Source organism: Rhinoderma darwinii, chromosome 8, assembly GCF_050947455.1.
Source record: "Rhinoderma darwinii isolate aRhiDar2 chromosome 8, aRhiDar2.hap1, whole genome shotgun sequence".
Taxonomy (NCBI): domain Eukaryota; kingdom Metazoa; phylum Chordata; class Amphibia; order Anura; family Rhinodermatidae; genus Rhinoderma; species Rhinoderma darwinii.
Genome location: NC_134694.1, coordinates 11,594,306 through 11,725,959, shown reverse-complemented (window position 1 = coordinate 11,725,959; position 131,654 = coordinate 11,594,306). Strand labels below are relative to the sequence as shown.

Sequence of the window (131,654 nt, the reverse complement as noted above, 5' to 3'; positions counted from 1 at the left end):
GGCGTAATGTGTTACCAATGGTTTTCTTGGTGACTGTGGTCCCAGCTGCCTTGAGATCATTAACAAGTTCCCCCTGTGTAGTTTTCGGCTGAGCTCTCACCTTCCTCAGGATCAAGGATACCCCACGAGGTGAGATTTTTCATGGAGCCCCAGATCGATGTCGATTGACAGTCATTTTGTATGTCTTCCATTTTCTTACTATTGCACCAACAGTTGTCTCCTTCTCACCCAGCGTCTTACTTATGGTTTCGTAGCCCATTCCAGCCTTGTGCAGGTCTATGATCTTGTCCCTGACATCCTTAGAAAGCTCTTTGGTCTTGCCCATGTTGTAGAGGTTAGAGTCAGACTGATTCATTGAGTCTGTGGACAGGAGTCTTTTATACAGGTGACCATGTAAGAGCTATCTATAATGGAGGCACCAAGTTGATTTGGAGCGTGTAACTGGTCTGGAGGAGGCTGAACTCTTAATGGTTGGTAGGGGATCAAATACTTATTTCTCTGTGCACAATGCAAATAAATAGATATAATTTTGACAATGTGATTTTCTGTTTTTGTTTTTTTTTATATATATATATATATATATATATATATATATATATAATCTATCTCTCACTGGTAAAATTAACCTAGCCTAAAAATTCTAGACTGTTCATGTCTTTGACAGAGGGCAAACTTACAAAATCAGCAAGGGATCAAATACTTATTTTCTTCACTGTATATGATATGGGTATATATGTGGTGTGTATGTGATTTGTATACATGGGTAATATAGTGTGTATATGATATACACTACCGTTCAAAAGTTTGGGGTCACCCAGACAATTTTGTGTTTTCCATGAAAACTCACACTTATATTTATCAAATGAGTTGCAAAATGACTAGAAAATATAGTCAAGACATTGACAAGTTTAGAAATAATTATTTTTATTTGAAATAATAATTTTCTCCTTCAAACTTTGCTTTCGTCAAAGAATGCTCCATTTGCAGCAATTACAGCATTGCAGACCTTTGGCATTCTAGCTGTTAATTTGCTGAGGTAATCGGGAGAAATGTCACCCCATGCTTCCAGAAGCCCCTCCCACAAGTTGGATTGGCTTGATGGGCACTTCTTGCGTACCATACGGTCAAGCTGCTCCCACAACAGCTCTATGGGGTTGAGATCTGGTGTCTGCGCTGGCCACTCCATTACAGATAGAATACCAGCTGCCTGCTTCTTCCCTAAATAGTTCTTGCATCATTTCGAGGTGTGCTTTGGGTCATTGTCCTGTTGTAGGATGAAATTGGCTCCAATCAAGCGCTGTCCACAGGGTATGGCATGGCGTTGTAAAATGGAGTGATAGCCTTCCTTATTCAAAATCCTTTTTACCTTGTACAAATCTCCCACTTTACCATCACCAAAGCAACCCCAGACCATCACATGACCTCCACCATGCTTGACAGATGGTGTCAGGCACTCTTCCAGCATCTTTTCAGTTGTTCTGCGTCTCACGAATGTTCTTCTGTGTGATCCAAACACCTCAAACTTCGATTCGTCTGTCCATAACACTTTTTTCCAATCTTCCTCTGTCCAATGTCTTTGTGCTTTTGCCCACATTAATCTTTTCCTTTTATTAGCCAGTCTCAGATATGGCTTTTTCTTTGCCACTTTGCCCTGAAGGCCAGTATCCCGGAGTCGCCTCTTCACTGTAGACGTTAACACTGACGCTTTGTGGGTACTATTTAATGAAGCTGCCAGTTGAGGACTTGTGAGGCGTCTATTTCTCAAACTAGAGACGATAATGTACTTGTCTTGTTGCTCAGTTGTGCAGCGGGGCCTCCCACTTCTCTTTCTACTCTGGTTAGAGCCTGTTTGTGCTGTCCTCTGAAAGGAGTAGTACACACCGTTGTAGGAAATCTTCAGTTTCTTGGCAATTTCTCGCATGGAATAGCCTTCATTTCTAAGAACAAGAATAGACTGTCGAGTTTCACATGAAAGCTCTCTTTTTCTAGCCATTTTGAGAGTTTAATCGAACCCACAAATGTAATGCTCCAGATTCTCAACTAGCTCAAAGGAAGGTCAGTTTTATAGCTTCTCTAAACAGCAAAACTGTTTACAGCGGTGCTAACATAATTGCACAAGGGTTTTCAAGTGTTTTCTAATCATCCATTAGCCTTCTAACACAGTTATCAAACACAATGTACCATTAGAACACTGGAGTGATGGTTGCTGGAAATGGCCTCTATACACCTATGTAGATATTGCATTAAAAACCAGACGTTTGCAGCTAGAATAGTCATTTAGCACATTAACAATGTATAGAGTGTATTTCTGATTAATTTAATTTTATCTTCATTGAAGAAAACTGTGCTTTTCTTGCAAAAATAAGGACATTTCTAAGTGACCCTAAACTTTTGAACGGTAGTGTAGGTATAATATATGTAGTGTGTATATGATTTGTATACATGGGTAATATAGTGTGTATATGATGAGTATATATGTCTAATATAGTGTGTGTATATGATATGGGTATATAAGTAGTGTATATGGTTTGTATACATGGGTAATATAGTGTGTATATGATGAGTATATATGATTTGGGTATATATGGTGTATTATACTGTACTACTATATATGGAGAAGAGTTGGATGTACATTACTCCCTGTTAGAGCGGCTGTCACGTGACAGTTTCGCACTGCGCTAAAGCTTCAGCTTTGATGGCCATCCAGTCGTTGGGTGTCACATATTATAAGATCACTCCGTCCATTATATTTTCTTCCAGTCCCAGAAATTTTCTTGCTGGTCTTGAGCTTTGCAGGCGCCTCCTGGCCTCATTGCTGCTTCCTCGTCTACCTGGCCTGTGTAATGCTTTGAGTCCATCTGGTATTGACTGCAGTGAGTTACAGCCGGTGGTTGTGCAGCATACGTGGCCTCAGACAGGACTGCCAGTAATTTCTCTTTTATTAGTATTCAATAGACCTATAAATGTGTTCAGTAACACCATGGAGAGACGTCAGGTGCATGTTCTGCCTCACACCACCCGCCCGCCGCTTCCTGGAGGCCTCCAACAAGTCACTTTTAGTCATTTTGGCGCGTTTCATAGATTCCTTCACCCATTTCTTATAAAACCTCGACCGCTGGTGATGCTGCTCTGGTTTATTACTGTTCTCAGTGACGGTCATGAAGCCGCCAGATAGATGATGAACATTGGTTATTGATCAGATAAAGACGAGGGTGACCGGAGAGTGACAGCACCGACCTGCCAGAATATCAAACCGGATCATCCCAGAAACCATGAGCATGCGACGATCGCTGGCCTGCTGGCACAGTATATGTCTGCATCAGTCTGTGGCACACCTAGGTACAGTATGGGCACATAGCAGACTGTGAGCGCCGTATTACAGATCCGTACAACACGATCCATAATACGGCCATGTGCATTAGACCTATAATTGCCAACACTATCCACACAACAATACCATTCATAGTGTACCCATAACACAGCCAGCCACAATGCCCCGATAACAGTGACAGACATAGTGTCTTTATAACAGTGCGGGCCATAGGGAACCCTTAATTGGGACAGATATAGTGCCCCCATAACATTGTCAGCAATTGTCATTCATAACGGTGTAGGCCACAGGGATCCCCTTACTGGGCCAGCCACAGTGCGCCCATAACATTTTCAGCTACAGTGCTTCATAACAGTGTAGGCCACAGGGATCCCCTTATTGGGTCAGCCATAGTGCCCTTATAACAGTACCAACCTAATGCCTCATAAAAATGTGAGCCACAGGAAATCCCTTAGGTTATTGGGCCAGCCACAGTGCTCCCTTAACAGTGCCAGCAAAAATGGCTCATAACAGTAGGGGCCACAGTGATCCTCATATTGAGCAAGCCATAGTGCCCTCATAATAGTGTCACCCATAATGCCTCATAAATGTGCGGGCCACAGGTATCCCCTATTGGGCCAACCACAGTGTCCTCATAACAGTGCCAGCCTTATTGCCTCATAACAGTCCAGGCTACAGGGATTCCCTTATTGGGTCAGTCATTTGTCCCCATAACAACGTCAGCCATAGTTTCTTATAACAGTGTAGGCCACAGGGATCCTCTTTTTCGACCAGCCACAATGCCCTCATAACAGGGCCAGCCTCGCCTCTCCCCGCCACCCAGACCCACACAGCATTATGGAGGACTCTACTCTCCTAAATGTTGATTGGAGCTCGCTGCCACCATGCATCAGGTACCCCATGTGGCTTCTTGATTTCTGCCCCCCTAATATTTGCCTTAGGTATGAGGAAGCAATTCTTTAGTTTGGTAGATGGGTCTTAGGAGGGGACGGGTTCTGTTGGAGTGCAGCAATGGAAGGGGGGTGCTGTCAAAAGTAATGTGACAATAGTGGAGACTGCCACATATCCGCTATATGGGAACTCGCACACATATTGCTGTTATATCCCGGAGCTGCCCCCTCCGCTCAGACCGGAATAATGAGACTTTTTATTCTTGGTCTGAACTCCGTTCTTAAAATGTGCCCCAGACATACCAGTCAATAGTAACGACAGGATTTTTCATCTAACTCTCCCATAAAATGTCTCCAGCCCTTACTGGATGGACTGGAGCCAACTGCACCTGTCACTTAAAAGGGATTCCCCAGAGACAGGTATATACGACATGCTTAGACTTCCCAATATAACTACAATCTGGTCACTAAGCGCCCTTCTTGTCCTGTGAAATATGTCCATGGAGAAGGACTAAATACATCGATTCTTAGTCACCTATTCCTAGAAGAGCTTCTCGGCCAACAAAACCTCCATCCAATGCAGTTTCAAGGTTAACGCCACTGAGCCTGAAAATTCAGGTTTGACTAGTTATGACTCATATATCGTTTCTCTAAATATCACACTCACAGGGGACCAGGAAGCTGAGATATGGTGACCTGTTTGGTGGGGCCTTTACACTGTGGAGCTGCTTGGAGGGATCAAGGTGGTCACCGGCGATTTCCTTTTCGCAATTAACAAAATTGGGAGAGAAAATGAAACATTTATCATATCATTTTTCTAGTTCAACGTGATTGGAGGAAACTTATCAATGCAACCTCTCGCACACAGAGGGAGGACTACTGCAGCCGCATCCCCTCCTCTCCCCTCCTCCCTGTCTACAAGTTACTGTTTCACACTAGATGGGCTTTTTGTTGACTGAGGAGGTTTCTGAACATTTACACAGAGTCTGCAGGCACGGGAATGGGAACTGGAAACTGGAAGGTGAGGAAGACGTCTCTATGTTTCATATATTTCCATGTACTACTATAGGTACGTTTTACCAAACTGAATCCGTCTGATGTGAGGTAACATAGAGCTTGTGATAGCCTGACGCATAGAGAGAAGCCATTTATTACACTTCTCAGTTCTGCACATTACATTGCACACACAATGGATGACCTTATCGCTTGGCTGTGGCCCACAGTAAAAGGATTCGTTCTCAAATTGCGAGCCATTTGGCAATCTGATTGAGAAAACGGATGAAATGAGGGCGGGACGATTGGCAGATGACGGTACACACAGACAGATAATTGTCATCTGTGGACCGGCTAGCCAGAGAATTATCCTAGCTATTGTTTGGCATTGTACTAGTACTCAGGGCCTCAGACTTGTCGGGAAAAAAAATCATGAACTTGCCAATTTTTTTATTACTACGTGAACCATTTACCTCTATATAATCTTTATGCATTGCAGTCAAGTAATGGAACAATATCCGTTTGAGAAGCACTAGAAAAAAAAAGTTCTTGAGAATGAAATAATAGATTTGAGTTTAAATTCTTCACTTTTTTTCTAGAACTATGCTTGCTGTCAGTGAATGGAAACAGTGACCTGTCCTGATGATGTGCATCTGATATATAAGAGGGCCTTTCACAATAGAGAGCCATACTGGCCACACATAGCACACCCAACCTCTTCCTTTCAGATGCAATACAAGATGCAGCCTATGGACAAGGGTGGCGCTGTGTCTGAGGAAAAAAAAGCACACCTGCTTTCCTGATCTCATTCAACCCATTTAAAAGAGCTGTCTCATTTCAACCACCATGAGGACCCACATGGGATCCGCTATTATCACTGTGGGAAGCTATGGGCAGCCGCAGCTTTTTCCAAATGTAGTATTACATGGCAGCCGTTCAAATAAATAAATGGCCTTGTAATACAGGGTCGCAGTAAAACATGAAATTCAGGTTCACTTTCTTGCCCATAGGGGGCAGTTTTTTTTTTAGTAGTTCGTGCTTAAAGAGCAAAGATGTGAAACTTACTTTGTCTCCAATGGCTAAACGGGTTAACTACATTTTTGAGCCTCTCATTTTTGAGAATGTCAGGTGAAATGCTTTAAAAATCCTCTCTGGGCTTCTCCCTCTGCGCTGATGGGGCTTCGTTCTCTATATCAATGGGGGTCCTAGGGCTCAGACCCCACCAATCATGAGCTGGTACCACATCCTAGCAATATGAGATTACTTAGGAATGATAACTGTATTTTCCATGTTAATAAGCAGTTGTGCCTCTATTATTATAGACTATTGCCCCCCCCCCATCTCAACCACTACAGACGACAGGTTTGTAATAGGGGTTGAGGAGCTCCCAGACGGGTCTTAAAATCTGTATAAATCTTTATCAATATAATATCAGCAATTTGGGATTTTCAACAAATTTCCCTTTACCTTTAGAATCCAGTCTGAAGAAAAGTATGAAAGGGTTACAAAATGTGAGCAGATATCTTGACGGAAATGTCCTGTCATATTGTTAAGAACCAGATCGGAGATGAGTAATGAGTCAGTGTTGATGTTTACTCAACAATACAAGACGTGGTCTGAAAACATGGGATCTGTAAGATATCAGACACAGTATTCGGGACTATTCGGTCCACCAAGCCAACATGACGTATCTGAGATACATAATGCTGGCTTGGTGGGCCTAACAGTCATAATGATCTTGGAAAATGTGGATCCACTACTCCAAACGTCCAAGTTTCTGACACTAATATTTCCCTATTTGTGAAGGTGACAACTGCGATCTACAGAATTAAAGGATTTGAGATGGGTCTCATATTTCTAAGGAAACAGAGTTCGGACCAGAAACCCAAGGAAAGTCTTGGTTTCGTCCACCAGTGATGCCAGATTATCACGAGTAGATTATACAGAGGTGGGCAACCAACCCATAATTCAATGAAGCCCTACCCTATAAGAAAGCTTGACAGTGCCTCCTCCTCATACTGTGAAGATGACCTTCTCTAATCTCTGCAATCACTAGATCATCTTTAATCACCATAGTCTTGACAGTGGCTGCTGACAGGAGAGGGAGGGACTTATTCCTTCCCGCCTCTTCCTGTCAGCAGCCACTGGGGGCATAAATCCCACTATAGAGACATTCCCTAATATCTGGTACTAATTTGTTTAATTATTTTGCCTTATACTAACCTAACAAGACTAGTCATGATCAAAGATAATGGAGTATGGAATAAGATACAAATATTTTTAATATCATAAAAAAAAATACATTAGTTCTCACTCGTCTCTGTATTCTAAGAATCATAACATTATATATATATAAAATTCACTGTACAAAACAAATCTTACAAAATAGAGATTAATAAAACTTTTCCCTTTGTCCGTGAAACATTTTTGTCCGAACTCTCGGCTCAAATGAGCTCACAAGTCTTCTCTAGACAAGATGCCTCTTCAGACTCCTTAGGTTGTCATCATCTTCTCCTTTTCAGGGTTCACATAGGAGAAAATCTGCGACCGCAGACAGTTGCTTTGTAGATGATACCTTTGTGGTGTGAATGGACTGAAAATGGTAAGCGGAGGTCCCACGGTGAAGGCTCTAACACGAACAACAACAAAAAGTGGACCAGGTCATTTTGGCTGGATCTCCTCCATTTCCCGCCTTTTTGTTGACCTTAGGAAGTAGGAGAACAAAGGACATGGCTAACGAGCAGTGGTAGAAGCTGTGCACATACGTGTAGTCCCATTCCTGGAGAGCGAAGACATTGTTTAATGATAAGACAACATTGTACAAATTTTTTTTTAGGTATTCGTGTAATTATTTTTGTATGTCGGGCTAATGAAGCTCCAGAACAATAATATAGAGGCTACAGGTGTTCTAAAGCGATGGGCCTCCACATCAATGGTACGATGTTACTTGTGAGAAACTTAAGACCCTATTAATCTGGCCTTTTTTGGCCCGTGCAGAAACGATCAACAAGACAGCTCGGTGATCGGCACTCGTTTGCTCCTGTCACAAGGAGCTATGGATGGGGACGAGCGGTCGTTGCTCCGATCGCTCGTCCCCATACATTATTATCATGTCGGCAGCGCGTCTTCCTGTTTACACCAAGATGTGCTGCCGACAACGATAATATTCCACTTTTTTAGAACAATATGATCGGCAGATCAACGAGCATTTGCCCGATATTTGCGCGGTGTAAAACCCCCTTTACACTTGTGGTCTCAGAACAATGGCACGTGGTACTCTAAATCTTAGGCCAATGAAACACTGACACTGAAATGTATACTGGTATTTATTGTGTTCCAGAACTCTCCATAGGTACTTATGGTTACAGAACAATGGCCCAATGGTACTTGGGAATCAAGAAAAATGACACACTACAACTTGTGCCCCTCAGAACAATGGTACTTAATACTTGGGGATCAAGAACTATGTCAGACTACCACGTTTGGTTCCAGAACAGTGGCACAGTAGTACTCGGAAGTCCAGGCCAATGGTACATTAACACTTTAGTACTCTATAAAATGGTATATTGGCATTTACTGGGTTCCAGAACGATGGTAGACTGATATTTGTGGCTGCAGAACAAGGACTAACTGACCCATGTGGTTCACAGTGATCATTGGAATCACAGGACAATGGCACTCTGTTAGTAGGAGCTCTAGAAAAATAGCATATCGACAACTATAATTCCAGAAAAAAATATTCTGGAGCAGTGGCGCACCGATCCTTTTGGGTTCCAGATCAAATCCACTGGAAAAATGGGACAAGGATCTAATGACCCCATAACACTTGAAGTTCTTAAACAATAACACATTGATGTTCCATCTGTAAAAGATGGACTATAACGTGAAGGACTATTAGCCCAAACCTAGAACACACATGGGGACCTGACTTTTTAAGAAATGTTAATATGTAAAACACCATAGCAACAAAGCAACGAGCTTAGATCAACCTTGTACAGTGAAAAGGCGGTTGCCACAGATCGCATGGGTCTTGATTATGGATATACCAACCATGCCAGGCATCTAGATAAAGCATAACTCAAAGTATATGATAGAGAAGATACCTCAAAGAAGAATCGCAGCATTAAAGCCAATGCCCCGAAGCAGAAACCTGGTCCTATCTGCTGGGTGTAGACACTTTTATCAGGATACAACCCTTTCTTCTCCTTCATTTTTGTCAGCTGGAAGGCAATGGACATGTAGATATTGCTAACGGTCTTTTTACATCATGACAAAGGACTCAATTACGACGGTTACTATAATGGACTTACCCATTTAACCGAAATCATCAACACCGCAGTTCCAATAGGTCCAGAGTAGACACCATATCCCAAGCGATCCTGATATATCCTCACTGCAATGGTGAGGACACCGAACATCACAACGGTGGACCTCTTGGGTTCATCAAAATCACCAAGTGCTGGAGAAATAATCGACAATATCATCTGAGGTTGTCAGTGAAGACAAAAAGTTTTCTTCCAAGGAATTTAAGATTTCGAGAGAGCCAAAGATTTCCCCTACAGTCGGAATGTGGCTTTGAGAGCTGATATCATTATCATGTATGATCACCCTTGGACAATGTGTCCAGCTCTGGTATTTGGCAGGCAATTAATGATGTAAGTTGACCTTGGTTATGGTCTAGATCAGTGGTTTCCAACCTGTGGCTCTTCATCTATTGTAAAACTACAACTCCCAACATGCTGATCTAGCTAGATCTAGAATTTGCATGCTATCGATAGTAGAGTGTAGGGATCACTATTGTTGCCCCTGTAGGCAGAGATGTTTCATCATCAATGATCTAGACTATGGAGGTGACCAGAAGGTACGAGAGCAGAATGGTGAAGGTGTAACCAGTAGAGATACTCATTCATCTGTAGGTGTTTGGGAATATTTATGGTAATGATGCCTATAAACCCCTAATTCTGGTTCATCTTAGGCCCCATGCACACGAACATGCTTTTGCGGCCGCAATTCCCCTGAAAATCCACGGGAGATTTGCGGCCCTAATCATTCCTATGGGGCCATGCACACGACCGTGGTTTCCACGGTCCGTGCATGGCCCCGGAGCCTGGACCGCAGAAAGAACGGGCATGCCTTATTACGGCCGTGTTGTGCGGTCCGGTCTCATTGATAATAATGGCCGCGGCCATGTGCACGACCCACGATTTGCGGGCGGCTCGCGGCCGACACTCGGTGGCTGGCCGACCCGAAAATCATGGCCGTGCACATGGCTACGGTAGTGTGCATGAGGCCTTATACAGTATGACATCATCCAATACGGAAGAACACGATGCCCTCCCAGCAGGGTATGCTGGGAGTTGTAGTTTTGCAACAGCTTGAGGTTGAAGACCACTGGATTAGGTATACATAGATAATTGAGAGTCCCAAAATGATAATGGGCAAGCTTACCTAATAACGACACCCACATAGACAACGCTGTCCCATAGATACTGAAGTATTCCAGGAGATCATATCCCATGAAACATATGAATGACAGGCCAGGACCCTCACAGGCATGAAACATCTACAAAGACAAGAAACATAGACTGTCAGTGGGCAGTTTCCAAAAAAAACAGTCTGGTAGTGAAAGGGTGCAGTAGTGACAGCTGTCGTTGGCAGGTCCGTCATACGAGTGACCACAGCTGACACGCACAGCACATGTTTAAAGGGACCGATGTTTTGCTATAGGACCTTATGACAACTGTTCTGCATCATTCAGCAGTGCACTGCTGTTCCTCATTCAGAACTGTGCTATAATCCATCACACCGATGTAGCAGAGCTGAATTTACTCTTTAATGGTTTCTGTTGTGCTCGGTTATAATGCACTGAATTAGTGTATGTTCACATGATAGGGGTAGTGGTTCTGTACGGTTTTCCCGCTACTACACTTTGTAGATTTGCATCTATGGAAGGCTGCAAATTTGTAGCGACATTTATCAATGGGAAAAACCGCGACAAATCGCCATATCTGGTTGATCCGGTTATTAACGCAGAGCATAGACCACAGCAAGAACGCTGCATGTGAACATACCCTAAGTGGAGGCGTAATTTCAAGGTCCGGGGCCTGAATGCAAAATCTTTAACAGGGCCCCCACCTACCATGTGCCATTTATAATCCTGGTGTCTTTTTATGTGGCAGAGGGGCCGTTGGGCTTTATATGGCACAGGACCCAGATGCGACTGATACCCCGGCACCCCCTGGGTACACGCTTTCCCTTACGTACATTTACCAGCAGTCCTACAGAGAACTACATATACATTATGATATCACAATGAATTTTGCCAAATGACCTACTCAGCACTGCTACATCTGTTATTTACTAAAACGCAGATTCATAAAGTATTACCAGCAAGACAATACATAGTACCTTACAGGCTGCTTGTGAGGCAAGGCGACTACGACTCCCCCACATAAGGTCAAGGATACACAGCAGCATTCGAGGTAAACTGGCCTTATAAGTGAATTAATCTGATATCATCATGCAGAATTTACAATCTCATGTGTCCGGGCATAGCTAGATCTCGTAGGCACTGGCTAGCTGTGGGTGACCACCCTTACTAAGGCACAGGCACACCCCCCCCCCCCCCTTCGGAACATTCTCTCTAATATAAGAGATTAGTGGAAATGTTGTTCTCCGTAGGGCTACATGGACTGGCTAAAAAAAAAGTGGATTACGAATAGGGGTCCCCCTTCAATTCTCCATATGCTTTTATATATGGCACATTGTTACAGGATCAATAAAGTAGACAACCCATTTAAGAACATATCTGATTGGATGATTGGTACAACTTAAAGCAAGGTACAAAAAAAGTGACTTACCGCAATGAAGAACATAGTGAAGAAGTAAATCATTGCTTCCATGTGGAACTTTCTTTTGGCAGCTATACTGATGGTTGGCACAAATGCAAGACTGCTAACAGTGGGTAATAAAAGTTTTGCCACTATAGAGCCCATTGCAGGATGGATCTGTGGTAGGGTCCGGGTTGCCCTCAGTGCTGGTGGACTGCGAGAGGACTGTGGCAGGACAGCTGGTGGACGGCGAGAGGACTGCTGGTGGGCTGCAAGAGGACTGTGGAAGGACTGCTGGTGGACTGCGAGAGGACTGTTGATCGACTGCGAGAGGACTGCTGGTGGACTGCAAGCGGACTAATGGTGGACTGCGAGAGGACTGCTGGTGGGCTGCGAGAGGACTGTGGAAGGACTGCTGGTGGACTGCAAGAGGACTGTTGATCGACTGCGAGAGGACTGCTGGTGGACTGCGAGAAGACTGCTGGTGGACTGTGAGAGGACTGCTGGTGGACTGCTGCGAGCTGTGAGGCAAGACTGAGGCACAGCTGATTCTGAGGAGATTTAAAAAGTTAAAGGTCCAGCACATGCGGCAGGAACAGGTGCCATGCAGTCCGTGTGGTGTGTGCCATGACAGCTGATTTGTGCTATTTAAAAGCCCCCCTCCACCACAAAGGGGGGTGTTAACTATTACAATGACAGATATTTAGGGCATGAGATTATCACTACGATAAGTCTTTGGATTTTACAGTCTTGTATATTTTTTTAATAGCCATTGCTGGCATCATCAATGGACGACGGGTAGACTGGTTTTAAAGGGGATGTCTACTTTTCAGAAACCCTTTCATTGGCTTTTTCAATCCTTTCCTAGTAACAAGGGGATATACCCTGCTCCGGACCCTCATCTCTTAGATAAACAAAGAAGGGGGTCCAGCCAATGGAGAACTGCGGGGGCACTCAATGAACACAAATGGTGGTATAAATGTCCACCCTAAAATGGATTGTCTCATCATAGACACCTCCTTTAACATGGAAGCCACCCTGGTGGCCAGCTAATCACCACGTGTCCGGCTCCCGAGGCCCTGGGCATCCTGCTGATTTTGACCGGGCAGTATGTGGCCAGTCAGAAATGTAGTGTTACATGGCGGCCATTCAGGTGACACTGCCAGAGCGAGATTTGCTGCTTGTTATCGGATGATTGCTCTAGATCATAGAGGTGGATACCAAACGGGCCCAAGTTGGGCATATGGATAGCGGTTATCCTAATGGTCCATCCCTTTAAGTCCTGTGATTGAACTTTGTAAACTGCTATAGTCATTCCCTCAAGACCCGTTGTACCCAAGTAGTACCAGTCTATATAGGGGCATCTGTGGTGCCATTTCCAGTGCCACAAATGAATGATGCTACAAACCGTGTGGAGGAACTTGTTGATGGTCATGATATGCTTTAGGAAGGTAAGTATATGACAATGACCCGTTGCTGCCTCTAAATTTGTTCCCACGACATCACCATAAACATGAATTCCAATGCCTTGTGACTTCGGTGCCAGACCGTCAGCAGGCACAGTATGTTACTTCATAAACAGAGTACAGGCTGCCATAAACAGCACCTCGATATATTTATGGGGCAAAACCAAATTTTCTATAGTGATGTACCCATATGTAAAGGGGGCCATTCTGATAAGATGAGGGCAGTGGTCTGCAAACATTGCCAATGGTGGGAGTTGTAGTTTCCCAACACCCGGAAGGCCACAGTTCACAACAATTAACCTAGACCTTAAATTGGTGTCTTTACTAGTTAGGATTTTACATATAATATTATGTCCCCTAAATTCAGCAGGACAGTCCCATATCGCCAATACTGTCCCCTTGTCCGAAGATGTCATAGAATATGTCGTAGAAGAGAACAGACTTCCACCTGTGCCGATCCTTGGCACAGGAAGAGGAAGTTGTATGTGACTGGTCACTGATTGGCTACAAGCAACTTCCTTCCTGTTGAGGAGGAGAATAGAGCGATGTATGCCCCGTGGCTCCCTGGCACTATTATAGGAACACTTTGGTTGGCACTACTATAGCGGCAATGTGACTTACACTGTAATGGGGCTCTCTGGCATGAACTGGGTATTAGAAAAGGGGCCTATATTACCTACATCTTTGCCTCTCTTTCATCTGCATAAGATTGGTGGTGCTGCACCATTAATGGTATACAATGGGGTGCAGTGAGATTATAATCTGGGGGTGCATCCACAAAATTATCTTTCATGTCCAAATTTGAGTTCGAATATGGAGATGATGGCACGAACACTGTGTACTGCCGGGGACACAAGTGGCATCATGCCGTCACGTTGACTTTACCACAGAAGTTGGTACAGCTGCTTTGATGAAATTCTCTCCGCCTACAATCCTGGCATAGATTTATTACAAGTCACTTGTGTTGAATTTAGTAGCATTCACTAACAACCTCAGAGCAGATATTTAGCATGACTAGAGGGAGTAATTTATTTTTAACATCTCTAGAATTCTTATTTACCTACATGAAGATGTAGCAGAGCTGAGTTTGTCGTTTGGCACAAATCATGGCAATATCACAATTGCATAACTGAAACTTATGATCATGCCAACCCAAAACAGTTAAATGACAAATTCAGCTCTGCTACATCTGTAACAACCATGGTTATGCATGGAGCTCCGCATTCCATTCAATAGGATTTGTAGAGATTAATGTAGAATCCTACCACGTCAGTCATATACGAGCACCTGACTCATAGGGAGGACACGTAACGCTCCGGAGGTGCATTCTTCTCATGCTGGCTCTACTCTTACCCTGAATGGAACAGTTACTTAAGTATTGGAACTAGCCGACTTCTCAATTTCAATCTCAATACTTGATGGGCGTTATAGATGCTTTTTAGATACCTCGGCCTCTGATATCTAAAATACCCAGTAGAATTTCTCTAATGGTTGACCACGTTTTGAAGTGTTTGTAAGTTTTAGTATTTGTTTTATGAACATATATTAAGAACAGTAATGGCCAAAATAAAATGTTTTATGGGCTTCTCACATGAGCCATGTGGTTTAGTTACTGTCAGGACCAGATCTAGGCCTGTGGAGGACCCTGGGTAAAGCATCGTATGGGGATCCCTCCACTTTTTTTGTAGGGAGGAAAGTCAGACAAAAACAGGCTGAAAGCAAAAAATGAAAATCGTATTTCAATATAATAGAACAATCATTACCATGGTGAAAACCGTAACAAATACCTGTGCTACACAGTGTGACAAACAACACTATAAAGTGTCTAAACAACAGCACGATACAGCGCCCAAACAATAGTACCATACAGTGCCCAAACGATCGTACCATACAGTGCACAAACGATAGTACGATACAGCGCCCAAACGATAGCACCATACAGCGCCCAAACGATAGCACCATACAGCGCTCAAACAATAGCACCATACAGCGCCCAAACGATAGCACCATACAGCGCCCAAACTATAGCACCATACAGCGCCCAAACGATAGTACCATACAGCGCCCAAACGATAGCACCATACAGCGCCCAAATGATAGCACCATACAGTGCTCAAACGATAGCACCATACAGCGCCCAAACGATAGCACCATACAGCGCCCAAACGATAGTACCATACAGCGCCCAAACGATAGTACCATACAGCGCCCAAACGATAATACCATACAGTGCTCAAACGATAGCAAAATACAGCGCCCAAACGATAGCACCATACAGCGCCCAAACGATAGCACCATACAGCGCCCAAACGATAACTCCATACAGCGCCCAAACGATAATACCATACAGCGCTCATACGATAGCACCGTACAGCGCCCAAATGATAGCACCATACAGCGCCCAAACGATAGCACCATACAGCGCCCAAACGATAGCACCATACTGCGCTCAAACAATAGATCCATACAGCGCCCAAACAATAGCACCATACAGCGCCCAAACAATAGCACCATACAGCGCCCAAACAATAGCACCATACAGCGCCCAAACAATAGCACCATACAGCGCTCAAGCAATAGTACCATACAGCGCCCAAACAATAGCACCATACAGTGCCCAGACAATAGTACCATACAATGTGAAAAACAGCACTATAGAGTGTCTAAACAGCACGATACAGCGCCCAAACAATAGCCCCGTACAGTGCCCAAACAATAGCACCGTACAGTGCCCAAACAATAGCACTGTACAGTGCTCAAACAATACCATCATACTGTGCCCAAAGAATAGCACCATACAGTGCCCCATACAGTGCCCAAACAATAGTACCATACAGTGTGAAAAACAGCGCTATAGAGTGTCTAAACAGCACGATACAGCACCCACACAATAGTACCATACAGTGCCCAAAGAATAGTACCATACGGTGTCTAAACAATAGCACCATACAGTGCCCGAACAATAGTACCATACAGTGCCCAAACAATAGTACCATACAGTGCCCAAACAATAGTACCATACAGTGCCCAAATAATAGTACCATACAGTGTCCAAACAACTAAACCATTCTGTGCCCAATTAACAGCACCATAAACCACCCATATAACCGCACCATACTGTGCCCAAATAATAGCACCATACTATTTCCAAACAGCACCATACTGTACTAAAGTAAAAAAAAAAAATGTGCACAAACAACAGCACCATACAATTTCCCAAACAGAACCATACAGTGCCCAAATAATAGTACTATACTGGACCCAAAAAACACTGCCATACAGCGCCCAATCAGCCTTTGCCCAGAATCAGTCTCTGCTGCCAATCATCCTGAGGGGATGGAAGACTTTAGTTGGGGGAAGCCCTTTTACCTCCTCTATTATCTGGCCCCGGTTACTTTAGGTATACATATATTTTAATGGTGGCCCAGCACGCTGCAAGTGAATGACACACTCCATACTATTAATAAATATGGTCTACCTTCTGGAATGTTCTGCTGGTATGTTTTTGGGATATTTATTAGCTTACCCCTGTATTGTAAACCTCATGTATGCCAGCTACCTACTTCATCTTACTGTCATAGCTTTTTGCTTTCTCCTTCCCCTGGGGACAGTTGTCTCATTTTCATGTCTTCTGCTCGGCCAGCTGCCCGTTCTGTACTACGGTATTCTCAGAAGCTCGATCTAGAAATCTTTTAATGTGTTTTGCTCTTAAGGGAAGTGCGTGAAATTGGTTGTCACAGAAATGATACACTGTCCTGTGAGAGGATACAGTAAGAGCTCCATACAGAATGGGGCAACATGATCGTACTCCTGTAGTTTATCTCCATGAGTATGCTAGATCTTTTCTGATAAAAGTACCTTTTAAAGGGCAATTCCAAAAACATATGAAAATTCAGATACACATTCTTGCCTATAGGTGGCAGTATTATAATCGTCCCAATCGGGTAAAAATACTCAACTTTTTCTTCGCCCAGCTCATACAAAGTGCATTACTTAGCAGTGGGCGACAATAAGCAAAGTAGATAGCTTCACCCAGGATAAGAACCAGGGACAATATGGCCAGGGCCAACACCTCCTCCGCGAAGGTCCGTTTCCTCCTAGACATTGACTTTGTATGAAGATTAATGTGTGTATTGGAAATTAGACTGTGGACCCTATTAGGTGCGGAAACAATAATTTTATTTAAAGATGGTTCCCTCATTCGATGTAGCATCAAGTTTGTACTGTATATCTTTTATGTTTTTGTCCTTATTTTTGACACTATTTGCAGATGAGATGGACCCTCAGGATTCATGTAAATGCCTCAATCCCCAAGGTACATGGATTTTTTGCACATCAAGTGTAAAGTCTTCCAATTTGGCCATCTAAGATGATCGGAGAAGAACCAGTCACAGGGATAAAGCAATTTATTCAATCACTCAATGTTCTCCAAGTCCAGTTTGGTCAGAAGAATTGGTCCACAAATCAAAAGCAATCAAAATGTAGTTTGAGGGATCTGTAAAAGAAATTGGCCATAGGGAGGTCCATAGAGGTCACCAGTGGACATCTCTTGATGGCATTCCCCATCATGTATGAGTCTTCATTGGTGTATCCTAAGGGTTAGGGATGATTCTGAAGTCATAAAGTCATTCTCCATATCACGGTCAGAAGTATGAGGACAAAATATTTTGGTTGCTCGTCTCTCAACATCAACTTGACCTCAGCCTTTTGGTCTTTATTGAGGGATGAAGTAGGGACCGTAGAATTTTTGAGACAAATCCTTAGGGTTTTTTGGGTCTACACCTATCCATATATCGATTTATATAATGTATTTCCATATCGGGAACATGAAGGGTCTATGATCTTTTACATGGACAGGAGGGATATTATACAGTCCCGTTCAAGAACTAAATTCAGCACATGAAGTCACCAGACGACTCGTCTGGCGTCTCTTCCAGGTAACTTTTGCTTGTACGGGATGAAACTTGGAACAACGGAATACTTCAGACTCAGACTTTTTGGGAAAGAAAACAGATTCTATTTAATGAAGGTCCACGATCTCCCCCCGTGTGCTCCATAAAATGTATTGAGAAGAGGAACATGTTATCATAAAGGGCTCCTGTCCACCAATTACTCTCTAGTCTTTTTGATGAACTTTTTGTTTATCTCCATTTTCCTGTTCTCCATTTCCACGTTCTTCAGGGCGTGTGGCTGTATTACCATAAAATAAATGTATTACTCGTTCCACGTGTGTTTTCTGGCGTTCAGAAGGCGAATACGGCCCACAATTTGCCATTTTCTAGTTATCTTTCATCGGTGCAAGATATGGAAACTATAGCTTCATGGAGCGGCTTGGAGAGGAATGGTTTCCATATGCTGCACTGATGAAGTCTGCTGAGTAGCCTGTACTAGTATATACATTATATATGTACTTCATATGTGCTATATACGTGTGTCAGTCATAAAGAACATTTCACAAGGACGTGATGTCCCACTTGATAGTCTAAGATTGGTGTATGTGTGTTTATGGACCTCAGGTTCATCACTCCCCTGCAGCCCTCGGGTCCCCTTCTGGGCCCAACCTAGACTTTTGAGCCCTAGGTGATGTTTGAGTGGCAGCCTAGGCAGACAGCAGGGCACAGACGGGTTGCCCTAAGCTTTTCCAAGAGGTGGCCACTTGTCTTTTTTACCCTTGGAGGGCCTTCTGGCTCAGAGGGTTAGGGAATGGTCAGGGGCCCTTTCTCTTTTTGGCTAAAGCTTTCGGTAGGCCGTATCACTATGCGTTTCATACCACGCGAGACGGATTTAGATAGATTTTGAAACCCGTTTTTACGTAAACGGCAGTCTGTATTCTGCTGGTAGATGCTCAGGGTATTTTAAGGGTGTGTACACTTTTGCAATAATTTTTTTCTTGCTGTAATGCATCTAAAATATAAAAAAAATGAAGCTCTGAATTAAGAAAAATATTCGACCGTTTTGTGTATACAGGTCCTATGCAGACCTATGTGTCAATGTGGTTACAAAAAACAAGTAAAGACTGAGTCACGTGTGGCTCTGCTTCTTGTAAGAGTAAGAGAGGGTGGCGGACGCGAGGAAACAACACGTGACTGCGGAATTGGACTACATCCAATGTTTGTTTGTAATCTGTAAGCACGGTCACATATCTGCACGGGAGCTGTATACACCGAACGGTACGATTTTTTTTTTAATTTTATTTTGGGAAATATTAAATAGACCCTGTGTAAAAGCAGACATCCCCTTTCATGGTCTGTCTCTTAAAGCCCAGCGCCTATCTTCATATTATTCTTCGCTCCAAGGAACAATGGCGCTCCAGGACACGGAGTACAGCAGGGTAGATGGCAGGCGACCTCACGTCAGCTGATGTCTGTATCCCTAGATAACATTTCTGTAGGACTTTACGATACCAGGACGGTGTCCATGAAACAATGTGTTGCTATAGCTCAACTATGCGGGATACTATGTCTAAAAGGAACCGGCCATAATCCCTTACAGGTGTCTTCGCAATGACTTGCAGACGTCTCTGGCTGCCACCAGGTATGTTTTTTCCCATTTCTTCCTCGAATCCTTCAATAGCTGAGAGTGGAAAGGCAGGCGGAGTGCTTTTTTCCCTTGTAGCGAGCAGCTGTGTACAGAACTCCACCTTCTGTTCTCCGAAGACTCTGAACAGCTGAGCGAGACGGTGCGGAGACCAGAATGTTGTGGCTGCCGCAGCTGTCCAGACATCTCTCAGACGTACGTAGCAGCGTTCCAGAGACGGCACAGGAAAATAACACATGGTGCCAACCCCGTACTGAAGAGGTTAAATGATCGACTCCTTAAAGGGGAACTCCACTAAAAATATAAAATACCCCTTTAACTCCTGTAATTAAAACATGTCCCCCTGAAATCTAAAATCACCAGTAATTCTAAGTTGTCATCAAATCGTAGCTAAATTGCATTCAGCCGTTTCTTAGTTATACAGATGTAGCCATCGTTATCTTGACTATGAATGCATTAAATACACCGTGGCAAGAAACTTTAAGGCCGGGTTCCCGCCTAACGTAAATGCTGCGGAATTTGCGCAACGGAATTCTGTGTGGAAATTCCGCAGCATTTACAGTAGCAGCAAAGTGGATGAGATTCTGAAAATCTCATTACCCACGCTACGGAAAAAAAATGCAGCGTAAACGTTAATACCTTAACCTGCGGTGCGGAATTTAATTATCAATTTATGCTGTGTTTTAGTTCATTTTCTGTTGTGGGTTTTCCCCATTGAATACAATGGGGTTGCAAAACCCGTAACAGAAAGCCAAGCGTTGCGACTTTTGTGCCGCAAAAATCGCAACGCCGGAAGAAAAAAATATCATACTTACCCAGAACCCTCTCCTTCTTCCTGCAGTCCGGCCTCCTGGGATGACGTGGTGTCCCATGTGACCGCTGCAGCCAATCACAGGCTGCAGTGCCACATGGTCTGAAACGTCATCCAGGGAGGCCGGAGCGGACGTCCGAGGAGGGAGGGGGTGAGTATGAACGGTTTTCCTCCGCAGCGATTTTTCGGACAGAATGTTCTGCGGGTTCGAGGTCGGGGAAGCTGCGTGATTTCTACGCAGCGTATCCGTCCTGTGGGAACCCGGCCTAACTTGACTTTTTTAATGACTTTTCAATGGCTTTTGTCGTGTGATATCACGCTGCAGCAAGTTATCAGAGTCCAGATAAACTTGGCTACATCTGTGCCTATTTTTGGGAAACTCTGTGACAACCAATATGGCTTCCACTATAAATCCAGCAGGTGCTGTTATGAAGTTTTACTGGACTTCTGAATAAGAAATCTGTCTAGTTATGCAGTGATGCAGCCCTGTCCCCAATTGCGGCATAACTAGTTACATTTCTCAATCAGGAGTCTAAAGCTGAATTCACACGTGTAGGTTTTGAACAGATTTTTGATGCCAAAACCAGGTTTCTGGTTTTGGCGTAAAAAAAACCTGATCAAAATCTGCACATGTGAATACAACCTGAGAAAGCATGGGGGCTGTAATGTGACCTATGCTAGATGTAGAATGAGACAAGTTAGTACATTAGGATTCCACCTGTGTAGATGACCCTCACCTCCTGTCTCCTGTTCTGATCGATCACTTGTCAAAGGGCTGAGCGTGAATTTCGGCAACACTGCAAAACCGGAAGATTTCTGTAAATATATTCTTCAAGAAAGAAAAGTAAAATTTTTAATTCCACTCCCTACATGGAGTAAATGTGAGGCAGAAAAACCCGACTCGGAATCTGCGTGTAAAACAGATGCAGTTTTAGGCCATGATCACACACACACATTTTTCGGTTCAGTTTTTGGTGCAGTTTTTTGAGCCAAAGCCAGAAGTGGATCCAAGTGGAAGGAAAGGTATATAGAAAAGACTGACACATCGCCTGTGTCTTGTGCCACCTTTTTTTTGTTAGGCTTAAAAAACGGAGCCAAAAACTGCCACAAAAACTACATGAAAACTTCGTGTGTGAACGTGGCCATTTATTTAATGCAGCGATAGAGATTTTAGGCTTTTTTTTTTGGAGCGTTTTGTGGCATAGTTTGGTGGATTGACTTTAAAGGGATACTTCAAGACTGAATTCTCTCGATCCCGCCTCAAAGTAACAAGACACATTTTTTTTTTCAGCAACGCCGTTTTAAAAACCACATTGGCAATTTTTTTTTTAAAAAAAGCCTCAAATCCGCTCTTCATGGCAGTTTCCCATTGAAATGCATGGGAAGCTTTTTGTAACCGTTTTTTCATGCAGATTTTGGAGCAGAATTGAGGCGGTTTTTGCACCAGAATCTGCGTGAAAAAACTGAGTGTGAACAATGCCCTGTGTGCTTCCCTAGGAGCTGGAGAGTGACCTGAATCCTGAGTTGGGTGCATGGCCAGCCTTGGATACGTTCGACCAGTGCGGTCGCACAGGGCGCCATCTATCCCAGGGCCGGCCCTGGTTGGGTGTATTCCCGTTCATGCTTTCCATCTTGTAGACTAGAGCGGCAGTTCTGATCCTGCAGGTGAGAGGAGTTCCCCCTGCAAACGTAGATGATTAGTTGCAGATTTTCTATCCGGACTTGCAGTGGAAAACTGTCTCAGGGTCTGTTCCCACACACAGGATACTATCACAGAAATCCAGACCAAATAGTGCGTTTTTTTCTGCAGCGGTTTTACCATTTTTTTAAACATCTGTTATAGCAAAGTATACGTGCACCTGCGCATATCCAGCGGGTTTTACGGAGTTTCCGCTGCGTAAACGCTGTAAAAACCGCAACAACATAAATCTGTTGTGGAATTTCTGCTCCCCATTGAAGTCTAGGGGCCAAACACGCAGCATCTCCGCACAGAACACGCAGCGTCTCCGCACAGAACGCGCAGCTTCTCCGCACAGAACGCGCAGCATAAATTGACACGCTGCGGAATTGAAAGTCACACCGCAGAACACTTTCCGCATGACTTTTTCGCAAACCGCATGACTTTTTTCCGCAGCGTGGGCATGAAACTTTCTAAATCTCATCCACTTTGCTGCGACTGTATATGCTGCACAGAATTCCGTGGCAGAAATTCCGCAGCGTTTACGCCATGTGGGAAACTTACAGGCAACTATGTGAGATTTAAAAAATCTCATTAACCTGCTGCTAAACATTTTCAGCACGGAAATCAGAGCATGCTGCAAATTTTCAAATCCGCATCATTCACGTTCTCTTCTGGGTTTTCACTGCAGATTTCACCCTTTACGGCTAGATTCACACATCGCGTATTTGTTGCAGATTTTGTTGCAGATATTTGAGCCAAAGCCAGAAGTGAATCCAGGAGGGAGGAGACGTATATGTTTTTCCATTATATTTCCTATTCCTTTTGAAACCACTTCTGGCTTTGGCACAAAAATCTGCACTGAAATCTGCAAAAAAAAAGTGATGTCTGAATTAGGGTTGAGCAATTAATCGAAAAAAACACAAAATTTAGCGCAATTAACCGTCGTCATCTTGCGCAAATTGGGTTCTTTGATTATGTTTCCCCGTTTTCAGCTGTATCTGTTCTCTGTCTGTAAGATCCCTGCTCTTCCATTCACTAAATATTAATTCAATGGTGTAGCATGCAAATAGGGGCGTGGTATGCAAAAAGAGGTGTGGCTAAATAATCGTTCATTAGTCGTAATGGAGGTTACATATTCAATTAATCGTGATTTTGACCGCCAACCCGCAGGAATTAGAGATGAAGGTCCGCACCAAATTTTGGTTTTATTAGGTGCAGCTTGTCAGCCAGCATGGCCGCTGCGGAGAGCTGAGGCGGAATTTTTTTTTTTATACTCCGCCCCCGTTGTGTTACCATAGCGATACGTCCCTGTTCCTCATATCTGATCTCCGTGCAGTTCGCCTCCTGTGGTGACGATTCGTCCCATGTGACTGCTGAAGCCCGTGATTGGCTTCAGCAGTCACATGGGTTGCAGCGTCATCACAGGAGACGACAGCACGGCGACCAGGCGAGGGGACAGCGCTGCAATACCTTGCGCAGCCACTACAAAAGTAAGTGTCGCTGCCACTTTCAAACAACTGATCAGCAGGGGTGCCGAGAGTCGGGCCTCCACCGTTCTAATATTGAAGGATACGCCATCAATTTTAAAATCCAGAAAACCCCTTTAAAAGGATTTTATTTATTTTTTAACATTTAAGATATTGTATATGTCACATCGGTGGTGGTCCACTAGGTCGGATCCCCACTGCTCTTAAGAACAAGGGGGTCCCGTTGTCCATTCTTCATGTAAGAAAATATGGCTACCAAAATGGGCTCCAGAAAAATAACCCTGCCCATCTCAGTAGCTGGTGCCCCAAATAATTAAGAATATGGAGGTTGTTAGATCAAAAAAAACTTCGTCCCGGGCTGAATGATCAGTCGTTGGGTGGAACTTTCGTTAATAAAATGGAAATTAAGATTCTCACATGTTTTATGTTTTTTGGAAAAAAAATCTGGACAAGTTCCACTCAACGTGTAAGAAATATGGAGAAAGGCCGAGTTAGGGTATGTTCACACGGCCTATTTACGGACGTAATTCGGGCGTTTTTGCCCCGAATTACGTCTGAAAATAGCGCCTCAATAGCGCTGACAAACATCTGCCCATTGAAAGCAATGGGCAGACGTTTGTCTGTTCACACGAGGCGTAAATTTACGCGCCGCTGTCAAATGACGGCGCGTAAATAGACGCCCGCGTCAAAGAAGTGACCTGTCACTTCTTTGGCCGTAATTGGAGCCGTTATTCATTGACTCCAATGAATAGCAGCGCTAATTACGCCCGTAATGGACGCGGCGTTCAAGCGCCTGCACATGCCGGTACGGCTGAAATTACGGGGATGTTTTCAGGCTGAAACATCCCCGTAATTTCAGCCGTAACAGACGCCCTCGTGTGAACATACCCTTACGATGAAGAAGTATTTTTGATGTTTTTGATATGTCTGTACACACTGGGGGTTGTTGTTGCTCCAAAACGAAATTGGCTGCATTGTTTTCTGTTACAGTTTATTATGTCATTCCTGATTTTTGGATCCGGTCCTGGGACAATGGGTTCTCGTCTGATTGGATGCACTAGACTGGTCATTAGATTCATAAGGAGCTTTGAACAATTTAAGGGCTTCTAAACGTAACATTGATAATTGCGAGTCCTATCGGGGGTGTCCTGTACCTTCGGGGACATGATCTGATTTGAAGGATGTGATGTCACTTCCTTTGTTATCATCATGACTGCAATTCCCATTACCATCTATAGAGGGAGTAAATTGAAAAAATTTTGTCTTCACATTTTAAGCCTCCGTTATAAGTCATGGAAAACCCCTTTAAAACCTTGAATTATACTCCTTTGTCAACTTGTAACAAATTTTTGTCAATTTTTCGAAAAATTAGATACAGTCACTGTTAGACCTCATGTACATGGTTAAAATACAGAACGTAGGGATCCTGTGAGACCCTTACTGGGTCCATGTACGTATCAATGCGTGGACCTTTACACAGGGTCATAATTATAGGGGGTGCAGAGGATAAGGAAGTCCATCAGTCCCTCTGCCCTATATGTGGAGGCCAGTGCTATGAATGACGCATGATAATTGGCGGTCCTTTATAGGAGTCCAACAGCTTCACATTACGCCCCTGCCTTTACAGATGCCCCACGGTTTGTAAACCTTTGTAACAATGATACAGATGTGGGGAACATTTTACCCAATAAGTTATTTTAATGGCAAAAAAAATTTCCATGTAATTTTTTTTTATTTTGGGGAAATGATCTTTCCTTCTAATGTTATGTGTGATCTACGGGTCTCTAGACTGTTACCCTTATTTCAGGGACCTATTTTATGCTCCCCCAGTAAAAAACAAACCGTGGAAAGGATATAGCTCTAGAAAGAATGCTGGCCGTACGTGTTAATATCATAGAAAATTCAATATGTATGAATTCCCCAATTCCAAAAATGTGTCGTGGGCCCATCCTACAGCCAAGGAATTAAATTCTTTATGACGCTGTTGACTGTATGTTGAATTGTATGTACGGTATTCGTTTTGGTTTTTTTACAGCTTGTCTGTCTGCTAATCTTCTACTGCGGGTCACGGTCCACATTATAACAGGTGTCAACTCTCGAAGGATGGACTTGGACGGCCTAGCGCAAGTTGCGTATTTGTCTGCTTGGCCCGGCTCCCATGCGAAGCAGCGGATCATCCCGGAAAGGATGATCGGAATGTCAATGTTTCTTATGTGCAAGCTGCAGGCAAATCCCAGGAAGCCAAACGTGAACCTGTTCAGGGTTTTGGTAAATGACGGCAATGTATTTATTCTCATTATCAAGACTGGGAGGAACAGAAGGAGCATTTCATTGTTTAGTCTGATGACTGCAAAACCCTAGGTCTCCCGTTCATGTTCAACTGTCCAGAAACTTCTAGAAAGTCAGAAACTAAAAAAATTATCTTTAGTAGCTGAACGAAAATTTTTGTTATCATTTTCATTCTAAAGAGATTCAAAAAATTTTACATTTTTGTATTTACATTTTTAATTAAAAATTTAGTATTTTTTAATTTATTTTGTTTTGTTGGGTTTACATAGCGACATATGCACATTATGGGCTGTAGCCGGGGAACATGCAATTTTAATCACAATTTTTTTTTTTTTTTGTTCCAATTTATCTTTTATTCAAAATTAGTTTTTTTTTATCAAAGGTAAAACCAATACTTTTCCAGGAATGCTATTTTATATTACTAAAATAATTAGCATATTGACATACATACTTTATAAATCATTTTAAACTTTAATAAATACTTTTAGAAAACTTGAGTTTGAATTTAAAAAAATTCACAAATTTGCATCTAGTTGGATCAAGAAAAAAAATGAAATCATGGTCATACCTACAGTATATGCTCTACAATTAATATTTAAAAAATATACTATAATATTTATAAATATACAGAGGGGTGCATACATAGGGTACACAGAGGGGTGCATACATAGGGTATACAGAGGGGCGCGTACGTAGGTATACCGGGGGGTGCGTACGTAGGTATACCGGGGGGCGCGTATGTAGGTATACAGGGGGCAGCGCGTACGTAGGTATACCGTGGAGCGTGTACGTAGGTATACAGGGGTGGCGCGCGTACGTAGGTATACAGGGGGAGCGTACGTAGGTATACAGGGGAGCGCATAAGTAGGTATACATCGGGACGCATACGTAGGTATACAGGGGGCGGGCGCGCGCCTAGGTATACAGGGGGGGCGCGCGCCTAGGTATACAGGGGGGGGGGCGCGCACCTAGGTATACAGGGGGAGATTCCTAACAGTCTAATTACAAATTTGTGAGGCAATTTTGAATGAAGAAACACAAGACGACGACATTATTAGAAAATAACTTGGTCCGATGAAGCCAACGTCAAACTTTCCGCTGCTGTTAATCGGCACAACCGTGTTTATTACGTGACAGAAAACCCTCTGGTAACAATTGAACAGATGAATCCCCCGGGGTTATAGTTTGGGCGGCTCTTTCATGTAAAGGGGTAATCGGACCTTCCTTCTACAATACGACGCTCGCCTCAGACCTGGACCTGGAACCTTCTCCAAGAAAACCTCATCCCACAATTGCAGCTGGAACATGAAAACGAAGACGTCTACATCCAGCAGGACGGAGCCTCCTCACTGGGCTGCAGCGCGGCGGAGTTATCCTGACGGAAAATGTCCCAATAGGTGGATCGATGGACGAGGCCGGGTAAATGGCCCCCACGATCACCAGACTCTACCCCCACGGACTTTTTATTTTCTGGAGTTATCAGTGATCTTACGTAATGTTTTTTTTATAGAATAACAAAACGATTTAAACTTTATACCTATTATTATTATTATTATTATTATTTTTATTATTATTATCATCATCATTATATTTACCTATTATTTAAACTGTATACCTATTTATGCACCCCATGTATATTATCATATCCTATTTTAATCTATTTAATTTATTATTTTTCTTTGTTATAGATTTTTCAGAAATGTTTTAAACAATAAAGGTTTAAATAATAAAAAATGCCTAATAAGTAAAAACATTTTTAAATAATCATAGAATAAAATACACACAAGCTTCACATTGTATACTGAAATTATTAAAATAAAAAGTAACATCCTATATATTATAATCTCCCCCTTTTTTTTTCATGCCTATCATTTCCCTTTCACTTAGACACAATACAGGCGGCCATGTTTAATGGGAATTTATCATCAGACAATGACATATTATTGAAATCATTTTTTTTATTATAAAATATATTTTTCAAACATTTGTGGTGGTGTTTTTATACTGGTCACCAGTTTTCTGCAGCTCACTTTTCAACTTTGCTGTACAGATTGGGACATGGCCAGCAGAGTCATCTCGTTATCAATAGAGGGTGAGGGATTTAATGACAGTTATATTCTTCTGCTGGAGGTCTAGATAAGACAGGATAGTAACATTATACATACAGATGATGCTCTGTGCGCAGCTCCTATGCCACAGAGGCTTTATTCCATCTCTTCCTGGAGACTGTATTGTTAAATTTCCTAGGAAGTAAATATATTTTATTAATTTATAGGATATATTCTTAGGAATAATTTGTAGGAACATGGATAAATATTATTACAATTTCTTTCAAGTATTAAGTGAACCCCCAAAAATCTACAACAATAGTCAATTTACTAATTTGGCTTTTTTTTTTTTACGAGAAAAAGATTAAATCATTACCAAATATGTGCTCCCTTGAATCGGGTTGTAAATAGGGAAAACATGGGGTTCCCACATTTTGCAACCCCATATGAAGCATTGTTTGCTGATGATAATCCAAATTTTTTTTTTTTTTATATATCATTTATTAATTGTAACAATTTCATCTTCTTATTTCTGTGTCCTTTTTATAATTCCATGGACTGAGCTTCCTGGTACCTGCATAGAATACCAGGACTGTCAGAGAGCACAACGGAAAAGAAAATTGGCTACATTTGGGACACACTGGACTTAGTTCCAAGCCGTATATATGGTACACACAGTTATAATATGCTACAAAGAGTGTCTCTCGCTCTGCAGGTCTAGACACATTTGTGCATTACATAGACAGCACATTGGGTTCAACTGTGTAATACTTCATTTCTCCTGCGGTGGCACTGCATGGAAATTGAACACCTGCTGCCTGGTGCCGCCACAGATCACAACTGATTACTGGCGGCCCCAGCAGCAGGACACAATGTGATCAGCTTATTATTGGGGAGTGGGACCCTTGTAAATAAAATAAAAAAGGAATTGTTTAAAGGAAAAATGATCGCAATGTGCAATGAAATTGGGAGTACAATTAGTGACTATAATATTGACACATTTGTCTATCACTGGAACCGGTTCTATAAAATGAACTTAACATTCCTCTTACAGCGAAGAAAAAACATCAGGAAAATCCTGAAGGAACACACAGCTGCATCCTGCTGACACTTCTTCCAAATTGTTCTCCGTCGGTGTCCTTCTCTGTACACACTGTGGTTCATTTACTTTTCAAATGATTGCTGTACATAGTGTCGTGGGGCTTTCCATAATTTCAGAGTCTCAGTAGATATATGCGTGCCCTGGCAAAAAAAAGGAGGACGATGGGAGAAATCATGTTGTGTCAATTTTTTGTCTAGTTATTCGAAAAAGCTCCATTAGGAGACCTGGATAGAAAAGGATTCATGATCGAAAGAATGATCAGTATGGATTTGCTGTTTAGTGGTCTATGAAAGCTTGGTGATAGCCCCATTGGGTGATTTAAATAACCCACCAGCGTAATAGAGAATCCCCTGGTGAGCCCAGGGCCGCCCAAAGAACCTCAGTCCGACAGGCACTGGACACGTCTTCCTCATTAGCTATTGGGAGGGTCCTGAGGATGCCCTGATGGGGGTCTATTGTTCTCGAACTTTTCTCATCATACACCAAACGTGCTGGATTGAGGTTGGTGGAGGCCACTGGGCAAAAAATTTGGCTTCAGCCTCCTGGACCCAGTCCCCATCTGACCCCTTATTTCAGCTACCTACAGGAGAAGTGGCCATGCCTGCCCTGGCCCTCTCCACTGAATTCTAAGGGAGTAATTGAGACAGCCAAGCCAGAGAGAGAGACATGCATGAGTGGCCACCTCTACACCTCTTCTTGGCTGAATAGATTTGCCCAAAGGCAATCTAGAAGGACTTGCAGTGACCCCCTAGGTACCCAAAGATGTGGAGGCCCCATGTGTACGTGCCCTCTGTGCCCTCCCTATAATCCGGCCTTCTATGCCAACACAGGTTTATTTAGAGCCTTGAAGACTCTTTTTGTGCTCTACTAAAGACCAGGAACCATAATAAGACTTTTACTAATTGTTTTCATGTGACTGCTCCATTCAGATATAACGTCACGTCGGATTTACAGGCTTTCCAGAGAATGAAGACATTTCATTTTGTCTTGCAGATGTGTTTGATCGTCCGGTTGCTGTGAGAAAGCTTTATTTTGTCTCGGAAGCTGCTCCCGAAAGAACATCTGGATAAAATATTCTCCATTTTACAATGTAAGACCCAGAAGCTTAAAGCTGGCATATTCCCGGAGGTGGAAGTACCGCTGAATGAAGCAGCTCTGTTTTCAGAAAAGACTTCCTAGCCCTCATGTGTCATGCTTCAGACGTCATACAGGTAGTAGACGGTAAATGAGGAGGTGTCCACATCATACCAGCGTGATGGAAACCTCTAGACCAATTCCAGGAAATTCATGTTGGAACCTTGCGTGGCATTAATGCAAAAAATATGGTTTATTCATTGACAATTCATATTCCTCTCATAATCGTCCATTGAGAAAGTTGACCGAGTACCTCCAGTCTAATTACACGTTACCTGTGTGACATAAAACATGGGATTCTGTCAACATTGTATGGATAGAAGAAGTCTTTCTTCACCCTAAGACACTGAGGGGTGGAAGGAAGTGTAGTGGGCGCCAGACAAGGAAGCCACGAGGAATGAAATCATTAACTGCATAAAGGTAGGGGAATATAGTTGACTCGATTTGTAAAACTAGATGATCCTACTATGCTGGTGGCTTTTGTCTTCGATGTCCTCTTTAGCTTCTCGAAAGAGAAATAAAAAATAAACCCCGGAATTACAATTCAATTTACAAATTTTTGAAAGCTGAGGAAGGCGAAAAAGTAAACTGGGAAAAAGGGGTGATTCTTGGGGCAGAACCCCGAGGATAGTTGTCTCAGGACAGGTTGTAGGGGCAAGCTCAGCCGGTGTAGGTGTGGCACAACTCGCAAAGAAGACAATGTTATTCACCTGGGCAGCACATCCTTGGGATCAATACAAAAACAAAGTAGATTGATGGCACCCTTGGGCAAATTAAAGGATTCAGTAGGGTGCCATTCATGTAGATAACACAGTTGGGGCTTATTCAGCCGAACGTAAATTTAGTCCGTGCGACGGCCGATTTTTTTAACGGCCGTCACACAGTCGCATGTATTTTAATGGGGCTATTCACACGGCCAATGTTTTGAAGGACCATATCAAGGGCCCATTAAAAAAATAGGACTTATCCTATTTTCATCCGTTTTAACGGATCCCTCAATGGACTCAAGTTTATGAGGGATACTTGAAAACGGGTTATATTCAGCCCTGACATCTTTTCTTCTGTCTATTAGCCACTTGCACAAAAACGGCAGTAGTCATGACATCTCAGTTGTTTTTTTTTGTTAACCCAGTAACATTTAACCCACCTTATAAGAGGCCCAGAATGGCTGTCTAGTCGGGGCATTGAAGAATATTTTACAGTTTATGCATACATATAATTTAAACAAAAAGTTACCCAAAGTTTATCATGTTAAACAGCTTATTGAAACGGCTCTTAAATTGACAGCCATAGTTTTCAGCTGGATATGGGCTCAACAAGGTTTTCACGTCATGCCATTTTATGGGGTTGTAATTCTCCTAGGCTGAACCTAAAGTTTAATACCCCACATATGGGACCCAAGAGCTGTATACCACAATATATGGTATATTTATGGTCATTGGAAAGAGCATTCATACCAAAGAGACAGACCATGCAGCTGCTATAGGACACTTGGAGAGAAGGGGCACAGTTTCGGTTTGTCTCATACCCCTTGCTACTGGGTGGGAAGAACATGTACAGGATTCTTTTCTCCAGAGGAGCTGCATTTTTCGCAAACGGGGTGAGGAATTGGCCCGAGGGTCATGGAAAGAGGGGGAAACATCAGACTATTCTGTCCTGGGTAGCAAAACGTGACGCCATAATAGGAGGCCTGGCTAGATCTTTGCTTTGTGGCCCCTTTTCTCCAGCGTATCCCACTGGCCTTTGGAAATAAAAGAAAATTGCAGTATTCGCATCTGACTCTTGATGTTCTGTTTTTTTTTGGGGGCGTATTGGGGGATTGCATGATCAATTCTGGGTACTGTCACTTTCAGAAGTGAATTAAAGGGGCTGACTAATTGACCAACAATGATCTTCTTGAACTGGACTATGACCACCTTCAGAACGACTCTCCAATTTGCAAAAACTCCCAATTATATAATTTGCACCATTTATTATATGTTTTATTATATGTATTATATGTTTTTTTTAATTTATTTTTTTACAGAGTTTCCCTTTTATTCCATTTATTTTTTTTCCGCCTCTACTAGATACGGTTCAGATGAATTATAGTCGTTCCTGAACAGAAAAGTCAGAGGTCTCGAGTAATTGGACAAAATCAGTAATAGACGGTTCTGGTTACCAGATAACGATCCGGTAAATGTTCTTGATTACAGGCAGACGTCCGCTCCTTGGTTTCTTTTCTTCAGGACTGTGGCCGTTCTGTGACTTTGATACCGGCAGGACGTGTATGTTTTATGTCTGAGTCTTGGGACTAAATAATATGTTTATCGGTGGGATTTGCTAGTGATAATGGGAGTGAGGTATGTGGTGTATAATGGTGGAGACATGGGGAATTGTAATAAAAGGGGCACGGACCTGTGTCTTTTCCCTCGCAGACAAGAATTACATATTATTAAGTTTATTTATAAAGCTTTATGACCGTTCCTTTCCAAAACTTTTACAATTCTGCCAGTTTATAGTAGTTTCTGGTTATGCAAACACTCGGGTCAGTGCAGAAAAAAAAGTGGCATTGTTGCTTAAAACAACCAATCAAATTCCAGGTTAGGAAAAGAAGGATGAACACTAATTGGTTGCTATGGGTAACAATGCAACATTTTGTATAATATATTATTGATAAAGGAGGCCCATTGGCCTCGAGATCTAAAAAAAACAAGTCAGGGCCCAATCAAGGAAAAAGTGGTCTGAGAGAGTTTTCATCGTCGTTACTATGCCAAAGAATAATGCCAGGCAGGACTGGTTTTTGTTGGTGGCAAACTGGATAATTGCCCAGGGCGACTGTTTTCTAGTGGGTCTCCAAGGACTGGACCCCAGTAGTAAACTGAGAGTGGAACATGTAAACCTCCTCTGCCCTGGGCCACCCTTTCACTATTTGGGCATTGTATGGTGGTATTATTTATGTAGGGAATATATGTAAGTATGGCAATGTTATGTGGGCACTATATGGTAGCATTATTTGTATACTTTATGGAGGTATTAATTATAGGAGTACTATTTAGGCACTGTATGGCAGCATTGTGCGGGAAATATAGGGCAGTGTTATGTGGGCACTATTTGGCAGCATTATTTGGATATTTTATTGAAGTATTATTCGTCACTGAGTCGCATTATTTTGTGGACATTGTATGGAAGTATTATTCGGCATTGTATAGCTGTATTTGGCTATAAACAACTGGGTAAAATGTGTATCATCTGTGTGCTATATATATATATTTTAAGTTACAAGAACAATTGTCTAAAAATTGAGGGTGGGGAGACCCAATTTATCTTGTTTCCTATCGCCCCATTTTTCCAAGACTGCTTTCAGATAGTAGATATTAGATTGTTGTCAGTAGATCCACAAATTATCTCATGTCTGTCTATGGGGCCCGGCCTGGAAACATGTTATGGGACATGTTGGATGTTACCAGTTTAATCCAAGTAGTTCCCCCAGAGATAAGAAGTGCCATTTAATTGGAGGCCCCTCAGGATAGGAGGTCCAGGAAAAAATTAAAACCCCCCCAGTCTTTTTTAGTGATGTTTGGTGGTATTATTTGGGAACTATATGGCAGTATTATTTGGGATCTTTAAGGAACCATTAATTGGAAACATTATTATTTAAACACTATATGGTGGTATTATGTGGGCTGTATATAGCAGTGTTACCATGGCACACGTTGGCAGTATTATTTAGGCTCTTTAAATAAGTATTAATTGGATACTGCATATTATTTGGACACTATATGGTCGTATTATGTGGGCTGCATATAGCAGTCTTCTCATGGCACTTTATGGCAGTATTATTTGGGCTCAGTGGGAGTATTCATTGGAAACGGCATATTATTTGGACACTATATGGCGGTATTATGTGGGCTGAAAGTACGAAAAAAAACTGTGCACAAATGGCAAGCAAGTGGGCCCTACTTTGGTTATTGCCCTTTCCATCAGCTTTGTAATGTAACCACCTAGAGATCCCATTTAAGTAACCGGTCTGGTCATTCTCTTCCCTCTTTACAGCATTTCTCTATCATCACCCCAGGAAGAATTGTAATTGTAAAGCAGCCTGGAAAATGGCCAGACTCCTGCAAGTCAGCTTAGTGGTTAATGCTTTGTTTATGAGTGATGTCAGAGCAGACAGTAAGACAGACTTAAACAAAATGATAAAGGCATTATTGCTATGAGAGGGATGCATGGTAATGGGGTAAGAGATGGAGAGGGGGGTAGGGGGATTTGGGAATAGTGGCTGTGGGTGGAGAGTGCGGAGCAGAACAGGGAAGGAGGAGGGGGCTATTATAGAGAGTCAATGAATAAACTCTGAAGGAGGAGAGAAGACAGGAGAGATTGAGGTTGAACTGTGGGTCTAAGTGTGAATTCCTGACAGTCTGTCTGACAGCAGCTATAAAAGAGAGGAGCAGTGACTGGGGCGGCCAGCTTCTGGGGCACAGACGACACAGACAGACACACTGCCAGTGACAGACAGACACACTGCAAGGTACTATTATACTATTATAATCCATTATATTGCAATGCAAGGCTGCCTAGGCTCATAACAAGGATGTTAAATTTATATACAGATGTAGCAGAGCCGACTTTGCACTATGGTGATATCACTATGCGCTGTCTGTGGTTTTCTGCAGGACTACAGGTAAATCAGAGAGGTATCATGATATACAATGGAGATTAATTCAAAGTTCAGTTCTGCTACATATTATATATATATATATTTATATATTGTATAATTGTGTTGAGCGTGCATGAGTGTAATGTCACCTGTCAATCAATCTTGGTCACTGTCGGGACGCTCCATCCCTGAGCACAGGGAAAACAACTGCTCCACCCCAGGACCCAAACAGGTAAGAGGGTCCAAACAGGTAATGGAGGGAAGTGCAGTCAATCTCAACTATCTTTGAAAGCTATTGTTTCACTGGTGTCAGCCACTTCAGGATTGGGAGTGACTGTGATGTTCTACAATGGGATGACAGACTGAACATGTCATCCCTCGTGATCACTTCTTCATCTCACATATGTCCAGTGCTTGTAACGCTACATAGATGATTTACTTTTTCTCGGCCTCCGGTGATTATGCTTAAACCTAAAAACTTACCTTATAGATGCTGAGTATATTGCATATTTAATATGTGTGCTATATAAACTGGCATGTATTGGGTATATGAGCAACTACATAGTAAACCTGTAAATTCTGGATGCCATTTTCAGGGTGCTGTATAAACCATTATTTTTGGGGTGCCGGGTAAAGGTTTACTGCGTCATATCTTTCTAACAATAGTAATTCCTTTTTAGATGACAACTATAGTACATGACTGTATTAAAAAGTTGGTAGCTAATAAAGCGTAGATGCGAAGACTATGAGGGCAGCGTAATTTTTCCCAAAAGAACGAATCATCCATTCATGTGAATAAGTGTTGTCCAGATAGATAAGGTCCCTAACATTTTATAGATTGCCTGATGCACAGTGATCATGTCCAATCAGCTGATATTGACAGGCCACATATTTTCCCTGCAGTGGCCACTACAGGGCATATGTAGTATTACATGAAGCCAATTTAAATGAAGTGACCATGTAATACTTAAAAGGGGTTATGTGGGGACTGAAAAGTATTATCAGTGTAGGCACTGCATTATGTGAGTGCACTCGCTAATATAATTTCCGGTCCCCTGTCGCGCTGATTATTTAACTGGCCAAGTCAACCAGAGCAGGAGCTGCTCCTACATAGCTAATAGAGAGGGGTCATGAGAGGAAGAACCCCCCCCCCCCAATAAGACGTTCAAATGCCCTAATGCCCCTTCAATTTTACTGTTACTATTACAGTGTTTATTTTCTAATAGGCTAAAAATTTAATTTGTGGGGAAAAACAAAAATCTTTGTAACATTTTCCAAAATTAGAATCTTAAAAGCAAGTGTCCAGGAAGCTGAGATATGAGGAGTTGTTTGTCAACATCTTCAAACAGGATAATTGGTAGAGAGGATTAGTCACCAATGATTTTCTTTCAGTGCCACCCCACGTCCCCTGTCTCTGGATCGCTGGGCATCCTGCTGGTTGGCCCCTCATTGATCAGATTTTTATGCCATAGTCAGACATGCCCAGGAAGCTGAGATATATGGAGCTGTTTAGTTGGGTTCTTGCACTATAGAGCTGGGTTATCTGTGTCTACTCATGTCATGGAGGGAGTATTGTAGTCACCAATGGTTTCATTTTCCAGGAATAATAAAATAGTGGATCTGATGGATCAAGGAATAATTTTTGGGATCCATGCTGGCACATGCCTAAGAAAGGAAGAACTGGGTGATGAATATGCATATATGGTATACACCCTAAATTAGGACATCTACAAAATGCATGAAAGAGATACTGAAAACCTCTGCCAATCATGCCATACATAGAAGGGTCTAAGAAGCTGAGATATTGATGGCTGTTTGCTGGGTCCTTCACATGTAGAGTTGCTTTAGCTGCCCCCTGTGCCTGCCTGAAAAACTGCGGAAACACTGTAGTGTCCTGTGGCATAATTGATGGTACACTATAATGGGGTCTGCCCTAGTGCCCTTTAACATCACAACAATGAATTAGTACATTTAAAGTGGTGTCCAGATACCAAAACCCCCATTTCATATGCCCTATTAGTCTCCTCTATTAGCTAGAGCAGAAAGCGTGTATTACATAATTATCATTCATTTGAACGGCAAACATGCCAACAGTGCCGATTTTGGCGGGACAATTCCACAAACTGGTCCTCAAAAGGGACGGGTATTTATGCAAATTTGCAAGAAAGTGGGCGTTTCCACTCGTCTTAGGGGCGTTTCCATGTGTAAAGAGGGCGGGGCTTAAATGTCCTGGTTTTGGGGAATTAAATGTTAGTAATTATGGAAAGGGCTCCATGTAATACTCGATTTAGCCTGCAGAGGAAATGATCAGCCGCACGTCTGCTGCTTCCACTAGCAATAACAGTTAATTACCATGGGTTAGAAGAGTTTGTTAAGTTTAGAAAACATATGTTCATATATTCAGAGTAAATAGTTGGTGGTCCCGTATTCAGCATCCGTATCTCTTGGCCAGAGTGGAGACCGGTTAAAAAGAGCGTCTCTTTCTCTGGAGGACCTGTCCTGTCCTGCATTACACAGATAACCTGTGAATTTGAATGGTCACTGTGTAATTCTTCATTTCCCCTGTGATGGCGCTGCAGGGAAATTAAACACTTACGGACAAATTTTTCTATAGATTATAGCTCATTGCTGGGGGTCTGCTTATTGTCAAAGGATCCTTCTAAAAAGTAGGAATTGTCCAAAGTGGAGACCCCTTTAACCCTTTACCACATTATCCTGTACATGTATATCATGGCAAGGGTCCCCCTCCCTCTGTGACTCACAGCGGGGCTTCTACTGCAATGGCAGAGACCAGAGAAACTCAGATCCCAGCAGTTTAACCACTTAAATACCGCATTTAATAGTGACCATGACATTTAGATGGTTCGCAGAGGGAGGGGTTCCCTCTGTGACACATCGGAGGCTGGTGATCTTGTTGCCATCATGGCAACAGGGACCTAACAAAGGCCCCTAGACCTGCCATGGCTATAAGCCTATTAGGCCGTACCAGAGGCAGGTCCCGATATACTGCCTGTCGGTATTGAACTGCCTGTCGGTATTGCACTGACAGGCAGTAGTGCTTCCGTATACTATGTGTAACAAAGCATTATATCAGCAAACAGGAGATCGCTTTATGAAGTCCCCTAGTTGCACTAAAAAAAATACAGAAATTGAATACAGATAAATATAGTCTATTAGAGAATAAAAAAAGTGCACAGAAACGAAAAATTTAAAAAAAATGTAAATAAAAACCTGAACGATTCATTTAATATGTTATTTAAATTGCATGTCGTACAAAAAAAATTCTAAAAACCGCAGCGGAATTGCTTTTTTTCCATTTCCTCCCACAAAAAAAAGTCCCACGAACCCTACAATGGTACCAATAAAAACGACATCTCGTCCGGCAATAAACAATCCCACATCGACGGAAAAATACAAAATTTACGGCTCTTTCCATACAGTGACACTAAAAAAATTATTTGGGTTTTAAAGCGTTTTTATTGTGCAAAAGTGGAAAAACATAAAAAAAACCTCCGCACATTTGGTATTGCCGTAATCGCATGGACCCATAGAATAAAATTACGTCATCAATTTATAACGCAAAAAACAACGCTGGAAACGGAAAACATGAGCAATATTTTTGTAAACACACCACAAAGCCAATAAAATCAGAATACTACAGTATTTTCCATAAGACTCGTCTTATACGTTTAAATGTAAAAAATGGACCGAGAGGGCCGCCCTGAAGGCCGTGATTTATGCTTAGCAACCACTCAATGTATTCAGGCTGTTGCTTAGTAACAAAGGGCAGGGCCTGCAGGTGATACTGCTGGATGTCAACGCTTTTGCGGAGATCAAGTGTTGTCACCGATACTCAGGAAAAGTGTTGATGGTCTATGATCATACGTGGCCCGAATACTTTCAGCCACAAATGCCAGAGATATGAAGATGGCGGACACGGAGCATGGAAATGGGCCAGGCTGGGCATCTCTTGCAAGAGTTTTTTGTGCGATGGACTGGTTGCTAGAGATAAAATAGGCGTTGTAATTCAATTTGTGTAAAAACATATAACCAAAAAGTAAGTGTAGATCCCCTTTCAATATTTCGCAGAGGGGTTGCCCATTTTGTTCAATTCATTTTTGTTAGAAGGGTTTCCGGACGATAAGCTGATCAGAGTGTGTCCTGCTGTGTAATTTGTGCAACCCGGCACCAAGTGTTCAATTCTCCTGCAGCGCCACCACTGGAGAAATGAAGCATTACACCATTCCTATTGAAACCAATGGACTGTCCATGTAAAGCATGGACATGCCGGGTCCTCCAGAGCAAGAGACGCTCTTTGTAGCTGTGTAACTGCTCTCCACTTTGGCGAATAGATGAGGGTCCTGAACAGGGGACCCCCTCTATTAACTCATAATACACCCAAATAATATTTGAAAATTGGATTTCTAAACCAAACAACCCCTTTTAATTGTTTGTGATGTTTTTATGACGCTTCTTCTATAAATTATAAATGTGATAAAAGAAATGATACATTTGTAAGGGAACGCTGTCAATGTTCAGGAGGTGACCCTTTAGGTTTTCTTTTTGACCTCTGTCCTACATAGGACCACCCTAGAAGTTCATTGTATGACTTCATTATTTTAATAGGATCCAGCACGTTTAACTTCAAGCAGCACGCTCCAAAAAAAAAAAAAAAGGAAATTGGACAGCGCTATCCCAGAATAATATAGGAGCAGAGTTTTCGGTCATTCCAAGATTTTTTGCTTAACACTTAATAAATTGTCTGAAAGATCCTCACTTAACAGCCCTACAACAATATATTGTTAACAACATTAAATAGTTGTTCTTTTATAGGTTCCATCCCCGCTAAGTAATCCATGCGTATACCATTCCTTCAGAGGAGGTTGCAGCCAGCTCCTTAAACTGTGGCTGTTCCATCTTCGCTCTTTCCTCCTTCAAAGTTCATGTTAGACGTCGCACTAAGCAGTGTTTCTTGGCCCGGTCCCAGATACGTCTGGAAGACCTAATGAAAAGCAAGTGTGGGAAGACACTGAGACACCTGTCCGCTGAGGAACCAGCCAAAACCTCTGGGCTGAAGTTCATCAATGAATTAGTGTGCTCCTCAAACAATCAACTAGGAAAAAAGACGAATAACGGGGTAAGGTGGCTTAATGCTGAATGAAGAGGACATGTTTTGGAGGTTTTATAGGGTTTATTAGCCACAGGTTAGGCATTTTAGTTATTAAGGAAAACCCTAGCTGAAAGACCTAGGGGCAAATTTCATTGGACGTTCACCATATTCTCAGAAATTGTGACTAGATGTATAGTACGTGAATTTGGCGCAAATATGCTATATGGTGTACACCCAACAAAAACCATTCCTCGAGGTATTGAACATAGACCACCAACATAAAGGGTGGTGGAAACATGCACAGCTACCAACACTAAAGAATATCCCTTGCATAATTTACAACCCCTCTTTGTGTGCCCTATTAAGGCATAGGGGGTGTCATAGAAAGGGGAGTCCGCTAAAGAGTCGCTAAGAGACTGTAGCCCCTGCTCTGGCAGACTTACCCCTGCCATATTTAACATAGTCATGTGAATCGGGGGAGGTATCGGCAATAGAAGCGGATGTAGAGTCCACCTTGATAATGGGTCACCCTATTAGAAATCTGCCCCCTAATGGTCCTATAAAGCCCTGACAGGTAATATCCCAACATATTCCAAAATTTGTGTCCGAGCTAAAAACATCTCCTGCGATGTATGAAGGTACTAGTACATTGCAGCAGGACAGTAGGATGGAAACTCAAAGGAACGTTCTGGACAAAACTAAGACACTAGTAGGGAATCTGAGGGGGTGGGGCATGACACAAATATTAAAAAAACACCAAGAGAATATCCTTGTGTCATGTTCTGCCCCCTCAGACCCATCACTAGATATAACACAGTGAATACATTTTTCTCCTCCTGGTAGCACATATCAGGAACGTGGACATGAAGTGATGTCACCATTACTAATGCCCGTTCTCTGACAGCCGCCACAATTTATTCGCCATTGACTAGCATAAAGGACTCCCTAAAAATTCCAAATCTCTTCCTGACCGGAATCAATCCAGTTTATTTTTCTCGTATTTTTTTCGAGGGACACTTTAAGAATGAGCATGTGTTCTGGGGATCCGGGACATTTCATGGGTGGAGGCCTTGCTTCACACCGTGAGATGATCCTAATGCGCACATGTTTGTTTGCTTGTTTTGAAAGCCGATGTACGGAAGTGCTTGTCCCATGACACCACCTCCTTTCTGAATGGAGTCTGTGTTAGGGCTGGCCTCAACTCCTCCATGTAATAGTAGGATTTGTTTCCTAGTCAAACATGCTGTGGCCGGAGATGAAAAAGTGACCCCAGGGCTTTCTACCTCAGCTGGGTGTTCTATGCCAAAGGAACAGATTTTTGCACATCTGGCCTAGATCTTTCTTGAACTTCACTAGTACTTTTAGGTCATTGATTATGGTCTAGTTGCTTTATTATTTTTTTTCAAAACTTTTATTGAATTTATAATTTTTTGAAAAGTAAAAAAATCAGATAAAACAAAATAAAGGGATTCCCACCCATTTTATAGTCATACGTGGATACATTCAGCAGCCATTTATATATGTGGCATTAAATATTTGGGTAGTCCAAAAAAATGACATTTTAAAGCATTACATCTACTAGCTTTGTCAGTTCTTCTGCCTGGCCTCGGATATCTTAAGTGAAAATCACCCTTACCCAGGGACGTAGGTATAGAGTAGTTTCTATCAAGCCTTTGAGCCTGATGAGGCCAAAGCTCCCCTGCCACATGGCACATGGTAGTGGAAGACCCTCTTGCAGATTTTGCATCATGGCCAGGAGCTTCAAGTGACGCCTTTGCTCTTACCACCTTAAAATGGTGCTCAAACTCTTGTTGCATTTTTAGAACTCCATCACACCCTTGCCCCAACCCTTTACCTGGTAATTAGGTGGCACCGTACTACAGTTAAAAAAAAAGTTAATATGGGCACTAGTTTTTAGAAAAAATATGAATGACTATTTCTCTGAGGTTTCATGACTACTTTGGACCTTTGATCTTTTCAACTATAAGAAGAGTTAAGCCAGTTTCTTATATTTATCCATGAGTCTGGTCTTATAAATATTGGTGTTGGAGATTGTAAAGGAGAAGATCCCACCTCACTTGTCAATGTAGACCCTAATTTATAATCTAGTGCAGCATTTCCCAACCAGGGGACCATGGCACTCTAGCGTTTCTTGGAACCTGCTTAGAAGCTCTTGCTAAAACAGCAATATCAAGAGATGCCACATTTACAGTAGGGATGGGGTAGTAGTAGTAGTAGGGATTCATCCTTAGAGATAACATTTTATCAAGTGTTCATCCAGGATATAGAGGTTAGGAATTACTGACCAAGTGCCTGATGTTGGTCATTGGAGAACTAGTATTCTAGAGGCCTCCAAGTATGGCCTGAGAAGATGGTGGGAACAGAAAAAGGTTGAGGTATAAGGTCGTGTGGTCAACTGTGACTGTTCTCTTGCGCCAAGATGACTCTAAAGAAGTCCTACTCCAACCTCATGATGGTTGTGTCCCATGGTGCTGATGATAGATATTTTTGGAACCTTAGAGAGAGGAAAGTTGTCCAAAAAGTCTATTCTGACTAGAGCTTTAAACTAGTCCTGGAATCATTTCTTTGAGACCCGTCTAAGATCCAATGTAGTTGGAAGGAACAAAGTTACAATACAGAAGACAACTACACTGATGCCATTGCATGTATAAACTTCACCAATTCTATAAATTTTCTTCTAGAAATGAACATTACCCACAGGAACCTGCAACCCGTCCTATTTATTATTAGAAAAGGCTTGAGCAAAGCATGGATCCCTCTTCTTATTCTACTAGGAAATGTCACTTTTTCTATTACACAAGTGAGTATATCTTCTGGACCCCCTCTGAATTGTCTTAATATGTGTGTGACATTGAACTGAAAATCTTGTATGGGTTGCATTTAGTTTAAGAGCATTCTTTATGTCCTGATGGCTTGTGGGAGGTGGGCTTGTGCTTATGAGAAGTAGCCAGTCTGAATAAGCAGAGCTTCAGTGAGGGCAGAAAACGGAGGGGAAACATTAGCCTCTGACAGATGGGAGGTGGATTTCTGATTACCGTAGACTCCAATGGACTGTGTGAGTAAGTGGAGTCTTTTGTTATATTTTTTAACTAAAACAAGTGAAGGAAGACGATAACATAGTCAGTTCTGCTCTGTACAACATCAAGCATATTCTGGTTTTCCAAACATAGGGTGTCGTAACATTTTTTTCCCCCATATCTTGGACCCAAATGACAATTAGGACATTGTTCAGACGTCTAACAGCCTGGAAGATGGGACAGATGTGACAACGTTCTGGTGGGGAGAGTGGACCAAATGGACAGCTTGTACTAGAACCTGCGGAGGAGGAGTGAAGTCTCAAGAAAGGCATTGCCTAAGACAAAGGTATGGAAAAACAAGATCCCATAGAGCTGCTATATTACTTTGTTCCAGTGTTTGTGAATTACTTGCTACCAGGGGTATAGCTATAGGGGGTGCAGAGGTCACAGTCAAAAACGACCCTGGTGCCTGAGAGTGCTCAAAGACCCCTCTGCCACATAAGAAGACACCAGTATTATAAATGTCACATGGTCGGCAGGGGCTTTGTTATAGATTATTTTTGTGGCCCAGAAGCTTCACGTTACACCCCTGCTTGCCACCTATGACAGTAAGTATCTCACTCTGAGGAGACGAGTACCATCCATTTACTGAACTTCTTACAGGAACCCTATTTTGCAAACATGTTCCCCTCTTTTATTGTTCAATATGACATGAAAATAAGTAATATCACAGATTTATATTTTCAGGCGGAAATCTCTTAGTTCAATGGGGAATAAAAACTGTACTGGAACGTCCAAAAGGTATCAGCTCTGTAAAGTCCAGGTAAGGAGTTAAAAAAACAAGTAATATTAATGTTGTATATTAATATGTACTGATCTCGAGTTATAGCATGCCTTCTTTCTAAAGGGGATGTCCAGGATTAGAAAAAAAGGGTCTGTTGTTTTTTTTCCACCCAAACAGCACTACTCTTGTCTGTGGTTGTGTCTGGTATTGCAACTCAGCTTCATTGAAGTGATTGGGGCTGAGCTGCAATACCAAACAGAGCACATAAACAAGGGTGGCAGCGTATGTTTGAAAAGTTATTTAACATTATATATAGGTTAATACATTAGATTCTCCCGTTAGACTTTTGAGAAGTTCAGTTCATGCGGAATACAACCTCCTCTTCAAGGAGTACCAGCAGTAATGTACACTGGATTAAATGTGTACTGTACACTGTGTTCTACCTAGTGCAGGGCCTGGAGGGCGGAGCATGACACAGGGATTCAAAGAACACCAAAGAGAAAGTTCCTGTGTCATGCTCCGCCCCCTCAGACCCTTCACTAGGCATAACTCAGTGTTTCCATTTGCCTAGAGTGTTCCTTTTAAGAGAATGATGAAAACAGGTGATCTCCGATCTATTTCAGGAATGTCCAAGTAACAGCAGGAGTTTCCGAGAAGAACAGTGCACATCTTTCAATTCTCATGTCTATAATGGAAAAACCTATCAATGGAAATCCCTCTATCCTGGTGAGTGTCACTGGCGCTGTGATTTAAAAGAGGAAAGCCATAATTTACTGTCTACTCTGTACATACTGCATGGAGGGACTCCAAGTCTGAAGAAGTCATTTATAGTCCGTGTTACACACCTTGGCCCTGTTAAACCAATGGGTATTACCTCATTTCAGTGCACATTTCCATATGGGAAAATTACTGTCCCAGTCATTGAATGACATTTTAATGCCCTTGCACACGTCTGTGGTGAGGACTGTGAACACACTTGAGCACGTGTCGTTGAAGACTAGAATCACTCATTGATTTCTGGATCTGACCTGAGTTTTAAAGGAACACTCCATTAATACATGAAATTGATGCACTGCGTTATACCTAGTGCAGGGGGTGAGGCATGACACATTTTGATGTCTATTAAATCCCTTTGTCATGCACCGCCCCCTCAGGCCCCGCACTTGACAGAACACAACGTAAACATTTTGCCTGGAGTGTTCTTTCAATGGACCTTGTAGGTTTCAAAGGTCACCAAAAAAATTTCTTCCAAAAATACAGTATTGCCTCCTATAGGCAAGAATATAGCTTTCAAAAGTGAATTCCTGTGGTCCCCTTTAAAAGTACCCTTTCTTTTTTGGGATATGGTTTTTCCACAATCCCCCACACCTCTTTTTAATTAAAAACTTCAATTTCCTGCATGCTTTTCATCAGGCCGATACTTGTAAGAGTTTTTGAAGACTAGTAATGACTTGTTTGGACTTATATAAGTATGTTGGGTTCTAGATGACTATGTACACATCTCCAGCAAACCCTGTGACCTGCAGTGCACAACGGTTGATGGTCAGAGACAACTGATGGTCCAGGCCCGGGATGGGACATCATGCAAATACAGTGACTATCGAGGGGTTTGCGTGTCTGGAAAATGTGAGGTTTGTTGAAACATAGAACGTTGGCCAATATTTCTTTTTTACGCTTTCAACAGATGCACTTTGTGCTGCTTGGTCCATATTGTGTTTACCGTTCTTCTCTCCCCAGCCAATTGGATGTGACGGGGTTTTGTTCTCCACCCACACCCTGGATAAATGTGGTGTCTGCCAGGGAGACGGGAGCAGCTGTGTCCACGTCACTGGGAATTACAGGAAGGGAGCTTCCCATCTTGGTAAATGGTTCAAGGTTATCAACGTGCATGCTTCGGTCCCGTTGGGTAGACCACTCCTCAGACAGTGGTGCGGAAACACAAATTCACACTGAAAAATATATACTGAGTTTTCTTAAGGCTTCGCCCTGAAAGTGTCATCCACTCTCAGATCCCTGTTTCTGCCAATGTAGGCCAGGGAACAAAAAACTAAAACAAATCCAAAAAGATGCATCGGTACCAGATGCAACAAGGTGCCAATAGATGCCCAAGGCAACAAGGTTGTAATGGTTTATCAGTGGGGAAACTGAAACCTGGATAACATGACGACTTGTGCCAATAGATGCCCAGGGCAACAAGGTTGTGTAACTAGAGTTGCACAATGCAAATGTTAAGATTAACACTGGTTTCTATCGGAGTGATGGTGTCCTGCTACAACTGTAGTGTGGTGGTCAAAAGTTGCGGGTAACTTTGCATCAAGGTAACATCATTGAACTCATTACTGTGGCCAAGACCACTGTGAGACCTAACTGGAGAGCTTCAGAAAATGTAAATCCTATGTAACATGTTATTTATTTTAGGTTATGCCCTAGTAACATACATCCCGATTGGCGCGAGGGATATCCAGATAGTCGAGCGCAAGAAATCTGCGGACATCTTAGGTCAGTAACGTTCACTCATATGGTGTATGTGGTCCCAAATATGATAACGTAAATATGGGTATTAGGTATGTTATACATGGGAGTTTATGTTTTGGGTCATCAAAAAAACTTTGTCTCAAGCTGTTGCAGATGAATCTGGATATTACTACTTCAATGGCAACTTCAAGGTTGACACCCCCAAAAATTTTAATATTGCCGGCACTGTGTTTAAATACCGAAGGCCAATGGATGTGTATGAGACCGGAATAGAATATATCGTAGCTCAGGGACCAACCAACCAAGGCTTGAATATCATGGTAAGTCATGTACCTCAGTTGTGATATTGGTTAGCAAGAATTCCAGCATGTATTTGTGGTGTCAGGTCGAATGGTTGGAACATTTTTTTGAATCTTGAAATCATCTGATCAACAAACATTGCTCAATGGTTGGATATCATTCTATATGGTCCTAATGATCATTGGCTCAAGAAGCAAAACTTGACTGCACGTGGGCAGACTCAGTCTAGGTTGAGACAATGACTGTCGTCATGACCCATCCCATTGTAATCCATTGAGTTAATGGGACTTCAACACGATAATTGGTAAGGGTTGAGGTTTCTGCTGCTACAGTTACACTTATTTGGTAATTTATCGGGAGGCTTGGCCACTAGATAAAACACAGAGTCTTGTCTGCCCATGGCCGAGCTCTGTCTAGATGGAGACATTGGCAATAATGGTCACATCCCATTGGAATTTATTGATTTGCATTTCAAAGTGACCAGACCACAACATTATAGTTGTGAAGGGTTGACATTACGGTTATTTGGTCCTTTACCCTACATTGCGCTAAAAAGCAAGATGATATGATGATTGTAACGGGTTGCCTTATGATGTTTGATGTCACTTCCTGTGGTTGTGTAGCCGTGATGTCACCAAGTTTGGTCATGTTCAGCCAAGTCTCGATGTTTGCCCAGATATCAGAAAACAACGTGGAAATACTTTAATATGTATATGAGTAGTATCATGTGATAAAAGGATATTTGAAGAACGCATCGTTCTGCCATGACAGCAACCCTATCTGCTTCCTATAAGTTGACCACTTTTAGTATTATCAGTACTTCATACAATATAGAGACACAAAAAATTCAAATTGAATGGTGTAATGTAAGCTGAAATGGGGGTTTGGACCCGAAAATATGTTATTTTTTTAACAATGGGTCTTCCTTGTATCACATTACAGGTATGGAACCAAAATGGCAAGAACCCTTCAATCACTTTCCAATACACCCTCCTCAGGAGGCCGCACTCTCGGGTCACTCAGCCAATCTATTACCCATTCCCGGACTCTGAGAGTGAAGAAAGCAAAGAGTTTGAAGAGGATTTTACATCTCAGAACAGAAGCCTCAGCACTAGTGTACAGAAGGGAAGAACCAAAGGGGAAAATCCGGCCTACGGGAGGCAAAATTCAGGGGAAAATGGGAGTCCCGTCAATGATCAGCACACAAATGAAGTGTATGAAGGAGGAGAAGCCATGGACTGTGAGAAGAGGGCAAAATGCAAAGCAATTAAAGGTAAATAATTAAAAAAAAATTCTCTGTGGTTGGTTTGTAAGGGGTTCTATATCAATTTGAATGAACTAAAAATTTATTCTATCCCCCAATTCGTGTAGATTTAAACACAAATAGGACTACTTATATCTCAGACACTGGAGAACAAGACTCTGCACACAGATTTAACTCCAAGGAATTCCTCCCTGGCAATGCCATTGCAAAGAAGTTTTCCAACAAAGCCTCTGGATCCAGGGAGACTTTCCATCACCTCAACAGAAGCATTGGAGAACCTCTGAACTCTGTGGAGTCCAACCTGGACAATCTGTATGCGGATTATGAGGAAAATGAGGAGACAGCCACATTCGACTTGAATGTCACCTTCTTGGAGCTGAGCATCAACACCTCAGCTGAGACACAGCTAACCAACGCAACAGTCCCTTCTACAAATAGGACCCAGAAAGTGAGGTAGGTGAGCTCCAGAATCTCTTGAGGTTCTTCTCATCCTCCTATTAGATGTCATTATTTGTAAATCGGTGAAAAATTCCCACCAATTTCGTTGTGGCTTACATTGTCCTACCTTACCTTGAAAATGTAGATAGTAGATTGGATATTGTACATTGGCAAAATCGGTGGGATCTGCCAACAAAAAAAAAAGTCTATAGTCATAATAACATGGAGGTGGTCATTTTTGTTTAATAATTACTACAACTAGTGACATCATTGAGGTTCTTCATCTTATTTTATATGGGACTAGTAATCTCTTATTATGAACTGCATTATAGTTGGGTGGTGGTTGCCCTTCAGTACACGGCACAGCTATAACCCATATGTCTATGATGACGTTACAATTGTTTCGGACCAATGGAAACTTGTCAAAAAAAAAAAAAAGAGGCAATTATTATTGGAGAACAGTAATCATTTCTGCACTCGTAGACTTTAATAGTACTAAGAATACCTAATATCTAGTGATCCGGGTTGCATCAATGCATCATACTGTACATGGACCAAGGAGGCAAGCTGGAGTTGCTAGAAGGTTTGTTTAGCTGTCCCTGTGCCTCGAAAATGGACATGGATGAAATAGTGAGGTCACTGGTGAATTTGTGACAAAACAGTGGATGTGTAGGGTCAAAAAGTTTATTATTTTGACCCATTGACCCTGCAGAGAAAAATATGACCTTGAAGGTGGTGAGTGAGAGATTATGCTAAAGGTTTTTTTTTCAAAATTAGAAAAACTCCACACCCGACCATGGGTTGTATCTGGTATAGCACCTCAGCTCCATTGAAATGAACAGAAGGTGGCACCATTTTTAGAAGAAAGCAGCCATGTTTTTCTAATCCTGGACAACCCCTTTAACATGGGTAAAGGTGAAATATCCAGGTTTGGCTGGAGGTGGGCAAGTACTGTGAGAATTAGGGTAAGGCCACACGGAGCGGCCCTGACACTGTCGCAATGCGGCCAATAAGTGCGCCACCACCATGTTCGGTGCGGCTGTCAAACAGCCCGTTAGTGGCTGCCCGTTAATACGGGAAAACCGTCCCTTTAGCTGCAAAATCGTGCGGCCCTTGAATTAATACACTCTTTATGGCCGCACGATTTTGCAAGTTACAACTAGTTACCCCCTATTCATTCTCTATGGCAGCGCAGGAAAAAGCCGAACACTGCACTCAACTATCTCCGGCGCTCCCATAGAGAATGAATGGAGCGGAAGTGCGCATGAGCACCGGAATACCCCTTAACAAGGTATTTGACAGCCGCGCCTACATAGTGCCAGCGCGGTTGTTGGCCGCGTTGCGACCCTTACTGAGCTCCCTGTATATACTTGTGGAGGTGGGCAGTTGTAAATATTATACTTTTGTAGTAAAATATTAATTTTGTAAGAACAAAATATAAAATACATGAATGGAGTCATAACGCAGATGACTATTTTGTGACACAGAATAATATTTTGTGACACAGAATTTATCACAGAATTGAGTTTTGTGAAAGTCGGGTTTGATTTTACTCCATTTATGTATTTTGTTTTTACCAGATGCATTTTCTCACTACAAAATGTATAAACGGGGCCCCATAATGTACTAGATGGTACTAAGTAAACCATCCATGTAAAAGAATCCATTATCTTGGAGAGACAGCTCTTCAGTTTACCGCCACTTACTGTACTTCACATAATAGCCCGGCTAATTCTTTCCCCGAGTTACAAAGAGGCTTCTGTGCAGCAAGACAGTCTAGACAGGACATTATTAGGCTGATTTTTTTTTTAACATTTAAATAGCAAGTTACGCTCCTTGTGGAATGCGCGGCATAGGTGTCCCGTTTAAGAATGTGAGACTGTTTGTCATTTCTTTAATAAAACATGAGACATACACACGGAGATGTAGAAGTGCCCAGTAATATATACGCCAAGTAGTCACCGACAATAGCCACATGTTGCTTAAAACCCCTCACGTCCCTAAGCGTCCTACTGACACAACATCAGAAGGCTCCATTACTAGCACATTAATATACAATTAAAGCATATGCAAAATGGATATTTTTCTATATACGGAAGAGGGTGCCGGTTCTTGCCACCACACATCCCATACCGGGCTTATAGGGCACTGCGCTCTCTTATAGGAGAGAAGAGCACCAACCCTTGTTTGCTAATGTTGCTGTTCTTAACATACCGTTCTTCACCTATAGGTCATGGGCATGGAGCCAACTTGAGCTAAGGCCACCATCTTCATGGGCACCATGTCAGCCGCAAGGGCTTCCCCAATGATTTGACCACTCTTGTATGGGGCAGCATTTGGTACCCTTCAGGCTCCAGAGGCCGAGGGCAACTGCAACCTCTGTACCCCCTATACTTACGCCACTGGTCATACGTATCATACCGGCATGTAGCTCCTATGGGGCCAGATCAGAGGTTTTCCCCAACTAGTGGAAGAAAGTTGAATAGAGCCGTCCACTTTCACAGGCTCTGCAAGATTAGCAAACATGGGACGAGGTAACCAGACTACGGGAGGTTTCCACCAACCCTTTCTCCTACAAAGGACGAATATTTGGGTGGATGAACATGCATCGGGCACTCTTGACCCCTAATGGGGACATGTAATGGTATAAGCGAACCCATGGAAGGAGCCCAATTGCAAGTGTTGCTACAGGTCCCTGTCTTCTCTTTTTTTGTCCCTGGTGACACAAACATCACAGGAGAAGAGACAAAACTGGTGGCCATGGCTTTTGACCCGCAGTCATAGAGGGGTGATGTTGACCCTATAGAGACCCTTTTATATACCACTGTATATATGAGTGCACCATTTCATATATTTTGATATATAACCCGCAAGGCATGTTAGGGATGGGGAGACTTGTAGTACATCGTCTAGATTTGTTTTACCCTACAATGCCCTTGAAATAATGTCTTGTGATGACTCCACTATTGTGTACAGCCGAATGACAACAGCCAGAGCAAAACCCAGGAACTTGTCTATGACCTGAAACCTGAAAGCACACAGAGCCCCCCTTATATATGTGTAGAAATAAATAGGATTCGATGTGGGTTGATGATAGATCGGCGGGACGGTGCATATTTATGGAGTCCATCAGAAGGAGCGTGATGTACAGGGAACCGTGGTTTCTTTATATGAAATCTTACAGTAGAACCAAAGTCAAATAGTGCAACTAATAATTTTATGACGCACGAAGGCCGAGCACAATTCATGAAAACCTGCAGAATGCTCCGACTCCGGGATTAGATGCTGCTCTCTGGATGTCATTTTTATTGGCTCGTGGTTTCAACCACACTGCAAAAATAACCAAGGCGAACGGCGAACCTGCTGAGATGGAAACACTTGACCTTAGTTATGTGGGAAAAAAAAGAAAAAAAATAGACATACACCAATGTCTGAGGGACAGGGCTGTGGTAGGAGGTGGCCCAGGGACCCATTCTTCTAAAGGCCGGGATGGGCCGGGAGCAACCTGAGAGCGGTGGAAAACATTTAGTCCCCTAGAGAACCGTGCAGCTGTTAAAGGGGTACTCCAGGACTATAACATTGATGGCCTAATGTTTGATCCAGGGGGGGTCCGACCTTTGGGACCCTGCAGAGCACAGTGAAGGGGCCCTTGTGCTCATATAACACACTTATGTCTAAGTTAGAGGAACAGTTAGGCCCTGTTCAGATGACAAAAATCAATTCATAACTCAAAGATTTTTTAAACCGGATTTCGCTGCGGATCCCCACACGGATTGGCCCCTTTGAGGCCATGTTCACACAGCTGAATTTTCACTCTGATTCCAGGCCAAAATCGACGTGAAATCCGCCTTCTATTGTTATCAAAGGGAAATGGCAATGGAATTTTCAGAGACGGATTTTAAATTCGGAAAACGTTGCGGATTTCCACATGCGGGTTACCCCCTTTGAATAGGGCTTCTCCTGGTGCACATCCACGGCACAATGGCAAATGGAAAAATCTGCAATTTCTAATGTGGCTTCTTCCGGCTCCTGAATCATGACCTCAACCTGTGTGTGAATATCCACAGCCTTTTCCACGCGGATCCTGCATCAAGAAATGACATGTCACTACCGCGAGGCGTATTTGAAATTGAAATCAATGACAGGCAGTTTGTGAGAGGATTTTGGCGCTAAATCTGCACTTAAATCCATGAAAACAAACGTGAACATACTAGTATCTTACAAAGCCCCCTAATAGAAAGCTGGACTATATTATATTATATATTCTATAAATATTAGACTATCAGTAATAGGGATTTTTTAAATATTTTTTTGTATTTTATTAGGAAAAATTCAAGTTAAAATTCGATTTCACTAATCTTAGGTGCACAGACTGTTAATCCCAGGAGTCCACAGAATTATACTTTACTTCAAACACCCGTCTACAAGTCAGGCAGCCAAAACAACACTTGAATCCAGGCCCGCACCTGCTTGCCAAAAAGTTTTTGTTTTTTTTCGCTCTCTTCCCTTTTTGGCATGGACTAGTCCAGTAAAACACTGCGGGATCAGTCCAGAGAAAAAGAATAGGTTTTGTTTTATAAAGCTGGTAATTTTACTGAAACGCAAAAACACACCCACCTAAGGCCAGACTGGACCGGGAAAAAAAAACATACTTGAAAGAATATTTCTAAAATTATGTTTCCTCAAGGAGACTGAACAAGAACGAATGTCCTGCTATGTCCATCCTATGATGGTTGTTATGACTGGTTACAAGGTCTGAATTTACAACATTCTTTTCTCTTCTCTTAAAGGAACACACTGAGCATACTGCAGTGTCTAAGGGGGCGGAGCATGACACACAGATTCCAAAAAACACCATAGAAAAGATCCCTGTGTCATGCTCCGCCCCTCTAACCTTGTACCAGGCATAGCATAGTGTCTCCAGTTGTGTGTTCCTTTAAAGGAGTTGTTTGATTCATAAAACCTTTTTCAGATAGGGAGGAGTCCTTCATTTGGGAACTCTATCAATTATCCAGAACAGTGAGGAGCTATAAAGAACGTCTCTGTAGGACTTGGCATGAGCTTGCATTACCCGGATCACCCATTCATTTAAATTGATACCATGTAATACTAAAAGGGGTTGTGAAGGTTCAGAAAAAACATGGCTTCTTTCTTCCAGAAACAGTGCCACACCTGTCCACAGGTTGAGTGTGGTATTGCAGATCAGCTCTATTCACTTCAATGAAGCTGAACTGCGATACCAGACACAACCTGTGGACAGGTGTGGCGCTGTTTCTGGAAGAAAGCAGAAATTATTTTCTAACCCTGGACAGGTTCGCCCTCAGATTATAATAGATAATGTCTGGGGGATCCTCACATTTTCGGGGGACTCATCTAAAAAAGTGATTGTCAAAAGTGGACAACCCCTTTAAGGGATAAAAGGGATTCTGATTTAGTAAAATGTAAAAAATGACAAGTAATTGAGCCATGTAATATTCAATTTCAGATACTTTGCATTTTTTAGTATGTTACTGTCTGAAGACAATGTATTTGGAGGCTAAACTGTATTTTATACAATGGGCAGAGAAATATTTAAAGGAAAATGATATAAAATGAAAAAGGCGCATTGAGACCCTTCTTCTCACTAGTCATGTGTCCAGTTTCTCCAGCTGTAGACAAGTTGTCAGCCAGGAATATCATTCTTTCAACACGTCATGACCGACTTCGAAGGTTCGGAAGCCATAATGCGAAATTCTCAAATTTTTGTTCCATTTATCTTCCCGAAATTGTGTTTGTTTGTACATTTCTGTAACTTGTTTTCCTGTGTTGTGTGCATGTATTTTTCCCATTTCTCTAAAAAGCCTGCTTCTCCCCCCAATCAGAATGTGGGGTTCTTGTTTCAGAAGACCTCGCACACCCCCGTGTTTTTGGTAATTATTTAAATGGCCGGCTGATTCATGGAATTAGACACTGTGAATGCATCAGTCGGTAAAAAAATGGGACATGCTGTTGTAATAATAACATAGGATATGGGGGTGGATATTGTAGCCTGTGAAAATATCTTAATAATATGGGGTCTCTTTATCGGGCTATATGAGGGATATTACACCTCTGTATAGGAAGCTCTGCATGTTATGACTACATTTGTCTGGTCAACGCAGACAGAAACTGCATGAACGGCGCCAAAATACTGCACCTATTTAATGACCTTAAAGGGTGGTTCCATTTTAGGAAACGCCCTTTCAATAGAAATGCATCCCCCCTCCATGTACTTGTATAATAGGGCACTTTCCCCATCCCCTCTGGAACTCACTCCTCCTGCGCCGCAGGGGACCCTTGAAGGAATTGAGCCTCTACAAAGGAGACGCAATGTCATTTCAATGTCCCAGCGCCACTCGTCCATGCGCTGGGATTATGAAATCGCATTGCGTAGTAGAAATGAAGCAGTAGTCTAAAGGGGGAAACGGGCCCAGCAAAATGGTCCAATGTGCTCGTCTCTGGACATCCTCTTTTCCTTTGTGGAGGCTCAATTTCTTCAGGGGTCTCCCGTGACGCAGTAGGAGGAGTCCCAGGAGAGGGACCCCTGTTATACAAGTACGAGGAAGGGAGGGTGCATTTTTAAAGGACAATTTTTTTTAAAAAACAACAATGTCCTTTAAAACCATCCAAATGTTTCAGTAGTATAATGACCCGGACCACGGTGGTCAGTGAGAAAATAATACGTTCATACGGTTTCTGTTCATTCGCAGCTACCCGTCGTAGCTCCAAGTTCTTATGACCCTAGGGTCACTTGTCCCCGTTTGACCAAGGCCTTGATAAAGTGACAAAAACAGCCATTTTTGTTATATTCTGAACTGTTTCTATACTGGGTATTTTTATCCCATTCTCTCTTTTTAGACAGTGGAAGCTCTGCTTCTAACCAGGCTGGGGATTCTACTTGGGGAACAGGACAGGTATGTTTTTAATACCCAAAACCAAACACCTGAGCACACCCCTCAATAAGCTATATGTCTGTATAATGTATCTCTATATGTACATATCCGAATAAAAAACACAACCAGTAACCAAGTTATCGTGAAGCTAAAACCGTAACGCACTGTCTGTGTCTTTAAGAATTGTGCCCGTTCCATGATAAACGGTAGCGCGCTCATCATCCTCTGTTTTATCTGTCGATAGAAAAGGGCCAAAGTTACTGAGGAAGGTGCAGGGAATAAGCGCTGTGGACATGTATCGATGGAAGTTGTCTTCTCACGAGCCATGCAGTACCACGTGTACCACAGGTTTGTGGCATATAATTACATTGTAGTCTTGTATTACCCTATTTTTTGGTTGGTGGAGGCCCCTCGGTAGAAAATCTTGTTGCAGCACCCATCCTACTTCTGTGACCCAGACCTCACCTGACCCAATATCACAGTCACGTGGAGTATAGATGAGGTGGCCATGCCTGCTAATTTGATGGTTTTTACTCACAAGGGGGCGACAATGAGCACATGACAAAACATACAGTAGTACCTCAAAAAAGCTGCATACATACCAACGAGGGCCATAAACGGCATACATACCATACAAGTAGACCATGCGACTACTATGGGGCAAACAAGGGGCGTGGGGAATTGGCCCAACAGTCAGGAAAAAGAGCATGAGGGGTTTAACAAACACCAGGCTCTTCTGTTCTGGGTGGCAAGACCCGGCACCATAATTGGGGCCAATTTTGATTATATAAGTATACCACTGGTGTTGATAAACATTAGGTGATTTTAAGAACGCCTGGTATAGACATAAATCAGGACAGTAAAAATAAAACCATAAAAAATAATCACAATTTTATAATTTGTATGTTTATGTGAATTGAAATGTTATAGTATATATCACGATTAACCATTTATGTTATAATAAAATATAACAAAAAAAATATAATTTTATTGCCTTGTTTTTTTGTTCTTTGCTGACCTTTTTATTGTTTTCCCATTATAGGAGTGATGTCACATTACGCCATGTGCGTGCGGTACGATGGAGTGGAAGTGGACGACTCAAACTGTGACACATTGACCCGTCCCGAGCCCGTGCACGAGTTCTGTGCCGGGCGGGAGTGTCAGCCAAGGTACACACTGTAGTAAACACTCGTTTGCAGATTACTTCGGCTGCCACGATCCTGGACCAACCTTCTCACAACTTCCAGATGGAGACAGCCAAAAATATCATCACTGCGTTTTTGAAGGCTTCTGGTAGAAATGTACTGAGTCATTTGGTGATGTGATGGATACCAAGTTATGACTGTACAAAACATTTCCGTTTATGTCACATCATACCGTGATTTTCCAATGTAATGTAATTAAAAGTAGCGTGTTTTTTTTAAATAAAAAAATTCCCTGAAATAGCAAAACAAAAATATTCCACGTCCCGAAAAGATTACTCCACCCAAATTACATCATTCTCTTCTTATTTTTGTTATTCTTCGCCTGGTTTATATATGAAGTCATTTTAAATCATACATTGACAATATCCACACAGCCAATAGGTGACAACCACTGTCATAACCATGAATGACAAGTTGTCACAGCCCCACCCCAGACACAAAAACATCTGAATATAATATTTTTGTTTGATTATTTTTCTTCTACGTGGATCACAACCAGGGCGTAGGTATAGTGCAGAGGTAACGATCGCACCTAGGTTCTGTAGCCTGAAGGGGCCCAAAGGACACATAAGAAGACTAGTATTATACATTTCACACGGTAGGTGGTAGGAAAATATTAGATGGTAGAAAAAATGTTCCCGCCTTTGAATTTAAAAAATGTCTTCGCAATTTTCTACGTAGATCATGTTGAACAGTCATCCTATTGTGTCCTACAACCCAGAATGTACAGTGCAGTAACATTGTTCCCCGTTGTTTTAGGTGGGAGACGAGCAGCTGGAGCGAGTGTTCGCGGACCTGTGGTGAGGGCTATCAGTTCCGTATTGTCAGATGCTGGAAAATGATCTCTCCTGGGTTTGACAGCTCCGTTTACAGCGACTTATGTGATTCTGCTGACATCATCAAACCGGACGAGAAGAAAATTTGCAAAAATCCAGCATGTGGACCTCAGTGGGAAATGTCGGAGTGGTCTGAGGTAATGCTTCATCATCACCTACCTGCATGTTTACAGTATATAATAACTATAACAGTATTAGCCTTTATTTGTAAAAAAAAAAAATTACCTTCCTATCACATAATGTTATGGCATCCGAAACAATAGTCGAAGGAACAGCATTCAATTTGGTAATCAAAAATTTATGGTGCCCAAGTAGTAATACAGAAGAAGAAACAGCAACGTTTCGACCCGTAGTAGTGATTGGCTCTTTCTCAAGGGACTACTACGGGTCGAAACGCTGCTACTTTTTTTTCTGTATGACTTCTTGGGCACAATACATTTTTGACTACTGAATTGGATGCTGTTGCTTCTACTATTGTTTTGAGAATGGTATTGGGAGTGAAGGAAGGCCTTCCTATTTTTTGTATGCCGGCAACCTTCTATTGCTTGGCTCTGTTGCTGTCCTGCCATGTGTTTTGTAGCATAATTTTATGTCCTATCACTAGGCCATAACATTAAGATCAGTGGTGGTCCAACCTCTGGGACCCCTGCCAATCCCAAGAACAAAGGGACAGAAGCTGCATTCAGTTCCCCACACAGTGGGTGACCAGGAGCGCTGTGGGCAGGGAAAATATTGAACTTTCTGTGGATCAGTGTGGGACTGGGCAATCATATCCCCACCGATCAACAAGTGATTGTATATCCTAGCGAAATGCCGTCACTATTACTAGTGGGAAGCACCTTTAATGGTGGGCTACATGACCCACTGAAATGTAATGAGGTTGCACCCAGTATAGGATTATAAAATAAATTGGTATAAGTATTAATTTAAAAAAATGTATTTTGCCCCCTCCAGTGCAGAAAAGATCAACGTCCTCCATCTGTTACATCACCCATGAACTACTGCAATCCTTAAGGCACACAAGTTCTTAGGCAGTGCAGGAGCTCTTATGAGCAATAGGTTGTAGCGCTGTTGTGTGACGTCTTACTCCCAAGAGATTAGGGTGACGCAGGGACCACCAATGAACCCATGGTAATCTGGGAGAAAAGCCTACTCTTCTAGGAGTCCGGACAGTCCTGCAAAGTAGGCATGTATGCCTTTAACCCGCAAGGCAACTGAGAAATGGCTGAAACGATTTTCGACTATTCATATATATGATTGTTGTACCTTCGTTCTTTTCCATAACTAAGAGAGGTTTACGGTGCAGCAAATCGCACAGTCAGCATTTTCTGCACTCCTGCCAGCTCCCCAAAGGCATGAGAGCAGTCATTACTCGGTGCCCTCCAATAATTGCAGACTTGCCTACCCTCTTAGTATTGGGTTCAGGATGCCGCCTTGTACAGGTGACCGCTATGTTTGATCTGTATAAGGTGCAGCTGTGCGTCTCCCACAGCGAGTAAGACTTGCACGCATTCCTTTAGCCACTGGGCACCATTACCAGCTAAACTAATCTCATTTTTGATCAGTCTGAAGCTAAGTGCCAGCTGGCAGAAAATAAAACAAACTATTTCAAGTGATCTGAACAGCATTAAAGTCCCTGTGAAGTGTTTGAGAAACGCGCCAGTCACACGCTGCCCTGTCATAGAGCCTTACGCCAATGTGCTATCTCCAGGGATGCCGTCTTATATAACTTTGTATGTTAGAAAGTTGTAAAACGTTTGATTATAGAATGAATAACATTTTTATCCTCAAAGGGGTATTCCAGTAATACAATGTGATGGCTTATGTCTAGGATGGGCTATCATTTGCTTATTGGTGGGGGTCCGACTGCTGAAATCCGACTGCTAGAAGGCCTAAGAGCTTAGATCTTAATGGTGTATCCACAGGTTATGATATAAATTTGTGGTAGATTAGGGTCCCATCTCTATGAACAATGGGGACACCATGAACCCCCATTCTGCAAGCAAAGCCAGCTGGAGGCGACCCCATACAGAGGAAGACCAAATTGAGAGGTTGCGGCATGGCTCTCTCCATTGAAATGGAGAGTTGCAGAAACTGACAAGCTCATATGCTCAACTGTTCCCGAGACCCCCTTAAACTTCAAGAGACTTTCCTTAAGTCCCATAGACTTCAATGGAGTAAGCCATATCTCTAGTCTCCTCTTGTATGCATCTGACATGGCCAACTTGGCTTGGAGAACCAGGATCATGGGACTTGGGATCATGGAGAAAGCCACATGGTCACTTCTTGCATTCCACCCATAGGTGAGGGTCCCAAAGATTGGACCCCCTCCTTTTTATGGGGAATAGAGCCTACAGGCAGACTTCTGGTTGAGTTCACTCGAAAGTAACCAATAACAATAGTAAGATCATGATCACTGTTTGCTCCTCACCTCTGAGGCTACTTAAACAGTGAAGATGGGCCCCATTCGCTGCAGAGCCCCATGGAAGCTGCTATAACTATTACTCTGGTAGCGATAACCTTGAGTCTCCGACCTCTTTTCAAAAACAGAATGGAAAAGTATTTAGTAACATAAGTATGTATAGGTCCTAAGATGACAGACTGGGCCCCTCCAGTCCTCAAACTTTGTAATATATACTTTGTTCTAGCTTGGTCTACAATAGCTGGTCTCGAAGAACATGGTATCGTTCATGACAACCATTTAAATTTCTTTCCGTTCATCTTCAAATTTATTTAGCTTCTATGGATATAACACTGTTCTTATTTGCACTACTTAATAGCCGCCTTTTGTAACGTAATAATTGAATATTAGAAGAGAGAAAAGCCTTGAGCATTTCACCCTGCCTGATTATTTTCCCGTCCTGAATTAATTTGCACCATGCTCAACAACAACCTGCTCTTCAGAAGAGACCGAGTCTGTGGAGCAGACCAATTACTTCTCATAAAATTTTATTTTGTATGTGGTGAAGTTTATGGGTTGCGAAACCTCTTAAGGTTCCTGCTCCTTTGATATGAAGTTATTTCTTTTTAATGTTAGGGACTTTAATACCACAGTGTTACTCAACGCATCCTTAAAGGGTAATGGGATATATTCCCGTGAATAAATATATGTATTGCAATTTGTTTTTCTCTTAGCAGTGTTAGGGTTTGTTTTGTAAAGCCAACTCAAGTACTGCGGAGGTTCCTGGCCATAACATTGTGTGAAGGTTTCTATCTTCTTGACCTACAAAGACCCGCAAAAGGTCCATAGTGGAGATACAGTATGGAAGTGTCCAGTTAGAAGGTAGAGTGGAATCCAGTGGGAAGGGTTTACATTTTGTTGGTGTCGAGTGTGGAGGTTGATCACATTTCTTGGCAAGGAGCTGATCAGATCAAGAAATCTGTTAGATGCTGTCTGAAGGCCACTTCCCTTACCCCATCAATGGATAGTGTTATGAGATATGTCTCCCAAAGTCAACAAAAGTTGGGGACCACTTTCTCTAAATGAGTGGAAGATATAATTGTGGTTGGACGAGTCACCAATCAAGAATTACCTTGTGTTCTTGAGATTGTTCTCAGGCCTTGTTGAAGAAAACTTTGGTCGATGGGTCAATTTTAGGAAAATCTACATTGACAGTTCAGAAAATATTAAACTTTTTCTTCTGTTTTTCAGTGTACAGCGAAATGTGGGGAGCGCAGTATTGTCACTAGGGACGTGCGCTGTTCAGAAGATGAAAAACTTTGTGACCTGAACACCAAGCCACCTTCAGAGAAGAACTGCACTGGACCTCCATGTGACCGACAATGGACAGTATCAGACTGGGGACCTGTGAGTGCTAATTATATCTAGATACACAGATAATAAGGTTGAAAACAAGTAAAAAGTCCATAAAGGTCTACTTATTATTAAGTGAGAATTGTTAAACTGGCCCAGAAGAAGGTCATTCCTTACATGGTGGGTTGACATGGGGACAACCTGAAGACTAAGTCATGCTAAACAATAGTGAGCGATAGCTAGATTCAATATAACCATGAGGCAACTTTTTCAATGGGTTGATTAGGTTGCAACTTTTTGTAATCTTTACCGATCACAGGTTCCTTGCAATAAGTAATGGTAATCACCTGTATACATGACATGATGGAAGGGGGCAGGTAAACGAAGGGGAAATAGTCACTGAACTGGAATTGCAGGTTGATTTCATTAGTATGAGTTTGCAGTCATGTACAGGGTTGATACCTTGGGCCCACCAGAGGAAATGATTCTTAGGGCTCATCTTCCAGTTATGAAGAAATGATGTCCACTTCTAATTACTACAAAATCTAAGTTATATTCAACTCAAGCCAAATCACTAAGAAATAAATCCAAATAAATTGGACAAAGATCCAACAGTTAGAGACCCCCTCAGGATGCCCCAACGTCTATGACATTATATCAAAGCCAACTGGGGGATCCTCTGATCCCTATTGTAGAATAGTCAGCAATTGTGAATTGGGACTTAAGCCATACACATGGTATATCCATCATCCTAAAACTAATTTGACCAACAGTTCTCTCGCTATTCCTCAACTTGGCGTGCATGTTTATTTCAGTGGGGAGTGGGGATTAAGTGGATGCCAGACCCTTCTGTCAATGGCTTATCTCCTGTGGGAACAAAGGATCGGGACCCAACATTTCCAATCCCATTTTCCCATGGCATTTAGGGAGACTGTCAGGAGGCTTCATACTGATTAGATCGTTGGCCAATCCCACAATGAAATTTGGCTAACTTTGATCTAATGTGTATGGCCAGCTTAAATCGGGACATTTAACGTGATCCCCCCCCCCCCCCCCCCCAATGTATGTGAAATATATGCTGGATGTGTAGCAGTATGAGAAGGGCATTTCACATGCCAGGGGATTTGGCTGTTGAGTTATCAGGCACCTTCCACAACCAGTCTCAGAGATGTGAACAGTTCTATCTATTATATTCCCACGTTCGGAGTGATTTACATAGAGAAAAAAGGAAGCAGCGATCAAACAGACGCCATATCTCCTTCTCCAGGAGCAGTTTTTGTCCATTTATCTGTCAAGAGAAGCAAGGAACAGAACTAGCATTACATTAGCCTCAGACGGCGTATGTTCTCTTTAGAAATTGCATCCCTTCTGGTAAAATGATGTTGGTCCATTAAAAGATTTCACAATCTACAAATAATCCAATTATCTTCAAGCGAAATGCAACTTCTAAATCTCTTCTGAGGGCATTTAACGGATATTGCTAGGCAACGGTTCCGGGGAGGCTGACTATTTTTAGTGGTAATTGATGAGTTCCAGAGGAGGTGGGAATTAAGTTTGGAAGAGGCAAAAGTCCATGATGACCTGGTGGCTAGACTTTAGACGATTAGGTCTAGCACACCCTCAGCTACATGATCTAGCACACCCTCAGCTCTCATGGACCAATGAAATCTAAAACAAGTCTGTGTAGCCTGGAGAGGCAGTCTACTGTATACGATAGAACTTAATGTAACCAGTATATGTAGCTACATGCACTCAAATAGTGGTCACTTGAAAGAAAGGCAAGTGGTTGCTAGCCAAACCGGATGCACCACATGCTAGAAATCAAATGATGAAGACCAAGTTTAACAAAAAGTTTAAAAGGTGAGATTTATGTCCATTTTCTGTTCTCTACCCTCTTCTCCCCACAGTGCAGTGGAACTTGTGGCCAAGGGAAGATGATAAGACATGTGTACTGCAAAACCAGTGATGGCCGAGTGGTGCCTGAGTCCCAGTGCAATCTAGAGACCAAACCATTGGCCATCCATCCATGCGGGGACAAGAACTGTCCTGCACAATGGGTGAGCCAGGATTGGGAAAGGGTAAGTAATATTGGTTGACTTTGGACACTTTTATGTAGGACATGAGGCTTATATAACAGAAACAGTACTTCTAGCAGATATAAATACTGGCTAAACATGGTGGGTCTTTCCACCTGACGTGACAACTTGGCCAAAGATTGCACTATGACATACACCCACACTATGTAGCACAGCTGGTACCGAAAGGTGGTTTAAGGACTTCTTTCACGTTTCACATGTTGCTCTATCTGCTATAAAGCAGGAGGAACTGAGTACAAAGATATACAGATCTACTCTACTAGAGCCACAAGGCACATATCCTTTGGCGCCATGCCCTATCTAGATACATCTTCTGCTACAGAACTTTTTGTAGAATAATTGGTTGGTAAGTATATATTACTAGAATCCTGCACAGTTTATGCAACCTTTGTTACCGTATCATCAGATTTGCCTCCTTTCCTTTAGTGTAACACAACTTGCGGCAGAGGAGCAAAACAACGAGTGGTCCATTGCATTGAAGTTGCCAACGGTAAAGTCAAGACTCGAAACCCTTCTGATTGTGACATTGCCAAGAAACCTGCTGAGGAGAGCACCTGCTTTGAGCGACCATGCTTTAAGTGGTATACTACCCCCTGGTCTGAGGTAAGAGACCCTCTCTACTGCTACGCTAAACCCTTTACGTGAGAGATTTTCCGGCCTCTATGGACGACACAGGGTATCATGCAGGCAGACTGTTCCTTGGCTGCCAAGAGATGATTAGATTTGGGGTATCGGTGCCAGACACAGCTTTACTGCACAGCCTGGCCAGGCTTTACTGTGGTCTCCAGCTGCCAAGATCTAAACAGCATGTCGCTTGTTTTGGGATAAGTCTAATTAACCCCTTGTGACTAGAGCTATGCAGAAACAAAATATGTTGTATTTTTTCATGGTGCGAATGCAAACATTAGGTTCTTGTGTTTCTGAAGAGCATCTATACAGTATCATCAGTATTGTCAGATTAGGCTCCATAGAGCTATAAAATGCAAAAATTTGGTCAATAGATTTGTGGTCAAGATGTATGTCAGGATCTCCAGAACCGCCACCTGCCATAGTTTTGAAGACCACAACTGTAGCAGAGTATATGTGCCACCACCAAATACCTACCGCTTCCCATAATGCAGCATCATGACTGGCCTAGATCAGGATTAGATATTTTTCAAAAAATTGTGGATAAAATCAATGAACCCTTTGAAGCCAGGTCGATTCTTCTTATTGAGCTAGCCTTTCTGACCTTGCAGTGCAGCAAGACCTGTGGAGTTGGAGTCCGGATGAGGGACGTCAAGTGCTTCCAGGGAAGAGACATTGTTCGTGGATGTGATCTCTTGGTGAAACCAATTGGGAAACAGACCTGTGACTTGCAGCCTTGCCCCACTGATCCACCAGGTGAGTCCAATGGCAGACGGTAGCAGGCCGAGCAGTTACGATGTGGCCCAGACTGAGGAGGTCCACCTAAATTTCCACATTGTAAAAGGAAAATTAACTAGATCCTCTTGGATCAAGGGTATAGCTAGCAAAAGCTATGGAGCCTAATATCTGAGAGGGTTCATCTCCATTGTGGGCATGGGAGAGGCAGTGGATTATGGAAATCAGAGCAATGAGAGCCAAGGGAGGATGGACAAAGGGGTCAGAGAGAAGACCCTGAGTCCATTTTCATGCAAACCTTGGGTTATGTTGGGGTTTGTTTTCGTTTGTGGTTTTTGTGGCTCTGCTGAGTAATGCACTTTGTATGAGCACCCCAGAAAAGTGGGGGAAGGGCAGTGACAACTGCTCTGAGCACATTTCTGGATTATGAAAGTGGTTGTCATTTTTCAATCCCGTTCAGAGGTTGGAGGGGGAGCGTGAATACTTTTTACTTTTGATAGGCTCTCTATATAAAAATCAGTACTTCTGCCTCTCATCTTTAGTGGCAATCCTTATATTGGTTTTAGAAAAATTGAGGTTAAATACATTGAACTAAATGCTTCATCCCGCAGCGATACCTGGGGTATGTCAGGACCACTGATTTGTAGTGTAATTGCTGATTATATGAGGACATTAGAGCAGGGATGATGGGCCTGCATGCCGTATATTTTATTTATTTCAGTAATTTCGGGGCTAATAGGTTCATGTACATTGTCTATCTCTATAACAAGCTCTTCCTCTCTTCCTCTAGATGACAGCTGTCAAGACCAAGCAGGGACAAATTGTGCTTTGGCTATTAAAGTGAATCTGTGCAGTCACTGGTACTATAGCAAGGCCTGCTGCCGGTCCTGCCGCTCTGCCCATTCATAGGAACTAGCCTCTGTGAGACTCCACAGGTAAAGGGACACATGCCATCCTATAGGTACCATAACAGTAGGGGGAGCACCAACATGCCCAGGCAATAAGCCCCTAAATAATATACATTTGCGGTCAAATATTCAACCCATTATACCAATAAAGGTCTATGAGACATGGTCAGTCACTCCAGTTTACCCCTGTTAGTCACTGGTGTGTCAGTTAATTGGCTGCAATTAAAGGGGTAGTCCAGTATTAAAAAATAGGATTTGCTTTTTTTCTCAAATAGCGCCACCTCTGTCCATGGGCTTTGTCTGGTATTGCAGGGAATCCCCATTCAAGTGAATTAAGGGTTGCACTGCAATACCAGACACAGCCCATGGACAGAGGTGGTGCTGTTTCAGGTAAAAAAACATATTCTTTTTTTTTTTAACCCTCGATTCCTTTAACGGATGTAATGTGGCCCTTTACCCTGGACCCTGAGGCTTGCACTCGTCTTGCGGTTTAGTTACTGACATTTATGGTGGTCATTGACTGTCAATCAGCATTATACATCCACAATTTCACTCCTAGCTGTATAGGCTTGTTTTTATATATCTCCTTTGGTTTCTAGGCACAATGCAATATATAAGTCACTCTACATTGACCAAATTGTCCCAAACATCTAAACTTGGGAATTTCTTGTAGGACACCCTTATGGAAAGAAATTGTAATTGTCCTCTATAAATCCCCTGTAGAAAATCAAGCAAAAAAATTCTGCCGGCCTGCAGCAACCACTAGAGGGAGCTAAGGAGCTTACTGCATACTGTTTTATTATTGAATTCAAATAGTATGCAGCTCCCTTTAGTGGTGGACGTAGGCAGCCAGAATTGTATAGCTTAACTCTATATCATGCAGGGGATTTTCCGACCTCTATATAGATATATTAAGAAATTAATTAGCACAGAATTTTGGACCTATTTACATGGGTTTCAGGGGTGATCTTTCACTTTAAAGGTTCTATATGTTTGGTGTAAAATGGGCATCTGGTGGCATCTTATTCATAGAGCTGAAGATATAAGCGCATCTATCGCTATGGCACGCCCCTTTAAATTAGGGCGTATAAAAATTTCCTATTAGAAGTGAGCCAGTGGGTGCATATGAACCCACTTAATACCCACCTCATGCAAATAGTAAATGCCCCACTTACTGAGCCCTTTTAGCCACTTAAACAAGTCTGCAGGATAGGGAGCACCAACTCACGACCTCTCTTGGTGACAGATGCCTTCTCATGGAGGACTAAATCTAAAGCAGATGCTGATGTTTTTTAAACGGCAAAATCTTTACCTACCTGGGTCCCGTACAGGTGTAATCTGTGGGATTATTCTCTCCTGCCCCACCTGCTTTACTCTTCACTTATAGGTTTATATGTGAACCTCTACTTGTTTCAAAAATTCACAGGGTCCCAAAAAGTTTTGTAGACATTGCCGAACCCTCCGAGCCTGTATTATTTACCAAAGTACCTGGGTCATGTCTTACAAGCCTGTGCCCACTCAGCTGGTGCCACCCAAGGGAGAAAAGGCTCTTGCCAATTGGCGCCACCTTTTTAAGTGAAACTTTTTGGGTTTAAAATAGGCAAAAATGTATAAAAATTCCAATTTCATAGTTTTTTTGGGTTTGTTGGGTAGTAAAACCTGCAGCTACCCGGCCTGTATTGGAACTGTAGACGTCCTTATAGGTGCCTCGTATAACAAACACACTGTGATTTGCATGTATTGTATGCATTACGTGGGGGAAAAAAATGAAAAATGTTGTGTATTTTATGTTTCTCACACTGCACTTTAGTACGTCCAGCCCGGCCGCCACACGTGGGGGTTCAAAGATCTCCTGCTCAGTCGAATACTCAAGGGGCTTTAGGTGGCACTGTAACCCAAGAGAGTTTTATTTGCTTTCAGGCTGAAGAAAATAAACCCATGCTGCTTTTTCACATTATGTATTTTCTAATTTAAGATATCCTGTGTAATTTTATCAGAGAATTTTACCATGGATGGTTGGCCCCTGGCGTTACCGCTATTGCAGAAGCTCATAAGGCCAGCCAAACAATCACGTATGATAACGTTCGTCAATAGCCGGGAGCCCAGGGGTCATCCAGTTTGACCTCTAACGCATTCCTCATATGGAGAGAAGTATAGCTATTGTTCAGATGAACTTGTAATATGAAGGTGTATACTTTTAGAATAATGTATCCATACATATAACAGTTATTATTATGAGCTGTACAGAATTATAATCTTATTATAGACTGACTAATCTAAGGGTCAAACCCCCGATGTGCATCTTGAAGGCAACATCTCAATGAAACCTCACAGTCCCCAAGACTAACTTTCGGCTACCCAGTACTCTTTTTTTTAACATTCCAGTTACCCACCCTAATGCGTCTTGGTTGATTATAGTGAAACTGATGGGCACAACACACTAGGTATACCTAGACTTATAGTGAAGCATTCATTTATTAAAAATCTTAGATCCCCTGCGATCAGCTGTAATCTATGAGCAGCAAGTGTTCAGTTTCTCTGCAGCGCCGCCACAGGGGAAATGAAGCATTACACAGTTCCCATTTAAATCAATAGGCTGTTAGTGTAATGAATGGATGTGCCAGGTCGTCCAGAGCAATAAACGTTCTTGGTAGCAACACTCCACTTTGGCTAATAGATGAGGGTCCTTAATGTGGAACACCCCCCGTATTAACTCAAAATTCCCCTATTAGAGTTTTTATAAATGGGTTTCCTATATCAGACAATCCCTTTAAACACTACAACTTTGACCAGTATTGTTTAAGTTTTAACTTTTTAACCCATTTGTGAAGTCTGCTTCTCTACTCCAGTGTCCCCATGACAACACTTCCTTTCCCTTTCGTTGTAGAGATATTTAGTGGATCCAACTTAACCTCTACATCAATGTCAAGTTCTAGATACTAGTTGAAATAGTGATGGTATGTGCACATTGATATTAACATTGGTGTGGAAAAGTTGTCATGGGGACAATGAAGAAGAAAAGCTGCAGATTTTTAGAATATATCTTTAATAAATCCTATCTCCACAAAGAAATTAGGCAGCGGAAAAAAGATTTTACACCTTTAATTTAAATTTTTTTTTTACATTTGTGTATTGCCTCCAAGATACATTCTAAAGGGGGACATATGACAACTCGGATGTATCTAAAATTTTCATCTTAGCTTTTTGTTAAAGGAATTTGCCTGCACTTTGTATCTGAGCGGAACAAGCTTTAATTGCAGTATATTTGTCTTCACTTTGCTCACATGTAATCGTCCTTTATGGTAACTTCTGTGTACATTGTAATAAACATTGGTATTTATAATATTCTGCCATTTTTCTTGATTTCATAATAAGCGTCTTATAGAGCCCATACCATAATGTGGCTATAGAGCCCATACCATAATGTGGCTATAGAGCCCATATCATAATGTGGCTATAGAGCCCATTTCATAACGTGGATATAGAGCCCATATCATAATGTGGCTTTAGAGCCAATATCATAACATGGCTATGGAGCCCATATCATAACGTGGCTATGGAGCCCATATCATAACGTGGCTATGGAGCCCATATCATAACGTGGCTATAGAGCCCATATCATAACGTGGCTATAGAACCCATATCATAACGTAGCTATGGAGCCCATATCATAACGTGGCTATAGAGCCCATATCATAACGTGGCTATGGAGCCCATATCATAACGTGGCTATAGAGCCCATATCATAATGTGGCTATAGAGCCCATATCATAACGTGGCTATAGAGCCCATATCATAACGTGGCTATAGAGCCCATATCATAACGTAGCTATGGAGCCCATATCATAACGTGGCTATAGAGCCCATATAATAACGTCGCTATAGAGCCCATATCATAACGTGGCTATAGAGCCCATATCATAACGTGGCTATAGAGCCCATTTCATAACGTGGATATAGAGCCCATATCATAATGTGGCTTTAGAGCCAATATCATAACATGGCTATGGAGCCCATATAATAACGTGGCTATGGAGCCCATATCATAACGTGGCTATGGAGCCCATATCATAATGTGGCTATAGAGCCCATATCATAACATGGCTATAGAACCCATATCATAACGTAGCTATGGAGCCCATATCATAACGTGGCTATAGAGCCCATATCATAACGTGGCTATGGAGCCCATATCATAACGTGGCTATGGAGCCCATATCATAACGTGGCTATGGAGCCCATATCATAACATGGCTATAGAGCCCATATCATAATGTGGCTATAGAGCCCATATCATAATGTGGCTATAGAGCCCATATCATAACGTGGCTATAGAACCCATATCTATAGGCTACTATACTTACATAGAGGGTCATAAACTTTTCCCCAAAAATGGTGATACTTTGCGTGCATCCTCAAGCAAAAAATAGTGTCAGCCTATACATAACGTATGCATTGCTCACCATTGGTAAAAGAGATAGCACTGCAAGCATGACATCAGCCCCATCATGAACACTCTGGAAGGAAGACTGAAGGAGGGTATCCACAAGGTGCCCTTTATTTTTATCTAAATAGGTACACAATTAATTTCTTGATATCATTTTATAGCGGTCTCCTTTTTCTTATACAGAGCTTCAAATCCCCTGCATAGAGATAAATGATAACATTATGGCTGGCTGTAGCAACCACTAGGGGGAGCTTAGAAGTTTATTGTATACATTGAACTCCATAATAAGACAGTATGCAGTAAGCTTCCTCTAGTGGTGGTGGCAGGCAACTAGAATTTTACTATTTAACTCTCTAAACAGGGGATATGGAGCTCTGTATCAGAAAAAAATTAAGCTCAACCGATATAAAGATATTTTGATAAAATAACCTGCACAGAATGTTGGACCTAAAAAATGACATAATGATAAAAGGCGGAGATTCACATTGAATTAGTCTATCCGGGATAGGATAGAAAATCCTGACATAAAACACTACACAAAATCAGTTTTTACAAAATCACCAAATAGTAATTTATTTCAATTCATTGTCTGAGTGAGTCCTGAAATATCCTACAATAGATTAACAATGTGCCTTTTATTTATTGTTGTGAAACATGAATTTTTGCAAATATGTAGAAATAATTATATAGAGAACAAAGAGAATAAAAGCAAGCAATAACCAAATGGCAAGAACATAATATCAAAATGCTTCAGTTGTCTACACAAGATGGAAGCAGAAATGTTGTGGGCTGTAGCAAGATTCCCAAGAATGTAGTCTCCTATACATCACTGGGGAAAAAGCCAATCATTAGGAAACAAGGACTTTACCAAGTATGTGAATGTGGAGCTTGTCCTATTTTTCTTAACCAGAGATATCACAAGTTAAGTTTATCCATGGTTTAATTACCAGAGATATAATTGAGAACACAGCTTATCTATTCTCTAGAAACCAGAAGAACCATGAGAGTGCAGCCTATCTATTCTCCAGCAACCAGAAGAACCACTGAGAGTGCAGCCTATCTATTCTCTAGCAACCAGAAGAACCACTGAGAGTCAGGCCTATCTATTCTCCAGCAACCAGAAGAACCACTGACAATGCTGCCTATCTATTCTCCAGCAACCAGAATAACCACTGAAAGTGCAGCCTATATATTCTCCAGCAACCAGAATAACCACTGAAAGTGCAGCCTATATATTCTCCAGCAACCAGAAGAACCACTGAGAGTGCAGCCTATCTATTCTCCAGCAACCAGAAGAACCATGAGAGTGCAGCCTATCTATTCTCCAGCAACCAGAAGAACCATGAGAGTGCAGCCTATCTATTCTCCAGCAACCAGAAGAACCACTGAGAGTGCAGCCTATCTATTCTCCAGCAACCAGAAGAACCACTGAGAGTGCAGCATATCTATTCTCCAGCAACCGGAAGAACCACTGAGAGTGCAGCATATCTTTTTCTCCAGCAACCAGAAGAAAAATGAGAGTGCAGCCTATCTATTCTCCAGAAACCAGAAGAACCACTGAGAGTGCAGCATATATATTCTCCAGCAACATGAAGAACCACTGAGAGTGCAGCCTATCTATTCTCTAGCAACCAGAAGAACCACTGAGAGTGCAGCATATCTATTCTCCATCAACCGGAAGTACCACTGAGAGTGCAGCATATCTATTCTCCTGCAACCGGAAGAACCACTGAGAGTGCAGCCTATCTATTCTCCAGAAACCAGAAAAACCACTGAGAGTGCAGCATATATATTCTCCAGCAATATGAAGAACCACTGAGAGTGCAGCCTATCTATTCTTCCAGCAACCAGAAGAACCACTGAGAGTGCAGCATATCTATTCTCCAGCAACCAGAAGTACCACGGAGAGTGCAGCCTATCTATTCTCTAGCAACCAGAAGAACCACTGACAATGCTGCCTATCTATTCTCCAGCAACCAGACGAACCACTGAGAGTGCAGCCTATCTATTCTCTAGCAACCAGAAGAACCACTGAGAGTGCAGCCTATCTATTCTCTAGCAACCAGAAGAACCACTGAGAGTGCAGCCTATCTATTCTCCAGCAACCATAAGAACCACTGACAATGCTGCCTATCTATTCTCCAGCAACCAAAAGAACCACTGACAATGCTGCCTATCTATTCTCCAGTATATTCCTTAGGAACCTGCAGCATAACTAAGAGCTATAACTATCCATTCATTGGAAACACAACTGAAGTTTCAATATCAATAAGTGTAGTCTATCCCTGCACTAGGAACCAGATATATTGGGTGCAGCATCTATCGGGTAGGGCCCAAGACATCATTCAAAGTGTACCTTATCTATTGACTAAGAACTATAGACATTACTGAAATTATTATAGCCTATAATATATATTCACTAGTCACCAGAGATATCACTGATAAGGCTGAATATCCATTCTATATATGGCAGATATGTCATTTAGAGAGCAGTTTATATGGTAGGGTTCAGGAATATCAATGAGCGTGTAGCCTATTCAGTGAGCCAAAGACAATACAGTGTATCCAATATTGTCAGAGCCATTGACACCCCTGAAGGTACCAATCCACTCGGATCCAGACCCATACTTGAGTTTAGCCTATTGATGCACTAGGAACCAGAGATATACGGTAGCTAAAAGTAGATTATTCCCTAGGTACTGGTGACATCACTGAAGCAGCTTTGGCCCCACCAATGCTCCTAATGAACGGGCATATGACACCATCCCAAAAATTATCTTCTTCCACCATGTAGAGGCAAGATATATACCATAAAAGCCACAGAGATCTTTATAAAGCTTGCACAAATGATAAACCTGCTAAAATAGAAAATGCACAATTCATGTTCCTGAGCAAACAGCGAGACTGCGAACAAGTCAGACACTCCGAACGCGACCTCCATTTAGTTTACCTTCACTGACATGAATGAAAGATGCATGAAAGACCATATCAGTTCCATTGTCACATGAGATGGTGGATGTAGCAGAAAAACGACCCATAGCAAGGCGTCAACCATGATACTGTGAAGTTATTCGGCGGTCCGGTGAATTATACATGGGCCTTTCATCAGCTCAGATCATTTGCCGACAGATTCAATGTTTCTGGTTCATGACGTACTGGTAAATGTGAGTAAGAGAAGGGTCAAAGTCCCGTTGTATCAAAACACAACTCCAGGTACTATAGTCACTGTAGAATTGGGATCTAGTCCTTATGTTACTGACACATCCTGCAGAATAATTTGGGAAATAGGACAATTCCATATAGGACAATATTAATAATGATCATTAAAAATATTGCTATGATCACCACTGATCTATGTTTTAATGTACGGCCTATACCCTATTTAAAAAAATTCTCATTTGACTCCATTGGTATCTTACAAGTACTGTATGCTGAATAATTCAGACCCTATGTGTATATTTAAAAAAAAAAAATCCAAAAATGTCCCTAAGAGGTACCATATTATTGCTAAGGTTGTCACTCCTGTGACTTTGCCGCTGAAAAACAGCACATTCCTGGCCTGTTGACTAATGATATGTAGAATATGGGACGTCAATGATTGACCTCAGGTCAACAATTTGTCATTGGGACCAGTTTGAGTGTGATAGACTTTTGGACTTCTTATGACATTGGAGACCGATGACCACAATTGAAATGGCTTGGATCATTATCTATTAGCTGCAACCCAATGAGACCTACAGATGACGTACACTTTAGTTTAGTAAATCTGTCCTGTCTTGTGTTAAAAAAAAATCTCATAAGTATCTCAGGGTCATTGAGATACCAACAGAAGAACTACTTCTCCATCCCTTCCTTATAGCTTCCTGTTAGGAGGGTTGTCTGGTATATAAAACCCCTTCCCAGACAGCGGCTGACCTTCCCATCAGATGATCACACATGGATGTGTCCAAAAATAGGGTAAATAATGGAATTTAAGGGATCTTCAAACTGTCCACTGCTTAACATGGGCGACCTTAAAGAGAACCTGTCACCTCTCCTTACATGTCTGGTTTAGCAAATACTTATATTCCCCATAATATAACGATTCTGAAGCATCTGTTCTTCAGACTTTGTGTTGTACCGTTCCTCTGTTATTCCTCCTACAAATATATAAATTGGACAGTCTGATATTGTCCAATCAATGCTCACAGCTTAGACTGTGTAGGGACACGCCCCTTTGACAAGGGCAATGGTAACATCCAGTTGTTCATTTATTCATACGTTTCTAGGAGGTATAACAGAGGAACGGAACAAGAAAGGATGTTCTAGAATTGTGATTTTATAGAGAATATAAGTATTTACTAAAACAGACACGTCAGGAGACTTAACAGGTCCTCTTTAAAATACTGCAGTGCTACAAATGGGCATTGGGGGTTCGGAGTTAATCCCCCGCCCCACTTTCTAAAATGGAAAGTAGACAGCCTACAACCTATGAGAACCTATGCCAGAACCTCACTATAGGGTTGTATGGTTGGTGCAAGTTACATCTGCATATATTTCTTGCCCAAAAGTGGAGTTCCCAACTTTTTCCAAAAAGTTCCCAACCTTTCCATTGGTAATGGTTTTCCTACATCCCGCTGATGACATCTGATCCCTTTTAGTAAAGACGCCCATGATTTTTTTGACCTAGCATTAGCTAATATCGCACACACACACACACACACACACACACACACACACACACACACAATGACCTTATAAAATATGGTCAAGTCCCACCAAAAATATTTCGTTCCCTCATACTTCATTATTTATGGTCTGAGGAGCAATTTAAAGTTGTCGCCAGACGTTCCTAGGATACCCAAAGCTGGTGATACATGAATAATGGTTATTTCACCCAAATCACCCACTAATTTCAGTAACCATCATCATGTTCATATGTGTGAGGTTGTCACAGCCCCAACCACATCAACCATGACAAGAAAACTTGCCATCTCCTATTCCCTTCTGCCACTACATGGGAGGACGTAAGACAAGGGAAGAGATATTTCTAGAATTTTTTGTAATATAATAAGGCTTTAGATTCAAGATTTCTATAGGGTAGGCAAATTGCTATAGATAAAAAAAAATGGGGCCCAAACCCAGCTAGTCCTATTGCCCTATACAGGAACATAGAAGGGGGTCATACCAGGGGTTTGCCAACTAGGTCTGGACGTGATGGCATGAATCTGCACCAGCAGGGTGCCTCATTTTTGTTTTTTAATATAAGGTCCCCTTGTCCTATGTATGTACTTGTGAGTAAATGGAAAGTCTCCATCCTGCATCTGACACACGTCCTCATTGTCTGGACCTCATGTACTCGGGCCGTCTTGTATTATGGATGACGCTGGTAATTCTGCTCCACATAGTTGTACTGAAGTGTAACTAGAGATTAAAGTGCAAGGAACGTTGAGTGACCTACTATGACATGGACTCCGAATATGAGCGGAATCTATCAAATTCAATAAAGGGGATTTGCCTTAAAGGAGTTTGCCGAGTTAACACTTTCATGTGTCCGTGCTTTTAACCTTGGAATATGATTAAATTTGTAATGCATTTATTGTATGAAAATTGGACCCGTTTCCCGATGCTGGCACGGGGCACATGACTGGTGACGTCACTCTCTTTGCCCCCTCTTTTTACGAGTCGTATACCTATCAAGTGGTCAAACTGTTAAAAGTATCTGCCTGGTAGACGTCACGTCACTAGTGAAGGGCCATGTATTTGCTGTTCTGTTCTACAGCCAGGAACGCGCATGCGCGGTCCCTGCTGTTCTCTCGCTTGTCCGCATGCGCGTTCCTGACTGTATAACAGAACAGCAAATACATGGCCCTTCACTAGTGACGTGCCGTCTACCAGGCAGATACTTTTAACAGTTTGACTACGTGATAGGTATACGGCTGGTAAACAGAGCGGGCAAAGAGAGTGACGTCACCAGTCATGTGCCCCGTGCCAGCATCGGGAAACGGGGCCAATTTTGATACAATAAGTGCATTACAAATGTAATCACATTCCGAGGTTAAAAGCACCGACACATAAAAGTGTTAACTCGGAAAACTCCTTTCAGCATCAGCATTCCCATACTTTATCTTTGGGGACCATAATTAAGACAAGCCGGGCCATAGACATAACATAGCTGTCGGCATAATGATCCATAATTCCAGAGCAGAAAGTGCATGTTGCTCTATGGAGATATGGATTGAATGAGATAAGCGGCTGCCAAACACCACTGGTGCCGCTTATCTCATACAAACAAAGAATCAATGGCCGACTACTCGATTTCTGTGCAAGCTAGGTGACAACTAACCAATCACCCAGCTTTCCAGGCTGCACAAGATCAGGAACAAATAAAACTAATATTAGTTCTAGTTTGAGGCAGTGTCTTAAAGGGCATGTCCATCCAAAAATACTAGAATTATCACATGCTCATGAACGTTCCTGCTCTCATTTTGCACAGTAGATTACTTGTAACAGCAGTAGTTTGTTCTCTAGAGATGCTATTCCTAGTGTAACTGAGGACAGGAAGTTATAGCCATAGTCAGCCATTTTGGTGTCTATAAGGATCCAGTCTGTTGTCACCGAGTCACTGATGAAGCATACATACATGCAGACAATTCCTTCCTCCCTCATTTCTGCCAAACTTGTCTATAATAACGCCTCTTTGTCTAGTTTGATTAGTACATAAGGGGAAGAAACTCCTACATTGAGGGTGGAGCGGCCACATGATAGCCCACAGGCACATGTGATGCTAGAAATGCAGCCCCCGCTAAGTTTCTGTTCAATTAAAGAGGCAGCTGTAAGACACAGGCACAGAAAAAAAGTTAAAAAAATATAAGGCAATTCAAATATATTATTTTAACTGTGCGCCAACCCCCGAGGCACAAATATTGTTGCGCTGGGTCAACCGGTGCAGAAGCTGCTAGCTCATAGCGGGGGGCTCTCGGCATGGGAACCCCTATGATGTCATATGCCCTATATGTCTGCGGAGACTGCCGCTTTAAATGTCATCAAAGGCCCCTAATCCTATAATTGTATAATAGTGCAGGAGCTGATATGACACTTATGGGTGTATATACTATATCTGGAGGTTCACAACACTGGAGATATGTGAGATTAAGTATTGATCATGGGGGGGGCAGGGACTTTTTTTTGACTCTGTATCATATATCTATGTTAATTGGCTGATAACAGAGAACAATAGATTAAAGTGCCGCCGTATAATTACCACAAAGACGGGCGTCGTTTTCCGTATAGGTTTTAATTACTATACAAAGTTCTGGTTCTACTAACTAGCTGACCCACGGACAACTGGTTACAGATTAGCACACAGTATTGCATCTCGGTATTGCACAAGCTGTTCTTCAGCAGCTGAGGCCTTTTTTTTTTTTTTGTCATGGGCTAGAAAAGTGAATGCCAATTTAACCTCTCGTACACCACAGACTCACACCATACATAGCTGATAAAAAATATTCTCATCATCCCTCAAAGTTTGTGAAACCCTCAATATCCTACTGCGGCGTGGAATTAAAAAAATTTAAATATGCAAGAAATTCCTTTAATCCGATATCCGATCTTCGATAATCTGGCATTTCTAAAATAATCTGAAATCTGACAAAACTAGAAGAATAAGCACAGGTAAAGTGATAGCAGCATTTTTTGTGTTTATGGTCATTTTATAGATTTTTCTACGACCATCCGATAATCCAGAACATTTGATAATCTAGTTGTGTTAATATCGGATTAAAGGAATTTCCCTGCATATAGATTTCTACAGATATAGATTATAAAAAACAACCCACTGTATAAATATAGGTTTAGTCGCAGGATATGCCCGGGAGGAGCCATGCGAAATTTTTTTGCGACCTCCTGTCCACGCTAATATATTTTTAACCAGATCTCGGACCCATTGTGTTCTACATACCTATATGTGGAGCTTATTGCTCTTGCACCTTACAAAAATCATCCCCATTTCCCCCGCCCATTGCATAAATATCCAACCACCATTTTCGTCCCGGTGACCGCATCTCATTTGCGCAAAAACCATCCGTGAAAAAGTAAATTTAATATCAAGTCCCATTTTCACATGTAAAAAGTACAACACACAGCATGTCAATGATTATAGTGTACAAATAAAGATTCATTGAAAAAAAAAAAAGGTAATAATCAACTGCGACAAGAACCGTTATTCGTGCCGCCATTTTTGCTTGCCGTGACGTATTCTATATTGATATCTGGTCTATTATATATAAATACATTCATGGTTCAAAAACACTTTGCCGATAATTCAAAAAGCTGAAATACCATTGGTCATGAGATATAAGCATGAATACGAGAGAAGGTGTACTGTGCGTTTTACGTTTCTGGGGGATATTTTTTGCACAATATGAACCACAAGAGGGAGTCAAAGTTTTCCAAAAATTTTAGATGTCTGGTTTCGGGGAAAAAAACAAATGCCGGTGATGATGACGACGACGACGGGAGACGTAAAGAGAAGTGGAACTGCGCGAAGCCAAACATGCCGAGGACAGAAGAGGCGGCGCTGCCCTCACACATCCGTGCTGATACTGCGGCTTCGGGAAAAAGCCTCTCTCATCGCAGTCAAGCGGTTGGGATTGAGAACCTGCAAATTACTCAAATTAACCGGCAGTTCAATTTCTTCCTGGCTGATCGCCTTGTAGGTGATGCGTTCGCCGCCGTTTCGGATCTCGTCCGGTGGGTGCAGGAGGAAAGCTGGCGGTTCATTGTGTGAGCAGCCCTGGCACACGCTCCTGCAGTGCTGATGCTTCTTGTTGTACGGGGAAGCGTAGATGGACGGGCCATTGGCTAATACAACATTCCGGTTGCAATGTACCGGTGGGAAGCGGGAATGGACGGCAAAATCTGGCTCTTCCTCATCCTCTTCCGAGTCCTCCTTCTTGCAGCAGTAATACTGGGAGAATCAAAAACAACATAATGAACACCTCTGCAAAAAATGTAACGGGTTTCTTATTATTGTTCTGTATTAAAGGAACACTCCACAATAACAGATTCACTGTGTTATCTCTGGAGCAGGGCCCGAGGGGGCGAGCATGACCCACTGGTTCAAAATACACCAATCCTTGTGGGAGGGAGTCTCTCTTTGATTTTCTTTGAATCCCTGTGTCATGCCCCGCCCACTCAGGCCCTACAAAAGACATTACAAAGTGTAACAATTTTGCCTGAAATGTTCCTTTAAAGGATAACTCCACCCAAAATGTACAACACCCAAAGACTTTGTTAGTTTATTACTGGGTCACCTGTGCAGCAATTTTACATTTTGATCAATTGTTCCAGAGATCTATTCACATTATACTAGGGCAACACCTATTCTAGTTATTAATGGTGACAACCGCTGACAAAATAAATAAGAGGTTGTCACAGCTCCACCCATATCTCTAATACCACTATACCGAGAGCTATAGAGACACAACTAATTAACTTATATTGAAACTTTCACACAATTTTAAGACTCAAAATAAACATGGCTAATCTAACAGAACACAATTTTACAGTTTATATATAGAAATACATGACATGACTTAACTTCTACTCATCCTGGGTCACAAACTGTATTATACTTCTGAGCTGCATTCACAATTCTGCTGGTTGTCATTCAAAACAGTCAGCAAGCTTGTGGACAAACAAGCTTAACCAAACTCCTATAATGTAGTTACATTGATGCCTAGTATAAAGATGACACTTCCCAGAATGCAAATCACCAGAGCAAGTTCTGTGCAAACAGGGATGCTAGTAGATTTCAGCTCCGAAGCCTGCAGAATTGTAAATGCAGCTCTGGAATATATTACAGGCTGTAACTCAGGATCAGTACAAGATAAGTAATGGAATCTATTTCCAAAGCTACTCAACCTATGTAGATGAATTCAATATGTAATCTGTGAAATGATGTCCCAAGATGGACGTAGACTCTTTCTCTCTGATGGACTCTGGCCTCTTATCATTTTTTTCTCTATCTTGCTCTTTCTTCCACTTTTTAATTATGTTTTAGGCCGGATTCAGACGAACGTGAGCGTTTCGCACGCGCACAAAAAGCTGCGTTTTGCACGCGTGGCAGCAGCGTGTCCGCTCCGTGTGTCCTGTTCATATGGATGCGCGGCTGAGTGCTTTTCGCGCAGCCGGCCATCATTATGACACTCCGTTTGGCTGTTTGTAAACAGAAAAGCACGTGTTTACATTCATTCTTTTAACTGCTGTTGCGCGATTAACGCTTGTCCCACGGAAGTGCTTCCGTGGGGCATGCCTGATTTTCACACACCCATTGACTTCAATGGGTGCGTGATGCGCAAAAAACGCATAGAACATGTCGCGAGTTTTACGCAGCGGACTAACGCTGCGCAAAAAACACGGACTGTCTGCACTGCCCCATGGACTTGTATTGGTCTGCGCGAGCTGCGTGAAAACCACGCGGGCTGAACGGACGCAAATCACGTTCGTGTGAATCCGGCCTTAGGAACATACAACACATTGGGGACACTTCTATGCCAAGACCTGTTTCCTGTTTCAAATTGATCATCTTACCTGTAGCCGGCAATAGCAAAGAACGGCAATAATACAGAGAAGGATAACAGTCGCTAATATTCCACCGGTGATGACCACAGTCCCGGCTGTCATTCGACCGTCTCTCCATTAACCACCTAAGAGATGGGTAGACATTATTAATGGTGGGTACATCCTATCACACGAGACCACACAGTGTCCTGACATAGTGTGACATCATGATGACATCATCATACCTCCTTCTTGACCAGATATTTTCTCTGGATCAGATTACCCCATACTTCCCTCTTATTAATTATAAATTTTAATGCCATTAGTCTTAAGATATTATCTAGTCATTGTTTTGTTATTACTACTTCTTATAAAAGGGCTTTCCAATATTTAGCTACTCTTAGGGCATGACCACACATGGCGGAATTCCTCCGCAACTGTCCGCATCAATGCCGCACCTAATCCGGGTTGCGGATTACGGCTGCGGATCTGCACAAAATGTGCAGAAAATTGATGCGGACTAGCTGCTGCGGACTGCGGGAAAAGTGCTTCCCTTCTCCCTATCAGTGCAGGATAGAGAGAAGGGACAGCACTTTCCCTAGTGAAAGTAAACGATTTTCATACTTACCGGCCGTTGTCTTGGTGACGCGTCCCTCTTTCGGCATCCAGCCCGACCTCCCTGGATGACGCGCCAGTCCATGTGACCGCTGCAGCCTGTGCTTGGCCTGTGATTGGCTGCAGCCGTCACTTACACTGAAACGTCATCCTGGGAGGCCGGACTGGAGACAGAAACAGGGAGTTCTCGGTAAGTATGAACTTATATGTTTTTTTACAGATACATGTATATTGAGATCGGTAGTCACTGTCCCGGGTGCAGAAACAGTTACTGCCGATCGCTTAACTCTTTCAGCACCCTGGACAGTGACTATTTACTGACGTCTCCTAGCAACGCTCCCGTCATTACGGGAGCCCCATTGACTTCCTCAGTCTGGCTGTAGACCTAGAAATACATAGGTCCAGCCAGAATGAAGAAATGTCAAGTTAAAAAAGCAAGACGTATCCGCAGCACACATGACATGTGCATGACAGCTGCGGACTTCATTGCGGAACTTTGAATCTCCATTGAAGTCAATGGAGAAATTCCGCCATGAGTCCGCCACTGCTCCGCAACAGACAGAGCATGCTGCGGACACCAAATTCCGCTCCGCAGCCTATGCTCCGCAGCGGAATTGTACGCATCGTGTAAACGAACACTGCTAAATTAAAGTGAAAGTCAATGGAGAAACGGCTCCGCTGCGGATTAACGCTGCGGAGTGTCCGCAGCGGAATTTAAGTGGAATTCCGCCATGTGTGAACCCGCCCTTACTGTAAAGAACCTATTGGTAATAGAACCGTCTCTCCTCCTGGGTCTTAAAATCAATACTTAATGCATCAAATAATATTTATCCGAAATTTTTGAAAAATTTCTTGAACACAAAAACTTGATTTAAACAACGCAGCATTTTCTGATGATAGAATCCCTTTAAGAAGAGGCAATGCGGAGTACTCTTGTATTACAGGGATACATGGAAAGATAATATAATCAATTATTTCTCAAATATTCAAAAAATTATTTCAGAAAAGATGAACTCTGGTTCTATTCTGGTCAGCCGTATTACAAACTTGAATTGGCCTTTGAATGAAAACCAATTTCTGCTCCATCTGACTTGCAGATTAAGGAGATTAATATCCATTCTTTTATCAATATTATGCAGATGTAAGAAACTGGGATCAAGTATCAATCAAGTCCATGATCCCACTGATTAATGGTCCCGGGTCTCCGATAGTTGTGATTCCATTACTGTAGAATTTCTCATACTGCCAGGAAAGACTCAGACTCCTGGTCCAAACATGATCATTCCACAAGGGAACAGAAACAAGAGACAGATCCGTGATGGATCTCTTTAGATATTTATGGAAGTTGTCAATGACAATTCCAGAAGATGAGATAACACCCCCAATCATAAAAACAGAACTCCTCAATCTTTGTGTGGTTTACCAAAAGACCCTCTAAGATTCAAGAACTCCACTATACAGCTAAACCCAGCCGTAGACATAAGGCTTTTTGACCGGGGATCCCATCGATTTCGAGACGGACGACCTACAGCCTGATGTCTATGACTGTCCATTGATATCTGCTACCACAGAAAACAAGGATCCAACAGGTTGGTCTCTTATGTGTCTGATCCATTATTTTCCCGATGGTAAGTGGCACCAGATATATGGCATCTAATTATCCCACTTAAAATAACAAATGCATTCAACAAGTTCATGGCGGTAAAGTTTGGCCAAAAGGTTGTTTGATCTTTACTATCTACCTGAGGTCCATGGTCATCTTAACATAGTGACCCACCAATTGACTGTATTTCATGACTGGCCAACACCTAAAGGGTTATTGAAGATGGGGCAGTAACCTAGTAATTGTTATGCCCGCGGTTGTTGACCACCGGCATGTCCAACTTGCCGGCAGCCGCGACCGCAGAACTGTAACTTCATATTGGCGTCTCTCTCCTCAGAGACGCTGACACACACGGCTGCAGCGTTCTCCTGTGTCCCGTAGCGCACGCACCTGTCTAAAGTTTTCCAACCAATCCAGTGACACCCTGGACTTTCAAAAGGGCTCTGCCCTTCCTCTCCTTGCCTGAGTGTTGTTAGTCTTCTTGCGTTCATCTACGCAAATGGTCCCTTAATTGTACCCTGCTCCCAGTGTTTCCATTTCCTGCTTCCCGTATCCTGTATCCTGTTGCTGTGTTTCGTTCCTGTTCTTAAAGAGGCTCTGTCACCAGATTTTGCAACCCCTATCTGCTATTGCAGCAGATCGGCGCTGCAATGTAGATTACAGTAACGTTTTTATTTTTAAAAAACGAGCATTTTTGGCCAAGTTATGACCATTTTCGTATTTATGCAAATGAGGCTTGCAAAAGTACAAGTGGGCGTGTTGAAAAGTAAAAGTCCAAGTGGGCGTGTATTATGTGCGTACATCGGGGCGTGTTTACTACTTTTACTAGCTGGGCTTTCTGATGAGAAGTATCATCCACTTCTCTTCAGAACGCCCAGCTTCTGGCAGTGCAGATCTGTGACATCACTCACAGGTCCTGCATCGTGTCGGCACCAGAGGCTACAGATGATTCTGCAGTAGCATCAGCATTTGCAGGTAAGTAGCTACATCGACTTACCTGCAAACGCCGATGCTGCTGCAGAATCATCTGTAGCCTCTGGTGCCGATGTGTCCTGACACGATGCAGGACCTGTGAGTGACGTCACAGCGTGATCTCTGGAGAACACGCTGTGTCTGCACTGCCAGAAGCTGGGCGTTGTGAAGAGAAGTGGATGATACTTCTATACACAACGCCCAGCTCGTAAAAGTAGTAAACACGCCCCGATGTACGCACATAATACACGCCCAGTTGTACTTTTACTTTTCAACACGCCCAGTTGTACTTTTGCAAGCCTCATTTGCATAAATACGAAAATGGTCATAACTTGGCCAAAAATGCTCGTTTTTTAAAAATAAACACGTTACTGTAATCTACATTGCAGCGCCGATCTGCTGCAATAGCAGATAGGGGTTGCAAAATCTGGTGACAGAGCCTCTTTAAGCCTATTGTTGGGAGTCGTGTGTGCCTCCTCTGCCACGTCTGGTGTCATCTGCCACGTCTGGTGTCATCTGCCACGTCTGGGGTCATCTGCCACGCCAAGCATCACCTGTGCCACGTGTCGGCTACTCCGAGCATCTGTCTGAACATCCTCCCAGGTACTCTTTTCTCTGAGTGACTGTTATTGACAAATTTTGGCCAGCTGCTTCTCCGCTACGTCTGAGCGGCTTAGTGGGTCCACATACCCCACAGCCGTGACAGTAATGGGTTCATTAGAACCCTAAGGACTAACAGCATTGTGGAAGTTATGACTAAAGGGCCTAATTTCTATACAATTGTTGGCCTGGCCGGATTTAAACCCCTGGGTAGAGGAGTGTAGGGCTAGGGGGGATATTTTTCCTTGGCCAATAAGTGCTAGAACTAACAAGCCATTCTACCTTGGCCAGAATATTTAGATAATGGGCAAGGGCAGCGACCTGAATTTTTGCCCCGGTGAAGGAAAGCCTAGCTGCGATTAAGTTCTCTCCTAGACATTTTTGCATTGACATTTTTTGTTTTCTTCACAATGTGGGAGGGGTACACTACTTTACATTCCAGAATGAAACATGGATATGAAACTTCAGGTCACATCCCATTCAATTCAAGAAGGGCCAAAAGATAAATGTGACTTTGTAAAAAGAAAACGATCTCTATACAAATTGTTGGGCCTAGATGACAACCCTTGACCTTCTCAACTGGAAGGTCAGAGGTTATAGACTGCATTTCCAAGTAGAGTGCACTAGTAAAGTCTCTGCTTCAATTCACATCCCTGAACGTCAATCTCATGGACCAGGGCTACAGAGGGGTCATTATTAAACCTCATTCATGGATGTTGGAGTCCCATCCAACCTAAGGGACAACCCGGGTCAGACAGGTCCACTAGACTACCACAGAGTCCTCTGGTGAGCTCAGGCTCTAACCCAATAATGGGCTCCAAAGGTCCAGCAGAAGACAAACCCACTTGTCACTGGGGTCTATTTCTTATGGGACGATTTACAAATAACCCATTAGATCTTATTGGTGACATGTCCTGTGTGTACAATGATAACAACAAGGTTTACAATACAATTTAAAAGGGGTTGTGCACAAGTTCTTTACAGATGGAGGGTGGACCTCAGAACCATCTCCTCGGGTGGGCCCAAGGAACCCCTGCCGGGCACTGGCACAACCCGTCAAATGATAGTGTGTACTGTGCTCCAACATGCATCCCAAGTCTTAAGAAGACCACAGACGTTTAGATGATGTGGTCGACCTTCATCCTTACTTATATCATAACAAAGTATCTCAACAATTTTTTGAAAAAAACTTTTTTAAACTCTTTTTTTGATCATGTAAAATAATAGAACTGGGAAGGAATCTGCGCCCATGGCCAGTTCTAGGCACATCCTTGAAAGTTGAAGACTTGTATGAATTCTCCAGGCAGATGTCTTCTTTACAAGTACCTCATACCGTAGTAATGTCTTACGCTTAAAACAAGACATCATCTCATCTGCCAGAAGAACATGCCCCGGGGGGAAAGCAACTGGATAATTCTACCTCTGATGAATGCTTTCCTGAGTGTCCACTGGCTTCATCAGTAATATATAGACCCTCCTGCGTCACGGTGGTCCAAACCTGTTTACTTCTCTCCTTAACGCTCAACTACTACCTTGCCAGGACTGCGTTCAGCTTGTAAAATTGGCATACTGAGCGGAGGGAAGGACAAGATTAACCAAGCAGTCCTTGGCAATGGTAAGGGAAGGTCCACATCTGCTATTATGGGAGCAGACAATGGTCCCTGTGTGCAGCCTGACGTCCACAGACGGTCTATAATTTCTCAACGCTATTTTTAATATTGGGTTTCTGTCTCTAACCTAAAAAACGGATGAGTCTCCTGTTTGCAGCAGTTTCTTCAGCCTGGGACCTTTATGAACCTGGACTCTCACAGTCCATATAATGCAAAATGACTTCCAGATTGCAGAAAACTTCACATTGGGAGGGCAAGATATCTCCTGTCTGTCCCATCCTCTATTCTTTCCAAAACTTCCTACGTACCTAACTGTGCCCACTCCAGCATGGACTCATGGACTCCAGGGACTTCTTCTCATGGAAGTAGGACTGAAAATCTTCAGGTAATATCCGCTACTAACACTTCTATTATATAGGTGACCACCCAGGTCTCCACAAGAGCATGGAGATGCAGAGTGGTCACTACTGGTTGCTGGGGCTGTAGCTAGGCACTGCCCAAACTTAATCGTGTACTGCCTCCAAATTCTGGCATCTCCTTTTTATATAGGAGCGATCTGATATTAGAATAGTTTTCCTTTAAGCCCATCAGCGGACGTGTCATCGATCGTATAACATTCCAAACATTACTAAACCCAAGACACTTTTACCACCTTCAACCTTGTGTGTGGACCACCAATGACTACTCTCAGATAGGGCCGGGCAATTATCACCTATATCATTATCACGATTAATTGAACATAAATCCTCGATAACGATTATTGAACGATTATTTAGGCCACACCCCTTTTTGCATGGCACGCCCTTTATTTGCATGCTACGCCACTGAATTAATATTTATCCCATGAGCCTGCTGTATATAATATATCCCGACACTGCCCCCACACAAGATATTGGCCCCGTAGTGCTCCACACACAGTATAATGCCCCCATAACTGACTTGCATGCAGTATAATGCCCCTATAGCTGCCCCCAGAGCTGCAACCCACATAGTATAAAGTCCCCCTAAGCTCCCCCAACACTGTTTAATGCCCCCAAAGCTGCCCCCAATAGTGCCTGGTAAATGTAATAATATACATACTCACCTAACCCGTTCCAACGACAAGTGGAGGAGATCCCTCTGCTTCTCTGGTCTATGAAGCTCGGTGCAGACAGGCGCAATGACGTCACCGCCTCGCGTCCAGCGATACATAGTGAATGGTAGAGCAGAGACCTTGCGGTAACCTGCTCTACCATTGGATTCAACTGTATCTGCGTCCTGAAGATGCAGATACAGTTTAAACCGGAAGGAAATAATTGATAAAGCTGAATTTCGATTTCGATTATTTTTCGATTATTTTCCCAGCCCTATTCTCAGATCTGATTCATGGGCATATCTATGAGGGGTGCAGATGTAGCAATTGCAGAAGATCCCTGGTGTATGAGGGGGCACAAAGCTCCCTCTGTCACATTAGTATAAACCAGTATAATAAATAGAACATGGTAGTGGGGGACCCTGGCTTATATTTCGCATTGGGTCCCAGAAGCTACAAGTGACATCTCTGGTCTGATTGTCATAGAGATGTTCCTTCTCTTCTCCACCAAATACAATGGCGCTAATTCCAGAACCAGTTATTCGTCAGCGACCTCCTCTGGGCTTGGGGGAACTGTAAGTCTTGCATTTCTCTAGAATTGACCCGGAGAAGTGATCTTGTTGAGGAGCTTGTTGTATTTCGGGCGAGAGTAGACGCTGTCATGTAAATACAAACAAGCAGTCAACTCTACAAAGACTCGAGCAGCTCATCCTTCCCCGGAGCCTGGACCGCTGATAAACTCGTTTTGTCAGATGCCGCAGTGAGAGGGTGACATATCCACCTTCTGGGACCAGCTGGAGAGACCTAATATTGATACCACCCGTCAGGCTAATGCAAAATGACAGCGGCGCTGCAGGGATGCCCGCTACTCGCCATCTGAAAGTTGTTAGAGCACTCCTAGTCTCCCCGTGACACCAGATCCCTGGTAAAAAGATGCTGCACTACTGGAAATTGACCTCATATTTATACAGGAATGAAACATAAAGAGCAACCGAGTTGGTAGCTTATTTAAGTCCAGTTCAGTATATCTCAAGGGGGTCGATAATACAGACACTAAAATACATCTGTATTAGTGGTTGGATGAGATACAAAAAAAAGGACTACTTTTTTCATAAATAGCGCCACTTTTCTCCATAGGCCGTGTCGGGTATTGCAGCTCAGCCTCATTAATGTGAATAGCGCTGAGATGAAATACCACGCACAGTCGATGGAAACGGGTGCAGCTGTTTCCGGAGAAAAAAGAAGACACTTGTTTTTTCTTCCAACTTTTTGAAGTGTCCACTACAAAGCACAGCGTGAAGGGCCGGTGAATGAATGGGCAAACACTTGCAGTAAAAGTTTGAGAAACTGTCCCTTTAAATCTGCATTGCTCATAATGCACTATGGAAATCAAAGGATTATACACAATAAGCGACTGATCTCATCTAATTTCTATTATGTCTTTCTAGTAAAATCTGTCTCAGCGGCCACAAAAAAGAAGTCATTTAGGTTGCGGCACTTTTTAGACATTCTCTTTTATGTGCTGCTTCCCTCTAGTGTTCAGAAGTGAGAATGCATGTCTTTATTTGACCAACCTGCTTCTTGGGGCCCCTGATTATCAATTCCGTACTATATTTGATAGATTTTTGGGGGTGCAGACACATAAGATCCATTAAATTAAGTAAAATGTGATCTAGCTCAGATTTTTTTTTAAAAACTATGATTTAAAAAAAAAGTCTCCGTACACAATCAAATACAAAACAGCGACAAATTGTGTAGATGAGATCGACTTACAGGCACATGTGGAATGCGCTTCAAATTTTTCACTTGCCCTATTTTGTAGATGCAATAGTGCCATAGTGAGTTGGAAAAAAAACCACAGTGCCCCCATTAGAGTATTAGTGGGCACAGTATCCCCATAACAGTAATAGCAGCCATGGTACCCCATAACGGTAATAACACTCACAGTGCCCTTCATAATAATTATAGCAGCCACAGTACCCCCATAATGGTAAAAACACCCACAGTGCCCCATCAGAGCAATAGAAGCTATAGTAAACTAATAACAGTATTAGCAGCCACAGTACCCCCACTATAGTATTTGCTTTCCACAGTACCCCCTAACAGTAATAGTACCCCCAGTGCCCCCATTAGAGTAATAGAAGCCACAGTAAAATAATAGCAGTAATAGCAGCCACAGTACCTCCACAGTATTAGCAGCCACAGTATACTAATAGCAGCCCCAGTGCCCCCAAAGTATTAGCAACCACAGTATCCCAATACCAGTAATAGCAGCCGCAGTACCCACATTAGAGTATTCGCAGCCACAGTACCCCCATAACAATAATAGCAGCCATGGAATCACAGTAAGGGGAGATACAGACGGACGTTGCGTTTTTGCGCGCGCAAACAACGCTGCGTTTTGCGCGCGCAAAAACCATTTGACAGCTGCGTGTGTCATCCGTGTCTGATGCGCGGCTGCGTGATTTTCGCGCAGCCGCCATCATAGAGATGAGGCTAGTCGACGGCCGTCACTGTCCAAGGTGCTGAAAGAGCTAACTGATCGGCAGTAACTCTTTCAGCACCCTCGACAGTGAATGCCGAACACATCCTATCGAAAAACCTGTTGAAAAAAAAGAAAAAGTTCGTACTTACCGAGAACTTCCCGGCCGTTGCCTTGGTGACGCGTCCTTGGTGACGCGTCCTTGGTGACGCGCCTCTCGACATCGGGCCCCACCTCCCTGGATGACGCGCCAGTCCATGTGACCGCTGCAGCCTGTGCTTGGCCTGTGATTGGCTGGAGCTGTCACTTGGACTGAATTGTCATCCCGGGAGGTCAGACTGGAGGAAGAAGCCGGGAGTTAACGGTAAGTCAGAACTTCGTTTTTTTTTCTACAGGTTCATGTATATTGGGATCGGAAGTCACGGTCCATGGTGCTGAAACAGTTTAACTCTTTCAGCACCATGGACAGTGACTATCTCCTGACGTCGCGTACCGATAATTTTTTTGCCGGGTTCGGCCAAAACGAGTTCGGCCGAACCCGGTGAAGTTCGGTTCGCTTGTCCGGCTTCGCTCATCGCATAACTCTGCGTATTTCGCGCATCACGCACCCATTGAAGTCAATGGGTGCGTGAAAACCACGCAGGTTGCACGGAAGCACTTCCGTGCGAACCGACTGAAACAGCGCACCAGCTGTCAAAAGGATGAATGTAAACAGAAAAGCACCACGTGCTTTTCTGTTTCCGAACATCCAAACGGAGTGTCTTTGCGATGAGCGAAGCCGGACAAGCGAACCGAACTTCACCGGGTTCGGCCGAACTCGGCAAAAAAATTATCGGTACACGACGTCAGGAGATAGTCACTGTCCCTGGTGCTGAAAGAGTTAAACTGTTTCAGCACCATGGACAGTGACTACCGATCCCAATAAACATGAACCTGTAAAAAAAAAACGAAGTTCTGACTTACCGCTAACTCCCGGCTTCTTCCTCCAGTCTGACCTCCCGGGATGACAATTCAGTCCAAGTGACAGCTCCAGCCAATCACAGGCCAAGCACAGGCTGCAGCGGTCACATGGACTGGCGCGTCACCAAGGACGCGTCACCAAGGACGCGTCACCAAGGCAACGGCCGGGAAGTTCTCGGTAAGTACGAACTTTTTCTTTTTTTTCAACAGGTTTTTCGATAGGATGTGTTCGGCATTCACTGTCGAGGGTGCTGAAAGAGTTACTGCCGATCAGTTAGCTCTTTCAGCACCTTGGACAGTGACGGCCGTCGACTAGCCTCATCTCTATGATGGCGGCTGCGCGAAAATCACGCAGCCGCGCATCAGACACGGATGACACACGCAGCTGTCAAATGTTTTTTGCGCGCGCAAAACGCAGCGTTGTTTGCGCGCGCAAAAACGCAACGTCCGTCTGTATCTCCCCTAATAGTAGTCACCGCACACTCCATAACTGTAATAGCAGCCACAGTGCCCCCCTAACAGTAATCAAAACAGCGCTTGCCAAATGGCAAGAAAATACCCGAACAGTAATAACATCCCAGTGCCCCCATAACTGTAGTAGCAGCATTTACTCCACAGCTGTGCCTTCCTTTTCCAAGCTGCTCCTCCTTTACCCTCTTAGCCCTGCTCTGTACTCGGGGGTATCAGTGTTCAGGGAGAGTATAAATCCAGCACCAGCCATGAACACTGGTCGGGCCCTTGTATCAGTCCCCCATAAACTTGCCCAGAATAATGACTTATTTCCAGATTGAACGGTCGCCCATCGGGGCAATGCTCAAGGACCTGGCAGCTATAGGAACTGACGATGCCCCCTTTCTGTTCAGAACAAATGACCCTGCCCATCTGCGGACCCCCACCAGACGCTGCCAGTATATAAGATGTAAAAGATATCCCCGTAGTATTCTGTAATAACACCCCAGAACGTTCTGCATGATGGACGTATCACTTACAACCCCTATATACATCTATATGGCCTCACTGCGGGTAAACCTGGCAACCGCTCATTCTATAGGGAGAATATCAGAACAGGTGGAGAAGATGCCGCTCAATTCTTAATTCATCCCCGTGGACCTTAAACAGTTTAAAAGCTTTATTACAGGCGGAGAGGGTCCTGGGAGAGAACTTCACACCCCTCTCCCTGCACCATCACGCGACGTGAGCGCAGCTGCAGCGCATCCCGGCTCCCTCTCGCCATAACTCACCACGCATCAGCGCGCAGCCTTTTTTACATTCCCCGCACTGTAATTCAATTCTAAGAGCCCATATATCCGCTCCCCAAGGCTACCTGCAATTCTAATGCTTTACTGACCTGTAACGCACATGGACATACATCAATCGCATCTTCTGTGTAAGTCACTCACTCCCAGAGATTTCTTCATCACGTCTGATTACTTTTATCCAGTCTCAGTAGGACCCCCCAACCCCCCCCCCCCTTCACCAGGATTATCAACCATTCCAGGTTATCCGAAGAACGCAGAGTTGTCAGCTGGATCCTTTAATATTTGGCCTTTTAATTTAACTCCCGCATGTACTCCTACATTTACCCTGTATGGCAGGAGAAAAGAGCAGGTGACGGAAACTTTCCCCATGGCGGATCTCATATTAAAGGGGTGGTCTGTGATTATGTGACCTCTTTAAGAAAAATCCCTAAAAAATCCCTAAAATATTACTTCAAATGGCTCCAAAGATGGACTTCTACTTATAGTAATTATCGTCCATAAAAAGAGGCGGTGTACAAGGGTTTGGGCCCCTCTATTGTAGGGTTAATGAACCCCGGGTTACCTGGCGCAGGGATTGTACCTCTGTGGGAATAGTGGTAAAAATGGTGTGATCCCCCTAAACTTACAATTCCTTACCCCCCCCCCCCCCGGGGTTGTGGGATTAATGATACTTAAAGGGGTATTCCAATCTTAGACATTTATGGCATTTCCCCATTTACGACCCCACTTCCATCTGGCGAGGCGGCAGCATTCATCCAAGATTGTTCAGCTCTTTCCTTAACTCCCTCAGACTTGAATACAGGGAGACGTGTCAATGTGCGGCCACCACTCCCATTTAGTCTATGACTACTGCTCAGCCGACCACCTCAGCTGTCAGTGAACCCCACGCCAGACCCGGGACGGATGAATGCCCTCCCTGGAAGATTTACAGTGGACTGCTCGTGTGGGCTGGCCGAGAAAAAATTTAGCAGTGAGCGATGGGGAAATTACCCCCCATTTACAACTGGGCAGACGGTGCCCAGAGCTGAAGAGGAGCCCAAGAGCGAGCAGGTAAGCATATGGAGGGGTTTAGTCTGGGGTCTGTTCTGGGGTGTGAATTTATTTAGGTGTCTGGTCTGGGGTCTGAAATAATTTTGTGGTCTGAAGTCGGAATTCATTTAGCGGTCTGTTCTGAGGTCTTAATTTATTTGTGCTGCTATAGAGACTGGGGATATGTGCAGAAGTGAGTGTCAAACTCTGCAGGAGAAGTCGTCATGGGGGTCTGGGCCAGATGGAGAAGACGTCACCTATGAGTCACTGAATTTGAAGATGTGTGGTAGGCCCTCCTGACATCTCTGTTATAGTAAATACTGGCATTCCCCATGAGAAAACTATTCTGGAGCATCCTTATTTCGAATTTTACATTGTGTAGTTATTCCTCCTGGAATAGGGAATTTTAGAATAGGCCATCGATGTTTGGTGGGGTCCAACCTCTGGGACCCCCACCATTCAGCACAGTGAAGGATCCGCAGTGAAGGGAATGGGGCGAGCGGCTCTGCTACAGGTAAGCTGCCGAGCCTATGTAGACAATGGAGGGATGCGGTGCTTCCATGAGCTCCACAGTCCTTTCACTGTGCTGATCGATGAGGATCCCAAAGATCAGACCCCCACCCATCAAACATTTATGACCTATCCTAAGAATCTAGAATGTAAGCAATGATGTTTCTAGTCACTGACATCAAGCCGAGACCGTGAAAGTGCTGATCAATTGAAACGCTAAGTATATTCGAAAGTTGCAGAGCTTTTTACTATGAAGTTAAGAAATTCTCATCAAAAGTAGAAAGAAGGGTCTGTTTTTTTTCTAGCCAGAAACAGTGCCACTCTTGTGCATGGGTTGTATGTGGTATTGCGCATTGACAAGAGTGGCACTTTTTCTGGGGGAATTTTTTTTTTTATATCCGATCCTTTTTTTCTATTCTCATTTAACCCATTTTGTTTCTGGATGTGACACTCTTCTCCATGCTACACTGATATATAGACGTCTCTGGGTGAAGTTCTCTCATGAAGACATGGGCAGGTCTGAGAGTGCATCGCCGTCTCCTGTCCTGACCCACTTTCACTGTGCCTCGAATGATGTCCCATATGGTCTGTTTTCTGCATATTATATAACATTGCAGGCCCTCAGGCCCCTCCACTTTATATAATTCCTCTGCCACTTATAAAAACGTTGCCTACAATTACGTAATAAAAGCAAAAAATTAAAAGCTGCTTCCATCTCCGATTACTTTCAGAGCTCTGACCACCCTAGTAGAAGTGACCCCAAAATGTCAGACAGGGCATTAGCAGCAGAAAGAAGGATCTAAAAATTAAAGGGCAACTCCACCCAAAAATGAATGAATTATCCTGGTTGTGAATGTGAATAACTGTATAGTCAACGTCCGTGCATTGGGTGGTAACAGAGAACAATGAACTGCATTCACCTTCACAATAACATTGATCATCCTGTGGTCAAACACATGGCGGTGAGTCTTCCTATCTACCCCTCTACCCCTGTATGTAACTATATGCTACGGGGGCTCTCAGACGTCCCAGTATCTTCTAACGTGGCCAGTGGTGGACTCTCATAGCGTCTCAGACCCCCAGCATGTAATGTCAGAGGTGCCCGATGGAGCAGGTGCCCGCCGGCAGATGTTCTACAGCCGAGCCTCACAGATTTAAAGAGATTATCCCTAGTAACTAGAGGGCTAAAATCAGGGCTTATATTAGATTTGACTCTGACACTGGGCAGCTGCTCACGGCCAACGACCAACACAAACATCTTAATCTGATCAGTCGACAAGGTGCGGTGTCTGGGTGGTGGCCGAAGATATCACCGTACTACATACACTGTTCTGATGAACGGGCAAGAAAATAACAGCAGACAGGGGCATGCACGGAGGAGAGGGGCACTATGGCAAAAAAACAAAATAGGACCCCTAATCTAAGACAGGAGAGCCAGGCACGACTTACCCCTTCCCTTGGGCCAACTTCTCTGTCACTAGTTGCCAACATTGCCGTTATGGCAAAATAAAAATACCCCACCTGGTACAATTTTCTGCACACTGTGTCAACCAGATTAAAGAGGTTGCGTAAGATTAGAAACCGCGCCACTCTTGTGCAAGGGCTTTGTCTAGTATTGCAGCTCAGCCCCATTCATGCAATACCAGACTCAACCCATGAACATAGGTGGCGCTGTTTCTAGAAAAAAAAAATGATTTTTTTTTTAAAAAAAAGAATCTTGGTTAACCCCTTTAACACAGAGAAGAATGAATTACATGTAGTACATGGTGAACATAAGGCACAACGCCAGTGATGTCAGCACTGCAAATTCTGTACCCAATCATGTTACCGCTAAGTTTTTAATGGACTATTTTTATTTTTTTCTCCTGCTACCCTTTTGCCTCATTTAGTATTCTGTGGTATAGATAACTTTGTAGTTGTTTGTTATGTAGTTGTCTGAGAGTACATACAACTGCATGTACATTTTATCTGCTATACAATACACTGCCTCTCCACGCTTCACAGACTGGTTTTAAAGGGGTTTTACCACTTCATAAAATGATGGCATATTGCTAGGATATGCTGTCACTTTCTGATCGGTGGGGATCCAACTGTTGGGACCTCTACCTATACTGGATTAAAGCTGTGGCCGTTTCAAAGGCACTCCCGGCTAAACCAGCGCTGCGGCCACTTCATTCTCAGGATCGGTGGCGATCCTGGCAGTTGATCCTCACTGATCAGAGAGTGATGACATATCCTAGTGGGATGGGAAAGCTCCTTTAAATACATTCTAGGAAACACAAGATGACTGCAACAGAAATCAGGCCGCTTCATAATAAAAACATGAACGACAGGAAGAGAAAGGTGCAGGAGGAAGGGGGAGTCATGATATAGCTGGATTTATTGTCTACACCTGGTGTTGGGTCACCCAAGGTGAAAACCATCATAGACTCTTGACAGTCAACTGGTTACACCACAGGTCCATTACGTAATCTGTTGACTGAAGGTTGGGGTCTTCCATCTACTTAGTGTGAGGTCAACAGATATCTCCATTGGTGAACATCTTCTGCATGAAATAAAATCAATTCCTCCCAGTGTTTTTTTTTTCTCCTCCGCTTTCTGCGCCGTGTCACACATTCAAATCACGGAGGAAGGGAAAGCAATATTTCAGGACCTTCGCGGGACGTCTCGTTCCATCTATTAGCGACACTACTTCCATTTCCGAGGCGGTGAGACTCGGCTTCTTCAATGAGAGACTGCTTACAAGACGGAGATGTGGCGGCACAGACAAGACACCTGCCAGGCTACTTTATCATAACATAATTCCTAAGACCTTTCATTGCTGATGAATACAATCCTACAGATCTAATATGGAGGGAGTTCTGTAAATAAAAAAGGCGAAAGTCGGCACAGAGAGGACAATGCAGAAGCTTCTAATGAAAATCAAAATAGACTTTCCTCCTCCTGAATGTCATATGAGGTCAGGACGACCGAGGCCGGGGACTCTCGATCAACCTATATATTTGTGTTGGGTATAGGTGGCGTTGTGATCCTGGAAATCACCAGGTGACGGATTGAGCGGCTCTCTGACCTGTGAAAGGCGATCCAGTTTAGGAACAGTCACTAGAAAGATTAGGGCAGAAAGCCAAGGAAGGAGCTTATTTTAACCAGAGGACAGAAAAAGCAAAAGGGCATTTGAGAATCCCCAGTGGAGAATGGGAAAAAGGCTTCATGGCAGGAGGGATGGATTTCCATGTGCTAAGCCGTAGGAAACACGGGACTTGTGAGTCAGGAAAGCCCAACATACAAATATGGCTTTTCTTTGAGATATAGAAAGATAGATAGATAGATAGATAGATAGATAGATAGATAGATAGATAGATAGATAGATAGATAGATAGATGATAGATAGATAGATAGATAGATATGAGATAGATAGATAGATAGATATGAGATAGATAGATAGATAGATAGATAGATATGAGATAGATAGATAGATAGATAGATAGATAGATAGATAGATAGATAGATAGATAGATAGATAGATTGATAGATAGATTGAGATAGATAGATAGATAGATAGATAGATAGATAGATAGATAGATAGATAGATAGATAGATAGATAGATACGAGATAGATAGACAGATAGATAGATACGAGATAGATAGATACGAGATAGATAGATAGATATGAGAGATACATAGATATGAGATATAGATAGATAGATAGATACGTACGAGATAGATAGATAGATAGATATGAGAGATAGATAGATAGACAGATAGGTACGTACGTACGTACGTACGTACGTACGTACGTACGAGATAGATAGATATTAGATAGATAGATAGATAGATACTAGATAGCTAGATAGATAGATATGAGATAGATAGATAGATAGATATGAGATAGATAGATAGATAGATAGATAGATAGATAGATAGATAGATAGATAGATAGATAGATATGAGATAGATAGATAGATAGATATGAGATAGATAGATATGAGATAGATAGATAGATAGATATAGATAGATAGATAGATAGATAGATATGAGATAGATAGATATGAGATAGATAGATAGATACATAGATATGAGATAGATAGATAGATAGATAGATAGATAGATAGATAGATAGATAGATAGATAGATACAACTAATTCTGGAAGGATGACATGGGAACTTGCTATTATCTTGTTATTTCTGATCCTGAGTGGACGTGTCATGGGCGTTGATGTAGTGATGTGCATTGTGCGCGGCGCTCCGGCCTGGAATGATGCGAAAACCTCTACTGTTTGCTGAACGCCCATCCTGGCTGGGCCCTGAGCCCTCATCACACTAGACCCTCAGATCACCCTGGTCCTGCCAGGCGCTCACATCACCTTAGTCCTGCTTCTGGCTGCTGGAGGGGTCGGCCCCTCATACACAATGACATGTGAGCCACGAATTATCAAGAAGCGACTGCTCCAGCGAGGCTGATGACTGTATTTTATGGCTTCATTATCTCTCCTGCTGTTTTATCACCCCCTCCCCCAGACTTTCCCTGGCAGTAAATATATCGTTCTGAAAGTACAAACCTCAGCTTACAAATCATCTTCCAGACGGAGGACACAGAAATCCTGTCCCTTTAATGTCACCCAACTATTTGTCATTTCCAGAGTATCGGCAAGGGTTGTATATGATCTACAGGCCGTATCCTACAGGTAGGGAGACCGGTTGCCACGACTCCACCCCTCAAAAAACTATATAGGTAAAATTACAGTAAAACTCCACCCAAAATAGTTCATTCCTTTCTAGTAAGCTTTCCAAAGCCCTTGGAATGGACCCCCCAGAACTGAGGGACCCAATGTCCAAAATTGAACCATAATGCAGGTAATTTATGAAGCATAAAACTGCTATGGGGCTCTGGAAGAGGGGGTACCCAACTCATCCTCTTTCCCAGAAGGCAGTGTGAACCTAAATTGAGCTCCACCCTTTTCAAATGCATTGCACACTGGCCCATGGGTCAAGCTGCCCATCCGTCCTTCGACGAATGGAAATGAGGGCAGACCCTCCTGTTCCAGGGTAGCAGAGAAATTTTGCTCAATGGTTCCTGCCATTCTTCAATCCTAAAAGGGATGGGGGGGGGGGACGAGTTTCGTGTTCCAGGATAAGGGTTAGGTTGGCACCGGCACAAGGATGTTGGCTACTCCGGTTGCCCCAACTTGAAGTCCTAGAATTTCTTAAGCAGGGTAGGCTTAGACATCTAGTTTCACAAGAGTCCCTTTATTTTTGCGGCATCCCCTTTTTTTATTCTCCACTCAGAAACCCTACTCCATCCCTGGGTAAGTGCTCCTCACAAAGGTCCATCAAGATTTTGGATATGAATACGTGAATTATCCCTTGGGCCTGAGAACCAAGATACAGAATATCACTGGAGAAAAAAATAATTAGAGCAAGGAAATGTAATTACCAGGGAAAGTAATATTTTCTCTGTAGGCTGCAGCTGTTATCAGACATCCTAGCTCTTGATTATGTCTAATTCCTTCCAAATGGTCTGGATTCAAAGCACAAAGCGCTCGCCTGTGAACGGCGCAGACACACAGCACATTCGAGAGAGAGGAAGGTGCCTGTCCTCACTTAGCTCAACCATTAAATCACAGAAGGATTTCAGAAGATCAGTTTCTAACGTCTTCAGGAGACTCATCAAGGAATTGACAAACCACGACAATGATGCATATTCCACCCATGGACACAACTTTGTGAGTCCTATAGCGTAAATGGAATGGGCATTGGGCTGTATACCTTTACGGGAAAGTCTACACGGCAACTTCAGCTGTTGGACGGATGGGTTGTACCACCTCAATCGTATAATAAATGTGCCGAGTAATTTGCGTTATGTGGCTCTTTCTTCTTCCAAGTCAAGAAAAGTCAGATCGATGATCGAGTTACTGCCATGATCCCCGTTGACTGTCATATGACTGTTCCAAGTTTGCACACTTTGACCTGTATATCACATCTCAAGATGTTTGAGCTCCAGAGTCATCATCTACCACTGTCCAGACAATAGATGGAGCGGTAGAAACGAGACGGTGGGGCAGCAACCTTCTGATGAGCCATCTTTTGTGTCCTCCAGAAAGATTTCCTTACGTTCATGGGCCTAGGTATAAAAGTTGTATCTGGGCCCATCCACTACCTGGTCACCAATGAGGTCATATAAAGCCATTGATGACATTACACTGTATAGGATGACATCATTGAGCAATTAGCATAAACTGTTATTTTGCCACCGTTACAACAATGCCACTATCTTATGTGGCGACGGGCCCTGTGGGCACCTCAGGTATAGGGGCCAGTTGTAACTCAATTTTCAACAACCCATAATTCTTAACATCTCCGAGACACAAGAAACTACGCTGACACTGGTGGTGTACGGACTTATAATGCACAGGTCTATTTAGGTGAACAGCAAGGTCTTAAAATACTCCAAAATCATTTACAATTGCAAGGGAACAGAATATTTGAACCCACAGGGAAGGTTGTGAGGAGCATTGAAAGCACATCTCCGGCGGTCACTTACACCTCTGTCTGTCACTAATGTCACTTTTATATTGAACTATATTATTATCTATGTCTATGTTCATCTGGGGATAATACAATAACCAGCCGGCTATTTAACGGATCAATTTAACAAGTCCCTTCAGTGGAGGGGGGTTGGGAGATGTTCGAAGCTGGAGAATGTACGTTATTGATGTCGACTGAAGACCGGTGAGCTTCTGAATTGCATTAAATAAAGAAGCCAAATTTAATGGTAACTGCTTGCCAAATTTGACCTCTTACTAAGCGCCCCTACTGTGGATCTGTTCATCACAAGCAGAGTACAAGTGTTTACATAAATTTTATTTACATCTGAAAATGTTTTTTTATAAGTAGTCCTTTATATGCTGCACTTGTGACATTGTAGTCCAATAGGAACCAGGGCGTGACACCCATGGCCACGGACCCTCGGGATTACTCACCCCCCCCCCCTCGACGCCCGCAGCCATGGATTAGTGAGCGCTGGCCCGCATCTCCTCCTCAGGAGACGCCAGCGCTCACTTCCGTTTCACTCTGCTGTGTCCCATAGGGTGCGGGCGCACGCTCGTGCCCGGCCTTAAATGGCCAGCGCAAGCACCTGAATTGTATGTCAAATTAGCCCATGATCACTCTGGACTATAAGAAGGGCCCTGCCCCTTCCTTTATTGCCTGAGCGTTGTTGTGTTTACCCGTGTTAGTCTTTGCAAATGGTCCCTTAGTGTTTTCCAGTTCCCAGTGTTCCCGTACCTACTACCTGTATCCTGTATTCCGTGTTACCTTGTTCCTGTGCCATTGAGAGTTGGAGTCGTGTGGTACCGTATGCTTCACCTTCTATGTTACACCGCATCTGGCGTCTGCCTGCTGCCAAGGTCCCATCCAAGCCTACCATCGCTACTGTCTGAATTACCACAGGTACCCTTATTTGAACTATAGACATTGACTTGGTATCCTGTTGGCCAGCTGCTATCCCGCTACAGCGGTACGGCCCAGTGGGTCCACGCACCCATCGTGACACAGGGACATCACTGGGAAACATAATATTCATGAGGAAACAGCCTATCAGTTCACTAGGAAAAGTGACATCACTAAGACACTTCATATTCATCAGTAGAAAGCAATGACATCACTGAAACACGTTATATTGATGAGGATATAACCATAGATTACCAATTTCTTAGGAACCAGTGACATCACTTAGAAGCTTTATTCTGAAGAGAATTTGACCAGCGACATCACAGAGAAACTTCTTATCTATAAATAATCGAACCTCATCCCTGCTGTAGCTGCATTTCAAAAAGCTGAAACTGTTATTTTATGGTATATAATCCATTTCATTCCTGCATGAACCTCATCCCTGCTGTAGCTGCATTTCAAAAAGCTGAAACTGTTATTTTATGGTATATAATCCATTTCATTCCTGCATGAACCTCATCCCTGCTGTAGCTGCATTTCAAAAAGCTGAAACTGTTATTTTATGGTATATAATCCATTTCATTCCTGCATGAACCTCATCCCTGCTGTAGCTGCATTTCAAAAAGCTGAAACTGTTATTTTATGGTATATAATCCATTTCATTCCTGCATGAACCTCATCCCTGCTGTAGCTGCATTTCAAAAAGCTGAAACTGTTATTTTATGGTATATAACTCTGCTTTCCTGTCTTGCTATATAGTCTAATGTTATCTCAAAGTTTTGTCAAAGTGTTTGATCGTCGTTAAGTTTTATGATCATCCAGACCTGCTAGTTTGTTTGTTTATCTCTGCATAGCTTTTCACCTCATGTGTCTAGTTGATTTGATTAATAGCTGAACGAGCTTAATTAGGCCTAGATCTGAGCATCTACTCCCCTATAAATTTAGATGTAGCATATGGGGAAGGCACTCGTGCAGGGGGGCACGACGGCAGAAGTCATCTCTGTCTAAGTGTCATATTGTCAAAGTGTCCTGGCAGTTATACATGGCAGTTGCACAAGGTCAGTGACAGGTAAGCTGCATTACCAAACCAGACAAACTAGCCCACGCTCTCAATATTAGATTTCTAACTATCTGTAAACAAAGATGTTTGCCACCGCTCTCATCATTATAGCTGCTCTTGGTTTTCAATCCTATCACCCATTTAAGACTTGCCCAAAAACAGTCTACATCAGTCCCTCTCTCCTTGCCTCGCCCATGTACAGCTCCCATTCACTATTCACTTTCCTCAGTCAACTTAACCCATCTCATCCCACTGCCCAACATAAAAATCACTCTCATAAATCACATAACCATATGCTGTCTCTCTGCATTCTCCTGCTACTAGCTGCAGGGGACATCTCTCCCAACCCTGGGCCTCCCTTTTCTTCTGCCAAGCTCAACCACTTACCTGCCACACATAGAAACCCTGCAAATCTTCTTGCCATTCCTTGTATGTCTTCTCCTGTCTCTTTTAACTGTGCTCTCTGGAACTCTCGGTCCGTGTGCAACAAACTCACCTTTATTCATGACTTATTCCTTTCTAACACTCTCAACCTTCTGGCTCTTACAGAAACATGGCTACACCTGTCTGACACTGCTTCCCCTGCTGCTCTATCTTATGGTGGTCTCCAGTTCTCTCATGCCCCCAGAACTGAGAACAGGCAGGGTGGAGGAGTAGGTATACTTCTTTCCCCACACTGCACTTTCCAGGTCATTCCCCCGGTCCCCTCACTCACATTTCCCTCTTTTGAAGTCCACACCCTCAGACTCTTTCACCCTTTTCCCCTCCGAGTGGCAGTTGTCTACCGCCCACCGGGCTCACCCCGCCAATTCCTGGATCATTTTGCTGCCTGGCTTCCACAATTTCTATCCTCTGAAACACCCACTCTCATCATGGGTGACTTCAACATCCCCATTGATAACCCAATCTCCTCATCTGCCTCCCAGTTTCTATCTTTAACCTCGTCCCTCGGTCTGTCACAACTTACTAACTCTCCTACACATGAAGACGGGCATTCACTTGACCTGGTCTTCTTCCGGCTCTGCTCAGTTTCTGACTTTATTAACTCTCCTCTCCCGCTTTCTGACCACAATCTTCTCTGCTTTACTATCAAATATTCTCTGCCTCCTCAGGTCATCCCTACGTATCAGACATACAGAAATCTACATGCCATTAACACTGTGAAACTCATAGACAGTCTACAGTCCTCATTGTCCCCTATCTCTTCCCTCTCCTGTCCCAATCTGGCTGCCAAACTTTATAATAACACTCTCAAAAATGCATTGGATGAAGCAGCCCCCACTACACTCCGAACCACCCGACAAAGACGACGACAACCCTGGCACACGCCTCAATCCCGCTTTCTTCACCGGTGCTTGAGATGTGCTGAACGACTGTGGAGAAAATCGCATTTGGATGCAGATTTCCTCCATTACAAATTTATGCTCAAAACTTACAACTCTGCCCTTCACCGCGCCAAACAAGTCTACTTCACTTCTCTCATCTCCACACTATCTAATAATCCAAAACGCCTCTTTGATACTTTTCACTCCCTCCTTAGTCCTAAAGTGCAGACGCCAATCACAGATCTCAGTGCTGAAGACCTGGCCAATTATTTTAAAGTTAAAATTGACAACATCCGGCATGATATTATCTCCCAGTCCCCTAGTAACATCGATCCCCTTCCCCCCCGCACTCCCTCTTCTTCACTCTCAGCATTTGACCCAATAACTGAAGAAGAAGTCTCGAGGCTCCTCTCTTCTTCTCGTCCTACTACCTGCCCTAGTGATCCTGTCCCCTCACACCTCCTCCAGTCCCTCTCCCCAGCTGTCACTAGTCACCTCACTAAAATATTTAACCTCTCTCTTTCCTCTGGTATCTTTCCCTCCGCTTTTAAACATGCCATCATAAACCCATTATTGAAAAAACCAACACTTGACCCATCCAGCGCTGCCAACTACCGACCAGTCTCTAATCTGCCCTTCATCTCCAAACTCCTGGAACGCTTGGTCTACTCTCGCCTTATCCGCTATCTCTCTGCTAACTCCATTCTTGACCCCTTACAATCTGGTTTCCGCACTCTACACTCCACAGAAACTGCCCTTACTAAAGTCTCAAATGATCTCTTGGCGGCTAAATCGGACGGTAAATCCTCTCTCCTGATTCTTTTGGATCTCTCTGCAGCCTTTGACACTGTAGACCACAAACTCCTACTTAACATGCTCCACTCTATTGGCCTCAAGGACGCGGCTCTCTCTTGGTTTTCCTCCTATCTCTCTGACCGCTCATTCAGTGTGTCATTTGCTGGTTCCACCTCTTCTCCTCTTCCCCTTGATATCGGGGTTCCTCAGGGATCAGTCCTAGGTCCACTCCTCTTTTCTCTCTACATAGCCCCTATTGGACAAACCATCAGCAGATTTGGCTTCCAGTACCATCTCTACGCTGATGACACCCAATTATATACCTCTTCCCGTGACATCACCCCTGCTCTAATACAGAACACCAGTGATTGTCTGTCCGCTGTCTCTAACATCATGTCCTCTCTCTATCTGAAACTGAATCTTTCTAAAACTGAGCTCCTTGTGTTCCCACCATCTACTAACCTCCCTAAACCTGATGTCTCCATCTCTGTGTGTGGCACTATCATAACTTCTAAGCAGCACGCCCGCTGTCTCGGGGTTATTTTTGACTCAGATCTTTCCTTTACTCCTCACATACAATCACTTTCACGCTCCTGTCATTTTCACCTCAAAAACATCTCCAGAATCCGCTCTTTTCTTACGGAGGAAACTGCCAAAACTCTCATTGTTGCTCTGATTCACTCTCGTCTTGACTACTGTAACTCATTACTAGTCGGTCTTCCCCTCACTAAACTCTCCCCTCTCCAATCTATCCTCAATGCAGCAGCCAGGCTCATCTTTATGACCAACCGCTACACCAACGCCTCTAATCTGTGCCAGTCACTGCACTGGTTGCCCATCCCCTTCCGAATAAAATTCAAACTTATTACTCTCACCCACAAAGCTCTCCACAGTGCTGCACCTCCTTACATCTCCTCCCTCATCTCTGTCTACCACCCTACTCGGGCTCTACGTTCTGCCAACGACCTTAGATTAAAATCCTCCATAATCCGAACCTCCCACTACCGTCTCCAGGATTTCTCTCGTGCTGCACCCGTCCTCTGGAATGTGCTACCCCAGACAATCCGATTAATTCCCAATATCCACAGTTTTAAACGTGCCCTGAAAACACATCTATTTAGACAGGCCTATAACATTCCCTAATCTGACTCCTTTCCATGGCCCTCCATTTAGATTAGTCATCAGAATAAGATTCCCTCACACTCCTTCTCTTCATGTCCGTCATACACGGATAGTGGCTGGTGACCGGCTCATGCAGCTTTATGTTACCACCGCATGTGTATAAAAATGGCCGGACTATTGTGCAGAACAAACACTGTTACACTTTGTGTCTCCCTTATGTCCTCATAGATTGTAAGCTCTTGCGAGCAGGGTCCTCACTCCCCAGGTTTGAATTGTAAATGAACTTTGTCACTATGTAATGTCTGATATTGTTTGTTTCATGTTCCCTCTAAATTGTAAAGTGCTGCGTAATATGTTGGCGCTATATAAATAAAGATTATTATTATTATTATTATTATTATTATTATTATTATTATTAGCATATGGATTCTCCTTTGTGTCTTATATTAGGAACCAGTGATATTATTGACTCACACTTGTTGACATGAGAATGCAACCTGTCAACCCCCCTGGAACCAGTGACATCACTGAGATGCTTAACATTCATGAGGACACAGCCTATCAATTCACCTGGAACCAGTGACATCACTGAGATGCTTAATATTCATGAGGACACAGCCTATTAATTCACCTGGAACCAGTGACATCACTGAGATGCTTACCATTCATGAGGACACAGGCTATCAATTCACCTGGAACCAGTGACATCACTGGGATGCTTAAAATTTACGAGGACACAGCCTATTAATACACGAGGAACTAGTGACATCACTGAGACACTTCACATTCATGAGGACACAGCCTATCAATTCACCTGGAACCAGTGACATCACCGAGACACTTCACGTTCATGAGGACACAGCCTATCAATTCACCTGGAACCAGTGACATCACTGAGATGCTTGACATTCATGAGGACACAGCATATCAATTCACCTGGAACCAGTGACATCACTGAGATGCTTAACATTCATGAGGACACAGCCTATCAATTCACCTGGAACCAGTGACATCACTGAGATGCTTAACATTCATGAGGACAAAGCCTATCAATTCACCTGGAACCAGTGACATCACTGAGATGCTTAACATTCATGAGGACACAGCCTATCGATTCTCCTGGAACCAGTGACATCACTGAGATGCTTAAAATTTACGAGGACACAGCCTATCAATTCACCTGGAACCAGTGACATCACTGAGACACTTCACATTCATGATGCAGCCCAATTCACTAGGCACCAGTGACGTCATGAAGTCAATTCATGTTCACAAGCACACAGCCTATTAATACACTAGAAACTAGTGACATCACTGAGAAATTTTCTATACATGAGAATGTCGCTTATTCATTTGCCTGGAGCAGGTGACATCACACAGGGGTGGTATATTCATGAATAATTAGCTTATCAAATCACTCGGGACAAGTGACATCACTAACACACTTTATAAATGTGAGGATGCAGCGTGTCCGTTCTCTAGGAACCAGTGACATCACTAAGAAACTTCACATATATGAGCACGCAGCCTACCAACTGGGACCAAAGACATCACCCATTTGCCAATACTTGAAAACTTCTAAAGATAAATGGAAAAAAGGAAATTTTTGTTCCAAAGAAACATTTTGATCCCGATATTTTCAGCATTTGCGCCCTTCCAAATGCTTTTACAATACCTTTGTAGCACAGGGTGGGGGCAAGAATAGCTGTTTATCTACATATCACCATTCTTAGGGCTGAATAGACCTATAATCCGCAGTCTCAGATGAATACTATGCTGATGCCATTCCGACTTATTTTTAGAAATGCCTAAGAAAAGTATAAAAGGAAATAAAATATGGGAACTTGGTTTGAAAGCAAAGAATGAAAACAAGAATTTGTATTTGTCGCCGCAAATAAAAATGTCAGTTTTTATAAAGTGACTGAGAAAACAAAGATCTATTATAGTTTGTGTCGTGATGGATCTGCCAGTGCTATACCCAGAAGGAAAATGTGTGTGTGGTATTTTATATGAGCAGGAAAACAACTCCAAGTTCTAACGTCGCCATTTTTTCTCAAATGTTATTAGTAGACCTAACTTAAAATTTAAAGGAACTCTCCGGGCAAAATGTCTATACTGTTTTATGTCAGGGGAAAGGGGCGGAGCATGACACAGGGATAAAAATGACTCTAAAGAGGGAATAGCATTAGGCATAACACAATTATAAAATTGGTCCTGAGATAGGCAAGTTGGGTTACGAGCTTCAGTAAAGACGTTCCAAGCCAATGAGACAACTCCCAGCTGAAAATCATATTGTCTGCTACCAAGAAAGGAGTTCTCAAAAAGTTTCCTAGCCATTTCCTAGAAATTTACAGCTACTCTAGTTAAAAACAGGACTACATTGTTTTTGTAAAAATTGGGCCCTGGGCAACAAGCAAAGTAGGGCCCTTTTGCCCTCTGGCCACTTTTAGACAGTTTTTCTTGTTATTTCAGCACAAATAATACAGCCATATAGCGCCAAAATAATAATGCCATATACAGACCACATAATACAATCGGTAAATAACACTGATTTAGCTTCTGGAATTTCCATCCTTGATGGGACCTCTAGTAAAATGGGCTCTGGGTATTGCCCAGTTGGCAACCCCTTTAAACCTTCCTTGAATCTGACAACAGTTGCCTACATAGACACCCGTAGATACCCCCATTTTCTGGAACCAATGTCAGGGATGAAATACCGGCTCAACTACCCAAAATAGGGTTCGATATTATCATTGTACGTATGTAACATCCCAGACATGGGGTCATTTGAATTAGGAGACTTGTCCAGTAGATGCATATTATTTTTTTTGTCAGCTAGTTCCATTGTTGACAGTGGTATATGTAGGCAATATGATGTTTTTGGGCACCGAAAGAACCCTCCGGGCGTCCACTGGCAGCAAAAAAGTGTATCGGACATGTTCTCTGGGGAAGTATGGTGCTGGAGATGCGCCATTGGGGACAACATAAATTTTTGGCTCGGCTAAATTGAACATAATTTTGGATTAAGTATTAAGAGGACCTAAGGAACAATTTTTGGGCACCAGTTATGTAGCCAGCTTTGGAGTAAACAATAAGCAAAAAAACAAGTAGGTCGGGAGACAGCATTTGACATGAGATGCATCTTCTTCTGCATCTTAAGATATTTTAGGATAAGTAAAGAGTGTACGAGAAGATGGATGAGGTACGCAGCACACTGACTTGGTTCGCCTCAGGATGAATGTCTCATCCAAAATCTCTTTTAAGCAACTTGGGATTTTGTGCTGATTACATTTATTTTCCACGACAAATGTAAAATAAAGCTGAAGGGTTTGTTTGTGAGTCACTGCCAGGAAAGCCATCGAAGAAGATCTCCGCACCTCTGCTTATCGAACCACAACTATTTATTGATGTCTTGCACGTGCAAAATTCAGAATATTTCCACCAGATGATGAGACGTTTTATCATATCCTATAATACCGATACAAAAACATTTTCCAAATACATAAAATTATCTGATAAAACGTATTTGTAGGGGCAGTGGACAGGTAACACCAGTCTAGTGGGAGCTTCCAAATTAAAGGGAAGCTCGACCTCTGACTAATATATATAGATAGTAAATTGATGTAAAATCTATCACCTTTGTAATATACATTCATTAGTCTTTTGGCTCATTTTCAGATCTCTTTTACTGTGTGTGGCATAGAAATACATCTGTTGCTACCTGGAAACCATCAACAAGCAGGCTAGCCATTTATGGATCAAACAACAGCATTCTTACCAAATCAGGTGGTTTATAAATCAACAGTGGGTGTGGCAAGTTGGGTGACAAGTCCCTTAGGGACCTAAGTGGCCTCCACCGCTTACTCTACTTCATGGTCGTTCGGTGATCCAGCCAAAAGAGGGGAGAGGTGGCCACAAATGAGCGTATCTCTCACTTTTGAAGTCTAAGGGAGTCAACGACTTGGCTCTTCGAATAACTCCCAAAGACTTTAGTGAGGAGGGACAAGTTGAATGGAGGGCAACCTCTCATGGCTGTGATAAGGGGTCAGCTGGGGTCAAGGCTCCAGGGGTGGGATGGGGGCCCCATCAAACTTAAAGAGGCCCTGTCACCTCTCCTGACATGACTGTTTTAGTAAATAATTGTATTCCCCATGAAATTCTGGAGCAACTTTTCTTAGAACTCTACGTTGTGCCGTTCCTCTGTTATTCCTCCAAGAAATGTATAAATAAACTGACAACTGGGTGTTACCAGTTGGGGGTGTGTCTCTACATAGACTGACACTGTCCAATCAGTGCTGAGAGAGTGAGATTGTGTAAGGACATGCCCCTTTCTAAAGGGGAAAGGTACCACCCAGTTGTCAATTTATTCATACATTTCTAGGAAGAATAACAGAGAGATGCCACAACACAGAGTTCTACAATATGTTCCAAAATTGTTATTTCATGGGAACACAACTATTTACTAAAATAGACATGTCATGACTTCGACAATAAGAGGAGTCACTTAGCTTACCGGCATCTCCTGGCTTATAATTTCCTGTGAAATATTCTAGCTGCAGAAATACTGCACACCCAATGCTTTCTCTCTGAAAGATTTATCTTTTTCCACCACCAGATCAGCTGTAAATTTTCCTCGCTGGGAAAATAAGCTTAGGTTATTTAGTGCATTTTGCCTACGCGGCACTGAGGTTTAATCTTTACAGAGCACAGGAATCAATAAGAGACAAATCTCACCCTAACCTTCTGATACACTGTGCTCGGAGATCAGCTCCCAGGCATTCGTTGACTGTGGGGGTGATTGGGGGGGCCATATATGTTCCACTCAATCATATGCAAATGCAAAAGTAATGGCTAGGCTTTTCATCATCCAGGGTAAAATATTTAGAGTAGCTTGTTGGTGCCTACCTGGCACTGAGAGCAAGGGGCACATACCCTTCCAGCCCCCCCCCCCTCGAGTAGATACAGGACAGAAGTTGAGTTTCTTGGGAGGGGTCCCTGGTTCAGGACCCTCATTTATTAGCCAAAGTGAAAAGTGGCTACAAAGAGTCCCTCTCTCTCTCTCTGGAGGACTCAGTATGTCCATGCATTACATGGATATTCTATTGATTTCTATGGGAACTGTGTAATGCCTCATTCCCCCTGTGGTGGTGCTGCAGGGAATAATTTGTTTTGCCATATTCACCATTCAGCAGCGGGATGACCTGTAATCAATTATCTTTGGGGGACCCTTTAAAAAAGTATACAAAAAAATTATACAACAAATGGATTGGTACGTGGGTTATATTCAGACAGCAATCTCCCCGTTCCGTTCATTAAATAATATTATACAGTTTATACTATAGTCTTTGTAAACTGTTCCTATCTCGTTTCCAGTGACAAAGGCAGCGCTGTATAAATTTCCTTTGTATCCCCGAAATGTCTCATCTGAAATTAAATGACTCCCGTAGCTCCGCTTAGCATCATGCAGATCCTATAATTCCTCTCTACAGTGACAACACATAACTCACATAACAACTGCCCCTGCAAAACAATATGTAAGAAATGACAAATGCAGAAATAAAGACGATTCTTCAAAGCGAGCGGGAACGCAAGAGGAGATTGTATGTTTCAATATCTTATCCTGACTATGACTTATGCATTTGTCTTTCTAAATGCAATTAGGTAGGACCTTGGCCTTTGCAATAAAACGCATGGCCACCCCATCTGCGCCGCCTTGACAGGACGTAAGTAATAACACCAATGTGTCTGCCGTTATAAAGCTGCCGCATACATGACACCTATATACACTCCCCGAATCACATGGACATCCCAATAATTCATTATCATGACATCAGTCTCAGCTCTGCAATAATAGGCAGAGAAATATTGCTAAGATGGGTATAAGGAAATTGTTCCCATTCTCACCATTTACACAGTACTACTATGGCGATCAATGGGTCAGATTGTGGCTGGATCCATTGTTTCTAGAAATGCTTCTATAGAAATCCATAGTCCCGATGCCGCATTCAAATATTAAAAAAACTTTGCAAAACTTGGGGTGCCTTGAACAAGTGGGTACCGCCATGGGTGCCTATTCAGCCCAGTCAACATCTTATAAAATCACTTAAACACATATCAATCAACAATGAGTAGGTTGAGAGGATGGGAAGATGTTTAATTGACTACCATTGTTATTGAGACAATTGCTTGAGTAATTTAGAGTGTCTCATCTGGGGGTCTGATTAATTTAAGGGGTCTGGTCTGGGCTCTGGTCTAGGGTCTGAATTTATTTTTGTTGCTACAGAGGCTGGGGATGGCTGCAAAAGCGAGGGACCAAAGATGTCCGGGCAGAAAACTCTGCAGTCTTCATGAGAAGTCGTCATAGTGGTCTGGCCGGATGGAGAAGAAAAGGAAAGAGTATGTCTATATTTAGGGAAGACGTCACCTGTCAGTCATTGGATTTTTAGAAGATCTTTCACCTCCTCTGACATGTCTGGTATAGTAAATCCTTGTATACCCCATGAGATTACAATTCTAGAGCACCATTTCCTAGAACTCTGTATTGTGACGTTCCTCTGATATTACTCCTGGAAATTTATGAATAAGGCCTGGCCTACATGGAGACTTTTTGTAATGCAACTAATTATTTGTAACTGTAGAGCTATAGCTGTCATGTGGACTGCAGCTGTCACTCTATAGTTAAAATCAATCAGTAGTACTACAAAAAGAAAAGTGGAACCCCACCTATTAGACGTTTATGGCATATACTGTCCATATGCCATAAATGTACCAGATGGGGATACCTCTTTAAGCTGACAATGTGACCCTCGGACTAGGAAAAGTTGTGCACCCTTGGTCTATGGGCAGCAACCTGATTGGCTACTATGGGCAATTCCTCCACTTTTCCTTTGTACTAGTGTTTTTTCTATTTTGCCCCCCTGTAAACGGACTGCAGGTTAGTAATGTATATACCTCTGGACAATGTATGGCCCTTTAAATTGAACAGGGTAGTATTTGATTGACAGGTCGGTTTACCGCTAGCAAATAAATCCGTTTGATCATCAAATAAACAAACCTTTGGATTTTTTTTTTTTAATCTCGCTAAGTGGAGCGGCCAGTTTCGCCTCTTGTTATAAGCCCCGCGCCGTCTAGATGGCTATCTGGCTATGCTCTCTTAAACGTTCCTAATGAAATAATGAATGTTTTGCCTCTGATAACAGAATCCTTCCCGGCTCTCCTGCTTCCTTCGGGAGTTTTCCATGCAGGTCAAAGCATAAGAAAAATAAAAGCCGCCTGTGGCCTAGGAAACTGGACACTGAAGCTCTTGTCTGATCAATTATGCTGACCATAATTTAACATACGCAACGCCTGTACCGTAGGGAGAGCGCGCTACATCCACAGAATATATTACAGGTTGACTGCGCGGAGACGTCTTGATGTAGGGAATACAGACATTAACCGTTTATCATAATGTCTCTGCAGTTATTCCATTCATCCTCACTGCTTGGGTGTTAAACTTGTCATTGATAAGAGATAAATGTCGGACAAAAGCGCCAATTTTTACACAATTGTCAGCCATTAAAGGGGTTGTCTCAGCACAGATATGATGGCATATCGGTAAGACACACCATTAATATCCAATTGGTATGACTGCTATAAATTACTGTGCCACTTAGGCTTCATGAACACGACCGTGCCCCTGTAATTACGACCCGTAATTACGGGCACGGGCGGCCGCGGACAGCCGGACATTTTACGGGCCGTGCTCCCATTGTAAAGTATAGGAGCACGGTCCGTAAAATAAAAAAAATAGGACATGTCCTATTTTTTCCGGCAGGTTTCTACGGCACGGACACCCTCCCGTAGACATACGGGAAGTTGTCCGTCGGCCATAGAAATGAATGGGCCCGTAATTACGGGCGATTTTACGGTTGTGTGCATGGGGCCTTAGTCTCCGATCGGCTTTGCTTGGCTTTTTCGGGGGGAGGACGTGTGGTCAGCCGATTATAGTCAATAATTAGAATGTTAAAGGGGACGATCACTTCTATTGTATTAAATAATTGTATTTCCATGAAATAACAATTCTGGAACATCTTTTCTTAGAACTCTACGACGTTGTGTCGTTCCTCTGTTATTCCTCCTACAATCGAATGAATAAATTAACAACTGGGTGTTACCAGTTGGGGGGTGGTGTCCCTGACGCTATCCAATCAGAGCTGACAGAGTGACTGTGTAGGGACACGCCCCTTTGACAAGAGAAATGCTAACACCCAGTTGTCAAATTATTCATACATTTCTAAGAGGAATAACAGAGGAATAGGTTCGAGAATTGTATTTACGAAAATAGACATATCTAGAGAGGTGGCCATCCACACATGTGATAGCTGGTGGCCAGAAAATTGTTTAGACGACACCTAGCTTTTTCAGCTCCATCATAAACATACAGGTTTCAATAGGAAACAAGCAGCTGCCTGATACACCTGGTGCCGCTTATCTCCAGGTATATTAGTTTGACCTCAGCTTTAGGCCTCATTTACACGAGCGTGTGCGTTTTGCGCGCGCAAAAAAACGCTGCGTTTTGCGTGCGCAAAAGGCAATTGACAGCTCCGTGTGTCATCCGTGTATGATGCGCGGCTGCGTGATTTTCGCGCAGCCGCCATCATAGAGATGAGGTAGTCGACGCCCGTCACTGTCCAAGGTGCTGAAAGAGCTAACTGATCGGCAGTAACTCTTTCAGCACCCTCGACAGTGAATGCCGATCACAATATACACCAACCTGTGAATAAAAAAAGACGTTCACACTTACCATGAACTGCCTGCTTCCTCCAGTCCGGTCTCGCGGCCGTTGCCTTGGTGACGCGTCCCTCTCTTGTCATCCGGCCCCACCTCCCAGGATGACGCGGCAGGCCATGAGACCGCTGCAGCCTGTGATTGGCTGCAGCCTGTGCTTGGCCTGTGATTGGCTGCAGCTGTCACTTGGCCTGAATTGTCATCCCGGGAGGTCGGACTGGAGGAAGGAGCCGGGACTTATCGGTAAGTCAGAACTTCTGTTTTTTTTTACACGTATATGTATATTGTGATCGAAAGTCACTGTCCATGGTGTTGAAACAGTTTAAGTCTTTGAGCACCGTGGGCAGTGACTGTCTCCTGACGTCGCGTACCCGAACATTTTTTGCCGGGTTCGGTTAAAACGAGTTCGGCCGAACCCGGTGAAGTTCGGTGCGCTCATCTCTAATTTGACACTCCGTTTGGATGTTTGTAACCAGAAAAGCACGTGGTGCTTTTCTGTTTACATTCATCCTTTTGACAGCTCTTGCGTGATTTTCGCGCATGCAACGCAGGACCGTCAGTGTGGCATGCGTTGTTTTCACGCACCCATTGAAGTCAATGGGTGCGTGTTGCGTGAAAAACGCAAGAATATAGAACATGTCGTGAGTTTTACGCAACGCACTCACGCAGCGCAAAATTCACGCATCGTCTAAACAGCCCCATAGACTATTATAGGTGCGTACGACACGCGTGAAAAGCACGCGCGTCGCACGCGCGTATAATACGCTCGTGTAAATGAGGCCTAAGGCTACATGATGACAGCATTGCTCAACTGGTACAGGCGGCATATCATGCTGCCACATAGGTGGCCCAACCTGCTCCATGGCCGTCTGGATGAACTGAACCTTCATTGCATTTTACCCATTTAGGATAGGTGTAAGGGTATGTGCACACACACTAATTACGTCCGTAATTGACGGACGTATTTCGGCCGCAAGTACCGGACCGAACTCAGTGCAGGGAGCCGGGCTCCTAGCATCATACTTATGTACGATGCTAGGAGTCCCTGCCTCGCTGCAGGACAACTGTCCCATACTGAAAACATGATTACAGTACGGGACAGTTGTCCTGCAGCGAGGCAGGGACTCCTAGCATCGTACATAAGTATGATGCTAGGAGCCCGGCTCCCTGCACTGTGTTCGGTCCGGGACATGCGGCCGAAATACGTCCGTCAATTACGGACGTAATTAGTGTGTGTGCACATACCCTAACACAGTCAAAGGGGTTGTACAGGATTATAAAAACATAGCTTCTTCCTACCAAAAATAGTGGCACACCTGTCCACAGGTTGTGTGGGGTATTGCAGCTCAGCCCCATTCACTTCAATGGAGCTGAGCTGCAATACCAGACACAACCCATGGACAGGTGTGGCGCTGTTTCTGGTAGAAAGCTGCCATGTTTTTTTTAATCCTGAACAACCTGTACAGCTGTTCACCCAATTCACACCACAAAAACAATACCATTTGGTAGAACTTTAGGAGAAATTTTGTCGCCAAGTCTTTTTTCTACTAATACTCCTAAAAAGATATGGTTATCCCAAAAGGAATTTTTAAATGTGGAGGTTTATCTCCCCAAAGCAACAGAATCTCAAGATCGATGCAACACGCATCATGTGATCGACGCCATTGTATGTAGTAAATGCCACCTAACATATAGGGGCCGCACTGTTGGGAAATTGAGAATTTGTGCAGCTGAACACGTAGCGGATATCAATAAGAATGTAAGTAACGCCTCAAGTGCCGCTAAACACTTTATGGGTCAGTTCACACTGAGCGTAAATACTCCAGATTTTCCGCAAAGGAATTTGTTGTGGAAAATCGGCAGCATAATACAGTAGCAGCAGAGTGGGTGAGATTGTAACAAGTCTCATCCACGCTGCGTAGAAAATAAGCGGAAAAAAACGCTCCAAAATTGACCTGCGGTGCGTTTTTTAAAATCCGCAGCACGTCAATTGTATTTGCGAAATCGCTGCTTATTTGTTGTGGGTTTTCCTAATTGAATTCAATGGTGGATGTAAAAATAAATAGGAGATGTTCCGTTTTTCTGCAGAGCAAAAGCAGCGATTCCGTTGCAAAAAACTCAACTCAGAATTTTGATGACATTTAATCTCACGTGACCGCTGCAGCCAATCACAGGCTGCAGCGGTCACATGGGATGACGTCATCCCAGGGGGCCGGGCTGCAGAGGGATGTGTCGCCATGGCTACGTAAGTACTAAACTTTTTTTTTTATGTGCAGTTTTCCACAGCGGACATTCTGGCCGAAAAACTGCATCGCAATTTGGTGCTGTCTTTCGGACGGAATTCCCTGCGGCGCCGACGGCAGATACGCTGTGTGCTTTTACGCAGCATATCCGCCCTGTGTGAACATAGCCTAACAGGAATTTCTGCTCTGAATTTTTCCGCAGCGCGTGGATGACGTTTGTTCAATCTCGCCCACTTTGCCACTACTGTTTTTCGCTACGTATTTTCTGTCCACAATTGCGTTACGTGTGGACGACCCCATACACTATATTAGGTCCATTTATTATATGACCGAGCTTTGGATATTCCAGTATGTACGGTAATTATTCATATATATTAATGTGATTATGCTAAACATTTGTGAATAATACAAATAAGTTCCGTTCTGCAAATTATATCCATGTAAGTGAAAGGGTTAAAACAGGTTGGAACCCCACCCCCTCCTTCAGTTTGGTTGACCTACCACTTTAAGAGGTGGGAAACTAATCAAACAGATGAGTTCTCATTGCTAGAACCTGTGGACGGTCTCGGTGCCGTGGCCGGGATTGGTGGATGTTGCTGGTAAATTCCAGGCGCTGCCCCAGTGATGTGTGTTACATGTGGGTCAGAACGCCCCTGGTCAGATAATCGGCTGCACCCCCAACCTGCGCTCCGGATTATTTTTTAAGAAGTTGCCGAATAAGAGTTGTACTTTTCTACGGAGGTGCTGGAAGATTTTTCCTCCTTTTTCATGTTGATTTTCCTTGTAAGCCTGTGAGCTGCACTCCACAGCCGAAGGACCACAAGTACCAGCAAGATGTATTTGGTGAGCCCACTTTTTTTTCCTAATCCTGTGTGACCCCCTCCATGCCAATTCACTGAGCCAAGGCAAGGGCTGTTGGGCAGTGAAACTTGCTGCATCTCTACACAATGCCAGTCCCAATCTATAATCCGCATTGTTCGGCCCTGTTTACACAGGTTTTTTTGGAGTTGACTTTGATGTGGAAACTGCATCGGAGTCCGCACCAAGAAACTGCCAAAATCACCCGTATTGATTTCAATGGGAGGCAGAGGCAATTTTTTATTTTTATTTTTTACGAAGCGTCTTTTGGTTGCGGAAAAAAAAAAGCTGCATGTCCTTTCTTGCTGTGACTCTGCCTCTGACCTCCCAATGAAATCAATGGGAGGCAAAAAAAAACCTGTGGCACTAATTTCCGGGCATTTTTCGCAATGTCTTCTGCCCGCAGTCCTTGCATTTGCTTCAATGGCTGTGGGTGAAAAACTCCTGTGAGAACTGTGGCAAAAAAGCGCAGACGGGTCAGAACCTGCCCCAAAATTCCTGAAGGAACTCTGAAACAGTTGTTTTTTTTTTTTTTTTTCTCCCTGCAAAAAAAAAACTGTGTGAACAGGGCCTTAGGAGAGCTTTTTTTCTTTCTTTTTAAAAGACCTTTTTGTGACTGCTCCCTGTAAGGCTAAACTCACACAAACATGTCCGTTTTGCGTCCGCGAAAAATTAAGTGTTTTTCCTGCGTCAGTTGTGTGTGTTCCGTGTGCTGTTCGTGATTTTGACGCACCCACTGACTTCAATGGGTGCGTGATCTGCAAAAACGCACCAAAATAGAACATGCAGTGAGTTTCACGCAACGGAAACGCACTATATAAAAAATCACTGCTGTCTGAGTAGCCCCATTGTGTTGAATAGGTGCGCGCGCTGTCCTTTGTATTCACGCACCGCACACGGACACAAATAACCTTCGTGTGAATCTAAACCTGAGTCTTCTGTCAAATTGCAAAAAAATTTCTATGGGCCCGAGCCTAGAAAAATACTGTCTGTGGCCACCGTTTCCCCAGAGATTAACCCACGATGGAGCGCTGCCTCTTGCCAGTGCTTCGTGCACACAATGTGCTTATCCCAGCTAACCATGGGTGACAGCAGTGGTGTTCTTGCGGCAGCTGAAGATCGCTGGGTGACCACCCCTGGCTGGCAGCACCTCCGCCTTGCTGCAGAATGAATCCTGGGTCTTGTAGCATCTGTAGACATGTGCCGCTGAATATGTATTAGACCGCATTGTGATCGCTGATGCTCTCGCCAGCACACAAATCCGAGCCATGAATACTGTTCGGGACTCGGAAGAAAAAATTCTATGCGACACTGCGCTAAATTGGACAATGCCGCTGTGATTACCTCTCTGACCTTGAGGAATGACCAGCATTTGGCATCAGGAAGAAGTTGTTCAAATGTACATATTACATCGTAAAGGAACGCTCCTTATTCCTAGTGCAGAGCCTTAGTGGGTGGTGCATGACCAAATAGAAAAATCATGCCCCGCCCCCTCAGGCCCTGCACAAGGCATAACACGGTGTATCGTTTCTGTCCTGAGTGTTCCTTTTAAAGTGGTTGTATGAAATTAGAAAAACATCGCTGCTTTCTTTCTGAAACAGCGCCCCTCCTGTTCTTGGGCTGTGTCTGGTATTGCAGTTCAAGTGAAAGTGGCTGAGCTGCAATACCAGACACCCCTGCCACAGTTGAGGACCTGACCCCACCACATAGGGCCATAGCAGTGACATGGGCTTTTTCAGTAGGCATTCGAGAAATTCAAACACTTTACGAGAATGTGACCAGAATAAGACAGTAAAGACACCCCTATAACATAAGCAAATAATATCCCAGTATTTATCTGTAACCTGGCTTGTGAATAGAATGGCAGAACTACAGTGAAGACTGACACACGATGGTTTTTATAGGCAATTCTTAGTGATCTCTTCTAGAGACGTGGTGTTTTTTTGTTTGTTCCCCTTTTGCAGGATGTGCACATCTGGTCTTCGCAGGATTTTTGTTGGTCCTCATGCAGTTTCTGATGTGGGACGATGATAGAGTTGTGTATAAATGCTGTCATGTGGGCAGTGGTTTGAGATTCTCCTGGCCCCCAGGGGCACATGCCAGGCTTGAAGAGCTAATAGTCCCATCAGAGCAGAAACACAGACACAGATCCGCAGCAGCGTGTAGTCATGTAACGCTCCAGCATGTGCAGTCAACAGTGAGGAGAAGAGAGATTCAGGCCGGGGGGCACAGAACACAGTGGCACAGCCCGTTTCACTCATTTATTTAGTTTTGTTTTTATTTTTTTTGTTTTATTTTTTACTTGAGTTAACTTTTTTATTATTTTGGGGATCCAATCCTAATTTTGACACTATATTAGCGTTCCTAGCATTGCCTTTTGACATTGCGTTGTGACATCGCAAGTACCTGACCTATACCAGTTTTGGATCCTGTGGTGCCCATAACAGTGTCTGCCCTGGCACCCCCATAACCATGTCCGCCTCAGAGACTCCATGTAGTAACCCCAGGACCCCACATACAGTGTGAGCCACAGGAACCACCCCCCCCCCCCTCATGCAGTGTCCATTTCATTCCCACGTCCTTCTCTCATTGTTTTGCCTTTGTAAGTGTCAGTCTCCACTTTAGCACTTGCATTCTGTTCATGAACGAGTGATCTCAGGTAGAATAATGTTTGGTTTTGCAGGAGGATAGATTAGTCTAAATGGCAGATTTTGTAAGCCGTAAATCAATGCTGATGTCTATAGGGCCATTATTAAGCACATTGAGGATGAGGTCTCTAGGGCCATTATTAAGCACATTGAGGATGAGGTCTATAGGGCCATTATTAAGCACATTGAGGATGAGGTCTATAGGGCCATTACTATGCACATTGAGGATATGGTCTATAGGGCCATTACTACGCTCATTGAGGCTGCTGTCTATAGGGCCATTACTACGCTCATTGAGGCTGCTGTCTATAGGGTCATTATTAAGCACATTGAGGCTGCTGTTTATAGGGCCATTACTATGCGCATTGAGGATACGGTCTATAGGGTCATTATTAAGCACATTGAGGATACGGTCTATAGGGTCATTATTAAGCACATTGAGGGTACGGTCTATAGGGCCATTACTATGCGCATTGAGGATACGGTCTATAGGGCCATTATTAAGCACATTGAGGATGAGGTCTATAGGACCATTACTATGCACATTGAGGATGAGGTCTATAGGGCCATTATTAAGCACATTGAGGATGAGGTCTATAGGACCATTACTACGCGCATTGAGGAATACGGTCTATAGGGCCATTGCTCTCTCCTAAACCCTTTTCTTATAGAAGACATGGATGTCCTTCCCCGTGTTAAAAAACCTCCGCTTATACACCAGGAACAATAGACTTGCAAAGCTGTGATGGATTACGCCAATGTTTCTTTCTGTCCCTCCATCGCTCTGCCGTCCCTCCACCCAAAGACCAATTATCCCTCAGGAACAAGACCGAAATCAAACCAACGCTCAGATTTTCTAGCAAATTATTGCTATCTTATATTTCTTCCACATTGAATAAGGAAACCAAAATCTCCTTGTATGAAGACTCGGCCTTTGATGGTGGCTTAAATCAAAATATTACTCTGATCCACACTCGTATCATGAAAGGCGGCGCCACTCATGTAGATGGATATAGAATGTGTGCCAAGCGGTGCCCAAGAATTACACTTAATTCTGAGGAAGAAATTCAAGAAAGAGGAAGATCATTCATCTACTGCAAAGGACAGAAGTTGTATGCCAGTCTTTCATCTAAACCTTCTATACATGAGATATATAGCAGAGAATTCATCGTCAAAGCTGGCAAGCTTTTTTTGATATATATATTTTTTTATTTTTTTTTACAGAAGGGGCACAAAGTGGTCTTTAAAGGGACACCAACTGTGAACATAGACAGTATTTTTACACTGGGTTATGCCTACTGCAGGGCATGAGGAGGCGGAGCATGACAGGGATTCAAAGAACCCAAAGATAGAATTCCTGTGTCATGCTCCACCCCTTCAGACCCTACACTAATCCTAACAGTATCAGTTTTGTCCAGAGTGTCCCTTTAATGGCAGATATCCAGGTCCAGCATTGGTATCTATTTAAAGGCCACACTGCCCATGATACCCATGGTAAAGAGGTAGGCAATTAAAATTATGAAGGATTTCACAGTAAGTGACGATGATGAGGAAGCAACATTGCGGTTTGAGCCCTCTTGAGCAGCTCCCCGCTGGCACGATTTGATGGGAAAATAACAAATGACCTCGTCTGTCCACCTATTCACAAGACATTTAACAAATCGAGCAATGATGAGCGTCCGTCATGTCGCTGCTCGTTACCAGGGGCACAGGAGGGCAAGGGATCAGACTGGCAGCAAACGTGGACTTTTAGCATTTCCTCAGCCATGGGAAAACCACACAGAGCAACCCAATTACTGTTCCTATAGTAATGCTGTTTATATAACTATGCTTCATTTCCATATTCTCTGGAAGGGGTGTCTTAAAGGGGTTGTAGAAGATAGAAAAAGTCCTTAATTTTTATTTTGGTATTGCAGATCAGTCCCATTCACTTGAATTTAGCTGTACTGCAATACCAAACACAACCTAGGGACAAGAGTGGCGCTATTTCTAGAAAAAAAAAACAGAACTTGGCCAGTTGCTTAAGAGTCCCCATATCCTGCCCAGCAGGGGAGTAATATACCTAGTGCAAGCCCATCTTTACATATCTTCCGGGGCCCACTTGGCTTGGGGGGGGGGGGGCAATCTGGGTAAACATGCCTTATGCTTGTTAAGCTAAGGATGGGATAGTCAAGGGATCCACTGTGATTCTATGGCTTCATGGCCAACATACACCTGGAGCCAGCCATGTTTGTTGGTAGCCATTCTGATAACCTTCTATTAGGAAAACGCTCTGATCCTTCACTTCCTTTTTGTAAAAAAACATGTAATATTTACACATGAAGCCTAGAAGCTGCAACTCTGCGTTTTCAGAATTTGTTCATCCCTGACCTATTCTTTCAGTTTTCACCCGGTGTCAAGTACGACAAATTTTCACAGAAAAGAAACCTAAGCAGATTACGCACCAAAAAATGTGGTACCTGATAGATACAACGCGGCGGCTTGATGGTCACAATACGCCAACAGAAGACCAAACTTATGGAGCGTCCAGACGCAATGACAGCAATTTGTGGCACCGAATATCACTTTGTAGTAATGTAAAATACAAGTTTAATTTTGTAAGTATTTTGTCGATGCAAAATGTATTTCGTGCCACAAAATGTACTGTTTACAAAACCATACAGCAGGAGACTCGGCAACGACAAAAATTACATCCCATAAAAGCCTTAAAATTGCCAAATCTATGGGATGCCCTGACCTATATCTGAATTTTTTAGTACAAAATATAATTCTGTGACACAGAATTTATTTTTGTTAACTTTTAGCTATAGTCTTGTTAGTATTACGTGCCTAAAATGCATTTTGTACCCTTTTATTAATGCGTCCGTTACAGTGTGAAGCCCATTTTATTAAGCCCAGTTATCAGATGGCACAAAAGATTTGAAGACGTCCAGATACAAAGTAATATTTTGTGCCACCAAATATACTTTTGTCACAGAATTGCATTTTGTGTTCACAAATCCATTTTGTACTACAAAACGTACAATTTACATACTGAACCATATACAAACGTGTTTGTCGAATTCTCCCCGACCCCATATATTCTTGTAGTCTCTTCTGGAGATACATAACTATATATAATGACATCCAGCCTCCGTCTCGGGGTTTACATCACTCTACAATGTAGCTTGAATGTCAGGAATAATTACCAGGCCCGCCATATATCACTGTCACTAATTTTCCCGTTTTATTACTGAATGTAATTATTTTCCGTCAGTCTCCGGCTCCCCTCGCTCTGCATAAGCAGCGGGTACCCGAGATTTAAGCCTAATTACTTACATACAGAGACCTGCTTATTTTCACTTGTAAGACTGTTCCTCTTCTTGATCCTCAGAAGCTGCCATCCCCTTATTAGATATTAATAAGTTCCCACACAGAGTATGAGAACGACCTGTGCCACGTAGCACAGCCCACCACTTATTTTACGCAATATAAAATTTTTGTTATTTTTGGCTGTGAAATCAGCAGGGGGCCGACGTACAAAGACTGGGCAATAAAAACCTGTCCTGGTGAGACGATCTACCAAGCTGATCTATTTCACTTTCTTTGCTGGGTTAAGCTGTCTGATGTTTCGAGAGGGCTAAAAAGATAATCTTCTGGTATTCTTGATATGAAATTCTCAGTCAACAGCAGGAAACCTCTTTACTGTCCATCTTAAAGAAATGATTGCCCCCAAGCACAGAATATTATATTTAAAGAAAATTTGGTAAAAATTGTGGAAAAAATTCTGATCAGCCATTTCTTTCTTTTTGTCCGGCTCTAAAATTTGGATGACCAAAAAATGGCCGCTATTACAGCGTCCAATGAGACGGTTACTAGGCTTTTAGACTATCCTGAAGATAATTTCTGCCTAGTAGTTGCCATTCAGGAGCCCTGGAAAACTGTGGGTTAGCGCCCGGCAATCAACTGATCGAAGAAGATCAGCTGTTATCTCCAGGGGAAGCTGTGGTTGGCCACACATTTCCTAAGCAGTGGCCACTACAGGGGAAGTTCAGTATTACATGGCAGCCATTCATATAACTGTCCGTTCATGTAATATATAAACTACCTATGATGTCCACATGCCCTAATAGGACATATGTACAGGGTTTGTCTTCATGAGACCACCCTTTTAGGGCCTACCCAACCTCGGTCGGACATTAGTATGCACGTTCCAATGGTTGGTATGGAGATATCATGACGACGTGAAATAATGACTTCTCAACATCATGATGGGATATGGTCTTTGCATAAGAACAGGCAAGAGTGATTCTGGGAGGACACTGATGACTAACGCCCCATGCACACGAACGTGTTTTTGCGTCCGCAAATCCACGGGAGAATTGCGGACCCATTCATTTCTATGGGCTCATACACACTATCCGTGTTTTCACGGGGCTCCGCATGTCCGCAAATCCATGCCGCAGAAACTCAGGACATGTCTTATTACGGCCCGCAAATTCGATGCGGACATGCCCATAGAAGTCAATGGGCCCGTGGAAAATGCGGGTACACCTCCGTGTGTCAACCGCAGTTTGCGGATTTGCGGAAGTGTTGCTAGGCGACGACCGGGAATGAGTTCTGTCAACATCCTGTTTTACCTAGGCTTTTTTTTTTTTTTTTATCCGCATTTTGCAGATTACATACGGATGAACTGCGGAGGACATTTCACGGAACACGGTCCTGGAATTTGCGGACCAGAAAAACACTACGGTCGTGTGCATGAGGCCTAAGAGTTGTGATCTAATGGCCAGTAGTCTAGCTGTGATCTGTATACAGAAAGATGCAGGAAAGACAGACCTAATGTCTTGTTAGCCTGAGCCCTAATGTAAAAATAAAGAAATGCATAAATAAGTAGGTTTGGGTGCAAGTTCTGTTTACAATGCCAACCAACCACAAAATGATGCTGCAACTTGCGGATTTCAAATATGTAACAAATAAAAAAAAATTGGTTTTTAAGCCAAATTACTGTACCAGTGATCTGGACGCTATGACTGGTCATATGAATGAATGGTAGGGTCTGTCCGAGAGAGATCTGAAAGCCCAGCTTTAATAATATTGTCACAGAGTCGCTCAGGCTTCATAGGAATGAATAGCCCCTGGTTCTGCCTTTTCTGCCAAGAATGAGAAATGCATGGCTGCTGTCTTCCAGAAACTGCACCACACCATGGGCTGTGTCTGGCTCCGCAACTCTGCTAAATTGACGTAAATAAGGCTAAACTACAATGCCACACACAACCTGTGGGCAGGTGTGGCGATTGGTTTTTTTGGTTTGTTTTTTTTTTTTTAAATAAAAAAAAAAAAGCAGCCATGTTTTTCTAATCCTGTACAACCCTTGAGTTTTTCACCGACTTCAATGCAGCAACTTATCTATGGCTGCCTGGGAAAAAAAAATCTGGTAGGACATTTGTTTGTTGTACATAGTGTTTTAATAGTGTCCAGAGGCACAAGTACTATAGGAATAACTGAGCGTCCTTTTTATGTCTTCTGACCATTGACACTCCAGACCTATGACCGCACTATTCCCCATCATACTGCAGGAATCCAAATCTTACCGTACTTTAACGTCTAAAATGACATTCGTAACAAATAAAAATATTATTTTTTTATTTATATAATCTACAATAACCTTTTTACATTTATTTAACTATTGTAATTCCACACCATATCGGTAATATACATACAAGTTCCCGAACTATCTCTCTGCTATTCCTAATTGAATGGCAACCTTAACGCCACTTACCTGTCAGGTCATTGAGTAAAATGTAACCTTAATCCCCACGTCCTATCTGATTCCTGAAAGCCGAATAATTCATGGGGGCGTAAATAATCTCAAGCGATGCGTTTTATTGCAGTATGTGCTGACCTTTGCAGATATACATGATACTGCTGCTCTGTTTTACTATTTGAGATTTAATAGACCTGCGGCCAAATGAGGATTGTAAGTGATCACCAGACTGAGGCTCCTTATGAAAACTAAAACATGAATAGTAAATCTACAAAATAAAATATATAAAAATACTAGATGATAAAAAAAATAAAATGCCTAAAATAAAAAAATATATATAATATAACTAGTCATAATATATACATAATAAAAGTGATAATATATATAAAAAAAAAAAATATAGATATATTATAAATCTCATTTCCATAATGGGCTTTTATTCTAAACTGGTACATTGTGCCCTAATACTTGACTTGGTACAGGAGATGCCACAAACACTAACCAGACTTCATTTCGATACTTGACACAAACCATTCATTCCCAGTAAAGTAGAGACCGGACCATTTTGTTGAATCTCAAGACAAGAGGTTTGAAGGACACTTCAATGCAATCCGAATACTAACCGATCCACTCACTTATAATAATACTGACCGTATATAGTCATGAATAGTAAATATAGGCTTTATAAAAAACAATTATAGGTGTGGATTTCCAAAAAATGTATAATTAGTGGTCTCGTTGTTTTAATCATCTTTTTTTTTTATTAGTGGTGGTATCAATATTTGTATTAGTATAGTAGTAATTTTGTTCATTATAATTTATTATTCATAGTAGTATTATTTTGATATTGATGGTAGTAGTGGTAACAAATTTTTATTATCAATATTTTAATTACATTATCATTCCTATGGTTTTTTTAATTTAGATACTTGCCATCCCTTTTTAATAGAGCATTGCCTACAATCCGGGGGAAACTGGGGATCATTCATGAAAGAGTTAATGCCAGTTTTTCAATTATGGGAACGAGCAGATGACTGACCTGTCACCCAGTATGTTTCAGGGATGACAATGAAGTTTTATTTAGACCCTAGTGGGAATTTAACGAAGATGAAATCATTAAGGTGAAATTTTATTAAGGAAGGTCGGTAGTAGGAATTTCGTTCTCAAGGCAGAATAGTGATCCATCCTCTATGTATACTACACCTATATTATAGATGTAGAGCATGAGGTTCATCCGTCTGCAATATACCGGGACTGCAGCTATAAAGGGTTGTTTTCTATGGTGAAAATCCCAATTGAAGGTAACCCCCCCCCCCCCCCCCCCTACTACACGTTGATTCTCACCTTTAAGCAGTGGAAGACCCTTGGCTGTTATGTGAGGTCCAGCATCCAGACCATGAGGCTGAAGCTTGGTGTCCAAGTCCTTGGTCTCTTGGTATGTAGACCTCAAGACTGGGGTGTGTGGTGGAGATGCTCAGAGTTGAATGTAGTAACTTGGCGGAGGGGCAGCTCAGGCTTGAGGAGCAGGGTCCATCCTGGCGTGGGGTGCATGGAAGTGTTAAGGCTTTTTGGTCAATTACAAGGAGTGGTGCTCAGATCTCATGGATAGTCGGGTTGGGTAAGAAGCTTTCCGCAGTGAAGTGTTGGGATGCTGCGCTCATGTAGGGTGCAGTAATCTAGGAGCTCTGCTTTGGGAAGACTGGGATGGTTTGGTTATGTCTTGTTGGCGGAAGGGTTTTGGGGTGGTCTAGCATAAACGATGGGAGTTTTTCACTACATAGAACAAATTCTGTCAAATTTTCGAGTAATTTCACTACACAAATAGGAAAATAACCCTTCTGGGGTCCATGACTGATGGAGCAGAAGTCCTATCTTCAGTGGAGAGATGAAGCAATGGACTGGCTGCAGTGTTGGGCAGGCAATTTCAAGAGTTCCTATGGATATTGGAATAAAACTCTACCAGTAGATGGTTGCCTGGGTCTACTACTCCGTGAGAAGCTGTAAGGAGGAACCGGGGGGATGCCCTGTCATTAGAATGGTGACCCGCAAGGAACCTCCAGTGACATGGTGCCCTGTCTTTAGAATGGGTCTTGGGGTGAAGTCTTCTCTTTGGTTAAGAGTGCAGGTCTGTCCTTAGTCCAATGTTGGGGGTCCCAGCCTACTTGCAATAAGGCATTGGGTCTTGCCTGTACACTGGAAGGATGTCCGCTCGCCTAAAAGAGCGGGGGTCCTTGTCTTCACCAATATTTTGGGGTCTCTTCAGTAAAGCAGTGGGGTCATGGGCTGCTTGCAATAAGGTCTTGCCCTGTATAGACTGAAGTACTGGGATCCTGTGCTCTTTGCAGAAAGACTTCTTGAATTATTAGAGTGGGTACTGAGATGGTTCTGTCCTCAGGATGAGTGGGGGGATCTCCAGTTGTCAGGGAAGGTTTGGGGGTCTTTAGGGTAGTACAGGGCTCTTGACCTGCGTGCATTGATGTTCTGGGGTCATGTCCTGTGCTGGAGTCCTTGCTTTGGGGATGAGTTATCCTCAGTGAAGTCTTGCGATGGTCTCCTGTCTCCAGTGATACATCGGGGTCCTTCTCCTCCCGCAGTCGGGGCCAGTCTTTGCTTGCACTGATGCCGGCTGTCGGATGCTGCCGCTCAGTGACTGCTGCTCCTCTCGCTGCTGCTGCCGCTGATGTTGTTGTCGGTGTACGCGCATTCAGCCATGGCAGGGCTGGGGGCGCGCGCACAGATCATCCTGCGCGTCCACATCGAAGTAGGGAGACGACCGGTGACGTGATAATTACCGGTGATTACTGCTCGCTGACGTCATAGGAATTCCGCTCCGGGTGAAGAAAGGACGTTCTGACGCAGTGACCCCTGTTCTAGTCGCCGTATATCTGCGGCAACGTCAGGACAGACGTGCAAATGGGTTTCTTGACCTTCACACATCCCTACAGTACAAATGCTATATATTTACTGAAAGCTTTGTTATATTATCTACAACTTTTTCAGCCTGCGTAAATATAGAACCTTTATTTATAAATAATGATTAAAAAATAAATTCCAAAAATAATATATCATTAAAAAAATATAACTAATCCTGTCCATAATACATTTAATAAAATAAACTAATATATATTTTATTTTTATTATTTTCGCGCTAATGGGGCCCCAACCACAACCGGGCTGACTGGGTACAGTAGAAATGATGGCGAAATTAAAAGGGACATACACCTTTTCTGGACAGCGAGTCTTCCCATTGGCTCAAGGTAGAGCATCTAACCTCCTACAACTGACCTTCTGCACCCCCAATCACCTGTGCCACTGTCTGAACCCAATGCACCCATGACCTAATAAAAGGGCGGAGCATGACCCCAGGATTCTCCCTTCTGTGTCATGCCCCGCCCCCTCAGGTCTTCACTAAGCTTAGCATCGTGTATTAATTTTACTTGGAGGGTTTTTCTAAAAAAAAAAAAAAAGGCCTAATATATCTAGCTTTGATTTTTACATTTGACACTTCTCTAATGACACCGACAGCGCTAATAAGTGTAACACTTCGAGGATTCATATGAAACCAATTATGTATGTTCAATAATTAAAGCTGTCAAATCGCCTATTAAACTCTACATGAATGCACAGAAGGGTTATATATCAATAATTTACTGTGTACAGTCGTGGGGGTGGGGGATCCAGAACTTCATTTAATCGTGTGAAGGGAAATGGAGCTGAGCTGCGATACCGGACAAAACCTATGGGCAAGAGTGGCGCTGTTTCTGGAAGAAAGCAACCATGTTTTTCTAATCCTGTGCCACCCTCCTACATCCAATGTAAAATTCAAATTGATCACTTGTAGAGAAAATAAAGCTGCACTTACTGGGGTGACTTGGACAATGTCAGGATTTATGGGGCCGCAGTGTTTTATTATATGCCCTATTGGTGGGACAATCCCCTTAGATGTCATTTTCAGCTCTGCTACATCTGCATTCATATATATATATTACATACACACACTTGATCTCTGCTCCGTTATGGCCCCGTCATTTCTGCTTTATTCCCCGATTGTTTCGCTGCCATGTACGATTGTGGCGCACACAGCGCAGTAATAATATTGTAAATTATACGCGGATGCTATTTTTTTTCCTGGCAGCCATGAGTCGACCGCTATATAATGACTCTTCCTCCCGAGAGCGCAGGACAGGTGTGCGGAGGAGAGGACGGGTAAAATGGCTCAATACCCATCTCCTGCCTCGCTGTAGATTCCCCCAGGGACCATAATCTGTTAGTATCAATCTGCACCGCTCCATGAAACCGCTGCTCTATATCCACGTGTGTCTCCAACAATCTCCTCGGCTGGATTAGAGGTTACTGACCTTATTTTGTTCCGTAACAATGTATCAGAACTTTTCATACCTTGCGTTTGGGGGGAGTTGCAGAATACAATGCAGCGCTATAATTCTTCTGTACAACGTGGGATGTATATGGGAAGTGTAGGCGGTTATTAAAGAAGAAATACTTTTTTATAGATTGCTTTAAGGGGTAATAATGCTTATGGGTGGGGGTGGGGGTTCTACCTTTATGTTTCCAGGTGCAAAAACCCATCCGCACCACCGTCCTAAAATTCTGTCTTACTATGGGGCCCAACAAATGTGGGCCCCACTAGCTGCAGCACCTGGCCTAGTGATCTGTACGGGCAATGGCCCCTTCATTGTACTGATTGGCAGGAGTACATTGCTGATCAAACATTTGGTGGGCTATCCTCTGGACTAGCTGCAGTGCCAGGCCCAGCCACCTGTAGGGACAAGCCGTTCGCCGCGTACCCTTCATTGTACCGATCGGCAGGAGCACCTCACCGATCAAACATTGGTGGCCTAGCCTGATTCTCATGGCGCTGATTGATGGTCAATCTTTTATTGCGCCCCCAACCCTACCTCTCCAACAATCCCTAGTCTTCAGACTTAGGCTGTGTGAACATACCCTCATATTTTCAGGCCGTAAACGCCCCGAAAAATGGCAAAAAATCCGGAGGCTAAACGTATCGCAAACATCTGTCCATTGATTTCAATGGGAAAAACGGCGGTTTGTTCCGACAGGGGTGTTTGTTTTTTTGGGTTTTTTTTTTACACGGCCGTCTGAAACATCAGCCTGTAAAAAAAAAAGTGTCTTCTTGAGCCGTTTTTAATTGTCTCAATAGAAAAATCGCTCCGAAAAAACACATCAAAAACCGCTTGATGTTGAAAATCAGACTGTATTCCCTTAAACCGCTCCATTTATTTTTTTTTCCATTCGCTTTGTTTGCCGTGTGAACATGCCCTTATACTCCCTGAGCCCTGCCTCAGCGTTTATATTAAAAAGTCTGGGCACCCACGTGCAGTTATAGGCTTGTCCATAGGGGGCAGTAGTTATCATCCGTGAAGGTATTTAAATAAATGTTGATCAGTTGTCCCTTCCTTTACCTACTTTTCTTGGTGGCTTACACCATATACTCAGCAGAGGGCGACATAGAGCACAGGAGAAAGCTCCGCCTATTCTCATGGGAACATGAAGTCTCTGCTCCTTACTGAGGCATGAGAGGGAACGTAAGAATAAAAAAATACATAATTTGCAAATTTCATTTTCTTAAATGTCTTTAGTACATAAACTAGCATCTATTACTGTATATTTCATGATGATATCGGTAGTGACCGGAGCTGCACTTTAAGTCTCCGCTTGTCATTAGTCAGACCGGTCGCCGCCATTAATAGTGGAAATGTCATTGCAGATCAGCCCCGGTAAAGAAGGATTTATTTTTTCCCATTAGCAAAGCACAAAATTAAATTCTGGCTCTGTGCACCGAAACATTCAGGCTCTCGCTGGGCACAAGCTGAGCTGCCAAACATAGAAAGCAAAACAATTTTTTTTATTTTTTTTTTTTGCAGGAGGCCTGCGTGCGCTAATTAATAAGACAAAAAAATCTTCTGTATCGTTTCCAGGAACGGGAGTCCGACCGGCATCTTGTTCTGGAGGTTGTTGTATTACACAGAAGCGTTCCGGCAGCCAACTCCATCCTCCTTTATATTAGTCCTAAAGCCATTCTGATTGGCTGTAAGGCTAACCATCTGAATTAATAAGGCAAGACAACACACACCATTATCTGTCTCCACGGGACTGGATGGATCATTTTATTTTGCTTCACTTGCAAATCTCCTATTTAACTCCGCTGCAGCCGAAACCAAATGAAAAATGTCCCAGGGA

At 43.0% G+C, this 131,654-nt stretch overlaps 3 protein-coding genes across 3 annotated transcripts; 1 reads left to right on the top strand and 2 right to left on the bottom strand.

Moving 5' to 3' along the window:
* Positions 1-7,529: 7,529 nt before the first annotated feature.
* MYMK (myomaker, myoblast fusion factor) lies at positions 7,530-12,500 on the bottom strand. Its single transcript, XM_075834160.1, has 5 exons — positions 12,075-12,500; positions 10,663-10,777; positions 9,525-9,673; positions 9,318-9,434; positions 7,530-7,993 (listed from the first exon to the last, which is right to left on the bottom strand). The coding sequence occupies exons 1-5, from the start codon at positions 12,207-12,209 to the stop codon at positions 7,844-7,846; spliced, it is 666 nt and encodes a 221-aa protein (XP_075690275.1). The 5' UTR covers positions 12,210-12,500; the 3' UTR covers positions 7,530-7,843.
* A 30,552-nt stretch (positions 12,501-43,052) lies between these two features.
* Positions 43,053-65,965, top strand: ADAMTSL2 (ADAMTS like 2). Its single transcript, XM_075834159.1, has 18 exons — positions 43,053-43,169; positions 43,590-43,732; positions 44,134-44,209; positions 44,794-44,896; positions 45,656-45,801; positions 45,908-46,031; positions 46,589-46,669; positions 46,790-46,965; positions 47,888-48,218; positions 48,317-48,662; positions 55,803-55,906; positions 56,601-56,727; positions 57,523-57,736; positions 61,252-61,407; positions 63,261-63,431; positions 63,876-64,052; positions 64,688-64,832; positions 65,602-65,965. Exons 1-18 carry the CDS (start codon positions 43,053-43,055, stop codon positions 65,718-65,720), a joined length of 2,856 nt encoding a protein of 951 aa, XP_075690274.1. The 3' UTR covers positions 65,721-65,965.
* Positions 65,966-78,227: 12,262 nt separating this feature from the next.
* FAM163B (family with sequence similarity 163 member B) lies at positions 78,228-128,184 on the bottom strand. The gene is made up of 3 exons (XM_075835085.1): positions 126,780-128,184; positions 80,739-80,854; positions 78,228-79,113 (listed from the first exon to the last, which is right to left on the bottom strand). The coding sequence occupies exons 2-3, from the start codon at positions 80,829-80,831 to the stop codon at positions 78,730-78,732; spliced, it is 477 nt and encodes a 158-aa protein (XP_075691200.1). The 5' UTR covers positions 80,832-80,854; positions 126,780-128,184; the 3' UTR covers positions 78,228-78,729.
* Between the last annotated feature and the right edge of the window lie 3,470 nt (positions 128,185-131,654).

Excerpts from the sequence above, each read along its gene's own strand:
- MYMK (XM_075834160.1), bottom strand. The coding sequence starts at position 12,209 with ATGGGCTCTATAGTGGCAAAACTTTTATTACCCACTGTTAGCAGTCTT. Across the intron at positions 10,778-12,074 it reads TCACTATGTTCTTCATTGCG|ATGTTTCATGCCTGTGAGGG; the intron begins GTAAGTCACTTT and ends TTGTCTTTGTAG. Across the intron at positions 7,994-9,317 it reads TGCTGCGATTCTTCTTTGAG|GAATGGGACTACACGTATGT; the intron begins GTATCTTCTCTA and ends TTCGCTCTCCAG.
- ADAMTSL2 (XM_075834159.1), top strand. The coding sequence starts at position 43,053 with ATGAACATTACCCACAGGAACCTGCAACCCGTCCTATTTATTATTAGA. Across the intron at positions 45,802-45,907 it reads GCGTGTCTGGAAAATGTGAG|CCAATTGGATGTGACGGGGT; the intron begins GTTTGTTGAAAC and ends TTCTCTCCCCAG. Across the intron at positions 46,966-47,887 it reads ACCAAGGCTTGAATATCATG|GTATGGAACCAAAATGGCAA; the intron begins GTAAGTCATGTA and ends ATCACATTACAG.
- FAM163B (XM_075835085.1), bottom strand. The coding sequence starts at position 80,831 with ATGACAGCCGGGACTGTGGTCATCACCGGTGGAATATTAGCGACTGTT. Across the intron at positions 79,114-80,738 it reads TTTGCTATTGCCGGCTACAG|TATTACTGCTGCAAGAAGGA; the intron begins GTAAGATGATCA and ends TGATTCTCCCAG.